Here is a 144,179-nt window from a genome sequence, read left to right as displayed (position 1 = left end):
AAGTGAATAGTTTCATTTTATTTAGTAAAGGGTCATATTATTGCTCCTGAGAGCTGCCTTATTTCAGCCTAGATTAAATGTTCCTGCCTACTTCTTTACTGTTCTTATGGTCATGATTCAAATTTTATTGGTAATGCTGTTATGTTTAAGTAGGGAACTGTCAGTTGTTTCGACTAGTTATCACTCTTGTAGTCGGAATATTTTTTCCACATGTTGGAATGTTAGTATTTGTCCAATTGTTTTGATCTTCACTTGTGAGTTAAGCAATGATAGACTGATAGTTTTGTATGTCACCTGGGATGTGTATTTCTGTTTAGCAGAACTTTATATGTCTTTTCAATAAGTATATACAAGTAATAACATATTACATTATGCATTATAATTGAAAAACGAATCATTGCCACATTTGTCTTTTTTTCTCTTTAGGTATTAGGAAATAACTGCAGTGTCTGTGCGCGACACATTTTTACAGTTTTTTCTTTTTTTTAACCTTATTGAATGAATAAAATCATTCACATCACATAAAAGAGAAAAAACAGAGGTAAAGGTTTTCATAGTAATTTTGCAAAATGTGTGTCATCGATATTACAAATATTTCTTAATCACAAGAGAACACCAACGCCAAAACCATGTTTAAGAAACAATGAAGAGAATGGAAGAAACAAGGAACTTGCATACTTGCATTTGGCCCAACCCATCATATATCCAAATCATCACACACTCTTGTGTCTGTTCCTGACTTTTCTCACCTGTCTCTCCCATTTTCCCTTAAACTCCTGTCTACTACATCCTTTCTAGAATTTTTGAAATTGCTAATACTCATACTTGTGTGTTTTTTCTATTTCAACTTTCCAACCATTAGCAATTACATTTTCAAACCACCTGCCTAAAAGGAAAAACTGATTTTTATCTTTCATACTTCAGCTTGTCCCAGAAACTCTGTGATTTTTTTTTATATATTAAAAAAGTCTCCAATTCAATAATTCATTCCACCCACAGGTCTATAAATCTTTTACATCCCTAAAACACATACATCAAATCTGCTATTCCTTCTCCACACTTCCAACTCTCATCCTGGTGTCATTTTACAGCAATTCCTGACTTTTGTTTTAACACTCTGCTCCTGAACTATGGCACTGTTGTTTTATTTCATATGCATGTAAATGATAAGATTATCTTAAACTGATGTGTTACATGCTATCCAATTGAACCTATAAAGAATGTACTGCTAGATATTTGTTAAAAGAAACTGTATGCCCTGTTAGAAGATTGTTAGTTTCTAATGAATCAGTGAATGCTCTACTTTTAACTGTCATAACTATTGTCTTAATATCATATATTGTTGCTGTTAGTTTCTTGCTACTTATCATTACTGTTATCTCTCTCTTTCCTACAAGTACCCTGATCTTCACTGTGCTGTTCCTGACCACTTTTTTTTTGGTGAGAACCTAACAAACGGGTGACAAAGGACCCGTTCAACATATAGCCGTGGTTTCCTCTCCCAAGCCTCTATTCCCAGCTCCCACCTTCAAGGATTTCAGAAAGTATGTTATCTGTGTCCTACCTGTAACTTACTACCATTCACTGTTGCTTCAGGGGTTCAAAGCTCGTCCTGAGCCGGGTCGTCCAGCAGCCTCCCCCCCATACATAGCTACCTTGTACTCTTTACACCTTTCCCACCTGTTACTACCCCTTCTACCAGCTTTTTTCCCACCCTTAACTAGAACTACAATCCTCCTCCCTATACTGCAACTGCTTGCAATTCTAGCTTTGTCCAGTAGGGGGCACTACTGACCCTTCTATTATCTCTCCAGCTCACCCATTTTATTCTGTTTGCTTTACACTATACTTATCTGACCTAGAGCTACTTGCTACCTCACACTGTACCCTTTATTCTAGCTTGCTTTACATCCCTATATTCTTGGACACTCCATACTTATTCCCTGCTCCTTCCCACTTCATGCTTACTTCACTTCCTGCTGTATTCTTCTCTGCTGACTGATTTTTTGTCCTCCAGCTGCTCTGCTCCTTGTCTGTTTCTACCCGCTCCGTTTGCCCTGCGGGCTCACTCCGCTCCCCTACCCTACCCCCAAATCCCACCCACCCTCAGAGGTCCTAGACTTATACTTCACTGGCCACACCCCCTCCCATCCTATCCTATCTCTCACCTTTCCAATTCCAGGCCACTCCCCCATCTCACTCAATTATTTAGAACTACCCATTACCTTATTTAATCACCCTTTCCTTATATTACCACTCCTACAACTTCCATCTATCCACTATACTATCTTCCTTCACAACTCTTCCTCAATTTCAAACTTCCCCAAACTCTTCCCTCATTTCTTTGTACCCTGCTCTATCCCTTTCATAACTCACTTCTTCTTTCTACTTCACCTATTTATACTACCTTATTCCAACCTAACATTACTCTCTATTATGGCTCCATCAAATAAACATATCCTCTTAAACATACTACTCTTAACCACCACAATGACCTCACTTACCATACCTTACTTACTCACCCACTTTGAATATCTTTCTCTCCCTGAACAAAACCCTTACATCCGGCAAACAATAACACCCTCTGTTATCTGCTCCCATAACACCAGCAACTTAACCTGTATGTCCAGCTATATCCTACCAAAATTCCAAAGAACACACCACATTACATATTTCTCTTCCAAAAAGACTCTTCCTAACCACTTTAAACTCCTTAAATCTCTACAGCACCCCCAGCAAAACCCCCTCATAGACGGTGATATCCATCCAAATCCTGGCCCAAATAATAACTATACCAACAACCAAATCAATTTAACATTATCTACAGTCTCTACACTAACAAAACCAAGCAACTCCCTCCTAATAGGCCACCTTAACATTAGAAGTGTAAACAATAAAATTTCCCATCTACATGCTCTCCTTGATGTTCACTCATTTGACATACTATGTCTTACAGAAACTTGGCTTAAACCATCTACTCTAGACCAGGAAATTACCCCTCCAGGATTTAACATCCTTAGAAATGACCGAAAAAACAAAAAAGGTGGAGGTATAGCCATTATTTATAAATCTAACCTCCAAATTACCCCCATTAATGATCTTCCATCATTTGACACCAGTTCAGAAATCTTAACTACCAAACTCCAAATCAATAATTCCAAATCAATCTACCTTCTCTGTATGTATCTACCCCCAGGTAATAATACCAGTACTCTTGAGAACCTACTTCTTCATCTCTCTACCCAACTACCCCAGGAGACCATTGTGCTTGGTGACTTTAACATAGACTGGTCCAATTGTAGTTCTATGATCCCTACCAATCACATAAACCTTTTTGGTTTCACACAATTAATAACAACTCCCACAAGAATCCACAAACCCAGTAACAAGGAAACTACTCTGGATTGGATCCTTATTAATAGTCACCCTAACAATCATACTCCAGGAACTCTTCCTGATGATATCAGCGACCACATGCTTACCTACACTATTAGACAAAAAGTCCATCATCCAAACACTCATAACATCAAAACCTCTCGCTCAAAAATATTCTTTAATCCTGACAGCTTCCTAACGGAGCTGCAAGCATGTGACTGGTCACCACTAATCCATCTAGAACTTGATGAAGCCATTATCCACTGTAATACTAACTTTCTTCAAATCCTTGACTTCCATGCTCCTATATGCACTACTAGAATAAAAACCAAATCTGCCCTTGGCTCACAAAACAAACTAGGCAGAAGATACTCCTTAGAAATAAAATCTGGGCAAAATGGAGAGCTACCAAATGCCCAACAAATCACATTCACTATAAACAGCTAAGGAACGCCACTAAAAAGGATATTCTTAGAGATAAAAATGACTTCTACCTTCAACTACAACAAACCAACCAACAAACTCCTCAAAAGTTCTGGTCAGGAATAAACAAACTCCTTCATCCAGGCAACACCACTACTCCAGACCCAACTGGCTTCAAACATAATAACTCCACCCTGATCCCCGATGCCTTTAATAACTACTTTACTGAAGCCATTCTAACACTAGCTAATTCTTTACCACCTCCCACCACTTTCCAAACTAACACCTGTAATAGTCCCCTACCTACCTTTCAGATACAACCGGTATATACATCCCTCATCTGTAAACTACTTCGAAAACTTAAACCTTGCACCCCTTCCACTGACCATCTCCCATCCGAATTCCTACAAATAGCCGCAAAAGCCATAGCATACCCAATCTCTATCATTATCAACAGGACTATTACAGAAGGCAAAATCCCTGCACTATGGAAAATATCCCATATTATCCCACTACACAAAGGTGGTCCTTCTACTGAGCTTTCTAACTATCGCCCTATCGCCTTACTTTCCCCTCTAGCTAAGATAATGGAAAAATGTGTTCACAAACAATTACTTACTCACCTACTACAAAATAACCTACTTGCAAACTGCCAACATGGCTTTAGGCCATTCCACAGCACATTGACTGCCCTCTTATCCTTTACAGATTCCATAAATAAAAATCGTAACAATAATTCTTTCTCCTCTGCCCTATTTATTGACCTGTCTAAAGCCTTTGATATGGTTAACCACAAATCACTACTAGACAAACTAATTGCCCATTCTCTCAACCCTCAAGCTATACAATGGTTTAGGTCATATCTGGAAAATAGACAGCAAGCTGTTCTTTGGCAAAACAATTTATCTTCACTACTACCAGTCAATATCGGAGTACCCCAGGGTTCTATCTTAGATCCCCTTCTCTTTTCTTTATTTATTAACAATCTACATGACGCCATACCACAAGCCACATGTATTCAATATGCTGATGACTCCACCTTAATCTGTACTGCCAAGAACATAGCTACTCTACACTCCCTTACCCAAACTGTTTTTCAAAATGTTGAAAACTGGTTTATGCAACACTGCCTCCTCCTAAATCCTAAAAAAACTAAGCTATTGCTTTTCACCCCTACTCACAAATCACCTACTCCATTCCTCTCTTTAACCTCCAACAATGGTACTATCATTACCCCAGATACTACAACCCGCCTTCTAGGTGTAACTATTGATAATCATCTCAGCTTTGATGCATCAACTCCACTATAAAGTCTGTTAATAAAAAACTTGGTACCCTCTATAGAATCAAAGCCTTCCTTACCCCTTCTGCTAAGAAAACTATTGCCCAAACACACCTCATTTCTACCCTTTTCTATGCCTCTATCATTTATACTAACCTATCCAAAACTAATCTCTTGAAACTCTCCAGCTAATCTCTTGAAACTCTCCAGCTAGATTTATCACAAGCTCCCCCTTTAAAACTCACCACTACATTAACCTCAAACAACTAGGTTGGCTAGAATTGAAAAAACACATAATCTGTCAACAATTACTCATCACACAAAAGATCCTATACCACCCTAACAACACTCCTATCCTTACTAATCTAATTACACCTTATACAAATCTTTCTACACTACGTTCTGCTAATAAGCTTCTAGTTTCCTCTAAAAAAGCTAAAAACAAAGCCGGGGATTCTCTCTTTTCAAACACTGCAGGAAAAATCTGGAACCAGCTTCCATCAGAATTATCTTCCCTTGCTTCTACTTCTCTTTTTAAAAAACACCTAAAAGAACATCTAAAAACTCATTGGCTTTGCCCATGCACTAACCCTGACTGACATTGGTCTCTCAACTTTTATTTTTTAATTACCCCTTGTCCCTACTCCTTTTTACCTAACTATCCAATTCATATTACTTCTCCTTCTTTGAATGATGTATACACCACTTGTCCTCTCCTCCCTACCTGAGACTTGCACATACCTTCTACTGTGTGATGAATAATCAGTTAGTAGAGTCTCTATTAAACTTGCTATAATTTGAAATGTATTCTTATTTACTCCTTCAGACTATTCTACTCGCTATGATAGCTATGTATGTTTATAAATTAACTGTTGTAGTTCAATAATGTATCATGAATTCTCTTTTTAAGACTAATACTAAATTATTCTGTAATCCTTCTTATGCCTATACATTGTTAACTTTCGCACCGTTCATGCTTGGAGCTTTTCTCCCCGGGCCTCTACTGAAAATGGACATATATCCAGCTAGACTAGCCCGGTTAACAAATGTAAAATAAATACATAAATAAGTATGTCATAACACAACTTTCTAGGATCTGGTTAACTGTCAGAAAACCATCTCTGTACTATCCATATCTGTTCAACACAGGCCATTGGCACTGATGTATTCTCCTAAAAACAGTACCCCCCCCATTTTCTGGAAAGGAACTCCTTACCTTCCTTTGTATTTTATCGTTCCCTGAGCAATCCATTGACTTGGTACACCAATGGTGAGTTAATCTCCAGTATAGGATACAGCATGGAGTGCTAAGCTTTTTCTGCTGACATTTGTTCTCCATTTCTGTTGCATTCTCATGCAAGGTTTTCAGCACTTATCCACAAATAAGCCATTATTCCCCTAAGGAAAGACAGTTTTATCAGTGATGTCATGGACAAATTCAATCTGAGGTGACAACAGTGCTTTTCTTGCTCTTATACAGCATGGATTACAGTTGTATTACAATGTACTATGACTGTTTATAAAAATTGACAATTTGTGCAGGGCCTTTACCACAATTTTGCAAAAACACTGAGATTTGAGGTGATAGCTATTTTAGACAATCTTTCTGCAGTGGAAAAGTGATGTTTTCTTTCATATTGAAGGAAGTTGTCTCTCAATTATGCTGCAGTTTGAGCTATCCTCATAGCGTAGTTATCAATCATTATCATAAGGCTTAGATGAAGTATATAATTACCTGGGTTGATTTATTTTTCTTCCAGTGCAATTTTTATCAATGTTTTCTATCCCAAAGTTTTCAGAGGAATATGAATAACTTACATGCATCACTGGTTCCAATTGAGATGACAGGTGACATTAATTATTATTTTGCCAATTAAGTTTTTGAAAGTCTCTCATTCACCTAAATAAGGAAATACCCGCATACAATTGTTGCTACTTTTAAAGAATTTGTTTATGACTGGTATATATTTAATATTACTTTGTTTTTCTTAGAAGAGATGTGTATTGACCTATTTTGCTTTATTTTACAAATTTGGTGTGTTGAAGAAGTCAGGCTTAAAACAGCAAGTGCATGCATAAGAAGAGTTTCCAAAGAAGGCAAAAATTTTAATAAGAGAAGGAGCACTGGCTACATTGTTTCTGAAATCCAAGATTACCCAGTTTGTTTAATTTATCAGAAGTTGGTCATGCTATCAAAATGTAAAATCTCAGGTGATACTACAACGATAAATATGTCAATCTTAGTTGTGTGGTCATGGCTGATAAAGTTAAAACCTTGAAGCTTTCTTTATATGTCTAGCAAATTATATTCAAAAAACTATGTGATCATCAAGATGCAGGAAGACATGTAAATAAAAGGAAGACCGAGGTATTAGAGAAGTAAATGGCCGTAGAACATCAGTTTATAACAATGTGCATGCTAGCTGTGTTTTTCAAAATGTCTGATGAAAAGGAAGTTATTTAAAGGCTTCTATCTCTCAGCCATTACAACAACAAAGAGAAAAATATGTTTTGTAAGAATTGAAAAGTTGAATGACAAAGAAAAAAAAATAAATGTATTGGATGAAGGCATTATCTCATATATGCCTCAGGTGCTGATTTTTATTCATTGTACATATAACATATACATATACACATACACACACACACACACATATATATATATATATATATATATATATATATATATATATATATATATATATATGTACATGGATCTACGGCAGATCGAGTTTTCAGAAAATCAAAATTCATACGAACGAGACCATACAATCGAGTTTCTGAAAACTTGAACATTTAAAAAAAAACACAAAAATCTACTTGTTTTTATGTTTATGCAGGGGGCAAGCCCACCTGTACCACCCCCATGTGAGGGCTGCTCCCTCCATACCCCCTGCAAATTATACATACCAACTCTGAGATCATACTACATTAAGGACAATGGTAAATTTCCTGATCCTCACTGTACCATGATCTAAATGCACACACACACACACACACACACACACACACACACACACACACACACACATGTAGTCAAACAAATGTATTAAAATCTGTAGTTACCTAACACAAAACAAAAATCAATTAAAACATGCCTCCTTTCTCCACACTTAACTATGCACATTAGGTATTATTCCTACCTTTTGCATTTCAGTTACATTTTGCTGTGCAGGTGCATACTGAGCACATACATTATTAAAAGGGACTCTCTGCCTTTACCAGTCCCTTTGCAATCGGTGATGATACTCAGTTTTGCTGCTGGCATTGCTCCATCCCTATGTGAGCTGCCTGTTTCTATTGTAACACAACCTCATTCAGTGAGCAGTGCTCAGCACCCTTTGAGGAAGAAATACAGGCCAAAAATGACCCACTTCTTGTTTCAGGAGCAAGTACTGTTTGACGTATTCAGAGTGGACATGCAGATAATAATGGTTTTGGAGAATTTGAACAGTCCACAGTCTGGAATGGGAGGAATGAATGGCCTTTCTATTTCTCCAGATACCAGCTCATATAAAGCCCTCAGTATACTTGCCAAGGGGACCTTTGAGAGACAAGCTGAAGACAAATAATGTAGCTTACAGGCATCTGCCTCAAGGACTGTTGCAGTGTTCCTTCTTATACTTGTAGACCACGTGGAGGAGACTACAGTGGATATAAAAAGTTTACACACCCCTGTTAAAATGCCAGGTTTTTGTGATATAAAAAAAATGAATAAAAAACAATATCAGCTGACCAGGAAGATGGTGCTTCAACAGACAGCAGGTTGCAATACCTCTTACAACAGTACTTGCAGACACAGGCCAACTGCACATTTGTATGAGGTTCCTGACCTACAGACAGAAGTGTATTACTATATATTTGGAGGTCCAAATCATTTTTTGGTTGAAGCACCATCTTACTGGTCAGCCGATATTGTTTTTTATTGGTTTGTCAGTTTTTTTGGCTTATATAAAAAAATAGATGAGACCACAATAAATCATTTCAAAACTTTTCCCACCTTTAATGTGACCTGTAAAATTCAATTGAAAAACAAACAAATCTGTTAGGGGAAAAACTATTAAAAAAAAAAAAAAAAAAAACCATAAAATCAGCTGGGTGATTCCAAGATGGTCACAAGCTAGATAGCATGTATTTCAGACAGCTCCTAAAAGAAAATATCAACCTAATCAGAGGGTCAGCGCTTCAAAAGAAACCTCCAAATAAGTAATTTCCATAAGACTGAATAAACTATAACTAAAGAAAAGAATATATCTCAAAAATCTTAGACAGTTAACTCACTATTAGTAACACAGAGGTTGCTGCATGAGGATTCTGACGCATGCATCCAGTCCTTGACAGTTGGTATAACATTATACTACAAAAAGCAGAAAACGAATAAACATAAAACCAAAAGTAATGGAACAAATGGAAGCTCAACACACAAAGATTAGATTATCACTATTAACATCACCAGAAAAAGAGGTATGCATAAAAAGACAGAAAACTACTAAAGAGCAAGCTGACCCACAAAAGCAAACCTCAAAACCCAAACCGGAACAACCCTTTTTCATGAATGAATTCAAAGCAGCCTTAACTCCACTCCAAGTGGAAATACAGACCTTCTCTACAAAATTAACTTAGTTTGGAAACAATCTGGAACAAATTCTAATCAGACTGGAAAAAAATTAAGCAAAAACCCTACGTAATGAGATAAAAATAGATGAAATCCAGAAGACTGCCAGTAGCATGGAAAACTCAGTGAAAGAAATCCAACAGAAGCTAATCAACCTAAAAGCCAGATCAAGAAGAAACAATGTCCTAATCAGAGGCATCCCTGAGAAATTCGAGCAAGCACAGGTACCCTCTATAATTAAAGAAATCTTTGAGCTACTGCTAGGAAACAGTGAAATGTCCCAATCAATCACAATAGAGAGAACTCATCATGCACTGAGGAAATCGCAAATATTAGAGGACCCTAGGCAGATTTATGTAAGAATTATGAATGCCTCACATGCTTACTTAATCATACAGGCAGCAAAAAAAAACATATAATCTGGAAAGGACATAGAATAATCATTGCCCAGGACTTGCCTCTACCTATTAAACAACAAAGACAAGTGCTCTCTCCATATTGAGCTTATTTGCTGAACAAGAAAATGTTCAGACTTCCTAAATTAATATGGCTCCAGCAAAGATGGTAGAATGAAAGTAACATCCAGCTACCAAAGACAGATGCAAGCTTGAATACCTAATGGACTGGAAAGACACACATTGAACAATCATAACGCAGAAGGGCAGGTATTTATCTGAAGATCTATAAGGAAAGAGACTGTAATAACCTCACATTAGACCATATATAATCCTGATGTGATATGTCTACAGCTAACCAGTGGCGGCTGCTGACTTCAAATTAAAGGGGGGCTGCAGGAGACAGTTGAATGGGTGTGGCCAATGGGAAGGGGTGTGGCCAGATAGAAAGGGGTGGAGCTATGCTCAAAACCACAACAACTGGAACTTTAAATATGCTGCCCTGGGTGCCAAACAGTCATTACAAGAGTCCAATCAAGACAAAATGAAGTGTAGAAGAAAAAAATATTTCAATGCATTGGCTACATGACAACTTACTTAATATCTAGATGGAAACACAGGTTGTGAGGCATGAAAAAATAAATTACTTTTCAAATACATTACTGGAATGCCAGTCAAAATAAAGTATAAAAAAAAAAACAAACAGCCAACAAAATGCATTTTCTAAATACACAAAAACTGTATAAAAATATGACAGAAAACCAGAACATTCTGCAAATTCAAGGACAGATTAAAAGCCATGACTGTACTTGTGTCTAGCTTGGATATTCTAAGTGCTCCTTGCCTGGACACATCTAAAGTCACTACATGGGGAGTGGGGTACAACAAGTATGTTACAATTTGAAAAGTGCCTGGCTGATGGCGATGGCCCTGACACATTTCATATACTCTCAACCTCAGAGCAAGAAATCTGGATAATGCCATAAATAAAAGTAGGACAAAGGCCCAAAAATACAGACAATTTTTAAATGCTGCTCTTACAAACTTAGAAAGTTCAGTAGGTCTTGCATCAGTATGAATTTTCTGTAGGGTATGAATCTGAAACTCAAAACACCTGTCATTCAGTGAACCTCAGAATGTTGCAGAAATGCTCATCACTGTTGCTTAGTTTCCAACTTGTAAAATAGCACCGGCTTTATGCAAAGAAAAAATCTGAGCAGATAACTTTCCAGCAGATCTTTATATAATTAAAAATTAAATAAAAGGTGTCTTGCTTAAACGTAAGCTTGACTGACTAAGTGAATGCATTAATTATCACTACAGTTTGCTAGAGATTGCCATGGTGGCCATCTAACTTCTCATGCCTTTTCCTTTGGTGTTCAGACTGAAACACTGACACTTACGGCAGTCCTTTATGTCAAGTGCTCCTTCTGTGCATTAAAGACAGAGCCAGTGCAGGTCCTAGCTGGTGACCTGGCAATCATATGTATAACTAAAAGGCCATGTCTTCAAAAATGCTTGAGACAGGAATTCTCAATACTTTTTGGGCATTTTACAGCAGAAGTTTTCAGCAGTTAAAAATACTGGTTGTGTGTGCACAAAAAAAAAAAAGGGATGAAAATTACTAGGGTGAGCATAAAACTGTAAAGTAATTCAGCTTGGGAAAGAAAAAAAAATATGGAATGGTTATATAGTTTTGATTAAAAATAAACATATATCAAAAGTAAAAACTAATCAGAGGTTGTCATAAAAGTTGACCTAAAGGAAAAAACAAGCAATTTCATAAATCAATATTGAAGGCTGTGTGGAAACTAGAGAGGCAGATGCCTGTTGAAATCCTAACGACTGCAGACCATAGATTCAATACTCAGAACAGTGGCACCGACAGTGTGCCTGAAGGAGAATTCAATATAAGGTTGTGGTTGAGGCATCTCAGTGTATCCCCCTACTTTGACAGACTCAGTTGCAACTTATAACCCATAGTTATCAAAAATCACATCAGCAGGCCTCCAAACTCTAATAGGGAGACTTTATAGGTTGGTTCAGTAGAAAACAGTTCTCCCTCTGGATAAAACTTGAAAGAAATCAGCTAGAGGTTAAAGCATGCAGTCTAGGTTTACAAATTCTTACCCATGTGAGGCCACCTCTAGTGCAGCATTAGTCATAGAAATTGCTGATGGATGCAATTTATATATAGTTTTGAAATACAAGCAACAGGAGATTCAGTATTATAATGTATACAGCTGATAATTTTAACAAAACAGCAACACTCTCATATGAGGACAGAGGCAATGACACATGAGAAATGTCGTATCTAAGCCTGGAAGTACTGCTACATGTGTTACGGTTACCCTTACCTCATTTACACTGTGACATGAATGAATAGCTGAAGATTCCTATATATTCCATTAGTAGTACTGAATAATGTAGTGGTTGTACCTTTTTAAATATGTTAAAAAATTAAAGAAAACTCTTTCAGAGAAATTTGTCAGGCTGCTAAACTCAAACATTAAATAGCACTTGCTTGCTTGCTTCCCTTTACTAAATCCCCAGCCAGCAACAAGCATTGCAAAGCTATTACTGCTGTGGTAGCTATTTAAAATGGGAATCTCCAATCATTTAAAAAGAAATCAATATTCTTTACTGTTCTTTGTTCTGGAAGACTAAAACAGTTGCTTTCATATTTGTACTACAGTTAAGTTGACATTGCTGGCCTTGACTTAAATTTGCACGTGAAACCTAGAGCAGCACAGCACAGACCAAGGAAATCATTGACTGACCTGTCTGCAGTTATTCGTTGTGCACAAGGCACTGAATGATTCCAGCCAGCATTCGAACTTTTATAATTGACAGCATCAGAGTAGAGAGCGTAAGTAAGCTGTGAAGAACTGAAACTATTCAAGCCGCTCATGGTTGTATATGCAGGACTGCTGCTTCTGTTCTCTCTCTTTTCACCTTTAGCTTCTTTTGACTTACAGGTCATTCTATACATTCCTTTCTGTCTGTGCTAACTTTTTAAATGAAGTTGTATATATGTTGTATAACTAATATAAAAAATCTTGTATGTAGTGATTAAGTGTATTACTTTCTTTCTTCATAAACTAGAATATGCACCACAGTTTTCTTCCTGTACAACTTCACTATACCAGCAAAATGCAAACAAACATAAATATTATATGTAGACTTATTAACCTTTATCTACAGGAAGACCATCATGGCATTTCTTTACAGAAAGCCAACTGACTTCCAATCACAGCATGACCCATCCCTTAGAAGCAGACTGCCAATCTATTCCTCTCTGCCATAAGTCAAAACAGTGGGTCTCATCCATTTGGGCTCACCTCTGGAGAAAAATTCTTCAGCAAAATTATCTCAGCAAAGTAAAACCGCCTAGATGCTGAACATAGACACAACATAATACTTATTCTCCTTTCAGGAGAAGTCTAATAGATCACATAAAACCCTGTTATAATTGTACCTGCTTTATATATAAAATGTAATTTCTACTTCATTATAATTTCTGCCCTAGCTTAAACCTAGCTGTCATCTTTTAAATAACTTTTTAATCAAATGATCCTCTAATCTAATTGAAATAAATAATACATTGACACAATTCAAAAACATGACTAGAATGCTAAAATTCAAAAAATTGTTGCTGTTACAGAACTATGGCTATAAAAGAGACCTTGGATTTCTTAACATGTTTCTAAAAAATTGCACATTCCATGACAACAGGTCTTGTAAAAGATATGGGGTGGGAGCACTGATATTTTGCAAAACGAACTGTAACCTACATCCTATATGCTACTCTAATAGAAACAGTAATACTACAAATGAGCCACTTCCAAAATGGACTCTCATGCAATTACTTGTAGGGCAGTATACACAAACTGGTATTGCTGCTGCTGTCTATAATCTTTAACCCACAACACTACTCATTATGGAAAAGACTTTGCAATAAAATATGGCTTATTTCAAGCAACCATATCTATATTTCCCTGCCGTTTAGCTTACCCTTAGCTTACCCTTCCTACTTACTTGGTATACTTCTGCACCTTCACTCTGTTATTCTTCTAACTTCTTTCTTCTTCTACTACTTCTTTCTTCAGTTCTTCTTCTGTTCTTCTTCAGCAAAATATAGGCCGTCCAAAAAAAAAAAATAAACATCCAATGGCAAATTAACTTTAAATCTTTCCTGTGTGACTGACTCCGAATCAATCCACAACACAACTGACTTACTGTTTGATTCTCGCTCTTTTCCCAGCACATAAAGCCCGGGAAAAGAGCGACAACCAATCAGCAGCATTTAGCCCAGCAAGTACGTCATGACGTGCCTGCGGACGTCGCAGTCCGAGCCCCTTCCAATTCTATGCGGTTTGGAACCACATAGACTTCTGGGCATCAGAATGATGCCTTCATTACTCCTCCGGGCTGCAATGAAAACAAAACAAAAAAAAAGCTGTTTAAAACTGCTGTACCCCGAGGCGGTTAAAGTGCGCAATGCGCATGCGCGTACTTCCGAGTCACGGACTCGAAGTTAAAGTACAAAAAAAAAAGGTATATATTTTTTTTTTTTACATTTTTTAAATCACTTAAACACTTTACTTTTTAGCTGAGGGGGCTGCAGTCCGGCAGTCCGATGCCACGAGCCGCCCCTGCAGCTAACACTAGATGGTTACTTTAAAGCACAGTTAAAAAAGTGCCTAATTACATGACTTGTAAATACATGAGCGATAAGGTCACTTGAACATTATTTCCCGAAAGAAGGAAAAGAAACTGTGACAATTATTTCTTCTCTTAACTTGCTGTTGATATTATTTGAATATGTAACATACCTTTGTGCATATAGTAACATGTTTAGCTTGAATTTGTCCTTTACAACCCATTGTCATGTAAGTCTACAAAAACCTGAAACCTTTGGAAAGTTGACTAAAATAAGAATGATGGCAAAAAGGAGGTGGAGGGGAAGATAATGACAGCGAGGGTATAAGATATATCTCGAGGAGGAAGGAAAATGTATGGTACCAGTCATCACTCTCTTTTATTTTGTATTAGAAGAGAAATTAATGGTATCAGTCAGTGCTTTCCTTTCTCTACTATCAGTAATAAAAAGCGACAGGATTAACACGTTGAATTTATAACAATAAACAAAACACACTATCGAATCAGTAAAGCATAACAATGCTAATTACACGTTTCTACTCTAAATAGGGAAACCCTAAAGAAAGTAAGAACTCTTTGCATTGTAAACAGGATAAATGGATGCATAATAAGATATATTAACTGAATACAGACTAATATCCTAAACATAAACAATGAGATATTCACACACACACCTACACCATGAATAAACTTAACTCTAAATCACATATGGTTAGTAACATCCTCAAGTCAATCTATTACATTTGGGTACTGTTTAGGAGGAGTGGAAGTTAGCTAGTAGTCTGATGAGTCTTGGAATAACAAAAGGGGATTGTAATATAGTTTGTATCTGTTTAGTCATCAAATACATAATGATTATAGCACTAGTTATGTTAAAGTGTTTTCATGTTTACTTTTCTTTTTCAGATAGGAGATGTTTGTGGATAGGCACAGGGGAGAATTACTAAGAGAGTATGATGTCACCTCAACAATTTTGATACTGTCAAATAACTCCAAGCAAAACACTACTCTTATAACAAGGTCTATGCAAGTTAAAATACACATATACTGGGCAATACTGCTGAGACAAGCTCCTCGTGGTTCTGCAGAGTGGTCCTAGCAGCAGGGAACTCAGAAAAGCGACTACTTTCTGGATTTAAGTATCTTTGTTTTTTTTCACTTGGAATAGCTTCTGTAGCTAACCCTGAACTAGCTTGAACTGTTTTTTAACTGTTTGCTGCATTATTTTAAAATCTGCACATAAAGTTACATTTTAGTCGAATTTGATCTAAAGTTTGTTTGTTTGTTTGTTTAATTTAACTGTGGAGGTTGCCCACTAAAGTGTGCTAGCCTGTGTAACCAATTTATCACTGTTTCTGCATTTTCTGTGTGTTTCTACCAAAAAAACAAAAAGAATAATTCTTGTTTTCCCGCCTCTCCTCGACTAGTTTAGACCAGTTTACAGGCATTGCTGTATTCTGGGCTGTGGTGTAGTTCCTGTGTTGTCCATTACCTTACTTGGATAGAAGGAAGTTTCTTTGCTCACCAGTGGGAGTGGGGAGCCTTGAGCAGCCTACCTGTCCCTGTAGGAAGTGACCTCAGCACAAGAAGCTGTAGTAATTGGTTGTTTTGGACCATTTCTAGCTCTTTTGTAGTTCACTGTTTAAAATCCGCCTCTGGGTGTTTTTTCTGGCTATACTGCTCAGACAAGCTCCTCGTGGTTCTGCAGAGTGGTCCTAGCAGCAGGGAACTCAGAAAAGCAACTACTTTCTGGATTTAAGTATCTTTGCCTTTTTCACTTGGAATAGCTTCTGTAGCTTACCCTGAACTAGCTTGAACTGGTTTTTAACTGTTTGCTGCATTATTTTAAAATCTGCACTTAAAGTTACATTTTAGTCGAATTTGATCGAAAGTTTGTTTGTTTGTTTGTTTAATTTAACTGTGGAGGCTGCCCACTAAAGTGTGCTAGCCTGTGTAACTAATTTATCACTGTTTCTGCATTTTCTGTGTGTTTCTACCAAAAAAACAAAAAAACAAAAAATAATCCTTGTTTTCCCGCCTCTCCTCGACTAGTTTAGACCAGTTTACAGGCATTGCTGTATTCTGGGCTGTGGTGTAGTTCCTGTGTTGTCCATTACCTTACTTGGATAGAAGGAAGTTTCTTTGCTCACCAGTGGGAGTGGGGAGCCTTGAGCAGCCTACCTGTCCCTGTAGGAAGTGACCTCAGCACAAGAAGCTGTAGTAATTGGTTGTTTTGGACCATTTCTAGCTCTTTTGTAGTTCACTGTTTAAAATCCGCCTCTGGGTGTTTTTTTCTGGCTATACTGCTCAGACAAACTCCTCGTGGTTCTGCAGAGTGGTCCTAGCAGCAGGGAACTCAGAAAAGCGACTACTTTCTGGATTTAAGTATCTTTGCTTTTTTCACTTGGAATAGCTTCTGTAGCTTACCCTGAACTAGCTTGAACTGTTTTTTAACTGTTTGCTGCATTATTTTAAAATCTGCACTTAAAGTTACATTTTAGTCGAATTTGATCAAAAGTTTGTTTGTTTGTTTGTTTAATTTAACTGTGGAGGCTGCCCACTAAAGTGTGCTAGCCTGTTTAACTAATTTATCACTGTTTCTGCATTTTCTGTGTGTTTCTACCAAAAAAAAAAAACAAAAAAATAATCCTTGTTTTCCCGCCTCTCCTCGACTAGTTTAGACCAGTTTACAGGCATTGCTGTATTCTGGGCTGTGGTGTAGTTCCTGTGTTGTCCATTACCTTACTTGGATAGAAGGAAGTTTCTTTGCTCACCAGTGGGAGTGGGGAGCCTTGTGCAGCCTACCTGTCCCTGTAGGAAGTGACCTCAGCACAAGAAGCTGTAGTAATTGGTTGTTTTGGACCATTTCTAGCTCTTTTGTAGTTCACTGTTTAAAATCCACATTTGCATGGCTTTGCGCGGTTGTGCGCATAGCGCAGCTCCGGTTAAACTTTTTCTGGCTCCGCCAAGTCTGCTCTTCAAATTTTCCCTTAAGGAAGCTCTACTCTTAGTATAACCAGACTACTCACTATATTATAAGCCTAGCACTTGTTCTCAATACTTCTCTACTAAGTAAGCACTCTCGTACTAAGTATAGTACTACATCTACTTACCACCCCTGTGAATATCCACTTCCCTTAAAGGTACAGCACTCCCTTATACTGTTCTATGATGTCGAGTGGTAGATTACTGGCGTCATCTCCAATTCAGCTGGTCAATCTGGGTATCTTGAGACAATGCTACAATTGTCTCATGTACACAGACAACCCTCTCCTCCTCCCAACAAACACAAATACATGTGAGAGATGCAACTATATAGCCAAACTGGAGGCTGAACTCTCTCAACTCAGGGCTGGCATGACAAGACAGGAGGAGATGGCAACCATACACACAACAATCCCAGTCCCACATAGACCTACCACAACTGCAATCCAAGCACATAAAAACACAAAGACATACTCGGAGGCTCTAATAAAAAACTTACCAAAACAACAGAGGCTCCCAAAGCAGACATCCAAAAATCCACCACCTCAAAACAAAACACATGCAACACATACTTCAATAAATCAGTGTGTCAACCAATCACAGCCCTTAAGGCCAAACACCTTGCTTGATACACTAGTAATAGGTGACTCTATAGTCAGACACACTGATGTCCCGCTGACCAGGCTGAACAAGGAGAAGGTGACTGTGAGCTGTTTATTGGGAGCTAGGATCCACCGCATAACACACGCACTCAAGTCACTCCAAAGCAAGTACAAATATGACTCCGTCATTGTCCATGCTGGTGTGAATGACCTGAGACATACCTCCCTGGACTACATGAAAAGAGACATAGAGGAGCTCTCCGATTATGTAGCCCAGGCTGGTATGACCCTGACCCTGAGCAGCATCTTGCCCTCACCAAGAATGATACCACAATACAAAGACAAGATGATCAGCTTCAACAATTGGCTCAAGTACTGGTGTCATTCTAAGGGGATCCAATGTCTGTCTGCCTGGGATGACATGTTGGGCAAGCCACGCTGCTTCGCAAGGGATGGCTTACACCTGTCACTACTGGGCTTCCGGATATTGGCTAAGGCTCTTGCCACCCCCATAGTGCCTTTTTAGGCAAGGCTCAAAAGACAAACCCACCTCCTTAGAAAACAAAAATGGAAAAAAACTAAGGGTAATGCTGCTCAACGCCAGAAGTCTAAATCTCAAGATGCAGGCACTTGATGCACTCCTCAGCATGGAGAACATCGACGTCTGTGCAGTAACTGAAACCTGGTTCAAGGCTCCTGAGAGCACCCCAGCACTACCAGGCTATACCACGTATCATGCTTTTCGGCCCCAAAACCCGGGCCGAACCACAAAGGGAGGGGTAGTGTCCATATTCATCAAGGACACCCACACCTCCAGGTTAGTAGCAACACATGAAGCATCAGAGACCATACAGGTGCAATTAACCATAGGCAAAACTGCTATACAACTGGTAGCATGTTACGGACCACCCTCCCAATCTCAAGAACCCCACTCAGCCTTCCTGAAGACATTGGAGGATATGAATGTATCACAAAATACCATCATACTGGGAGACTTCAACTACCCAAACATAGATTGGGTACATTATTCTAGCCCTAATACCCTAGCCCAAAGGTTCCTGGAGTTCATAAATTCAAATGCACTGGAACAACTAGTCACCTCTCCCACTAGGGGAGATAATATACTAGACCTGATCATCACAAACATGGGGACAAAATGCTCCACACCGAAGTATACCCTCACTAGTGAAATCTGACCACAAACTAATCACCCTGGATATACATATCCCACCTCCACCCCCAGCACAAAAGACCACAGTGAAAAACTTCTCAAAAGCAGACTTCACTCTTCTTAAGACTGAGATGGTATCCTTTAAGCCCACTGTGCCAGTGGATACCACATCCCACAATGCCGAATCCTTCACAAATGCTTTCTATGGACATCTCCAAGAATGCATGGATCATGCAATCCCAAATAAATCCAAGTCCCTCTCTACCAAAGGCAAGCATCCTGTCTGGTGGACCTCAGCCATTAACAAATTGTATAACAAAAGAAGGAAGCTACTGCACGTCAGAGCAAAATCCCATGAAGGGAAGACATCTCTGATCAACATTAGCAGAAAACTACGTTCTCTCATAAAAACATCCAAGGCCAACTTTGAGAGAAAAATCGCTAAGGACACTAAAGATAACCACAAAGCCTTCTTCAGCTATGTTAGAAACCTAGGCGGAAACCCTCAGATATGCTCAGAGTTAGTTCACAACAACAAAAAATACACTGAACCCACAGATATTGCCAACATTCTGGCTGACAGGTTCAGTGCAAATTTCTCCCCTCCCTCACCTCCAAAAGAAGAAATACTTATCCCAGCTGAAAGTAATCTCCCTGTCATCTCAGATGTCCAAGTGAGAACTGCCCTAAACAAAGCTAAAAACACAGCATGAATGGGACCTGATGGTATCCCGGGTTGCGTGTTACGTGAACTCCAAGAGGAGCTAAACCCACACATAAAAATGCTATTTAACCTTAGCCTTACTTCGGGATATGTACCTGAACACTGGCGTACAGCAACAGTGGTCCCACTCCACAAGGGGGGTGCCGCTACAGACCCTGGAAACTACCGCCCCATAAGTTTAACCAGCCTGGTCTGCAAAACTATGAAAAGAATCATTATGGAACTCATAAACAGAGACATAGGGGACCTACAGACACTTGACCCCACCCAGTTCGGCTTTGTAAAGGGCAGATCCTGCCTTTTAAACCTGGTTGACTTTTTCGAAACAGTCACTAGAGCCATTGATGAGGGCAAAGCAGTCCATACAGCATACCTGGACTTGGCTAAGGCCTTCGACACAATACCCCACTCAGGCATCATAGATAAGCTCAACAGCTTAAAAGTAAACCCTTATGTCACTAGATGGGTTGCAAACTGGCTAAAGGACAGAACCCATAAAGTTAAAATCGCTGGAGAAATGTCAGACTCAAAGCCAGTCACAAGTGGTGTCCCACAGGGATCTGTCCTGGTACCCCTCTTGTTTGGCATTTATTTCTCAGATGTTAAAGAAAACATGGGAGGGCTGTGGCTGACAAAGTTTGCAGATGACTGCAAACTAGGCGCCATAGTCGATACACCAGCAGACACACACATCCTACAAAAAGGCCTCACAGAAACGGACAACTGGTGCCGGAGTCACGGCCTTAAACTAAATGCCAAAAAATGTATAGTCATCCCCTTTGAGAAAAACAAAGTACCCACAAATTATCACATAGACAGCAACCCACTGATTACGGAAAAAGTAATCAGAGATTTAGGGACCCAAGTCAACAGCGACCTCTCATTTGACACCCACGTCGCCAAAGTGGTTAGAAAAACATTCTACCTTGCACACCTCATCATGAAGGGATTCACATCCAGATCCAAGGATGTCATTGTACCCCTATATTCCTCCCTCATCAGATCCATGATTGAGTACAATGCCCCATTTGGTATGTACCTCACCCGGCATTTGCAACAGCTGGAGAGACCACAAAAGTACCTCACCAAGAGGATCAAGGGTCTCCAACATATGTCTTATTCTGCCAGACTAAAGAAACTTCAGCTCTATTCAGTAGCATACTGCCTGCTCAGAGGTGATCTCTGCCTGACGTACAAGGCCATGTCCAATCAGGATCTGATGGACATGCTCCACCTCAAAAAATCCAAATCCATCAAGACCACGAGAGCTAAAGACTTAAACCTTGGCACAAGTATGAATAGGACATGCTGGAGGGATAGATTCATAACCCAGAGGCTTCCCATGCTTTGAAACAAGATCCCAGTTCGTATTAGGCAGAGCCCGTCACTGACTCTCTTCAAGAGAAATCTTGATGAGTGGATGGGAGATCGTAAGTTTACCCCAGGGGTCACATCTGTGTCACTGCTAGACAGGGGCACAGTAAACTAATTCTATTATATAAGGGGACCTTCATTGTGTCACTACTAGACAGAGGCACAGTATTCTAAATTTATTCTGTACATTTTTTGTACCATTTCATGGGGTGGCAAAAGCCACATCACTATGGCTAGGCTTACAAATGCCCCAGGGCAGATAGCCTAGTACTATACTATGAAACTATATACTAGAATGGTTAAGTAAATCATAAAAGGTAAGTATTGACTCGTGGAATATAAAAGGCCTTCAAAACTAAAGGAAAAAGAATCTAGTTATGCATTTGATTTACCAAGCTAAATCAGGGGTAACTTTCTTACAGGAAACTCATATGACTAAGGAACTATGGGAAATTGATAAAAATAAAAAATGGATACAGCAAATCATAGCAGCAGGGGACAGCACAACATCCAAAGGGACCACTATAATAGATAACAAAAATCCTTTAAAGGTAACATATTAAAATGTAACACAGACCCAAATGGAACATGGTCTTACTTCACATGCACTCATCCACTATACAAAAAATCACTATTGCTTTTAAATGTATATGGTCCATACATGAATCAACATGCTTTCTTATATGAGGTCTATAACCTACTAACAAAAATACCCAATCACCTGTACATAATAGGGGGTGATTAGAATATGTTAATTAACCCTGAATATGATAGAACAAATACAAACAACAAACAATCTTACCAAGTCACCAACCTTTTAACAGGACTAATAGAAGACTTTAACCTGATAGATCCCTTTGAAAAACATAGATCAAACAAACAAGTCAGTAAATTTACATACTATTCATCATATCATAAATCGTGGTCAAGAACAGACCTATTCCTAATATCTCGATATTTAGCAAATAATAAAATTATATACAAATCTAAGCCCAGATCCATCTCGGACCACTCAAAAATCAGTATTATAATAAAAGAAGCAAAATCCAGGTATCCCGCACATAACCCCTCTAACTGGTCTCTAAAACCTAACCTAATCAAGAAAAAAAGATGTTATACAAGAAATTACAAATATCCTTACTCAACTAGAAAATAGCATCACAGCAACCAAAATATCTTTTGATGTTCAATGGGAAGCAACCAAAGCTGTTGTCAGAGGAATATTAACACAAAATGCATCATTATATAAAAAAAAAAAATAACGGGAAAATAAATGGTATAGAAAATAAATTAAGAATAATAGACCTAGATCTATAAAAAAACACTCCCCTGACCTAAAGAAACAAGTGACAAACTTGCAAAAACAATTATATGAGCTACAAACACAACAATATTCTATCATGGAACTAAAATTATTATACAAATATGTGGAATGGGCTCAAATCCCATCAAAAATGTTAGCAAGAATTATTAAAGCAAAAAATGCCCCAACCAGAATAAGAGAAATAAACTACAAAAATAAAACCTTATAGTCAGATAATGAAACCATTCAGGGTTTTGAAGAGATTTATCAAAGTTTGTATGGCTCACAGGAACAATTCCAAGAAGCTCCCTGCTCTACGAACAATTTACTAAATATTTAAAATTCCCATCTCTATAAAGTACAAACCGACAATCTAAAAGCCCCTTTATGAGTAGAAGAAATTAAATTAGCTATAGATATGTTGAAACCTGACAAGGTACCAGGCCCTGACAGCTTTGTGGAAGAATTTTACAAGAAGTTTAAGCACCAAATTGCATCTATCCTAATAAGAGTGTACAGTTACATAATAGAATTTGGTATCTCTGACCTATATATTAATAACCCAAAGACTATTCTCATTGCAAACCCAAACTTAGATAACTCAAACCGTAACAATTATAGACCTATAGCCCTAATTAATATAGACATTAAAATATTATCAACAATATTAGCAAACAGAATAAAAAATACTACCTTTTATAATATCTTCAGAACAATTGGACTTTATGAGTCACAGACAGGTTTGGGACAACACAACAACTATTGACTCTTTAATCCACCTCCTAACAAGAGACAGAAGCCCTAGATGCACCCTGTCAGTAGACCCTTCCAAAGACTTTGATAGAGTGAATCTAAGCTTCCTTTTTTAAATTATTACAACAGTTTAATATACCACAGAAATATACAAATATGGTTAAGACTCTATATAGCAACTTAACTACAGTACTATATTAACAAAAAACAATAAAAAAACAATCAAAATCATTAGTGGGACAAGACAAGGCTGCTCACTCTCCCCACTATTTATTCTATATATACATTGAAGCACTACTAATACAAATAAGTCAAAGAACATATCACCAATTCATGCACATTTCCAAAGTCCAAATAAAATGCACAGCATTTGCTAATGATTTAAATTTTTATTTTGAATTACCTAATACTGATCTAAGAAAGATCCTGGACTCTATTGATAAGTTCTCCAAAGTATCAAATTATGAAATAAACCCAAATAAATCAGTTATCTTCCCAATAAATGCCCTCAGCCACAAGGAATTTTATTTCCTGGAGACAAGAATTAAAGTAAAATACTCTTTAAAATACCTGGGGATACAATTTAATCACTCTCAGTTGGATATATAAAAAATAACCTTTACAAAACATGGGTAAATATAGCAATTGATATAAACAGATAGAAAAACTTAAAATTATCCCCTTATCCAAAGCAGCCATTGTAAAAATGAATATTGTCCCAAAAATCTTTTAGCAACTAAATGCCATTATTATTAACAGACCAAATAATATCTTCAAAAAAATGAAAATGCAACTGGCAAAATTCATATGGCATCAAAAAGGTACTAGAATATGTTATTGCAGATTAACACTACTGAAAGAAAAATGGAGGCTTGGACTACCAGACTTCCAGTTATACTATGAGATCATAAGTGCTAGTTCTATTATCCAAATAAACTATAATGCAACAAATAAGGAGAGTTACCCACTGTCAATAAAATTGTATTTATAATTGCAACACTTAATCTCGACAAATATAAATCCTAAAGCTATTCGCTATATAAATCAAAAGATCCTCAAGTCACTTAAAATACACCCAGTGCTTAAAAATAAAACTGAAATATTTCAGAAACTTTTAACATCCCTACAACTCAAGGACACACTTACACTCCTTCAAGCAATCCATCTAAATCCAAACACAAAACTAGCTAACTCTATGATAAATCTGAATAAATATCCTATGATAAAAATCTTCACAATCTGGAATTTTTAACAAATAAAAAAACTGTCTATGGATAACATTAGAAATACCCTAAAAGTAAACAAGTATAATATAATAATTAGACAAATATTTCTCATAATAAACTCAATAACCTCTAATATAAAAATAAATAAACAGGATGTTACTTTATCGCAGCTGATTTAAAAAATGTTAATACTTAAGTCCAAAATGCTATTAAATACTTACAAACTAATAATATACATTAAGTATCACAACACAGTTCTATACTCAAAATACTAGGATGAAAAGTACATTACCCCTAAGCAAAACATAACAGCAATAGAACACACCATGAAACTTACTCCTTTAAAAAAAATATTTACCCAAATCATGATAAATAATGCATGTCATACACCTGTCCTACTAAACAAAATGAATCCTACCCAGTCCACATATTGTCCCTTCTGTCCTACAACAGTAGCAGACACCATGCATGTCTTTTGGAGCTGCAAAAATGTATATAAATTGTGGTGTTTGCTAATATCGAAATTGGAGAAAAAAGGTTACACAAAGACAACTCTGTCGTGGAAAACTGCCCTACTCCATATAATTCCAGATAATCTAACCTATATAGACAAATACATCATAACAACATTATGTGCTCTATTGAAATTTTACATAGCAAAAAAATGGCTGGACAGATATAAAATTTCATGGGAAGAATTAAAAAATTTGGATACAGAATACATATTGGCAAGTAAATTAATCACAAAAAGTCGAAAGAAAATCACATACTACCAGAAATACTGGGAAGCTCTATTAGATACTTTAACATAAAAGTAAATTAAAAACAATGAACTAAGAAGGCCTTGGACTGAATACCAATCATCATTTCAAGACATATAAAATTTAAAATGTAAATATATTCTGAGTGGAGTAAATTGTAAACCAAGGTGACATCAAAGTGTAAATAGTGTATTTAGTTGCGGTATGTCAGTAGGGATTTATATCTTTTGTAGTACTATTGGTCAGCCCAACAAGGGTACAAAATAAGGTCTGTGTTTTGTATAAGTAAGAAAGATAAGTTCAATAAGTACTTTCAAGCCATGAATATAATAATGGTTGTATCCTTTAAGTCAGTATACTGTCATAAAAAGGATACTAGCGCTTTGGCTAAGCATGTTGAGGCAGAAGGGACACAACATGTTTTTAAGTTTTTTGTGCTTGAAATAGTTGAAGAAGGGATCAGAGGGGGAGATTTAAAAAATAGGACGGAAGCAGCAGAACAGAGGTGGATCTTACAATTTAATGTAGACAAACCCCTGGGATCAATGAGACAGTTTCACTGAAACCCCTCCTTAAAGCAGGAGCACTTAGACATTAATAATTTCTTTATATGAGACATTAATGATGACATTAATCATTTCTTTATATGAGAATGTCATATATTTATGTACCAAATGTCTTGATATAGTATGTTTTTATTATTTTCACATTGAGTTACCTTATATGAAATACTTTGTGCAAGGAACACATTGTGTATATTATTTTACTATTTATATAGAGTGTATTATGTGCAGAGTATAAGTCATTTATTTAGGTTTTTTATGCATAGTGATTAATTGGATTTATCCTGATTGTTTTATTGAATGGAACAGTTGATTGCTTCACTAAGTATTTAAATAATATGATGTTTGATGCAACTGTAGCCTGATGAAGCAATCAGGTTGAGTGTGAAAGTGCTTACTTCTACTTTTTATTTGTATGTGAATAAAACCGATTTTACCTTCAGCCGTGGTGGTTTGGTTCAGCATTTTTTTGTTTTTAGGTATATTCAGGAACAGTTGCTTCAGATTGTAAAAAAACCTACTATGGGGACAGAACATAATAGACATTGTTTGTGTTCCCAAAGAAATGACTAACTTCAAGTCAAGTTTTACCACCATTGATGTGCAATGATCATGGGGTTACAAAGGTTAATTTGTTGCTAGATAATTCTGCTAAACTGAAATCTAAACCAATGCGCAGAAGGTTAATTACAGATTATATGGAATCAAAGCAGTTGCTATGTAAAACTAACTGGAGTGAGGTGTTCAATGGAAAACCTGCAATTGGAATGTGGAAAGTTTTGAAAGAGAAATTCAGTGCAAAAAATAAAAAAAATGTTTAACATCAGGATCTAAGCATACAACATCAAGGAGATATATTTCCATAAGAACAAGATATTTGATTAATCTGAGAGACAAAAAATATAAGAAATGGAAGAAAGGTCAAGCTGCAACTTTTAAAACTGAAATAAACAAGCTGGAAAAACAGATTAAGCATAGCGTGAGACAAGATGAAGAAAATTAATATAAAGATAGATATTGAGCATAATAGGAAACCTATTTATAGATACATAAGATGTGGAAGGAGTAAAGACACACAAATTGATAAACTGTGTACAGATTCTAAAATTTATTCTCAGACACAACAGATTATAGATACATTTACAAAATCTTATGCAAAACAGTTTGGCTCCAGAAAAGGGGTGATAAGCTGTCCAAGTAAATCCAGGTATCTACAGATACTGGAATTAAATTAGATTATATTGAAAAAGAATTGCGCATACTGGATCCAAACAAAGCATAGGAAGGAGATGGAATTAGTAACAATAACCTGAGAACTCTTCAACAAGAACTTACAGTACTTTATAGTTATTATCCGCTTGGTCATATAAATATGGGGAGATTCCTCAAGATGGAGAAATGCACTTATTAAGCCTGTCTTTAAAGGAAAGGGGAGTAGGACTAACCCATAGTCATTTTGACCTTTAATTCTACTTTCATGTTTTGGAAAAATAATGGAGAAGATAATATTCAATAAGTTATTGTCAGAAATGGATAGGTTGGGACTTGAAACCATATATCTACATGCATATGTTGAAAGCAGATCTATTACTACCTGTAACATGATGTTCTATAACAATGTGGTAACATCTATGAATGAAAAATTGTGATGGGATGTAATTTATATAGTTTTAGCTTTAGCATTTGACAGGGTCATGCACAAAACACTGAGCAATAAATTAGCAGAACTAGGTATTGATTTACTCTTGATAAGATGGATAGCAGCATGGCTTACAAACAGGACATGGCAAGTATCATACACCAACTGGACAGGTGAAATCCTTGGTTACACTTAGGGTGTCCCACAGGACTCTGTCCTTGGCCCTTACTTGTTTAGATTGTATCTTTCGGACTTAACTTTTTCATTTGAGGTGTTCTACAGTCTATATGCAGATGATCTGAAATTGGGTAAACTGATTACATGTGTTAGAGATAAGGCATGTCTGCAAAATAACATCAGTAAATTGATTATTTGGTGCAGGAGAATAATATGCTGATAAATACATCAAATACTAAGCATATGAGATTTGTGAGACATAAATTGAAAGGTGAATATTTAATACAGCACACAGTGATTGAAATTGTAGACTCGTTTAAGGACATGGGTATATGGCTAGATTCAGCTATGAGTTTTTCTAATCATGTCAGCCAATTGCTTAATGATAGTTATAGAACTATAGGTTCTATAAAAAGATTTATAAAGTCTAGGAAAACAAAAACAATTAAGTCATTGTTTGTTAGTTACATTAGACCCAAACTTGAGTATGGAATAACAGTATGGAAACCCTACAAGCATTAGTGAACTGGAAAGAGTACAGCGGAAATATACCAAGGGCATCTATGGATGTGAAAATTTAATTTATTATGAAAGACTAAAATATCTGAACTTGTACATTGTCTCCTACAGATATCTAAGAAGAGACCTTATTCAGGTATATAAGGCATTTAGAAACAAATACCTCTGGGAATGTTTGAGGTTATCAAAAAGTACTAGAGAATCATCAGATAACCTATGTAGAAAATTCTATAGGAGTGAGAAGTGTACCAATTGGTTCTCTGACAGAGTGGCCGATGCACGGAACAGACTTCCAAATTACACTAAATCAAGTACTATTTAGATATTTTTAACAACAGCCTGAAAGCTTATTATGGGAACAAGTGGTTTGGTATATTGGCAGGCTAGAAGGGCATTAATGCCCATGCTTGTAATATTTGTATGTATGTAGTAAAAATATTTTGTGAAAGTCAGGATAAATGTTGACATTGTGTAGAGGGACAGGCATGTTATGTACATCTTGTCTCGAACTGCCCAGGCAAACCGGATGCAGAATATAGTCATACAAGGTGCAGAGAGAGCCCTGAGGCTTCTTCTAATTGAGCAGACTATAAATTCTGGCCGTGTGGTATACCCCATAAATCAGTTTAATTTCACAGAACAGTATGGTATGGTATAGCTTACTCAGATTAGTATTTTTATCTGTGTTTTTAAGCCCTGGGACAGTTACCCATCAGAATGCACCTAAAGTCCCCCATAAGCTGTGCTATAAGTTAAAAGCTTAGTTGTTAATGTCTATTGACATGATTAGATGGAAAGAATATTGGATCATTTTTCTATATAACAGTCATGTGGAGCACTGTGAACACACAGCTCTTATTTAGACTTGTGATTTGTTAAATATGAATATTAATGTATGGTGTGTTTAAAGTTGTTTATGGTGCAACTATCTTTCTGGTTTGGCTGTGGTGCATATATAAACTGTTGTGTTTATTTAATTTCTGTAAAGAACAGTGTTTGTTCCAATCCTTAAGTCAAATGCGTTCATCATGTTGTCTTAAACTTTTGGATTGTATGCTTATGTTTTGTTGGAAATGGAGTGTCGTTCTCTTTAAAGGAGAAGAAAGTTCTTTGTTTAAAAGAAATGCTTATTGTTTGTTGCCTTCTGCATAATATGACTATGTGTCATTCTGGTTCACCATTGCCAAAAGTAGTGACCAATGATGGTACTGCAGTTTCCTCTATCTTTAGTTCCATCAGTGATGGCAACAACAGTGGCCATCTGACAACAGCATCATAGCACCCCCATCAGGAAGGCTCATTAATGGTACATGCCAGCATAGCCAAAGGGGTATCAAGTGTTGGCTCATACACTATACAAGGTGAGTCAATACAGAGGGAACACACAGTCTCCAATTTTCACCATCAGAGTATACCATATTTTGAAAGTAGGGTAATATATGTGAGTCCTGGTATAAATTTAAGGGTCCTGCTTCAAACTGTCTAAGTAACATTTGAAGGATAACAGAGAATCACACTGCACTGACATGCTTAGAAAGTTTACTCCAGAACAAGTGGAAGTGCTTGATTTTAACACTATCTCTCTAGCTAGTTTTGTTTATTTCTTGAGGAAGGTTTGCATCTCTGGTGCTGATGTTGGTAGCATAATTTGACTTGTTGATGAAAAGGAGGTTGAAAATTATTGCATCTGTAATGGCATAATAAGCTAAGCAGAGATCTCTCCTAAGAGCCTCAATGACATTAATTATGAAGATAAGGACTCCAGTATATTTTAGTTGCTAAGGTTCTTAGAGACCAGAATTTTTTTTTTCTTTTTAGTTTTTTAGATGGGTGAATCCCAAAGGGTGCAGTATACTCAAGACTATGTCAGCCTAGGGCAGAATACAGTATGACAATGAATTCTTTAGTTTTAGAAGACATGATCTAGGCAATAAGTTTCAAAACATAAGGATTTCTCAACTAAGACTGTCAAATGATGGAGAAAGCAGAAGAAATGATCAATGTCCGTGCTCAGTTCCCTGATCACCATGTGGGGATTTATGCTTAAAGCCATCAACTTATAAGCAATTCCATCATGTTGTATAGTATCAGATGCCTTGGTATGATCTAGCTAGTCAAAAAGGACAGTGTAACCACAGCCAACCACCTAAGTGACCTTCTCATGGAAGCTGACAAGATATAAAAGGCAGGGTGCTCCTATTGTAAAGCCTGATTGCAGCAGCCTAACTTATATAGGTTTTTTATGTCAAGATTTATGAGGTCAGTGAATATGTGCTCCATGGACTTAGAGGTAAGACTTGTAAGAGTGACAGATCTATATTTTCCTATTCCTGTTAGTCAGTGATGGGTCTATCATTATACAGTGGCATCATTAAAACAGGATTCAGGGAGATGACCTAAAACAAGGCTTAGGTTAGCAGTTTATTAGACAGTCCAGTATGCCATTTGGACCACTGCATAAAGTGTTTTTGGTGTTTGAGAGAATGTTAAGAGTGTGTTTCTTAGCAATAATGTAAAGGGAGAGGGGAAACCTTTAAAAGTTTTAAGACTGAAGGGTACTTTCAGGGGGAAACATTTGCTGCAGACATTTTAGCCAGCTGGCTTGCTAGGTTGGCAATGATTTTTGGGGTTTGAATGGGGAGCTCCATTACAGAAACCATGGAACAAAAGCAGAAATGAGAGTTATTTCTTAATTTGCTGATGTAACTGAGTAAGGACATGTAATTATCCTTTACTTCTTATGCTACTTTAAATTTGTGTGATACTTTACTCATCTTTTTAGTTGCTTTCAGTTTACTAGTGAGGTTTTTAATACTATTTTGAAGCTGTGGGATTCAAGCTTTATCAGGCAGACATGTTTTCCTTTTTTTAACACTTTTTATTAACCAGTAGACCACCTGGACATTGAATTTACCACCATATTTGGTTTTAGAAGGGGCAATGCACTTATCAAAAATCATTTATATACTTGGTTGCATAACCAGGCCTACAGTGGAGTTGACATGGGTACATTTAGAAATTTCGTCATAAGGCTGTATGATGTTGGCCTTTCCAAAGTTTTAAAGATGGTGTTGTTTGTAACCATGGTAGTGGATGTATTGGCTGTAAAGATAACTAGATTATGGTCAGATTTTAAAAATGAAGCCCTACCTATGTGAGTGGAGCAGCTAGAGGTCAGATTTGTGAATGAAAAGTCAAAAATGTTTATACCCCTGGTCAGTTTGAGGACAAGCTGAGCCACTGTGTTTTTGTTTACCCAGTCCAACAAACCCTGGGTGTACCCAAGTTTTGTAGGAGCTCTAATCAATGGAATAATTAAACAACCATGTTCATAAAGCTAGCCTCTATAGGGATATACATACTTGTGTTCATGCTGATCCATCTACTGCAAGAATCACAACTAAAGTGACTGACTGCACCTAAATGAGCATTCCAGCACTTGTATAGATTCATATGTTGGTACTAGGCTATTGGCCCTAGGGCCTATAGAAACCTATCCATAACAATTCCCTGGATATTTCTTCCCACATTGTTTACTTCCCTGGACCCCTGCCTAGCAGGGTGACTGATGTGATCCCCGGGGAGAATTTCCTATTTCCCATCCAATCGTCAAGGGTCCTTTTGAAGAGGGCCAAGGAGGCGCTCTGCTTGACATGTATGGGCAGTCTATTCCAGAGTATGGGGAGTCTCTGGGTCAGGAACCTATCCCTCCAGCATGTTTTGTTTATTGTGATGACAAGGTTTAGATCCCTGGAGCATGTGGCTCTGAGAGATTGGGATTTCTTTAAGTGGAGCATGTCCAACAGCTCAGGGTTTGACATGGCCTTGTATGTTAAGCAGAGATTGCCTCTGGGTAGACGATATGCCACAGAGTATAGCTGAAGTTTTTTTAGATGGTCAGCATAGGGCATCTGCTTTAGGGCTGTGATTCTTTTAGTGAGGTATACTAATATACATGCTTAATACACAGCACACACAGTTGAACAGCAGCACGTTAAGTATGCACACACTCATATACCACATGCATTAACAAAATAACTCCTAAGTATTTTTGCAGGAGCACAAAGCTCACTTCACAAACATCCATACTCTCTGCTAATTATATAAACTACCTCTGAGATTACATCAGAGTTTGAATATCTAAGCTTTTGAACATTAACCATTTGCCAGATTGGAACACAGCTAAAGACGTTTAGTTAACAGTGACCTAGAGCACCCAAACACAGATATATATATATATATATATATATATATATATATATATATATATATGTATATATAAACATGTTTGTGCGTGTGTAGAAAGAGAGCATAAAAGAGAAATAATGTGAAGCCACAGTGAAATAGTTGTAAAAAAAAAGAGAAGCAACATGTAGACCCAGAAGCATCTCACATACTTAAGAGTTTCTGTAGTTAAAATGTTAAGCTACAAAATAAATAGTTTAAATGCATATGTATCAATGCTACTTTGAAAATTCTTGTTCTGGTTGATTAAAAACTAAAACAAAACTGTCACTTTTATCATAAATCAATTAGCAGGTATCACTGTTTAAATAAACAAAAAGTTAGAAGTAGCTCTCAGTTTATAATTAATAGATAACAACAAACTACAGCTTGCAAAAATATATTTCTTAGTTGTTGCATCCACGTGATTAACCAAGGATAAGTAGGATAAGGATGTCGAATCAAAATCTAGAACTTATTCAGTTCACAACAATCCTAGAGCATGATTGTTTTGTCTTAACATTGTCTGTGCAGAGATCCTCATATCTTGATTCAAATGCTTAGTGAAAGGTTAATGATGTCACTGGGGGTGTGCTTACTCACCAGTTTAAAGTAGATGCCGTGCACAACTGAGACATTGGCGATATTGTAACATAATATAAAGATGGATGAGTAAAATGTACTCCAGTGAGCACACTCATTAATTCTGTTTAAATTAGAAACCACTTCAGTGTGCATGAGAGCGCTTAGGGGCAACGAGACAGAGATGCTCTTCCATAGTATAGAGAATAACAAAGTTTAAAAGTATCAAAAGCTCTACATTATACCCCATATCAAATTTCTATTATAAAGAAGCTGTTACAGGGCTGGAAAAGCACAATAGATGGTTTTGTTGCTGTTTCCCATTTTAATGTGCATGGCAGTATATTTAACTCTGCCTGGCAATACACTGTAGTGAAAGCTCATAGTCCCTCTGCATTTTGTAGTCCAAATCATTATTATGTCAAATATTACTCTTGTGACGGTTACATTACAACCACCAGCTGCACTGTTCAGAAATTATGAAGCTATTCCAGGAGATGACTTTACATAAGAACCGTGTTAGAATGACAAAGCTGCCTCACATACCTCATTCCGCACAAAATGCAGCTGATCAGTGAATGAAGGGAAAACTTTGTTAATGCAACATTTTAATTTCCATGTGTTACAAAGAAAGAAAACTCAAATGATGAAGCAGGAATGCCACTAAAGTGACTACTGAAGGACAGCATTTCTAAAGTGATCATTCATTCATATACGAAGTAGATTTAAATTACTCTCTTATTTTAAATAAAAAAACATTAAAGGCATCTTTTCTGCAGGGTGCATGGCCCCCTGCATCTCTACAAACAACCCCTGCCAATTTTTATACTAACTCCAATATTGCACTACTGTGGAGATAGGGCTAAATCTTTCATCAGATTAATGTTTTCAGTCTTGACATTCTAGCCAGGATACTACATGATGTAGGTTTGATTTAAAATATACAGCATATAAAAAATACAGATATTTGGCAGTACCAAAACATTAAAAACATGCACAAGGTATACTGAGACAGCATTTTGTGGATTCCTACACATTTTAAAGCCTTCATGTTCACTCAGTGATTTATAAAGGACAGAATAGTATGATAGCCTCACTGCTTTTTTATTGTGCTATGAAATTTTAATTGATCATAGTATAAGCATATGAATACAGCAAAAAAGTATGGATTGGCTGCAGCTAGAAGTCAATTTGATGCTTGGATGCAACATCAACGTATACAATATACAGAAGTTGAACAATTGTGGTTCATAACTGACAACTAGTGCCATGAAAGTCAGAAATATAAGAACATGACACCCAATCTCCAAGAGAGTAGTACACAAATTACACTCAAAAGGTTTTAGAATATAGTTTGTCAGGAAAACTGATAAACTGTGATACACATTGAATGAATTGCACATATTATATGTTTTAGATAAAGACTAGTAGTTAGAAAAGGTTAGGATGATAAAGTACAGCCTGAGTACTTTTTAAAATTTTGTGTTTTATCAAGTTTGCAATTAAACATGGAAGTTTAATGCACATGCTGCGCACACACATTTTTGAAGAGGATGTCTGTAAAAACTGCAATCAATCAGATGAGAATTTGGGATGCTAAAAGATTGTATCACATTAAAACTACCACATGAGCACTCTTGCTCAACTAATAAAATTGTGTTATATGTTTGTTCCATTTTTAAGATAACAGATTCTGATAAGTCTGTGTAAGTTATATGCTAGTAGAATAGTCTAGAATGTACTAGACTGGACACTAGTGTTCCTTTGGCCATAGGAGTTAAGGTAGTGCTTTATGTCATAAGCAGACAAGAGTTATATTGCGTTTTACAATAGTTATTTGATTGCAACATGAAGTGAAATTATGTGAACTACAAGTATGCAGAGTTATTTTAGTCTGTATATTATGGGGCATTTTTATTCATTTATGAAGTTAGAAATTAGAAGTTTCAGAGAATTTGTCATTTTGTAGTGATTATGACAGAATACAATGGAACTACTTTATTAGTATTTAGTAATAAATGGGAAACTGCTAACAACTCCTGTAGTGCTAAGAAGCCTTCTTCAAGGTGTCATGCTGCTACAAACAAGAGTACATTCACTGTTCATACTCCTTGAGTAGCAGGCATCAGGAAGTTTGCCTCAAAATTTATTTTGCATCAAAATATATTAAATATTGTGCAGCATTAGTAAAATGGAAATAAGACATTTACCTACTGAAATGGCTACCATTGGGGAAAATCCATAAAAAGTGAGGAGGAGAACTGAAGTAGGAATTCCAAAGTTGCAGATGGTGATGTAAGTTGTGAAACATTTAATAATAGCATGCATAAGGCAGAAAAGAATCCCTGGACTAAGATCCATAAGTGTAACAAGTGACAGCTTGCTTTACGGAAGGGAAAAGACATGTTGTCAGACATAAGGTCATTTTAAATAAATGTAAATGCCCAGTTTGAAGCCATATTGGGTTTAGACAAAAGCAAGAAAAAAAAATGCCACTCATCAGGATGAACCAGAAATAATAACTTGGATCCTATGTGAACAGCACATGACAGTGTTAGACCTGCAGAGACAGAAAGGGCACATGATTGTACATAAAAAACATGCACCCCACCATTAACTGGGAAAACTACTCATGTACCAACTCCTTAGCTCAACTCTTTCTGGAATTCATAAACTCCGATGCCCTGGATCATCTTATCCACACCCCCACCAGGAGCAACAATATCCTAGACCAAGTCATTACTAACATGAGTGACTGGTATTCCACACCTGAAGTCAACTTCTCATTGGTCCGATCCGACCATAAGCTAATCACCCTTGATATCCACATCCCACCCCGCCCCCCATTAAGGAACCACGGTAAAACATTTCTCCAAAGCCAACTTCATGCTTCTTAAGACAGAAGTGGTGAACTTCATGACTCCCATGCAGATGGACAATACAGTTACAACTGCTGAATCCTACACAAATGCACTCTAAAAGCACTTAACGAGTGCATGGATCATGCTATCCCAAACAGAACCAAGAATCTATCCTCCAAAAAATGGAAGTCAGTCTGGTGGTCCCCTACCATAAACAAGCTGTACAAAAGAAGGATGAAACTGTTGTAAAAGAGAGTAAAATCCCATGAGTGGAGGAGCTCCCTGGTCAGCCTCAGTAAGAAGCTGAGATCCCTTATAAGATCCTCCAAAGCTAGCTACAAAAACAAATTGCCACTAATTCTAAGGACAACAACAAAGCATTCTATAGCCATGTCATGAATCCCAATGGCAACACCCAGAGCAGCTCTGAGTTACAGCACAATGACACAAAAATTACAGAACAAACTGATATCGCCAACATCCTAGCAGATAGGTTAAGTGCTAACTTTACCCCCCCCCACCCCCTAAAGGGCCCATATCTATACAGGAAGAATGCAGAGTCCCCATAATCACAACTACGCAGGTAAAAGCTGCACTCTCTAAAGCCAAAAACACACCATCCATGGGACCGGACAACATCCCAGGCTGCGTTTTACATGAACTTCAGAATGAACTGGCTCCCCACTTAAGCACCATGTTCAATAATAGCCATGCATCAGACTTTGTGCATACTGAATGGTGAACAGGAACAGTTATCCCACTCCACAAAGGGGGAGCCACCACTGATCCTGGGAACTATCGACCTATTAGCCTGAAGAGCCTGGTCTGCAAGGCCATGGAACTTATCATCATGGAACTTATAAACAAAGACATTGGTAACCTCCAAACTCTGTATCCCACCCAGTTCAGGTTTGTGAAAGACAGATCATGCCTTCTGAACCTGATCAACTTCTTTGAGGCAGTCACCAAAGCCCTAGATGAGGGTAACGTAGTTCACACCGCCTATCTTGACCTTGCCAAGGCTTTCAACACCATCCCCCATTCAGGAATTATAGCTAAACTCACTAAACTAGGTATAAATCCCTACATCACAAGATGGGTTGCCAACTGGCCTCTGGCTAACAAAGTTCGCAGATGACTGCAAACTAGGAGCCATAGTCAAGTCCCCAAATTATGTGGACATCCTATAAAAGGGTCTCGCTGAGACAGATGCCTGGTGTCAGAGCCATGGCCTCAAGCTCAATGCCAAAAAGTGCAGTGTCGTCCCCTTTGGTAAAAACTCTGTACCCCAAGGATCAATCCTAGGACCCTACTTTTCACTATATTTACAAATAATCTTCACAAAGCTACCCCCTAGCAAACCTGGTTCAATACGCTGATGACTCCACCTTAATCTGCTCTACCCCCACCCTCCAACAACTTCACATCAAGACCCAAAAAGCCCTTACAACCACTGAAGCCTGGCTAACAAACTCTCAACTAATACTAAATCCTAAAAAAACCCAACCTATGCTCTTCCATCCTTCCAAAGCAGCAGTACCTACTCCCCTGTTCTCTATTTCTGCTTCAGATAATACCCCCAACTCTCCTGTCACACTAACCAAACTACTAGGGGTCATTATTGACAATAATATGAAATTTGACAAACACATAGCTCATTCAATAACCAAAGTCAACAAAAAACTAGGTACTCTTTACAGATGTAAAAACTACCTAGCCAGCAACAGTAAAGTTACCCCAGCTCGTACCCATCTTCTGTCTACCTTACTGCATGCTTCTCCTGTCCTAATTAATCTAAACAAGAATGATTTAAAAAAGCTATCAGTATGCTGCAACAAAATAGCAAAATTCCCCACAAGCTCCTTCTATCACAGCCACCACTGTCAGGCCCTTAAACAGCTTTCCTGGCTTGTACTCCCTAATACCTTAGCTGTAAACCAACTTCTTCTAGCTCACCAAATACCAACCTGACAAAACTCTAGCCTTACAAGATCTGATCATCCTCTACTCCAATCACCAAGAACTTAGATCCACTCACAAGGCACTAATCGCAATCTCCAAAAGCCATTATAGCTCTGGTGACTCCCTGTATTCTAGCAACATTGCCAAGACTTGGAACTCTGTACCACTACAAATCAGGGTACAACCTAACAGAACCATCTTTAAAAAACAGCTTATTCCCACCTAAACAATTCCTGGACATGCAACAGCCTAGCACCTGGCTGACATATTCTAACTCCTTTCCCCAACCCACTATCCAACCTCTTTAAAACTCCCACAGATATACTATATATTATCACACATTACTTACCAACTCACTGCTGCCTACTCCCCACTGTCCCATCTATACCCATTAACTCTCCCCTAGATTAAGGTAAAAACCTTTCCCTTAAAATGTCAATGAACCTCATATGAACCTGTTTATATTCTCCTCCTTTGACAAACTGGCTAGAATTTTTAGTTTTTCCTTTCTTCTCTTATCTTCATTATTTCTTCAAGATTATCTCTACTAAACATACTGTAAGAGCAATCATATGTTACTACCTGCTATACTTTTAATTGTATGTCTAAACCACTAAGCTTATGTAAATATCTTTGGCAATCATATATTATTATCTGCTCTATTTTATAACTGTATGTGTAAACCACAATGCTCACGTAAATATCTTATGTATAGTATGTTAGCAGTTGTTTCTGGAGATTTTCTCCCCAGGCCTCTGTTGAGAACGGACAGCTATGTCCAGTCGGACCTCCCCAGTAAACAAATGTAAAATAAATAAATAAATATTGAATGAACCTGATTTACTTCTTTGAAAAAGTTGAACAAGCTGTTAGTAGCAGCCATTCTGTAGGCACAGCTTGATCGGACCAATGCATTTGACACCATCTCAATGCTAGCATAATTAACAAAATGTATTTCAGATACATCTCTATGGTCTAAGATAGACAGAAATTGAATAAAAGAAGGAAGTCATGCAGTGGAAGCAGCAGTATCTGAGAATAAGAAGTTGACCAGCATGATGAACCACCTGGTTAGGATTGGGACATTTTTTTTTGTTATTTACTTATTTGACCTATAGACTAAAAGACAAGACCTATGGCTAACCAAGTCCACAGAAGACAGCACACTTGGAGTCAATGTCAAATTCATCCATGACACTGAAGTCATTCACAGGAACTTACACTTATAAATGCCTGGTGCATTGAAAATTACCTTAAATTAAATGATAAAAGAATGCAACATATGCATGTTTGGCAGACAGACAATCCCCAGCATATAACAAATGACAATACTCCACTTCAAAATAATTGAAAATGCAGATGTCCTTCTATTCCTATGTTGAGTATTCATAACATGGGGGAGACTCTGCCTAAATGACCTGAACTTCCGGCTATTATACCAAAGACTTAAGCTATTGCAAGATATGAATGATTACGCACCTATTAAAGCCAAGTGTCGGCCACAAAAATGATATATGCACATACCATCCTCAGAACTTCTCTGTCGGCAGTCCAAACAGCTTCCAGCTGTCCGTCTGATCACTGAAAGTTATTCTTCTGTTCAAATAAGTGTCTCATTGGAAAACGTCTTTTATGATTTTGCTTCTTCATGCTTGTTAGAAGATAATGTCATCCAAGAAGGGCAAGTGCCATTGTGGAAGACAGAATCCACATAATGACAACCATAACCAGATTCTATTTTGTCTGGGGTCTGATCACAACTACAAGGCCTGTGCTATCTGTAAGCCTTTCAGCCCTAAACTCTCTGCAGTCATCTGTCTGCCCTTAACATTTACGTAGAAAACCAGAGACTTAAGAGGTTAGCGTTTGGTATGAAAGATACTGCTGGTCTGTTGGGTGAGCCTCCAAATAAAAAGGTTAGGAAGGTAATGCCCAAATCATCGGCTGCACATCTAGTCCCAAACATCCCTCGAGAACAGTGAAGGCCAGGAGGGTTGTATGGTTTTGGGTCTTCCTCCTTCTGTGGATACTACTCTAGAAGCTGCTAGAGAGGGTTCTCTCAGCATATCCACAGAGGTCTTATAGACGGCCGGTTTGGTATGGTATGGTATGAGGGAACCGCGACTTACACCTTCCAATGTTCTGTGCGATACCTCTCCTGTCCCTTCCATCGAGGTTGTACCGATGTCCGATCAAAAGTCCAGGTGTATGTTGGCCCTTTCTTTCTTCCTAGTCTAGGGTAGGACTTTCTTTTTAGAGAAAACAAAAACATGTTTTCTCCAGTAAGGAGCCTTCCTCTTACTGGCAAACATTCTCTCAAGGGATTTTAAATGCCTTCCTGGGACTTAGGCCTTCTTCCTAGCCACTTCCTACATCTGCAACCCCTACCTCCCCACCTCCATCTGCTGAGCTACAGGCATCTGAGGAAGATGAACCCTCTTCAGATGAATCCCTGGCATATTCCACTCAAATAGATTTTCCCTTGGAATATGCTTCTCCTGATGTGGACTCCAACAGAGTTGAATCTCCAGCAGAGGATATTTTCTTTCAAGAAACTATCTCCAAAATGAGAGAGTTTTTCAAATGGGAAATCTCTCAAGTCTCAGAAGTACAGAAGAGGTATTATGACCTTTTGGAAATTGACTCTACTGCTCCTTCTGACATCCTGCTTGTCTTGTCAACCTTTCAAGATGTTTTCTTTGCTGTATTTAAACATCCTAATTCTCAACCTCCTACACCCAAGAGGCCAGACAGGTTCTATAAGGTTCCTGAGGACACCAGCTACTTGTATAAATACCCTCTGGCAGACTCAGCTGTTATCTCCTCATCTAATAAGACTTCTAAATTACTGCCCTCCACCAATAATCTCCCCTCTGATAAAGACAGCAAGATGATGGAAACAATAGGGGAAAAGGGTATACACCTCTCCACTCTGGCCTTTAGGGCCATTTACTGTCAGACCCACATGTCCAAGTGTGTTTTGGCTCTATTTTTGCAAGCATCCAGACTGCTGACAGATCTCACAGACTGCAGAAAAAACCTAACTCTCTTCCCTTTTGGGGATTTCTTCCCAAGTAACTAGACATTCCATTAAATTCAGCTATGATGCAGCAGAGGTGTTTACAAGATCAGCTGCATCTGGTCCTGTTCTCAGGAGATTTTCCTGTCTGAGATTGCAGCCTTTGCCGAGGACTTCAAAGGAAAGATCATGGGTGCACCTTTGAACAATGCTGCCTTGTTTTGTTCTAATGCTGCAGCCCTTTTCAAACCCCTTCAAGAGAAAGGGAAAGAACTTCATGACCATAAACATATCTTTGTCTCTCCTGTTCCAACATTTCATAGAAATTAGCCATCTAGAGCAAATTTCGCAAAATGGAAAACTCGTATTCCTACCCAACAACATAAGGAGGGTACACATGGGCATATGTCTCCTAGGTCCCAGTCTTCCTCTCCTCAGAAGATCCCCTTTCTGGACAAGCCAGAGATTCTCTGACTACCTGGAAACACTCTCAAAAATTCTTCTTTCCACTGCCTTTCTCATTTCCTCTCAAATTGGACAACAATTATCACAGACAATTGGGTCCTGTCTATTGTTCAAAAGGGTTGTTATATGACTTGGATAACCATTCCACCTTTAATGGGAACACCACAACCACTCAAGGATAAGATCCACCATTTTCCTCAAGTCATTGAAGACTTGAAAGTACAAGGAACTATTCAGGAGGTTCCCACTTCAGAAAGAAGAAAAGGCTTCTATTACAGAATGTTTCTAGTTCCCAGAAAAGATGGCCCTTGGAGACCAATTTTAAACTTGTCCCATCTCAGTCTATTCCTTCATGTACCCTCCTTCAGGATGCTCACCATGCAAACTCTATTCCCACTACTGCTACCTCAAGTGTACCTGGTCCCCTTATACATAAAGGATGCTTACCTCCACATTCTCATTCACTTTCTCTACAATAAATTCTTAAGTTTTTGTGTTGCTTCCTCTCATTTTCAGTTCTGTGCTTTGCTCTTTGGATTGTCTACAGCTCCAAGGGTATTCACAAAGTGCTCATTTCCTGTCCTTGCTTTTTGTAGACTCCAGGGTATTCTCATTTACCCTTACTTGGACAACCCGCTAATTCAAGCAGCACACCTTGTCACCTTGCAAAAGAAACTTCAAATCACAATCTCCATACTCCTCATCCTGAGGTTCACCCTCAACTACAGCAAGCCTTCCCTGACTCCTTCTCAGAACCAAGTTTTCCTAGGTTGCAGAATAAGGACAGACCTTATGATGCCCTTTCTTCCCCCACACAAGATGCAATCTCTGCAAACTTACTCCCTACAATTGCTTGCACTGCCCTTTCTGACTGCCAGGGAATTCCTCAGGATGCTTGGGTTCATGGCTTCAGTTATAACAATGCTACCCCTAGCCAGGCTTCCCATGCAGAAATTCTAGTGGTATAAGAAAACTCTCTGGTCACAGCATGCTCATTCTCTAGAATTTGTTCTTCCACTTATTCCATGCCTGAAAAAAGAATTGCTTTGATGGATTCAATAAATCTCCCAGAATCCAGGACTCTCCTTGCAGCCATTACTATCAGTTCAAGAACTGTTTGCAGATGCTTCAGTTCTGGGGTGAGGTGCAACTCTAGGAAACCTAAAAGTACAAGGTCTTTGGTATCCCTCCATAAGGAAGCAACACATCAATGTCAAAGAGAGGAGGGCTCTGATCCGGCCCTTCAAGCCTTCAAATCATCTCTTCTTCCATGTCCTTTAAAACTGTTAACAGACACCACCACCATTCTTTGGTATGTGAGAAATCAGGGGGGAGCAAAATCCTATCTACTGTGCAGGTTAGCAATCGAAGCCTGAGAGATAGCTCTGCAAGCAAAGGTAACTTTGACAGCTGTTTACATTCCATCAGCTCAAAATGTTCAAGCAGACACTCTGAGCAGATCCATGACACAGGCCCATGAATGGATGATCCACAGGGATGTGTTTCTGGACATTCTCCACCAGTGGGGTACACCTCAAATAGACCTATTTGCCTCCCTATGAACAGACAGCTTTCAAAATTCTGTGCCAGAGTCCCTCACCCTCTGGTCTGGAAGTTAAACTCCCTATTATTCTCATGGAAGGGGATTTTTTTTATGCATTCCTCCCAACCTTCCCTCTAACTCAGAAGGTTATCTTGATGATTCAGGAAAAAACAAAAATCTTGTTGGTGACCCCCAATTGGCCAAGACAGCATTGGTTCCCTCTTCTTTTGCAATTTGCCAAGAGCAGTCATCACAAGTTACCTCACAGGGTGGATCTATTCAAACAAGACAAGGGATCTCTCATTCATCCACTTTTATCAGACCTGAACCTGACTTTGTGGGTGATAGGCTTCTGATCCCTTTCATACACCTTTTTTTCTGAGAACATGCTTCTTGTCCTGCAGAGGCCAGGAAACCTACTTCAAGGAGATCGTACTTATCCAAATGGAAGAGGTTCTCCATCTGTTGTCTTAAGAGGCTAAATCCATTTTCCATGGATATTCCACTAGTCCTTTTTTACTTGTGCAAATTGCTCAAGGATGGATTAGACTATTCTTCAGTTAAACTCCATCTGTCAGCTATTTCTACAGGTCTGCCTCTGTCTTTTTCTCCTCCAATAGCTTTTAGATTAGAGGTCAAACTTTTCTATCCCTCCATCCTCCTCCCTTGGTTCATGTTCTTCCTTGCATTTTACCTGGGAATTTTATTTACATCGTATCCTAGGGTTGATGTTCTGACTGGGACATTCAATTCTGAGGATGGTACGTGCAGACGTCACTTTTATGGCCTACAATCTACTCAATGCTAGAAGTCTAAACCTGAAAATGCACTCTCTCGAGGCACTCTTAAAAATGGAGAACATCGATATCTATGCAGTAACTGAGACCTGGTTCAAGGCTCCAGAGAGCACCCCTGCAATAGCAGGCTACAACTCTTACCACACTTTTGGGCCACCAAACCAGGACCGAAACACTAAAGGTGGAGAAATGTCCATATTCATCAAGGATATTCACACCACCAGGGTAATTGCCCAAAAGAATGCATCTGAAATTCTCCAGGTGCAACTAACACTAGGTAAGACTGCAATCCAAATTGTAGCTTGCTACAGATCCCCCTACCATGCCCCAGGATTCTCAATACACCTTTCTAAACATACTGGAAAATATTGAAATACAATGAAACACCCTAATACTGGGTGATTTCAACTACTCTACCATTAATTGGGAAAACTACTCATGTACTAACACCTTTGCCCAATGGTTCTTGGAATTCATAAATTCCAATGCCCTGGATCGACTAATCCATAGTCCCACCAGAGGCTCCAATATGCTAGGCCTGGTCATTATCAACATGGGAAACCGATGCTCCACACCTATGGTCACCCCCTCATTGGTCTGGTCTGACCATAAGCTAATCACCCTTGGCATCCACATCCCTCCCCAACCCTCCAGTAAGGAAACCTCTGTAAAAAAACTTCTCCAAAGCCACCTTCATGCTACTCAAGTCAGAAGTGACAAACTTCACAACACCCATGCAGATGTGAACTGAAAGTCTGACTGCTGAATCCTTCATTAAGGCACTGTATGAGCACATCCACTTGTGCATGAATTGTGCCATCCCAAATAGAATCAAGATGCTCTCCTTCAAAAAAAGGAAGCCAATCTGTTAGTCCCCTGCCATAAACAAACTTTACAACAAAAGAAAGAAACTATTGCAGAAAAGAGGGAAATCCCAGGATGCAAAAAACTCCCTTACCACCCTCAGTAAGAAGCTGAGATCTCTCATAAAATCTTCCAAAGCTAGTTACGAAAATAATATTGCCAAAAATTCCAAAGACAGCCACAAGGCATTCTATAGCTATGTCAAGAACCTAAATGGCAATGCTCAGCTCTGCTCTGAGCTACAACAGAATGGGATTAAATATACTGATCCCAAGGATATGCCAATATCCTGGCGGATAAGTTCAGTACCAACTTCACCCCCCTCTCACCACCAAAAGATTGTCAAATTCCAGTAATAATGGCCACACAGGTAAAAAATGCACTCTCCAAAGCTAAGAATACAGCATCCGTGGGGCCAGATGACATCCCGGGCTATGTACTACATGAACTACAAAATGAACTGGCACCTCACCTAAGTGTCATGTTTAATCATAGCCTCACCTCAGGCTTCGTGCCCACTGAGTGATGCATACCTACAGTTATCCCACTCCACAAGGGATATCTACCTTGGATCTTGGGAACTACCGCCCCATCAGTCTGACGAGCCTGATCTGCAAGGCCATGGAATGTATTATCATGGAACTTATAAACAAAGACATTGTCAACCTTTAAACACTGGACCCCACCCAGTTTGGGTTCGTGAAGGGCCAATCATGTCTCCTGAACCTGACTGACTTCTTTGAATCAGTCTCCAGAGCTGTGGACAAGGGTAAGGCAGTCCACACAGCCTATTGGAACCTCGGCAAGTGCTTCAACACCACCCCCCACTCAGGAATCATAGAAAAACATACTAAGTTGGGCATTAATCCCTACGTCACTCGATGCATTGCCAACTGGCTTACTGACAGAATCCACAGTATAAAAGTAGCAGACTCCAAATCCAGCTGCAGACAAGTGACAAGTGGAGTACCTCATGGTTCAGTCCTGGGACACCTCTAGTTTGGCATCTACTTCTCTGAAGTACAGGCCAACACTAAGGGACTCTGGCTAAGAAAGTTCACAAATGACTGCAAACTGGGAGCCATTATTGAATCCCCCAATGATGTGGATATTCTACAAAAGGGCCTTACAGAAACAGATGCTTGGTGCCAGAGCCATGGGCTGAAGCTTAATGCCAAGAAAGTATAGTTATCCCCTTTGGGAAAAAAAACATGTATCTGTAAATTACCACATAGGTGGCAGTACACTAAACTTCAAAAGTGTGATAATAGACTTAGGGACACAGGTGGACAGTGGTCTCACCTTCAATAAGCACATCACAACAACAGTCAGGAAATCCTTCTATGTAGCATCCCTCATCACTAAGGGATTTTCATCCAGAAAAAAGGAGGTCATTGTCCCACTGTACTCATCCCTCTTTAGACCCATTATAGAATAGAATATCCCGTTTGGTATATAACTCTCAAGACATCTGCAACAACTGGAAAGGCTGCAGAAAGATCTCACTAAAAGAATCACAGGCCTAAAGCAGATACCCTATGCTGACCGTCTAAAAAAACTCCAGCTATACACTGTCACATATCGTCTACTCAGAGGCAATCTCTGCTTAACATACAAGGCCATGTCAAATCCAGAGCTGCTGGACATGCTACACTTAAAGAAATCCCAATCCCTCAGAGCCACATGCTCCAGGTATCCAAACCTTGTCATCACAATGAACAAAACATGTTGTTGAGATAAGTTCCTGGCCCAGAGACTCCCCAGACTCTGGAATAAACTGCCCATACATGTCAAGCAGAGCACCTCTTTGGCCCTCTTCAAAAGGAACCTTGACGATTGGATGGGGAGATAGGAAATTCACCTCAGGGATCACGTCAGTCACCCTGCTAGACAGAGGTCCAGGGAAGTAAATATTGTGGGAAGAAATAGCCAGGGAATTGTTATGGCTAGGCTTGTATAGGCCCTAGAGCCGATAGCCTAGTACCAACCTATGAACCTATAACTGACATTATGTTCATCATCATATGTACCTTGCAGAACCTTAAGTCTTTCATATACTGGCCGGACATTTGGGTCATCTAGGTGAAATCTCCCCCATGTTATGAATATTGCAACATGGAAGAGAAGGACATCTATGGTTATGGTAAGAATTTACACAACTATTCTCTACAGACTCGGGAAGCTGGTTTGATAATTAACTCTCTCTGACCACCAGGTAGAAACAGTTGTCAGGAAATCCTTCTACTTGGTGCTGCTGACCACCAAGGGAATATTTTTCAAATGGGTCCTGAGTAATAAGAATGGGTATTTATAAATTCACCCCAAACATGACTGGCCTAGCATTACTCAAGAAGGGTGGTACAGTCTAGTCTGAGGCATAATAGTCCCAAGACTCAGTAATAGCCTTTAACTTCTTATGACTCCTGTGATTACTATGATCAATCTGTTGAGAGTAGGGGTGGAGAATGGTGAAGAAAGATCACTAATTTTAGGAAGAAATGCACAAATTTCTGTTAATATCACTGGAGGAAAATAAAAGGACTAAGAGTGTCCGTTCTCTAACAGAGTGAGCATTGCAAAACTAACATGGGCAGTTTGAAGCGCAATGAGGACAGGAACAACCATCAGGTTGCTGCCCAAAATGGATGCCCAAATGGAATCATTGGTTTCACTAAAAAGTACCACAGTGAAAAATCCTTCAAAATATAAAATTTTAATATATCAAGCAATTGTAAAACTCCATGTGCTTTCAATCCCACCATTGTTTTTTAGAAAGATCATTAACTGTGGTTCCTTTTGGTGTGGCTGATCGACAATTCTACTTTGGCATCTGTTCTGTGGTTCTTAGTTTTTTTGGATTCCCTCTGTCTTTTTTCCTGATTGGCATTTCAAAATCTTTGATGGAGATGTGTAACAAAAAATGAGGACAATGGAAGGATTTAGGCCGAAGCTATACCCGATGGCCATGGCAATTTGAAGGCATGCACACAACTTACTATAAAAAATTTATTTATGTATATTGCAACACTTAAAACTAATATCCCAGAGATGAATTTGGAGGACTGAGCTAGTTTTATTGAAGATGTGCATTAATAGTGAGTATATGATGCTTTGCACACTATCACATGTGGAGGGTGATACAATGTGCTACACCATGTTCAATCATAGTCTCACATCAGGCTTTGTACACAGCAACAGTCATCCCACTCCACAAAGGGGGAGCCACCACTGATCCCGGGAACTGCCTTTCTAATTTCAGAATCACCCTATTAGCCTGATGACCCTGCTCTGTAAGGCCATGGAATGTATCATCATGGAACTCATAAACAAAGACATTGGTAACCTCCAATCTCTGGACCCCACCCAGTTCAGGTTTGTGAAAGGCAGATCATGCCTCCTGAACCTAATCGACTTCTTTGAGGCAGTCACCAAAGCTGTAGACAAGGGTAAGGTTGTTCATACAGCCTCTCTTGACCTCACCAAGGCTTTCAACACCATCCCCCATTCTAGAATTATATCTAAACTCACTGAACTAGGTATAAATCGCTACATCACAAGATGGGTTGCAAACTGGCTCACTGATAGAACCCACACTGTAAAAGATGCAGACTTCAAATCTGACTTCAAACCTGTGACAAGTGGAGTACCAGAGGGTTCAGTCCTGGGACCTCTCCTGTTTGGTATCTACTTCTCTGAAGTACAGGCTAACACAGAAGGCCTTTGGCTAATGAAGTTCACAGATGACTGCAAACAAGGAGCCAAAGTTGAGTCCCCAAATGATGTGGACATCCTACAGAAGGGCCTTACTGAGACAGACGCCTGGTGTCAGAGCCATGGCCTCAAGCTCAATGCCAAAAAGTGCATTGTCATCCCCTTTGTTAAAAACCCAGTTCCCATGAACTACCAAATAGGCGGCAGTTTACTTAACGCTGAATGTGTGATAAGAGACCTGGGGATTCAGGTGGACAGTAGTCACTCCTTTGATAATCACATCACCACAGTAATCAGGAAATCCTTCTACGTGGCATACCTCATCACAAAAGGGTTCTCATCTAGGAAAAAAGAGGTCACTATTCCCCTCTACTTGACACTCAGACCCATTATAGAGTACAATGCCCCTTTTGGAATGTACCTCACAAGACATCTGCAGCAGCTAGAAAGACCACAGAAGTACCTCACAAAGTGGATCACTGGCCTCAAACAGATGCCCTACACTGACCATCTCAAAAAAAATCCAGCTTTATTTCATAGCATATCGCCTACTCCGAGGTGATCTCTGCTAACATATAAAGTTATGTCAAACCCAGAGCTGCTGGACATGCTACACCTAAAGAAGTCCCAATCTCTCTCAGCTACACACTCTAGGGAACTAAACCTTGTCACAACAATAAACAGGACATGCTGGAGGGATATATTTCTGTCCCAGAGACTCCCCATACTCTGGAACAAGCTACCCATCTATGTCAAGCACAGTTCCTCATTAGCACTCTAAAAGAAAAATCTTGATAAGTGGATGGGAAATAGGAAATACACCCCAGGGATCACTTCTGTGACTCTGTTCGAAAGGGGCACAGGAAAAAACTTTCTTTGGTGGTGTAAGACAGGGAACCTTGTTGGCTAGGCTTACTTAGGCCCTTGGGCCGATAGCCTAGTACCTACCTATGAACCTATGAACACTAGGATGACTGCAGATTATGAACTGTTAACCAGTGGACTTGGGGGGTGACCTATTCTGTAAGTGAAGCTGAAGGTGGCACAAATGTAGAGTAAGAAAATGGAAACTGTGTGGAACCACATACCTGTATTAATGACAAATAAAATAATGGTGGCTCCTGAATGGAAAGGAAAGAAAAATCATAAACATTATGTAAAATGTTGTAATTTGTACTTTAAATGTAATGCTACTTGCAATCTATAAATATTATGGGGGTGTGGGTGGATGATGTATATTTCACTGAAATATGGTAAAGCAATATACTCCTTCACCAAAACTGAAATGAAGGAAAATGTAAATATTTTGACTTGGGGGATGGGAGAGCAAGGCCACAGTCCCATTCATTGGGTATCCTTCTTATACACCTTTATCTAATGTAACTTAAATCTCCAGTAATACTACCTTAGTGTAGGTTAAGCATTGTCAGTGAAATAGGAAGTTGCTTTGTCAAGTCTTGACTCAATTTCTAAGCACAACATGTGCTGCTATGGAAGTTAAAACATTGGTGTTATCAAACAGCATTACCCAAAACAGATTGTTTAGTGACACTTGAAGGGCTGACAGGCAATAGAGTCTGCTAGGTAAAGGCAGTGTATAATAAAATTAACAGTGAGCTAAATGAAGACATTCCTCAGAATCACTTGTTATAGAATTCACTGATTCTGTCAAGACGTAGGGTTGCCAACCTTCCAGCATTCTTCTGGACTGCCTGAAATTAAGGGACACTGTCCAGAAAATGGAGACTGCACAATATTGTCCAGAAAACATAAAATCTTTTCTTTTAATTAAAAAAAAAATATATATATATATATATATATATATATATATATATATATATTTAGGGGCAATCTTCTTTAAGAACTCACTTTGTGTCCAGTCACACAGATGCAGACGCTGAGATTGTTCATGTCTTCATCTTTAGTGCGGGTAGAATTTGATTTCTAGAAGATGTTTAGACTGCACCATGGCTGCAGACCACCACAAACTGTCAGATCAGGCAAGTGAGAGGTGTGTTTGTGAGACAAACCTGGTGGAAGCATCTCATAATTAAGAATTTGTGGCTGCAAACAAATCCCTGTAATTACCAAAACATTGGGATGACGTAGGGCAATCATCCTTGAAGAAAGGGATTATTAAAGATGATTTAGCCCTTATATGTACAATATTTAACGCCTCTAGATCTCTCTGAATGGCATCAACTGAAACAAAAAAAGTTGTATTTAGTAGAAGCAGTAATGAGCTAGTATGAATATCGCCACAAAGCAGCAAAAACAATGCCAGAAATTATCTTAATAATCATACAATATGTAACAATGCGTGAGTTTGATGATGTTTTAATCATTTTAACTGGGTTGAAACATGTAAAGTTAGAAAGCTTTGCCTGCTGGTTGTAGGATAAGAAAACATCAGAGTGAACATATGGGGAATTAAGGTGCTTGTTCTAGACTGCAGATAAAGAAAAGGAGATATATGTAATTTACATAACATGATAAACCTCAGCCAGCATCGTATGCAAAAGAATTAAACACAAAGAACAAAAAGAAATGAAAGAAAGGAGACTTGTGCTAGAACTGAAGTAAGTTATTGGAGGTGGGAAAGGTGAAGTTTCTATTTTACATAACTACATTAAATGGTCTAACATTTGCTGGAAGGCTAGATATGAGGAGAAAATAGGAGAAAGCAAGCTGGTTGCCTCATGCTGACCAGTAACAGCAGCAATGACTACAATCGGACAACTTGTATAGACCACTGTCAGTCATCTCATCTGAAGACACCATATAAATACATGGGAAGGAAGGTGAACAAAGAGTAGCCCAGAAGGTGAGTGACTAATTGCTTTAGTAAAGGTTTTTTGATGCTTCTCAAAACTGCTAAACAACAAAGTGATTTTCATGTAGTTAATTCTAGGTACAGGAAAGCAGAGTTCCTTGCTGTGGTAATGGTGACAAAGTTCATTCTGATACAACAGTTCTGGAGTTGTAATCTCAGCTCTTCTTATCATCATACCCCAAGGAAGAAACAAATCTCAGCACTATGGAAGAGAAAAGTAGTGAAAAATTGTTCTCTGCACAGAGGAAACACCTAGACAAGAATGATGAATAGTAGTTAGGCAAGAACAGCAATGATAAGCAACGCTTTCTCTTAGAGAAACAATGCTCTGAAAATGCTGCATGTGACCTGAATTTGATGAGAAGCCTGGTTGGCTGTAGGGGACTAGTGGCGGGGGGGCGGGGTTAGGAGAGGGTGGCTGCTGTCAGCTTGCCTGTTCTGGGGGGAGGAAGGCAACTCTGACTTAACATAAAGATGGCATCTAGAGGGAGCTCTATGTGTTAAACAGTGGAGTCCAAGGAGACTGTGAACATGCTATCCTAAAGTATTAAGCACCAGAAAAGCTGAGACAGTGGTCATGGGTGCAAAGGAGCTGCAGAGGGGGAGGGTAGTCCCATGACCAGAGGTAGCTCACACCCCAGGATCAGCAAGCTGACCAACTCCCTACCATATGACTCTTACCAGGGAACAGAGAGCCAAATGGGGATCATCAATAGGGATGAAGGGATTGCGGAGCTTCTTCATCAAGTGAGAATACATGACTCCCTGGAATGAATGAACCAAGAGGGTGAAGCCAAAAGTGGTACCCTGTGTGGAACTGAGGAAAGAATAAAACGAGAATAGTAATAGTCCATAAACTGCATAGCCAGGGAATGATTATGTGCAACAATGAAGTAAAATGTACAAATAAGGTAATAACGTACAGGCAAAAGTACTCAGCACGTCAGGATCAATGTGTGGACAGAATTGTAATGGCAAAAAGATCATGCATGGGGAGTGAAGGACAAGTAAAGCAGTATGTAAAATATCTTACCTCTACTATCAAAGGAGAACACCACAAAGTAAATACATAGGAATCTAAGCAGGACAGAAAATAAAAATTAAAGACAAAGCAAATATAACTTAGTTCCAAGATGCTGACAGGGCCAACATAATCAGTAGAATTGCAGGCGTGCATACCCATAAAGTGTGGTGTACTCCAGGAGTCAATATAAAACAATAGAAAGGGAGGGCATATACACTTTGTATACTTACTGTAAAGCAGTAAAGGCTTTCTATAAAACTGCAGCAATACTTCTCTGCCTCATGTAGATGGAACACATCTTCAGACAGCCTATGATATGATGTTTTAATTTTGTTACATATTTTAAGCAGCATAGAATAGCCTTAAACAATATATGACACAGCTAACTCAGCCAAATACTCTGCACTGGTGATTAATCTCCATTTGAAAATAATGAAATTCATAAAGTTGTAGCAATGTTCCAATAATCTGGTGCTTTACTGTGTTGTGTGTGTGTGTGTGTGTGTGTGTGTGTGTGTGTGTGTGTGTGTGTGTGTGTGTGTGTGTGTGTGTGTGTGTGGTTATTGTTAGCCCTGATGACTAATACTCTACTAATAATTAAAGATAACTTTGCCTTTATACCAGATGGTAAAAATTTACAAAGTGTTAGCAGCTGGATTTCCATTTTGAAGAAAGCTTGACTTGGCTACTCCATCTATCTTTCTCCTTCACTTGTACTTTACACAACCTTTGGGTTCATAACATTTTATTAATAGCAAGTATTTAGTTTTTAACTAATTGAGTTATTTTTGATTTATTATGTGTTATCTTTAAAAAGTCTTATGACATGTAGCCTAGTTCTCAAATGGGGTCTATATTAAAACAACAAAAATCCATTACATCGAATACCAAAACAGCAACACGTATTACTCGAACCACAAAAATACCAAAAGCACTAAACCACGAAATTTGAAATATCGAACATTCATAGTCAGCCAACCCCACCATCCACTACATACTACCTACCCAAACAAAATGAATAAACTACAAACATACACTAACCAAACTCCACTCCTAACCCTAAAGTAAAGCACCAAAACTCAACTTCTAACCCTACACTAAACCCCACATACACAACTATCTATGCACTACCCTTAACCCCTCCCTAACCCTAAGGTCCGTAACTACCACACACTTCCCCTACAGAGATATACCCAAACAAAATAAATAATATACATAAATACATTTAAGAAAACCCTACTTCTAACACTACACTAAATCTTACACACATTGCCTAACTATACACTTACCTTAACCCGCACCCTAACCCTAAGGTCCGTAACTATCGTGCACTTACCTTATGGAGCTATACAGCAGACAGGCCAACCAAAACACTTCGACATTTTGAATTTCTCAGTTTTGCATGTTCGACGATTATGTATTTTGAGCAATATGTGTTGATGATTTGATATTCACGTAAATGGAGTTTCGACAATCTAATAGGAACCCGTCAAATGGCTTCCATGCCTCTTACAGCTCAGGCTATGTGCATATTTGCACAAAAAATAAGTGTATTTCTTACCTAGCACATTTAGTTACATGCATGGCTAGAGATCTATTATGATTATTTGTGTCAGTTATTTCATTATAGTATTACTTAGGTTTATCTAAGCAATAGTGCCTTCCAAACTTGTTATACCAACACTAAAGTTATTTTATTATTCTACTTCCAGTATATTTTTTGTTACATCATTGGCTGGATTCTAAAATAATGTACACTAACAGTTACTAAGGCTTATGAAACTCCTCTGGTAATGACTATAAATATGGAGATAAGGAGGAATACAAACTCTAATGACAATTCTCATAACTATATGAAGTCCCAAAACAACTGAAGGACTCAATGCACCAGACTTTGGAGTGAATACATTGGCATGGTATGGCTGTCATATTAACCACGCTATATACCAAGACCTCTAGCTGCATCTTTTTCAGGCCTGCTGTGTTGTCTTAATATTTCCCCACCTGCTTGGCTTCCTTAATCTCAAGCCATCTTGCTCAAGTATCATGCAAAAAAGTGTGGCTATCCAGAGGTATTTCTACATTTTGTGGATGGCTTTTTATGAGTGAATACCCAGAGGCAGGAAGTACTCTCTCAGGTTAGTGATAGGTATAAGTTTTCAATCCTTTTACACTCATTCAATGTAGATGCACCATGCTTCCATAATGTAGTTCATTGGTACATTATAACCTGGAAAGGCATCATGTAATGGTGGAAATTGACTGTGACACAGATAACTATGCTTGAAATCCTGATGCCTCATGATTATTTGGTGTAAGTTTCTATAGAAAATCTTACTAAATAATGACAATAATTAGATTTTACTTTAGAGAATGCATATTATTTCACATTATCTTATTCTGTCAGCATCTCAAATTATGAGTATTAATATTTTAAAAAGTGTCCCTGATTCTGGATGCAAGTTGAGAGCTTTGAACAACAAAGTAATTATATTTTTTTATGAAAAAGCTACAACACTGAATCACAGTGAAAGTCCGTCTATATATATATATATATATATATATATATATATATATATATATTTTTTTTTTTTTTTGGTATTTGCTGATGAACTTACCTAAATTAAAATATCTGTATGAAATATGAGCACCTGTTGATTAATGTGAATTGATAGGTGATGCATTTTGACAGGTAAGGAAGCTGGGAATTATGGGAAAAAACTGGCATTATGGACTGCTGATACCGTGTTGCATTTTAAGGTGGTGGGGTACTGCAGTCCTGAGTATTTCCTCCTTTGGATGAGATGCCTAGTAACTATGAACATGTTTTCAGTTTGCCATCTATTCCATTTTGCAATATTACCAGCTTACCATTTTTAATGTAACATAGGAAACTTATTCTTCAAGGGTAGCAAGCACTTCATTTGTAGATGAAACACTGAAATATAGCAGAAACCTCTTTATTAGTTACAGATCTCTTTAATATGGAGTTATTCAGATGGATTTTACTTTTGCAGATATTGTGCATATTGACTGATATTGGTTGATTGTAATGACAGAACTTTGTGTGGTCTTTTGTGATTGAAATATTCTGAACTGGGCAGTTTTGTCATAATTGGTTCATATGTTTTGTTTCATTGCTTACTTGAATAATGTTCAAAACTATGAACTTAAAACATGTTCTAACAACAGATGCTGTATTTGGCAGGGGATATATTTTAATAATAACAATTTAATAATACAATCAGGAAGGTGAATCAAACAACTTTTGCATGGTCATAAAAATGTGTGCAAGGGGCCTATGATTTGAAAACAGCCCAAAGGTAAACAATCTCCACTGGCCGGATGCATTATCTTTGAATGTGGGTTTCAATGCTGTTGACTGTGAATTTCAAAGGCATTGAAGATTTAATGCTAAGTCTGTTTTCATGCTGAGGCTGTATTGCTTTGTTTAACAAATGTCTATCAGTGTTTCTGCTATAAAATCTGAAATTAAATCCAAATATCTGTAACCACTGTGGAAATAAAGCAGAAAACAGTATGCTCACAGAGTTTTGAACAGTGTTAATGGTAACTGGGAAGAACTGGAGAAATACCCAAGTAACGGAACACTGCAATGGCTGCTTGAAAGTGAATAGAGGTACCCAAAGTACATGCATTTTGCTTTGACATACATGTCCAGAATTTTTTATATGAAAAGGTGGCAACCCGCATCAAGAGAAGAAGTTGTGGCACATGGATTCTTTCACTCTTTTTCCTCCTTTTCTTCACTCCTTCAAAGACCTGGACTAGTGGCTCATTTACCATCATTCAATTTGCCCACTTGATCTGATGGAATGGCAGAAGACTCCTGGCCAAGGCACAGCCCTATGGCACATGTTTTCCTGCCTGTGAATTCTTATAAGGCCTTCATTCTCTGGCAAGAATTTGGCATTAGAGAGTCAGCCATAGTGCTGCTCCTGATGGGTGATATAGCCTTTCCCACTGGTAGTACCCATTCCAGACCATAATTTCTACACACAAAGGAGAAGTATGTTTCTAAATGCTAGTTCCCCTTGGCTTAGTATGATTGCACTATGGTTACCCAAGCTCGGTTAGCTCAGAACACCAATCAGCAAACCCCTAGTATCCCCACTAGATGTCACCCATGTGGTGAGCTATAGCTTGTCACCCACGTGTCGGACAACAATCACCTTTCTCACCAGAATGAGTGAGTCAGCAGTGGCCATTCAAAACCTCCAAAACATGCTCTTACATGAAACAGATCTAGTAGCTGAACTAGTGTGTCCTGCACCATTATTTTTCTGGACCATGGAGCTGGCATTATCACCCAGATTTTGACCCTGAAAGAGGACAGCTATATAAATGGGTGACAGAAAGTATCCAGAAGGAGGAAATGTTTACCCCATTCATTACTATCACTAGCACTATGGTAATGAATTAAAACTGAGAAGGATGAAACTGCTTGGCTAGGTATCTGTTTACAAGAAATTTTATTTTACATTTGTTTACTGGCAAAGTCCTACTAGGCAGTACCCATTTTCAGCAGAGGCCCAGGGGGAAAAGTTCCACATAGTAAGATATACATTCAATAAAAAGTTTGTTGGCAAGGTAATAACATTCTATAATGATACATCGAATAGCTTACATATCACGTTACAAAAGCTCCACATAGTAAGAAAAAATACATGCATTAACAACTTCACTGACAGGATAATAAAGAATTTTATAATGACACAAAGACATAGTTTACATGTCAGGATGTGAGAATATAATACAATAGCTAGTATTGAAGGGAAAGTCTTGCTTAAAAAAGTCTAGATGGACTGTAAGGAGCAGTTAATTCTGGGGTATGAGAGAAGTTAGGGTGACCCATGAAGTATGAAATTCATACCAGACATGAGGAGAAGTTAGGGAATACATCAGGGTGTAGAAGACTAGCTTGTGTGACATATCTGCAGAAGGCTAGGGTAACAGAAGAGAAGCATGGGGCATAGAACAAGCATGTTTTCTGAATTGAAGCATGAAGCATAGGTGCTTTCTACATGAATGAATGGTATACTAGTTCTATATGATACATTCTCACTAGAGTTGTGGGATATGGAGCTGTACTACCAAGAAACCAGAAATGCAGTGATTCCATTTAGCAGATAATGCATGCTAACTTTTCTTTAAGAATGGAAACAAGGAGAGGAATGTGTATAAGAAATGTTATTTGCAGTTGAATGCTGCATCTATTACAGTCCATGTTGCCACATCATTGCTGCTTGATGCAGACTTGTCAATGTGTATATTCTGGAAAAAGAGTTGCAACTCTAAGTTTGAGCTATTAATCTGTACTGTCTCAGATTGCTTAAATGTAGAATGTGAAACAAAAAGAATTTAGAGTGATGCTTTCCATAGGAGTGTGAGTTAGAAGTAGAAATGGTAATACGTGAAAGTGTGGCGTGTAGTTACACAGAAACAGGGACTGATGCAATTGGCTTAGAGTTACCTAGTAGGACCCCTACTTTAGTCTTGATGGCACACTGGTTGTGCAGTGCTATGAGCAGCACAATGGCATGGTTCAATAGTAAACATTACTCTCAGACAGCTACAGGGTCCAAGGTTCAGTCCTCACCTCCTGTCAGTGTCTGTGTAGTATTTTGCATGGCATTCCTGTGTTTTTGTTGGATTTCTTTAGGCACTCCAGTTACTTGCCACACTAAATTATTATTACATATGTAGTAATTACTCTTGCCCTCATGACACAAGTCATGGTTGAAGAGGGCCTAAGAAATCCATTTTCACTTAAGATACACAAATAAGTAAAAATTAAGAAAAAATGCAAGAGGGAAAGCTGACACTTGGCAAAGGGGTCAAGAATCATACTTCCCAACTGTCCAGATTTTTGCCTTATATTTTTGGCCTGTTCCTCATAAAATGTATGTTTTTTGGCAAATCACTGAGGATTGAATTCACTAAATAAAGACATACATTTGAGTTTTAGATGTCATATCCGTCAGAAAATACATACTAACAAAAATCATGTTATTCTATCAACATTCTAAATGTAAAAGAGCAATATTTAAAATCTGTCCCTGTTTTTGGGCCTTTGTCCCCCCATATTTTAGGTTTTGCCCGGACTTCTTGCACTAAGAGGTTGAGAGATATGGTCGAGATAGTGTATATGGTATGTGATAAGTAAAACCAAATTCAAAGACAAAGTGATGGAAAGCGGAAATGTTATTCCAAGAAAATAGACTATACTATATAAAAATAATGGGATAATTCAGCAGAGACAGGCAAAGCAAGTTGAAGATCACTGTGGGCAAAAGCATTTAAGACGAGATAGAAAAATAAATGTGGGATCAGAATAGTGAATTGTAATAGTATTAGTGAACAAGTAAGGGAGTATAGAAGCAATCACCTGCTGATTCAGACAGGAAAATAAAAGAGGCAGTGTAGAAGCTGGGAAGGTAATCTGAAATTCAAGGAGTAGAGGAATGAATTGAAATGAATTCATTGGAGACAAAAGAGGGAGTAAGGAGATGAAGAAACAGAAGCATGTGATGCAGAAGAGAAAATAAAATTAACAAAGGGGAGAAGCTTAGTGTGAAAGTCTGAAGAATGGTGTTGTGGCAAAATGGGGAAAAGGTCACTAAGCTACAGGATTTAGGGACTGATGAAGGGGTGCAGTTGTAGAAAAGTAAACAGAAGGCAGGCTTGTTTCTGAAAAGGGATTGCACAAGAGGACAGGACTAAGGCTGAGATAAAAATAAGAGATAAAAGTTTTGTGGTGTTGGATTAGAGGGAAAAGACTAAGCAAAATGGCGGGGAATGAATATGGTTACCTCCAAATCAGAGGACACAATTATCTCCCTGTAAAGAGTGCACCAGTCTTTCCAGCTGAGGATGGATAAGCTACCTTATGTGGAGGATTTTAAGTATCTCAGAGTCTTGTTCACATGCAAGAATGGAGGAGTGTGCTGTTGAGTTATGACAGTACTGCACAAGAGGTACTAGATTATGGAAATAATATATAAATCACAAAGTAAATTTGCATGGTTTTGTGGGTGTAATTCAAATGAGGCAGTGGTGCCAAATTCAGTAGAGGGAAAATAATTATTTTCCTATCATATTTTTCTGTTTATGATTTTATCTTTTTTCTGTATAGTTATATATGCGTATACTTGTATGTATATGTCTAAATGTGTCTATATAATATATATATGTGTGTGTAATGATATATAAATATGCATGTATAATGATATGAATCATTTTCTTTTCTTATTTAGTTCTTTTCTACATTTCATCAATGAAATAAGAGGTTTCTCTTTCAAGAAGGTATTTTCTTACTCAGCTGTTTCATTGTTTGTTACCAGTCTTTGTTTTTTTGTGTCTGATGTGGAGATACTTTTTTGATTTGTTTTTATTTTCAGGACATCATGTTTCCATCTGTAATGGATCTGTGTGGGACTGCTTCACCTTTCTTTGTGGATTTCATCTTTTGTGCTAGTCAAGAGTGAAATCAACTTAAAAAAAAAATGACACCATCTGTTTGCCTGTCTGTGCAACACCATTACAAAGATGCAAGCCTGTTGCTCCCACGGTGTGTTGAGTAGCTAAATATCTTAACCTGTGTGTGTAACTGGACTTTTGCACAGTTTTCAACTGGTTTTGAAAAATGTTGAACATTTAAGAATCACTGATGTTGCCTAGGACATTTCAAGTGAGACAAGAAATACTATTTGTGCTTTGACTCAGTATGTGACTGAAGATGATAGAGGGACATAAGATTATCTTTATGATATGGATGAGACTGCATAGTTTAAAAGGAATACCATGATGGATTTGTGGAGCAATGTGCTTGTTTCACAGCAAAAGGATAACTTTTTAACTTTTGATGGATCTCATCTGCTCAATAACTTAGAATGAAACGATTGCTAAACTATGGTAACTAGAATGGTTCAGCTGGTATAGCTTAGAGACTATGACCTGCTAATCTTATGTCTTGAGTTTGAATCTATCAGTCTCCATTTGCTTACAATGATGCAGTGACAAAGTCATTTAACCTGACAATGTTCCTTGGTAACTTCTACACAAAGCATAGTAAGAATCTTGCATTAAAACTTTTGTATTTTGCTCGTATGAAAGTAGCATCTTGCATGGTGAAATTACTGTGATACAGAAAAAAACAAAAGGTGCAGTAGTTATTTTTCTGTGCTAAATCAGTAGTAGTAAGAAAGGTATGTTTGAAAAATGGGAAGAAGCCAGAACAGTGAGAAAGAACAAGACAGAAAAAGACTTTTTTAAAAATCTATTATAATCTTCCAAAGTAGCCAAATAATAGGGGATTGCACATTCATTTCTTGGAAGAGTTGCATGAAAGTTCTGGTGTGTGTCCAAGTTCTCTCTTTTTTCAGTAAAATAATACAATTTTTTAAGGAATTATCTGGGACTGAGTATAGGTTATGCTTGTCATATTCAATGTTGGTGTGGTTTAAAAAAGGACAGCTATCTGTTATCAGGTATTACTGACATCTGTAAATATATTGTTGCTATTATATCTTGCCATTAATAAAAAATATATATTTTTTAACTAATGGCATTGTATTACAACACTTGTTATTTGCATGGTGTCTTCTTGCCATTTAGCATTGTTGATGTGATGGGTTTGTAACACACTGCACATGGCAAATCTGTGGGACATAAGAATAAAGTGTGCATGCTTGTGTGTATATGTCTCCTTATGTTTCTGCCTGACAACTGAACATTATGTTTACCTAAGTACAATTTCTTCCACTTTTATTTTTCAGTTTATGGAAGTCAGAAGTTGCACAGATAAAGACCTTCATATCAGGGCACTCATCCACCCCTGGTGGGCTGTGGGCATGTTGAATGCTTTGTCCAATCAATAACCATGTTTTTGAATACAAGCAATCCTTATTTTTAGAATTACTATTTTATAACCTTTAACACATGCCTTTAAAAGGGTCACTACTGCTAAATAAATGGATTGGTCTATCATTTTAAATAAATATCCTTTAAAAGCAAGCTAATAAACTATTGCTGCCTTGTAATCTCTTTTTTGAGTTAACTGCTGTCATAGTATTATACAGTGATGATTGATCGGACTAGTTGGAAATATATGCCTGGGGATAAAACAAAATAATGTATCAGCCAGCCACAGTTCCTGTTTGGTCTCTGCAAAATATCACGTTGACGTGACTCCTGTTGATGTACAACTCTCACAATAGGAGTTGAATGTCTTTTGTACCCAGCATGATTAGAAGAGTAGCTTTTTTCTGACATATTATAGGAATGCATTCTCCTCTGGATAAGCCACAATATGAAAGTAAGTGGGCTGCTTTATCATGCTGTTTTATTTGCTAATACTTAATGACTGATTTACAGCCGATGTTTTATTCTCATTTTTTTTATTGCTGTCACTCCTTACTGCTGCAATCATTATAAAAGAGTATATCAAGATAGCCTTCCATTTTCAGCTCAGTAAGGACCTAACCAATCTTTTATGTGACATACTTACAAGTTTGTAAGGTCCATTTATGAGGGACTAAATGGAACATGTTTATTATATATATATATATTTTCTAATTTCAAGAAAGTGTTTTTTTCCTGGTGTAATGCTAAAAGAGCATACAGAATTCTGCCAGAAAATTATTAAGAGATACTGTCCATTTTGCTTGCACTAAGTAAGTTTATTCACTGTAGTAGCGAATAGTTTTACTTTATAACATTATAAGTTAACCCATAAGAATATCTTACACTGTTTACATTACAAAGTTTTTGTTTCTTTCTCTTAATGACATATTCTCTTTCAGCTGCCTTACAATATCAAGTATCCAATTCAGCATATTACTGACCTGATTTAGTATGAGAGTCATTATCATTTCACTGACTGAGTTTTAGTTAAATCAGTTTTGTAGAATACTGGCATCTCAGTTATTATAGCTTTGAGGCAAATAAAATGGCTGTGCTCCATCTCATAACATCGGTAAAGCAGACAAAAGGAAAATAACGTTATTATGTGTGAAGAGAATTTTAATTTTCATGTCATATAAATAAGATTCTCATTTAGTAGCATTACACAAATCTTAAATAAATTAAAATCTAGATAATTAAAATTAAAGCATATATGCTATGACATAAACTGGTTACTTAATAGTAGACTTAACAAACAATTTGTAACACAGCAATTTTATCACAATGTTTGGCACTTTGGCTTTTAGTCAAAACAAATACTTACTATGACAATGACAAACATGAACTGAATTTTAACCACTGGTAATGTTCTTTAGGCAAGTGTGATGCAGTGCAATCTATGTCCATAATTAGAGAATGGGCAACCTGTACATTAGGCCCCTGATTGGAGAATGAACCTTTTACAGCAGGGTGTTTAAGTTACAGGTAATGCCCACTGAGAAATGAGTCTGCCATTTCACAGCAGCATATTAAGCTGCCTTAGAGCTTGGACTGAAGAAAAACTAACAGACACTATGATTTTACACTCTCTAAGTTATGCTTTTGCTGTTTAGTGAAAAAATATAGAAATGTGCGTGTGTTTATATTTGTGTGTGATTGTATGTGTGCATAAAAGTGAGAGGCATTACTTTAGGACTCACTAAGCAGAGCTTTATATGTTTAGTGAGTGCATAATTAAAAGAAACATATGAAGAGAAGTGTGCATGCTTGTGTGTGTATGTCTGTTTATGTTTCTGCCTGACTGTGTGAGTGTATGCATGCTTGCATGCATGAAAGCAGCAGTATGTTTCTGACTATATGTGTGTGAAAATGAGTGTGAAATAGCAGTAAGGTCTGCAGCAACAGTTAAGAGGTTTGCATATCTCTCAATGTCTTAACTCAAAAAATCTGATCAAGGCTGAAAATAAAGGGGAACAATGGCTCAAAAATAGGAACAGATTTTAAATATTGTTTTTATATAATTAGAAAGATGCTTGAACAACAGGATTGGTGTTAGCATGCATTGCAATTTGTGTTAGCATGCACTGCATACCTCTTAACCTCTTAGCTCAAAAAATCTGATCAAGGCTGAAAATAAAGGGGGGACAAAGGCTCAAAAATAGTAACAAATTTTAAATATCGATTTTATATAATTAGAAAGTTGCTTGAATGACAGGATTTGTGTTAGCATACATTACATACCTCTTAGAGCAAGAAATCAGGACAAAGCTTAAAATAATAGGGGGGGCCCAAAAATGGGGTCAGCTTTTAAATCTTGCTCTTGGTATACTTTCTATACTTAGTTGCTAGAATAACATGTTTTGTTTTAGCATACATTTTCTCAATGATATAAAGCTTGAAACTCAAATATAAAACAAACAAAAATATGTACCAAAAATCTAGACATTCCACAGAAATCTGGACAGTTGTGAGGTATTATGCATTTTCTGAAGCACAAGTGTGTTTCTGTGTGTGTGTGTGTTTGTGTGTGTGTATGTGTGAGAGAGAGAGAGACTGGAGATTGATCAACTGACCACTGGCAGCACAGTGAAGAGGTCTCACATATCTTTCAACTTAGCTCAAGAAATCTAGATAAAGCTTAAACAAAGGTGAAAGAGGGCTCATAAATAGGATCAGATTTTAAATTCAGCTCTTAAAAATGATATAGTTGATTGAATAACAGGATTTGTGTTAACATGCATTTTCTGCGAAGAAATTGGAGCACCCCAAGGAAACCCACATGAATGCAAGGAGGACATGCAAACTCTGCACAGAAGGCACCCCGGCTGAGAATTTAACTGGAGATGTATACATACATATATATATATATATACAGAGAGAGAGAGAGAGAGAGAGACAGTAATAAAAAATAAGGAAGTAAAACAACAATTTTACAGACAGCCCGTTTTCTAAATGCAATAATGCCCTCCTGAGTGTGTGCAATTATGTAAATAATGCCCTTCTAGGGCAGTTTTATTTGCACAGCAAAACACACTGTGTTGGGCATTATTGCTTCCTTAACACACTGCTCAAACCTACAGCAACTATTAGGAGCTCATAACACTATCACTAATGTTTCTTGAATGTACCAAAACTTCTGCTAGATTACAACTATGTGTAATAAATACTTGATGTTCTTTGCCAAAATTAATAACCACTTATATATGATATTGCTAGTACTGACTCTAGTAGACTATAGTATCAATGTTCAGTAATGAGTATCATACAGTTTCTAGCATTATAAGAAGTAATTGGCCTTTATTACAGGAAGATCCTATTATAAAAAGTAGGATGGCATTTTCCTATCTTTCACTTTTAAATGGTGGTCTAATTTATCAGAATCCTATGGAGTGTAAAAAAAAAAAGTGTTTCCCCACATAATAAAATGAGTGCATTTTGATGCCTGTACTGTAATGTATTTAAATGTATATTTAAACAGTGACACATTTATTAGTAAAGTTTGTTGTAGTTGCTCTTCAAAGGGTGTGGTATTTGTTGCACAATGTCAGGCGTGCAGTAGCTTTTGTTGCTGAAAAGACTGAAAGGACCCTTTGAGAGCATATTACAGAACATTTATATGATATTAGAAGGTTTACATTTAAAACCTCAAATCACAGTGGTTCGAATGTTCATATGAATGACTCGAAACCACAAAAATTTAAACATCAACAGTTCTTAGTGTTCGAAAAACAGCAAATCGAAAAGCAGATTAGCTGTTTTTCTAACATTATTGTCGAAAAAAAAGAAGTACAAAGCAGGGGGGCAAGCCCCCCTGCACCCCCCAAACCCCCTACTTTATTATTCTAACTCCAAGATTGCACTACAGTAGGGAAAGGAACCATTTCCAAATCCCCACCATAGTGCAATCAGCCTTGGAATGCCGAATGTGGAATGAGTGAATCTCACTGTGCATTTGCTCATTGCACATTCAAACCTTTTTCCGTTCAGCGTTTGCAGACTGCCTTTTGTGCAATTGCAATTCGCCTGTGTGCAATACACAAATCTAAAGGTAAACCTATTAAAAGGGTTTAATTAAAAATACATTATATGAATATTCAATATTTTGAGTTGGCTTTAAGTGACTTTTATTTAGAGTTTTAGAAAAGGATAGAGACCCTAGGGGTGGACATTGATGTAAGAAGCTTGAGTATGCAGGGTTGTTATGGCAGTTAAAAATGCTGCTTCTGACAAACAAGAAATAAATGAAATAATTTTGTTCACTTTTATTTAAAGTGCATGCAGCTAAGCTCTAATTTAAATGTACTTAAACAGATATGCAAATATGTGTTTTGTGTATTTATCTATGCCTTATGTGTTTTTTAATTCTGATCTGATTTTGTTCAAGTTGTGTGACTCTCTGCTATTTAAGTCTACCTACTTTCAAGATTTGTAGTGCTGATGAAGTATTTCATTGACAGACACATAAGCTCTAAACTTGAGTTTTGTTAATAAAGTCCTGTGGTTATGCATCCGTGGAACAGTGATGCAGTGTGTTTTTGGGTTCTTAGTTTCTGGTTCACTGTTTTTATGGATCATTAATACACAAGCCAGTGGCAAAAGGGACAGCAAGCTGTCTGTGTAATGATAAAAACAACTATGAGTTGGAGTGAGGACCTGTATAAAGCAGGGTGTCAAATGCATGGAGATGAAGGAAGGTCAAAAAATGTAGTAGTAAGAGAAGAAGGCAAGGCCACAACTTAGACTAAATACTCTGACAGCTATTATAGAGAAACAAGGGATGATTTCTTGTTATCTTGATACAGCATATCTAGGAAATAAGAGGATGAAAGACTAGAAGATAGAATAAATGAAAGGAGTAGGCAGAAAAAGCTTTTATATTATGGGATCCGAATTTTCAAAAAACAAACTTGGACGTCCATAGGACCAAGACAGAGAGGTTGTTGTTTGTCTTTTTGACTTTTCCCAATTAGGGGTTGCCACAGCGGAACTCCAGTCTGCTAATGATTGGCAGTAGATTCTTTCCTGATCAACATGAGGTTCTTCCAGAAGTTTCTATACTTGCTACTATATTTATGCATTTTCCATATTTCGTGCCTTCTCATCTCGTCTTTTGCCTTATATTCTTTCTTTTGTTTTTTAGCACTTTCAGTAGCTGCCTAATTTTTATCTACTACTTGTCTGATTTCCATTCCTGCTTGACATCGATATGCTTCTGCTAGATTAAGCAGAGAAGTCATCTTAGATTTAGTCTCCTCATATTTCAAAACTTTCATAATTTTTGGGTCTTGTGAGGCCAACAAATATGTGTGGAGTCCCATGATTGCAAATCTATACATGTAATCAATTTCAAGGAGGCCCATACCTCCTTTGGAATGGAGAATGTATAAACTTGGTAAGCACTGATTTTTACAAATCAATTGGTGAGCATGAAGCATCCTTCTTGTTTTCCTATTTAATTCATCCAACACATTTTGGGGCCAGCCAATCACTCCAAAACTATAAGTTAGGACAGAAAGAGCAAATTGGTTTATGGCTTAAATTTTGTTCCTAGATGTCAATGTTGTTTTCAGGATTAATTTAAGTCTTCTAAAGTATTCCTTTCTAAGTGTTATTCAAATTTGTTCATGTTTTATTGTTGATCTTTCATCAATTCCCAAATATTTATACACTCCCTCTTGCTCAAGTTCTTTTATATTACATTCTTGTCCCAAACTGATGTTTTCCTGGTGCTGCAGTTTTCCTGCTTTAAAGGTTGCTTTTGTATATTGAAAGACCAAACAAAATTCTTATATCATCGGAAAACGTTTCAACATCCTGCATTTGTGCTTTCAGTTCCCTCATCTGATGAGCTATACAGTTTTGAATCATCGACAAATAGAAGGTGAGAAGTCTTTACACTTTGTTGTTTTCTAGGAGACAAATTATAGCCATGACCTAAGCTGTTGAGTAAACAGATTAATGGGTTAAAGGCAAGGCAGAATAATAATGGTGACAGTCACCCTGGAATATCCCCCTTTGAATTTTTATCCTTGGGATAATAATTTATCCTTTATCATTGCTTAATTGCAAAGTGGTCTGCCACTATTTCATGATCACTGTAATGTAGTCGATCAGTGTAGGGTGTATCTTATACATCTTCAATCACTCTTTTATCCATAAATGAAGGATACTATCAATTCTTTTTGGTAGTCAATCCATGTCATACTTAGCTTCTTCCCCTTTTTACCGTTCTCCAGTATGACTTTATTTAACAACAAATGATCCTTTGTTCCATATGATGTTCTTTTATTACCCTTTTGTTCTACTGCCATAACTGAGTTTTCTTCTAAATGACTATAAACTCTGTCAGCAACAATTCCAGTGTATAGTTTATACTTCATTGGAAGGCAAGTTATTGTTTTTTTTGGGGTAGCTTGCAGGTTAAGAAGGAGCATTGTTTTTCCTCTTGTTGGCCAGGTTGGTGTCTGTTCTGGGTGCGCATATAAATAGTTCTTACTCATGTCTAAGTCTTTGTGCAAAGATGTTAATACTTTTAACCAGAAGTTAGGTACTTTATCTGAGCCTGGGCTTTTCCAATTAGAGGCTTTACTTAACTTTGTTTCAATCACTCAGACTGTTACTTCATCCCATTTCATATCCTGTGCCTTTAAACTTCTTATTCTTTCTTTTACTTCATGTATCCATTTAGCATCTCTGTTATATTCCACAGGATCTTCATAGATACTTCTCCAAAATGTATCTATGTTTTTCTTTTTGCCTGCCTTTCAATTCCTTTTACCTGATTTCCCAGTTCTCTTAAAAACCTTCTTTGGGACATCAATAAATTGCTTATTTTGTACTTTTCCTTTATATTTATCTTTGTATATTCTATGTTTTTCTGCCTGTGCTGAAATTTTTAGTTTATTTGTGATAGTGCATGATAGATCCTGGTCTGTTCTAATACTGCACATTGTTTTTTATCAAATCTATCTTTCTTAGTATTTTTGTTGATCTAGTCCCTCTTCTATAGTCTTTTAACAATGACACTTCTTGTCTTAATTGCTTTATAGTTTTCAATATTCGATATTTCCATGATGGTATTCGATTTCTCCCCTTCTCTATTCAATATTTCCATGATTGTATAAGATTTCTCCCCCTCCTTTCCCGGACTATCCTGTGTTTTGGTGGTAGAACTTTTATCAGTTATTAATTTACCTGCACAGCAATATATCCTGTTGACTTCTGTTATATTGCATGGATCTCTAAGAGACAGTCCTAATTACTGTGTTCATTTGTTTTGTCAGACTTCTGACTTTTTGGGTTTTATTGACCATCTGCAGTCTATTTATTTCATTGATCTTAATATATGTATGTCTATTAAATCAAGCAACTCTTCTCATAGCTCATTTTCTTCCAAACATAGGGCACAAGACTTATTTTCCATTTCCTATGGGCATTCTACAGAAAGTTCTACAGCATCTTCCTATGGCACATTCCCTTCAGTTTCATCCTGTGCCATCTGTTGCTCCATCATATGGGAACTCACTGGCCTATCATTCCTCAAAATTGACTGCATCAGATTTTCCACAGTTTTTGTTCCTTCCCTTGCTGTCTAGCTTCAAATGAAAATGTATACTGATTTCCTGTGGAAGGCTCCAAATATCTTCATATGGCACCTGCCCAATTGCTTCCTGTTCCACTGGTTTCCCCTTAATTTGGATATCCATTCCTCTAGCCTGTTGTGGTGCTTCCTGAGTTACATTTTCTACACTGAACTCTTCACTTGCAGGTTACTCCATAACCTCAGTTTCTATCGTTTTACAATCTTATTTTTTGTATTGTAAAGTTTTCCATGTCTGAATTCATTTGGCTGTATTTCTCTTTTTGCATAAATATTACAGCATATTAAATCTCTTTTTTTCCCATGTCCATATTTCTTTAGATGTCTCCTGATCTTACTGCTTATCCTTACTTTGGGGACTCACTCTATCATGTTGTGATGTAACCTGTGTTAGACCTTCTACACTAAAGCCTTCACTTTGCAGGTACTCCATAACTTCAACTTCTATTTTTTTAACTTTTACTTTACTAATCTTCTTTTCTACATTCCACTTTTGTGATACTTTTTATTGTGCAGTTTTCCATATCTGGATGCCTTTGCCTATATTTCTCTTTGGAGATTTATGTGGCTGCCTTCTTTATATTTATTACTTTGGCTTTCTGCTTTGCATAAATATTGCACCATATTAAATCTCTCTCTCTCTTTCCCATGTCCATATTTCTTTTTTATACTTTTCAAATATTTCTAGGTTTTGTTTATATTTTTGCACTTCCTCAGATACTTCTTTTTCCAAACAGATCTAAGTTTCTTGATCTATATACTGTGTTTCACAAATTTGTTATATTAATGAACACAAGTTTTCATTTAAAGTTTCTGAGAGTTTTTCCTGTGGAAGTATTTTTCTTTTCTCTAATTTCTCTCTTAATCATTTTGTACATCTTGTGTCTGGAATTTTTTTTTTTTTTTTCATAATAGTAACAATACACAATTTCTTTCTTATCCTCAATAGTCCACTTTATCCTCTTTATGGCTGTTCTTTGGCCTATCAGTTTTTGTGATTTTTGTGGACTACTACTTCCTTTTACAATAGGGGGGCATCCTCTTCCTGGGCTGGGCCTGGCCTGACCACATTGTATGAATCTTTCAGTACTTTGAAGATTCTACACTTTTCTAGCCCTGGCACCAGTGTGCCTACCAGGATTGGGTACTTTTTTATCCTGAGTCTTGTACATCCAGCTCCCTTTTTTAATTTGTTATCCTACTTCTTTCCATGATATGTGCTATATAAATACAGTCTATATGTCAGTGTCTGACAGAAAATGTGTGGAAACTAGGTACAGGTCCTCTGTAAGTATAACAGAAGTAAGTCTCAGAGAAACCAGAGAGGGCCAACCATGGCTAGGTGTATAATAACTTTAATAAAACAACAAAAAGTAAGTAGTTTCACAACCTCCTGGCCACTTCTTCAGACTCAAATACAATAAAGTCAGTGTCTAAGCACTTAAAACATCTGCCAAAACAATCAAAAACAGTTAACTCATTACTCAGTCTTAAAGACATACATACAAATATTCTATCATACAAATACATTTGCACATATATGTATACACAAACTGATATCATTCTGTTAGAACACTATTTAAACACACATAGTCAGTGGGGGAGTGTGCATGCATATAATACTGGTTTAATAAAGACAGCATCATTAATACCTGGTGCCTTATCTGCATTATAGTGTACCATCCATCTTAATGCAGCTAACCCAGTTTTATTCTTAATGTCTCCTTTCCTAGAACTCTCTTTAACAATTTCAATACTAGAAATCTAAAGACATGATGCTGGACATACTCCTTAGTGTGCTTTGCCAATGCATTACTCTGCCTATTACTCCTAATATCCCTTAAGTGCTCCATTATACACTCCCTTAAGGACCTAGTCATCTTACCTATATAGAATGCTTTGCATTCCATACAGAGACTGTAATAAAAACATTCCTTGTAGAACAGCCTGCATAAAAAAACGTCCCTTTATGGTTATGTAAAAACGATGGTCCTGCATATATATAGAGTTGCAAAAACTCCAGTTCCTGCAGGGATAATTTCCTTGTCTCTGTGAAGTAACAAATGGTTTACCTACCTCTGCAGTATAACAAAGCTGTCTCTTTACAGACTAATTATTCTTAAAGGAAAATAATGGAGTATTGCTAACTATTTCACCGATCTCTTCTGAAGCCTTTAGAATATTCCAGTTCCTCTTGATCATTTCACAGTAGGTATTCACATTACCAAAGAAAGTCATAGGAACTCTTTGTGCCTTTCATTACTTATCGTAGGACGCACCTTCTCATCCCCATGTCATTTTGAGAAATAGGGTCTTCATTTTTGTCTCTCTTTCATTTAAAAGTTGAGAGACACAATTATCTATCTCTTTTTTGAGTAACCTTTATCTAAGAAATCGCTGCTAAAAGTCACTGAGTGCTTCCATCAAGGAATGCTCTTCATTATGTAACCTCATAACCCGTAGTATCTGCCTTTTCAGAGCATTTCTTGGCACATGCCTAAGGTGCATACTATTTTTACAAAGCAATGAGTTCTTCCTGGTCAGTTTCCAATAGATACTAGTTCTCAAAAGTACCACCTCTGTTTTCTTTATCCAGGAAGTCAATATGCTCTCTGTAAACCTAAGGAAAGATGTGGTGTTACTAAGATACTCAACAAACTCTAACAATAATTCCTCTGAACCACTCCAGAGTAAAAAATATATTATCCACAAACCTTACATACCAAACTAGAAAATTTGTAAATCTATTTTTGTGCAATACACACATCTCCTCCCACTGTAACAGTGCCAGACTGGCGTAGCTATTTGCACATGCTGTGCCCATAGCCACGCCAGAAAGAGGAGAAGATTAACACTTGCACCACACCTCCAGCCACACATAGACCTACTAAAACAGCACTGGCAAAAAATACACATAAATACACAAAATCATACTTGGAGGCTCTAAATAAAAACCTGCAAAAGCATCAGAGACTTCCAAAGCAGGCACCCAAACAACCTGCACCTTCCGTTACATACCAGGCAACACATAAAACACAAAATCAGTGTGCCGCACAATCACAGCCCTTAAGGCAAAATAACATACCTAACACACTAGTAATAGGTGACTCTATAGTCAGGCACACTGATGTCCCACTCATTAGGCTGGACAAGCAGAAGAGTACTGTTAGCTGCCTGTCGGGAGCCAGAATCCACCACATAACAAGCACTCCATTCCAGAACAAGTACAAATATGACTCTGTCATTGTTAATGTTGGTGTGAATGACCTGAGACGTACCTCCCTGGACTACATGAAAAGAGACATGGAATAGCTCTCTGATCACGTAGTCCAGGCTGGTATGACCCTGACCCTGAGTAGCATCCTTCCCTTACCAAGAATGATACTTCAGTATAAAGAAAAAATAGTAAATTTCAACAATTGGCTAAGCTTCTGGTGTCATTCAAAGGGGATCCAGTGTCTGTCAGCCTGGGACAACATGCTCGACAAGCCTCGTTGCTTCGCATGAGACGGCTTGCACATGTCACCCCTAGGCTTTTGAATACTGGCCAAAGCTCATGCTGCCCCCATAGTGCCTCTTTTAGGCAAGGCTCAAAAGTCAAACCCACCTCCGTAAACAGCACAAATAAAAAAATTAGGGTTATGCTACTCAACGCCAGGGGTTTAAATCTCAAAATCCATGAGCTCGAAGCACTGTTCAGTATAAAGAACATTGACATCTGTGCAGTAACTGAAACCTGGTTCAAGGCTCCACAGAGTACCCCAGCACTACCGGGCTACAAATCATACCACACATTTCGGCCACAGAACATGGACCGAAACACAAAAGGAGGGGGTGTATCAATATTCATCAAGGATACCTACACCTCCAGGTAAGTGGTGCAGCATGATACCTCTGAGATCATCCATGTGCAACTAATATTGGGCAAATCTGCAATGTAAATTGTGGCCTGCTACAGATCACCCTCCATGACCCAGGACCACAACTCTGCCTTTCTGGAGACACTGGAAAACATGAAGGTCCTACCGAACATTGGGTGATTTCAATTACCCTGGGAAAGCTACTCAAGTACAAACTCCCAGGTTCAGCACTTCCTGAAATTTATCAACTCAAATGCCCTGGATCAGCTGGTAAACACCCCTACCAGAGGTGAAAACATATTGGATCTGGTCATCACCAACATGGGCGACAGGTGTTCCGCACCGGAGGTCAACCCGTCAATGGTTAGATCAGACCATAAACTAATCACTCTGGATGTCCACACCACATGACCACCCCCAACCAAGGAAACCACAGTGAAAAACTTTTCAATAGCAAACTTCACCTTACTTAAGACAGAGGTGGTACGTTTCACCGCCCCCACACTAAAGGATAACAGTGTCCAAGTTGCAGGAACTTTTACAAATGCACTCTATGAGCAGCTACAACGATGCATGGATCATGCCATCCCTAGCAAAACCAAGACTCACTCCCCTAAGAGAAGGAAACCAGTCTGGTGGACCCCTGCCATAAAGAGACTATACAATAGAAGGAGGAAACTAGTTCAGAAAAAAAGCAAATCCCAAGAAGGAAAGACATCCCTGATCAGTATCAGTAAGTAACTAAGGTCCCTCATAAAATCATCCAAGGCTAACTTCGAAAGAAAAATAGCCAAGAATTCGAAAGACAGCCACAGAGCCTTCTTTAGCTATGTCAAGAATCTAAGTGGCAACACGCAGAGATGCTCTGAGCTAGTGCAAAATAGCACAAAATATACTGAAACTGGTGATATTGCCAACATCCTGGCATATAGATTCAGTGCAAACTTCACCCCCTTCTCACCCAAAAAGGGCCCACAACAATACTGAAAAAGTGTAGTGTCACAGAAATCACAGATGCACAGGTGAAAACAGCCCTTTCAAAAGCCAAAAGCACAGCATCAGTCGGGCCTGGTACGACATGCTCGACAAACCATGTTGCTTCGCAAGAGACGGCTTACACCTATCACCCCTAGGCTTTCAAATACTGGCCAAGGCTCTTGCTGTCCCCATAGTGCCTTTTTTAGGCAAGGTTCAAAGGTCAAACCCACCTCCATAAACAGCACAATTAACAAAAAACTGAGGGCTATGCTACTCAACGCTCGAAGCACTCCTCTGTATGCAGAACGTTGACATCTGTGCAGTAACTGAAATGTGGTTCAAGGCTCCAGATAGCACCCCATCACTACTAGGCTACAACTCATACCACATGTTTTGACCACAGAACATGGACCGAAACACAAAAGTTGGGGGTGTATCCATATTTATCAAGGATACCTACACCTTCAGGTTAGTGGCGCAGCATGATACCTCTGAGATCATCCATGTGCAACTAACATCTAGCAAATCTGCAATGCAAATTGTGGCCTGCTACAGATCACCATCCATGATCCAGGACCACCACTCCACCTTTCTGGAGACACTGGAAAACATAAAGGTCCTACAGAACACCCTTATATTGGCGATTTCAATTACCCTACCATTAACTGGGAAAACTACTTGAGTACAAGCTCCTAGGCCCAGCGCTTCCTGGAATTCATCAACTCAAATGCCCTGGATCAGCTGGTAAACTCCCCTACCAGAGGTAAAAACATATTGGACCTGGTCATCACCAACATGGGCGAGAGGTGTTCCACACCAGAGGTCAACCCATCACTGGTTAGATCAAACCATAAACTAATCACTCTGGATGTCCACACCTGACCACCACCCCCAGCTAAGGAAACCACAGTAAAAAACTTTTCTAAAGCAAACTTCACCTTACTTAAGATAGAGGTGGTAAGTTTCACAGCCTCCATGCTAAAGGATAACGCTGCCTAAGATGACCGTTACAAATGTACTCTATGAGCACCTACAAGGATGCATGGATTGTGCCATCCCTAGCAAAACCAAGACTCACTCCTCTAAGCGAAGGAAACCAGCTTGGTGGACCACTGCCATAAACAGGCTATACAATAGAAGGAGGAAACTTGTTCAGAAAAAAGCAAATCCCAAGAAGGAAAGACATGCCTGATCAGTATCAGTAAGAAACTAAGGTCCCTCATAAAATCATCCAAGGCTAACTTTGAAAGAAAAATAGTGAAGGATTCAAAAGATAACCACAAAGCCTTCTTTAGCTATGTTAAGAATCTAAGTGGCAACTCGCAGATATGCACTGAACTAGTGCAAAATAGCACAAAATATACTGAACCTACTGACATTGCCAACATCCTGGCAGATAGATTCAGTGCAAACTTCACCCCCAAAAGGGCCCACAACAATACTGGAAAAGTGTAGTGTCCCAAAAATCACAGATGTACATGTGAAAACAGCCCTTTCAAAAGCCAAAAACACAGCATCAATGGGGCCTGATGGTGTCCCAGGCTGCGTCTTGCATGAACTACAGAATGAACTAACCCCCCCACCTAAACACACTGTTCAACCTCAGCATCTCCACAGGCTATGTGCCCATATAACGGCACACAGCAACAGTTATACCTCTCCACAAAGGACGGGCCACAACTGACCCTGGTAACTATTGCCCCATAAGCCTGACTAGACTGGTCGGCATGGCTATGGAGAGCATCATCATGGAACTCATTAACAAAGACATTGGGAACTTCCAAACACTTGACATAACTCAGTTCAGCTTTGTTAAGGGCAGATCATGCCTACTAAACCTGGTTGACTTCTTCGAGACAGTCACTAAGGCCATAGACAAGAGAAAGGTGGTTCACACAGCCTACCTTGACCTTGCCAAGGCTTTTGACACCATTCCCCACTCGGGTATTACATAAAAACTCACCAGCCTGAACATAAACCCCTACATCATGAGATGGGTTGCCAAATGGCTTACAGACAGAACTCACACGGTAAGAATAGCATGCTCCAGGTCCGACTCTAAACCAGTCACAAGTGGTGTCCCGCAAGGCGCAGTCCTGGGACCCCTACTGTTCAGCATATACTTCTCAGATGTACAGGCAAACACAGGAGAATTATGGCTAACCAAGTTCGCCGATGACTGCAAACTGGGAGCCATAATTGACTCTCCGGCTGACACAGAAATCCTCCAAAAGGGCCTTACTGAGATGGACACCTGGTGTCAAAGTCACGGCTTCAAGCTAAATGGCAAAAAATGAATAGTCATCCCATTTGGGAAAAACAAAACATCCACAAATTACCACATAGGTGGCAGCCCCCTTAATACAGAATAGGTAACAAGAGGTCTGGGGACCCAGGTAGATAAGTAATCCCTCCCTTGACAATCATATTGCCAAAGTAGTTAGGAAATCCTTCTATGTGGCCCATCTAATTACTAAAGGGTTTGCATCGAGAAATAAAGAGGTTATAGTGCCCCTCTACTCATCACTCATCAGACCCATCATAGAGTACAATGTCTCATTTGGGATGTACCTTACAAGACACTTCCAACAGCTGGAAAGATCACAAAACCACCTCACCAAGAGGATTACTGGCCTCAAACATATGTTCTATGCAGCCTGACTAAAAAAAACTCCGGCTGTACTCAGTGGCATACCGATTACTCAGAGGTGATCTCTGCCTGACTTACAAAGCCATGTCCAACTCAGAATTGATGGACATGCTCCACCTAAAGAAATCCAAGTCACTGCAAGCCATGCGCTCTAGTGAGATAAACCTTGCCACAGCAATAAATAGAACATGCTGGAGGGATAGATTTCTGTCACAGAGACTTCCCATGCTTTGTAACAAATTTCCAAACTACATTAGGCAGAGCCCCTCACTAACACTGTTCAAGAGAAACCTTGACGAGTAGATGGGTAAAAGCAAATAAACCCCTGGGATCACTTCATTGGCTGTGCTTGACAGAGGATCAGTTAATTAATCAATCGGGTGTCAAAAGCTGACACACTCTGGCTAGGCTTATAAATGCCCTCGGGCAGATAGCCTAATACCTACCTATGAACAAAGACTTATACTATACACAAATGTGGGAAATGTTAGAAAATGAAGATACCTATGCATAAATCTCTGACAGGACTGTAGGAGGGATTATGGAGAAGTTTTGTTTTATGTTTTTGACCTTTTCATGACTAACATGATTACAGAAGAGTTATATCAGTATTTTAGCGTTCCAGATCCTGTTGTCCCATACTATATTGTCTACCAAAAGTGCATAAAAATATAGGATACCCAGCTATGAGACCTATAGTTTCAGGTAAAGGTTGGGCAACTGAATCCCTTTCCATTTATATAGATAAAACTTTATGTCATGCATTGGAAGGTAATAAGATCGTGTTGATGGACTCAAAAATGTTCTTACATGATTTTTATGCTGTAGAAAAATAACTGCTTATTGATAATTTACTGTTTGTTACTATGGATGTTGAGTCACTGTTTACTGTAATTCTAAACATGTGGGGAGTAGAGATTATTTAGTGACTCAAAAATGTTTAGCTTCTGACAGGATTGATCTTCTACATGTTTTATTAGAAATTGTTTTAGAGAATAATGTTCAATGGCAGTTACTTTCTACAGAAGATTGGCGTGGCTATGGGCACAGCATGTGCAAATAGTTACGCCAGTCTGGCACTGTTACAGTGGGAGGAGATGTGTGTATTGCACAAAAATAGATTTACAAATTTTCTAGTTTGGTATGTAAGGTTTGTGGATAATATATTTTTTACTCTGGAGTGGTTCAGAGGAATTATTGTTAGAGTTTGTTGAGTATCTTAGTAACACCACATCTTTCCTTAGAGAATAGGCTACCTAGTGCTTACCACTCCCACTGATAAGGTAGAAGGCTTTCCTCCAACACAGAAAGGCTTGGGGGGCTCAGAAGCTTACTAACAATCCTGGATACAGCAAATCTGTAACCGGACTCGGATAGTTATAGGAAAGGCAGGAAACAGGCACAAGTGTGGCTTTCAAACCAGAAAGTTGAAAGATATGGAAAAAAACTGCTCAAACAGCCAATAGCTACAATTTCTGGGCCAGGGACCACTCCTCTTGTGGTAGATAGGCTACCTGATGCTTACCACTCCCACTGATAAGATAGAAGGCTTCCCTCCAACACAGAAAGGCTTGAGGGGCAGAGAAGCTTACAAAGAGTCCTGGATACAGCAGAAAACTATATGTAGACTAGACTAGTAACAGGAAAGGCAGGAAACAAGCTTAGATTTTTTTTTTACAGAAAATCAGCAAAAACAGCAGTAAATACAATTCAAATTGCAGTGCAGGCCAGCCCACCCGAGTGTGTAGCAACACTATGGCAAATACAGTTCAAATAAATGCAATTAAATTAACAAATGACTAAAAAACAAGTGCAGAAGGCTGTAAATTAGAAGGTTACTAGCAAGCAGTAATAAGTGCAGAGTAAGAGCGACTGAACAGATAACAGCATGAAGAACAGCAACTAAGACAGTTACAGTAAGAGCAGCTGAATAAAAAAAAAAAATATATATATATATATATATATATATATATATATATAAAACATTTATTTATTTATTTATTTTATTTATTTATTTTGATGGAGGGAACAGAGCAGGATTAAGAGGCTACAGGGGTTGCCTTTCCCAAATGCTCTCCTTGTACACAGTAGGAGTGCCTGAAATCAGAATATGATCTCACTGCACTCAGCTGAGTGAGCAAATGAGATGGGCCAAGAAGGAGTATCCAAATACAAATCTACAAGAGAGGCAGGCATTTTCAAAGCCACCAACATTAACACCAAAACAGGAACAGAGAGTTGAGTTAATATTCAGTGAGAAACACAAATAAATTAAATACAGTACTATATGAAAAAGAGCAGATACAAGTGTACTTAAATTCACTTATATGTCCAGTTGATTTCAGGTAGATCTTAGCTGGCCAAAGCTCAGGTATTAAGCCATTTTTCCATAACTACTATCAATGGCTACACAGAAATTCTAACAAGTACTCAGTAGAGAGACAGCCACAACTTCAGTTGAGTGAATATTCAGTGAGAAACACAAATAAATAAATTAAATACAGTACTATATGAAAAAGAACAGATAAAAGTATACTTAAATAAACTTGTACGTCCAGTTGATTTCAGGTAGATCTTAGCCGGCCAAAGCTCAGATATTAAGCAGAGATAACTCAAAATGTACCACTTATATAAGGCAGGACAGAATTTCAGTGATTAGGTGAAACTACCCCCCCCCCCCCACACACACACACACACACACACACACACACACTGCTATCAATGGCTACACAGAAATTCTAACAAGTACTCTGTAGAGAGACAACCACAACTTCAGTTGAGTTAATATTCAGTGAGAAATGCAAATAAATAAATTAAATACAGTACTATATGAAAAAGAACAGATACAAGTGTACTTAAATTCACTTATACGTCCAGTTGATTTCAGGTAGATCTTAGCTGGCCAAAGCTCAGGTATTAAGCCATTTTTCCATAACTACTATCAATGGCTACACAGAAATTCTAACAAGTACTTAGTAGAGAGACAGCCACAACTTCAGCTGAGTTAATATTCAGTGATAAACACAAATAAATAAATTAAATACAGTACTATATGAAAAAGAGCAGATAAAAGTGTACTTAAATTCACTTATACGTCCAGTTGATTTCAGGTAGATCTTAGCCGGCCAAAGCTCAGGTATTAAGCCATTTTTCTGTAACTACTATACACCCTCCTTTATCTGCAGGCCTGAATTCCAGTGCATTCATCCCTTTTAATTCTCTCAGGGCTCTTTGCTCATCTAGAGTTAAGTTATAAAAGCCAATGTTAGGATTTATTTCAAACGTACATCTTATGTCATTTTCACAGACTACAGTGAAGGTCTCAATCACTGGGTGCAGTTTAGGAAAAAAAAGTATTTGGCTTCCTATAACAGCATTACTAGAAATGTTTCCCTGCCCACGGAATAAAGTTTTCAGGGTTAAATTCCCGGCAGACACTCTAAAGTCCAAGAATATATCAACCATTTCTGACTTTCTGGCCTGAATAAAAGCTAAACCCTTATTAAGCACTGAAACTTGTGCATCTGTAAGAAGAAATGAAGAGATATTCACCACTAACGCATTTACTGTCTGCTCCATGTGGCCCATTCTATGCTCTCTCTACTACTCCATTCTACTGACTGGTTGTTCTGCCTTCTGTCTTCCGACTCCTCAACCTGTTTCTCTGTTTTATCGGCAAAGGCTGTTCTAACAAGACAACATGAATTGGTCTTGATTATGAGTGGTCTAAGGCTGAATGCTCATACTGGGACAGACCGAAGATAATATGAGGATCGCATGGGTGGAGCAACAGGAATAAAGTAGAAGAGGTCATTCTAGGCTTATTTTTGGCAAATAGCCTGATTATGTCAACAGCAAGAGAAACAGTCACAAGATCACAAATAAGTGGTGCTACATGCAGCACAGGTAGACTTTCTCCTGATAAGAAAAAGGTGTCAGGGTAGAGAGAGATGGCAAGGTCAATCCCAAGGAAGCAGTTGGCTGATAGCATAAAACAATGGTAGTCACAATCAGCTGGAAACAGTGGTCAAGGAAGTATCTATGGTCAAAAAGACTGTGTTGAATACCTTGAACCTGACTGGAATGAAAGCACAAGATTTCAAGAAAATCCTCAGTGCTCTAGCACCACAGGAAAAAGAAGAAATAGGTACAGTTGAAGGAGAATGTCAATGTCTCAAAACGGCATATGGGGAAATCATAGAACAGATATGTAGCCAAGTCATGTATGGAAATAAAGTACATAAAGAAAGCTGGTGGTGGAATGCAGAAGTCCAAGAAGATGTCAAAAAGAAAATAGCAGTGCAGGAACGAGTGGGAGATAGAAATGATGGACAAGGCTAACAAGCCAATACTAGCTGACTAACGAAGAGGCTAACAGAGCAGTAGCAAGAGCAGAGAACAAGGCATCAGAGTTCAGTCTACAAGCTTCTGGAACGTCTCTCATCAGACAGCTGAAAAACTCTAGCAAGTGGCACAGCAAAGAAAGAAGGATAAAGAAGAAAGTTATCATAAACCATTCATAAGGGACGCCTGCAAACACCTGCTCACAAATCCACATGACATCAAAAGCAGATGGGAAAGGGTACTTCCTGCAGCTTCTGAATGAAGAAAATCCTACAGAAGCTGTACTGCCCCTGCACAGCCAATGATGAAAAGGAAGAAGACGCCACCTAAGAAGTAAAAATACAACTATGGAAAATGAAGTCAGGGAAAGCAGCAGGTTCAGATGATGTCACAGCAAATATGATTAAGATGTTGGCTGAGTTCAAAGAGAAATGACCTCATAGGTACTCAATGGAGTGGAGAGAATGGTGAATCCCAGATGACTGAAGAATAATCATCCTAATGCCAGTGTATAAGAACAAATGGGACAACCACAGCTGCGAGAAATATAAATATATCAAACTCCTGTCATACTGCATGAAATTACTAGAGAGGGTGATGAATAAATGAATATGCAGGGTAATAGAAAACAAGATGGGAGATGAGCAGCTAAAATTCAGATAAAGATGCAGCATACGTGACCCAACATTTGCAGTAAGACAGATAGCTGAGAAGAAGCTAAAAATGAGGAAGTAGTCCAACTGGACATTCCTAGACTTGGAGAAAGCATGTAATTTTCCATAAGATGATGCACTTATCTTTACAAGCTGTAGTCATCCACTTTAAGTCTAGATGCTCTAATCCCCTGGCCTTTGACTGTATTAGAAAAAATATGACCAGGGTGCATACTTTTTCTATGCAATAACTTGTTACGAAACATGGTTTATGATAAATCTAAGTATTAAATATTCCTTGTAGTGATATCATAATCTATACATCCAAGAAGTCAATATACGTGTTAGAACTCTTGATACAAATTTTAAATAAGATGTTTTATGTAAAAAATCAATACATTTATCTAAATCTTCTAATGTTCCTGTCTGCAACATAAAAATATCATCCACAAAATGACGGTAGAATGAAATCAGCAGGCTACAGAGCTCATTATTCAAGACATAATGTGACTCCCAGGTTGCCAAAACCATATTGGCATAGCTACTGGCATAAGCTGCGCCCACAGCTACGCCATTTAATTGTTAGTAGTATTTCTTAATACATACAAAAACATCATTAGTCAACACTATATGAACTTTATTAACACATGAATGAGCTGACTATTATATTCACTCTTCTCAATTAAGTTAAGTTTTTATAGCATTGATACCTTCATTGTTAGATATAATAGTAAATAATCTTACATCTAATGTAACTAAATAAGTATCTAATATAACATCTGTAGAGGAAGCAAAAGTATATAAATCTTGTAGGGACTGTTGTGTGCATTTTAAGGCATATGGATCCTTATCTAATATCAGGTGAAGATGCTTCTCAATCAAGCCAGAAAATGGCTCAGTCAACCAACTGGCTCCAGCCACTAAAATAATAATTTTGCAGCTCAGTATTTTTGAGTTTATTTTAGTATGTATATTTAACTTGTTTTTCTATTGCTTAACATTTATGTAAACAGTTCCACTTTCTAACACAAAGAGTTTGATAGTTGTAACACGTTGTTTAATGTATGTTAAACAGTTTTATAAGCTTATACTTTAATGTTTAAATGTAGTATTTGTAGTGTAGGTTGCTTTCCATTTCAAGAACTTTATTACAGTACTAATCAGATACACATTCATTATAGTGCATCATATTGATTTTAAAGATAACAGTATTAATTTCCTTTATTTTTCTTTGCATTTTAGATAGTAGTTATATATGACCCATTCAAATGTTGGTTTTATTATATACCATAAACACATAACACTCTGGATAGGCAGTTGTTTGTCTGGTAAGAATATTGCTAATTAGACATTAAAGGTGATCACATTTGTGGTTTTTACAAGATGCAGTTTTTTAGTTGTTGAACAATTGTTTGGTTTGATATTTACAAGACTTCTTAATGATTATAGACTCTGTTGTAGTGCAATGTTTTAACATGGATTATAGAAGTGCATCTAGTTCTGTGCCCTTAAAATCGACCAGATAGGGGTATAAGTTATACTGTTACAGATGATGTCAGAATAGTTTTTATTGGATGAAAGTTTTTAAACTGTAATATATTTTGAACTTGTCTTACTCTTTCTTATTTGGTCTGATGAAGCAGGATGTTAACCTGTGAAAGCATTAACCTTTATTAAAGTTTTTTACCCTGGCCAAGTTTCTGTTTGTTCACATTTATTTTTATCTGTTTTTATTATATAGAATAATGATGATCCTGATGGAAGAAGAGTGTAAGAAACTACTGTTGGTGGTGGTCTTGAAGAAAAAGCATTTGACAGAGTAAGCTGGGATTGTATGACTAGGACAAATGAAGCACTTGCATTCCATACTACAGTTGTTGTTGTTTGTCTTTTGGCATTTTCCCGGTAAGGGGTCACAGCAGAACTCCAGTCCACTAATGATTGGCAGTAGATTTTTACGAAACGCTGAGGTGCCAGCTCGACGCCCAACCTTCAACAAAGGCATGCCCATTTACGCATGCATGTCTTTTGAATGCTACCCAACCGCGGGGAGGACATGCAGACTCCACACATTAGGCACTCCCAAGCCAAGCCAAGAATGAAACGGGAGAACCTCTTGCTGAGAGGTAACAACGCTATTGCCGTACCACCACGGCATGTGCATTCCATACTGCAGTAATAAGGTTAATTAGGAGGATATATATATATATATATATATATATATATATATATATATATATATATATATATATATATATATATGGGATATGAGGCAAACATGTAAGTGTCATGGTTCCTCTGATAAGTTGTGTGTGAATAGAGGATCCAGGCAGGGGTGTCTTCTTTCCTCTTTATTTGCATTATATTTAGAACAAATGGCAAAGAAAATAAGGGACTCAGATATTCAAGGATATAACTGGTATAGTAATTAAGAAAAGTTGATTTTAGTTGCAGACAATATTATTTTGAATCTAATAAAACCAGAAAAGGACATTTCAGTGTTTCGGGATATTCTGAGATAGCTTTAAGTCTTTTTGGGATATAAAATCAGTGAAGGCAAAACAAAGGTTATAGCTGTAAACTGTGTACCTATAAATTAATTAGTTTAGCAATACCCATATTTAAGGGTACACAATAAAATTAAGTATTTAGGAGTATGGATTAAAAAGGATTCTGTTACAGCAGCTAAGGATATGCAGAGAAAGACTAAACAAAATATAATACAAAAACTAGAAGCCCTTGTTTTTGGATATGGATAGCAATATACAATCAGTGAAAATGTTTTATGTTCTTCTGCTTTTATATACAGGTTAGGTATAGTTTTCTAAACCAGAGGAAAAGTTGCAGACAGTAATTAACAGAGTTGAAGGAATGTATCTGGGAGGAAAACAGGGTGAGGGTCAAGTGGGATATGCTGATCCTTTCAATAGGACAACGAGGTTTAAGGATTTCCTAATTTGAAGGGGTATTTTAAGGCTCATATACATAACACAAGCAGAAAGCTATAATTCAAAGTGGAAGGCAATGATGATGAAGCGGGGGGGGGATTTAAGAAGCAAGGGGAGTCAGAATGGGACTTTGGATGCAAATTGTTAAAGAGAATAACAGCAGCCATACACAATACTATATTCATAAAGTGGAAGTAGTATTCTAAGAACTTAGCCAACATGAAAATGAAGAAAGGAGATTATGATGATAGGGGTGAACCAAGGTATTGGGAGCAAATATCTAGAGAGGGAAAGGTACAAGAACAGGAAGAGAACAAGAAGAAATTTGAAATGCATATTGCTAGTCTCTCCCTTCCCTGTCAAGAAATGATATCAGATTATAGGAAAGGTGAAAGGGACAGGGGAGTCCTAAATGAAAGATCTGCTCTGGGAGAGTTTTTAATTAATTCTAGAACAGAAGCTGCTTTGGAGAAAAGGGGTAATTAGTAGGACATATAAAATATTACACAATAAACTATAGAAATCAATTAGTGAAGGTTAGAAAAGATTGGAAAGACAGACTGGGTAAGCAATTCACAAGGAAACAATGAGAGGACATGTGTGTGGCCTCAAATATCAACAAAGTCTAAAAGATTTAGAAGTTTTTCATGGAAATGCTTGCATAGGTATTTTTATACTGTAGGCAGATTCCAAAGATTTTTTTTTCTCAGGAAGATGGCAAATACTGGAGATGTAATGTGGAAGAAACAGGTAAATGAGACCATATGTTTTGGAAGTATAATTAGTTGGCAGACTTGAAAAATTCCCCTACAGAGTACTCAGTCAGAAATATTGGGAGAGCAAATGGATGTAACTAAGAACATTTTGAACTGGTACAGGATCCAAATTACCTAGACATAGTAAGGCCCTGTTAAGTTCAATTGTGGTAGCTTCCAAAAAAAGCAATTTCTAGAAAAATGAAATCAAAGTCTAAACCAACTGTATTTTCAAACAGTGAATATTGTAACAGAGATTAAAGAACTGGAAACAGAACTTTAGAAAAGAGAAGGAGGAAATTAAATTGAATGGAAAATCTGAGAATACACATAGCATAATGTTTTGGTGGAGGAGTGAAGTCTAAGGAAAGGAATGAATTGGGCAATTTATATAATGCTGGACTGATGATGATTGTTTAAAAGAATATATGTGATGCATAATGTTTTAACCATGAGTATGTTAACATGATTTGTTTTCTTTTAAATAAATGTATGTTTGCCTATGGTGTAAATGTTAATTCAATAAAGGTGCTAAAAAATAAAAAAGATGCAGTATGAAGACAGTATGGCATTACAAGCTGACTTGGAAAAAGAACTTCAGCAAAGGAAAGAGGAATGGAATTCAAAACTCAAAGCAAATGGGATGAAATTGCATATTGACAAAAAGTTGTCATTCTAGCAAATGGGGAAAATCAGAAGATGCTGAAAACTGAGATAAAAGGGGAACTAGTACAATGGATGTAGTGGGATGGTTGAGGAGAACAGAAGTCTGAATAAATAGGTCAAAGCTAAAATCAAAGAGGTTTCAGCCAGCGGGCATAGAGTCAGAAGAAATGCATGATGGTAAAATGCAAAGACACTGAAAATAAGGTGTACAAAACATGATCCACCCGAACTACTGTGTAGTACATAAACTGAGGCAGTGAAGTCAGAGCAAATGAAGAAGCTAAAGATGAAGGAAATGAAGTGTTTTTGATGGGTGATTGTCTGTTCCACAGTGTACATCCTAAGAAATGATGACATCAGAGTAGAATCCAAATTAGTTCCAATTGCAAGAAAGGTCAAGGTCAGAGGATTACAGTTGTTTGGGCACGTGCAGGAAAGCAGAAGACACACTGGTGAAACCGATTTGGGAGAAACAGGAAAAAGGCAAGGCAAAATGAAGGTGTTTAACAAAGGGATGGATGGACTTTGTTTTAGAAGACCTTAAACAGTCAGGCATGAGCATTGAATAAGGTAGAAAAATGTCACTGAAGCAAGAAATCTGGTGACAATGTGACATTCTAACTCCTTGCAGAAAATGGTAAAAAGAGGGGGGGGTGATGGTGGTGATGATTTCTCAAGGACAATAATCTTTAGAATAACAATTTTACCATTCAATCCTGTTCTAGGTAAGTTTGGGCAACAGAAATTCTTTACAGGGAAGTACTACAGTACTGGGAAACATTTATCAACTGGACTTCACCATGGTGATTGACTTGTTCCAGAGTAGTAGATCTAGGAAATCTAGAGATGGTATGGATAGCACTAATACTGAGACACCAGATTGTTCTAAGAGTGTGGCCATGAGACAGAGTGGTGGTGAGATGGATGCTCAGGAATAAAGAAAGTGTATTTTGGAGCACTGCAGATGCAAGTCCTGTGTTGAATAATTTTAAGTTCTTTAAAACATAATTTGGAACAGAAAGCAACATCAGTCAAATTGCAAATGTCACAAAGTCATGTTCAGTACTGCAGGGTAGGAGAAGAGTCAAAAGGATTAGAGAAGATGACCTGGGGGGGGGGCAGAAAGGTGACAGCATATATGCATTGTAGACAAAAACAAATTACAGTACTTAGGCTTTGACAACTGTGGTACAAGTTATTAGCAAGTTGAGTTAATCAGAGGTAAAATGCAAGGAAAAGCAACACCCAAAGATTGATCTGCTAGGAGCATTGAGGGAAGACGGTGGCAGCAGCAACAGATTGATGGGTATATCCTCCAGGACAGGCACCCAAAATAAAGAAGAAATGTTGCTGCTGTTCTAAGTTATGGGCTGATCTCACCTTGAGTACTGTGTGCACTTTTGCAGGCCACACAAGGAGAGGAACATCAGACAACTGAAAGATGTCCATGGGAAAGCCAACAAAAGGGTAACATGAGATGAAGGAAAAAGATGTGCTCTGAGACCAGAGATAGAACTTTTCTCAACAGACACAGGGAAGGAAATGATTTGTAACAATAATGACTCAGATGGATATGAAGTAGTTCTTCTAGACAGGAAAAACTGACAGAATAAGATGATAAAGGCAGCATACTGGCCAGCTGTTTCTCAGACTGCCTAAAATACTTAATGGAGATGGTTATGCACCCATGGAATGGACTCCTGGAAGAACTGCTGTAGGGTAAATCCACACAGATATTAATGCAGCATGTGATGAATGAACAGAGTGCAGGAAATAAGCTATGAGCGAAAGTTGAATATTAAATGCATTTTAAGGTCAGACTGATATGCCTAATGTTGTCTTCTACCTGCAGGTAAATGCAGTGTAAAAATGTATCATGATGCCACCACAACTAGGAAAAATGCTAATAATGGCTGACTTATTAATTTACTTATACTGAAAACAATCTACTTAAACTGAAAGCAATGCACTGAATATTCAACTCTAAACCTCTCAGAAGTATTTATTATTATCCACTGTGATGAAGTCTTTATTAAAAATTGTAATGAAAAATTCATGTTAGTAATATCTGAACGTTTCTCAAGTGTAATGTGTACCATCAGAATATTACTACCAGACATTTACAGACATCTTCAGTTTTTAAAATAAACAAAAATGTCAAAATGATGCAATTTAATCTGATTGGACCATCATTTTCTGAGAGCAGCTTATCAGATTGGTGATCATCAGTCACTTTTTGAAAACAGAACAGTCAAATGTAATATCTGAAAAGTGAATAAGAATTAATGAGGGCCAACTTACTGAGTCTATCATCGATTGATTCAAGGGCTTACGATGTCAAGTCCTGTTCACTGAGTAGTTGTATTTCACTTTAACTTTGAAGAATCGAATATTATGCAGCCTTATACAAATAGCCTCAAGTCATCTAGTATACAATTATTTCCCTTTCATAATGTTCTATGATTCCACAGTTAGTATATATTTCAAATACCAGAGTTATTGTGTTATAGTAGATTTGTTTCATGCTGGAAATCCGTATGGTTGGTTGCTTGAGTGGGTTCCTGATGTGTAAGCAATGATTTCTGGCAATGTCTTTCAATATGTCTTTCAATATGTCTGGACGTATTGTAGTTAAACTATGAAGCAGTATCTCTCAGTTTCAGCCCTCATGTTTCCTAGGTCCCACGTATTCTGTTTTCATGCTGCTAATTCAGATCATGCCATAGAGAAATCTGCAGCAGCTATCACAATACATAAACACTGCAATGTATGTAAACCTGCAGACTTTAAATGCAATAGATAGGTATCTCCTATGATAATGTCTTAGATAAAAATAGTCATTATGCAACAGCAATGCAGCATTAGGAACGTGGAGAACATACACAGAAAGCAAAGTTTCAAGTCAGTTGGCAGTACAATTCCTGCAGCCTAACTGAATATGAGTAACAGTCTTGTGACTGTCGACAGTTAATACATTATCAGGGTAGTCCTCTTTGGGGCAAAGATAAGTTTTAATGGTGCTGATCTTATACATTTCTGTTGATCTTACACATTTCATGCAAACACTTCAGTGTACTGGAGTACCTTGTTTTCAATTTTAGTTTAAAGAAACATCTTCTTCTTTTGGCTTTTCCCGGTTAGGGGTCACCACAGTGGATCACCTGTCCGCTTATGATTGGCAGTGGAGTTTTACGGTGTTAAATTGCCAGCCCAGCACCCAACCTTCCACGGAAGGCACACACACACACACACACACACACACACACACACGCATGCAGGCGCACACACACACACACACACACACACACACACACACACACACACACACACACACACACACACACACACACACACACACACACACACACACACACACACACACACACACACACACACACATGCCTAGGGCCAATTTAGAGTGTCCAATCCACCTACAGCATGTCTTTGGGATGTGGGAGGAAACCGGAGCACCCTGAGGAAACCCATGCGACCATAAGGAGGACATGCAGACTCCACAGAGAAGGCACCCCAGCAATTTAAAGAAACATCTGTGTATTAAATATTCGTCCTTCAAAGTCAAGCTTATTAAAAGATTAAATTAGAAACAGCTGTATAAACTTTGAAGAGAGTGAAGAGCTTTTTTTTTCTTTACTAACAGATTGTGAGCCTTGGATGATTTTTTTTTTTTTGTTCTATAGATATATTCCAGTTATCTTCTGACTACCTCCTGAAAGGTCAGCGACTCCAACTCGTAGAATGTAAGATGATTAAATGTGATTATTTTAGAAAAGACCACAACGTCTTACAATGTGTTAAAAATTCTTGCACCTGTATAACAAAGCAATCTGAGCCTTGCATGATGCAATATATGTGCTTTTATAGCATGTTATATTTCACAAACTTGCCATTAAGGGATTCCTGGAAAGACATAGGAAGTATTTTTATAGAAAGGGAGATTAGACTGGAAAAAAAAGACAGTTGTAAAAGATGATGGACATAAATGTGGTTATTTATCCAGGAAGCTGAATCATCATTAATTTCATAGCCTGAAGGCATAACACGATGGAGGAGCTACATTCTCAAGCAAAGAGTGGAAAGAAGTTATTCACAGGATAATAAAAATGTGGCAGTACCACTGATAAGGGGTCTGTACATATTGTAGATACATCAATATTATAGAATTTTGAAGCAGGTGAGCAAGTTCTTGGGTACAGGAACATGTAACCACTGCAAATGTAGAAAAGGAAATGGAGTCTATATACAAATATTTTGGGTTAGTTCGGTAGCAGTGGTTTGGATAAATGTGTTTTGGGAGCAGGAGGGCATTTTTATGGCCAGGTGTTTAGAGACTGAAGATGTGTGATCATTCATCTTGGGAATAAGGTACAACGATGGAAAGGGTGACATAAATCTCAGTTGTTGTTTAAGCGAGGCGGCTAAGTAATCTAATGGCAAAAGGCTTGAAGGGTGAAATAATTTGTTAGGACAATATGTTAAGATTAAAACATGAAAACCTGAAAGAGGGCACTGGAGAGACTGTGGTCAGAATATAAAATGATAAAGTCAAGGAGAGACCGAGTAAAGTGAGAACAAATTATCCATGGAAGAATAAAAAAGAAAATGCAAGTAACTCTACATATTTATTTAAATTTGTTAAATGGCTATTTGCACTGGTAAAGTGGCCCTTTTCAGGCACAACCTGCTGATTATGTAAGGCATAATAAAAGGAGTAAGCATTACAAGAACAAGCAATGAAATTTCCAAAAAATAAATCACTTCCAATGATAAGTAAAGAGATACACAACATATATGGAATGAGAAATAAAAATCAAGCAATAAAATGTATGTATGTAACAAATACAAATACAATTTAGGATGTGTATGTACTATGATGACCAAAATTTAGGCATCGTAGTAGCATTAATTACAAAAAAAAAACATAATTGCAAAATTTCAAATCAAAGTTTAGTACAGGAGTTTTTGTGCAAATATGTATGCTCAAGTATCACTACCTAATGGAATGGAAAAGATTGAAGGAAGCTAGAATAAAGTAGTATCCCACTGTCCTCAGGGATATAGCAAGAAAGTTAAGAGAAAGTAATAACATAAGCATTCATGAATAAGGGACAGCAGTAACAGAAGTAAATTGCAACCTGCATTGCTTCTGCAGCAATTGTTGTAGTGTCCTACATTTAAATACTGTTAAAATGGTCAAGATTGCTTTGATTAGATGACAGTGGGGGTGAGTGGCGGTTAAGCACATATTTGAATAAGTGTCAAAGTGGGGTTTAATACACACACAGACCACTGAAATGTCAATGATATTTAGCGTGTTTATGTACAGTGATTGATTGCTTTAGTTGTTATTGAATGAGGAAGAGTGAGCTTGGTATGATCACTGATGTACACACTGTCGTGAGATAAACTTCACTGAAAAGAAAAAAAAAAAAAAAAAACTCTGGCCAAAAAACTAGTTCAGTCACATGGCACAGAGGAATGAACCTCTAACTAAGTATCAAACAACTCATGTCCTATTAGTAGCAGGGCATCTCAGGGACCAGGCAGGGGAAGATGTGCTTGTGCTTCAAGGCAAAGCCCCTCGGCCCACCTTGGTAATGTGTACTAACCCTAACTCTAAGCATGCTCTTAACCCTAACTTTTTTAACTTTTAAAAGGTCATTACCATAATACTACCACCAAATAAGACAACTTGGACACTAAACCACACACATGGTGAGTGCACATACACATACAGTCAAGCATTACACTAACTCAGTCCCCTAACCTAACCCTGATCATTACCATAATGACTCACAACCTCTCATAAACGCATACTTAATCTAATCCCTTCCCTAACCCTTTCTCAAACTCTATCACACACACACACACACACACACACACACACACACACACACACACACACACACACACACACACACATACATTCAGCTACTTACTATATATATCCCATTTATGTTTTTGGCCCAGTAAACATTTAACAGAATGTCTGTTTGATAAACCAGATGTTCAAACAAAAAAACCTGCACTTCCAGGTGTCAACAAATGAGTGAATGCTCATTTCTTTTTTTTTTCAATAATCATTTTTATTGTTTTGCCAAACCATTATACATTTCACACACTATTTACATTATGTACAATATTGCTTCCAATGTTTTAGTTCCATTTTGAATTTCCCTATAATACATTAAGAATAAATATCATTTTAACCAAGTACAGGAAATTAAAATCACACAAAATTAAACATAAAAGCATCTACAATAGACAATTATAAACCAACTCAAGCCAATAATTTGTATTATTTCTACATTTTCTATCTAATCCAAGAATGTGTTGGTACACATACAGAATGTCCTGACGGAAAGTGGATAGGAACCACTACGCCAAAATAATATTAAAGATTTGTTCCCAAATTTTTATGCTGTTTATACTTTTCTTATTATTTCTAATTAACAATTTGTGCTAATATATGCTTAATCGCTAACAGCCTGAAATTTTGCCACGACACCTGTGCTGGGTTCAACCAATTTGTGGCTATATATAATTTCATTAGTAAACTAATATTCATAATTACAATCTTTTTGTTTTGTCCAAATTCTCCGTGGAATATGTAAAATCAGAAATTCCCAGGAGAGTGTTGAGTTTTGGTAACCCATTTTTGTAGTTGTAACTTTAAAGAATTCCATAATTTATAAATGCACTTGCAACTCCAGAACATGTGTAACAGGTCTGCTGTCTGATCTACACACTGTGGACATTTAGGTGACTTTTGAATCAAATTTATGAAGTGTAAGATGGGTATAATATGCATTGTTAAATATCATCAATTGAGTAAAGACCAGTTTTTGAAGTGATAATGGATTTTAATGTTAAGTTAAACGCCTCTACTATTTTACTGTCATCTAGGGATGGCAATTTCTCTCTAGTATTTGGATAACAGAATATGATTATTATATTTTCTCTCTTTTGCCATTTTATACGCTGAGGATATATATTTTCTATCTTGTTGCAATGCTTCCCACAGATGACCTGAAATAACTAGTTCCTCTAGTTTTATTTCAGAACTGGTAAAATAATTTATGGCCAAATCTTTTAACTGCCTCATTATAATTAAATAAGAGATGGGAAGATTCATCTCTTTTAAGATATCATGTACCGCTACTCCTAGGAAGGGGTATAAATCCCTTACAGTTAATTCCTTAATAAATGGATATTTCTTTAAGTCTATCAGTTGATTACCAATAGTTATATTAGGATTTCCATCAAACGGTTGAAACATCATCATATATTTTAAAAGGTTCAAGGAGGCAAACAGAGTTTGAGTCGCCACTGCCCATACCTTGATGTGTTCCATTAACTCATATTTACTCAATGTTTTTATATTCAAAAATGGTACAGCTTTAACATTAATTCTCTTCCCTTTTATATGTTTATAATTTAGCAGTACCCATTTGGGTATCCATTTTCTATTTTCACTATCCAAGTAAGACACCCTTAAAATCCTATTGGCCTGAATCACTGTATAATACATCTCAAAATCTGGTAAATCCAACCCCCCCCTCGTTTTAGGAGCCATCAGTTTCTCATAGGATATTCTCGTTTTTCTGGGTTCCCACAGAAATTTCCCCAGTCCTATCTGAAATTGCTTAAAAAAGGATTTCGTGATTTTAAGTTGTGCTGCTCTAAAATATATAGCATTCTGGGAGAACGCGTTCATTTCTATTATCGCTGCTCTTGCCATCATCGGTAGCTTCAACTTACTCCATCTTTTCAAATCCATTGTTATTCGGTCTCCAGTTGCCTTAATATTGTTGATAAAAAATTCTCTATTTTCAGTTGAAAAGTCAATCCCCAAATATTTTATTCTTTCTTCTGTCCTTATTCGTCCTATCAATGGTAGCATTGAAAAAGGTGTAGGTGTCTTTAGAGGAAATATTTAGTTTTTTTTGAAATTTAGTTTGTAATTAGCAATTTTCTCAAAGGTTTGTATTGCTGTTAGTATTTTTTCCGTATCTGACACCGGTGTGGTACTGTATATATTTAAATCATCTGCAAAAGCAGCCATCCTAACCTTTATCCCAAGAAGTACAGGAGAATTATAAAAAACCTTTTGTTTCATATGAAGAAATAAAGGTTCCAAATACAGATTAAACAGTATGGGAGACAATGGTCACCCCTGTCGAGTTCCATTTTTAATTTGAATCCTTTTGGAACATTCATGATTTATATATAAACTAGTGTATGCATTCTTGTATAAATTTCTTAACATAGAAATAAAAAGCTGAGGTATATTGAAATATGATAATGTTTCAAATAAATAAGCCAAATTAACTCTATCGAATGCTTTTTGAGCATCAATTATTAAAGCATATATGTTCATATTTTTATACTTTGCATAAGATATTAAAGTATGAAGAGTTAATGTATTGTCTGTAGTCTGTCTCCCATCTATAAACCCCGCCTGTTCTTCTGATATTATCAAGTTTATTATTTTTTTAATCTACTAGCTAGAATAGATGTCATGATTTTCATATCAATATTCAACAATGATATGGGCCTATAATTGTCTGGATTTTTGGGATCACTATTCTCTTTCAATAACAGAATTGTTCTTGAGGCATTAAAATAAAGATCATTGCTGCCATTCGAAATGATATAATTAAAGGTCTGTGAAAGTACGGTTCTCAGAATCCCACTAAAAGATTTATAAAATTCAGAGGTCATACCATCTGGTCCTGGGGTTTTATGTGGCTTTAGTTTCTTAATTGCCTCTAGAACTTCATCAACTGTAATCAATGCAGTCAATTCTCCCTGAGAATCCTCATCAATCTTGGGAAAATTAATTTTCTGTAAGAACTCTTTTCTCTCTTCATCATGCCCATGAGTTTGTTGCTCACCATATATCTGATTAAAAATTGATTCAAAAATCTTCATGACATCTGACTTATCAGTATATAACGTATTATTATGATTTATTTCGGTAATTAATCGTGTCGATTTCGTCTGATTAATAATACGGGCTAATGCTTTCGAGGGAGTTTGAATGTGATTTGCATATTTAACTAAACTTCTTTGTTCGTACAGTGTCAATTTTCTGTTATGCATAAGAAACAGCTCTTTCTGACATCTTAACAACTCAGTTTCTGTTTGCTCAGTGTAGTTACTCATCAGCTTACTCATAGTGTAGTGTAATTATATATATATACATATGTTACACATATGTCACATGCATTATATATATATTTTTTATATATTATATTTCATGCACATACAATATAGTTATTTAATATACAAGTAAACTAATATAGTATGATAGAGTACATTTATATATTGTAATATACTTTTTAAGACATTGTATAGTTGATTAAATCAAATTAATGTATATTTAAGTTAATTTAAGATACACTAATTTTTATAAATCATGTATATACGTATTTTATGTGAACATTGGGTTTTATATATATGGTTGGTATATTTGATTTATTTAGGAAATGTGTTATTTCCCTTTTAAGAACTAATTAATGAAAGTTAATTACTTCAATTAAGTAATTATTCAATGGTTTAAATCATATATAAACCTTGTGTTGAGATAACAGTATGTGTTCTGAAGAAGTTCGTATGGACGAAACCTAGGTCAATAAAGCGGCTTTTAAGAAAGAAAGAACGTGTGGTGGCTTTTTGGTTGCATTGGTTTTTGTGCTATAAGCAATTATTTGGTGTTGCTTTTCATCTCTTTATTGGCATCGACTGCATCTTACTTCCAAAACAACAGGTTTGCTGTATTTTCGGTTACTAGTTACTCATCAGTTCCTGGTCCAATAATTGTACTTTAGTTTCCAGATCCAGTTGTTCTTTATTTTGGAGTTTTTTATAATAAGTGGCTTTCTGAATAAATAATCCTCTTAACAAAGTTTTAGTTGTAGCCCATTCTATATCTAATGGATGTTCATTACAGGGTATATTGTATACTAATTGTTTAAGTATCTCCTTAACTTCCTGTACTATATCTTCTTTGGTTAATAGGTATGGGTTTGAGGACCAATTATATCCACCATGATTTTTAGTATTCAAAATATCGGTCTTTAAAGTTAAAGTTATTTTAGAATGGTCTGAGAGCTGTCTAGCTTGATTAGAAACCCTAGGGTCAAGTGAAATGAACACTTCTGGAATTAAAAAATCAATTCTTGACCACATTTTATGGCAGCTAGAATAGAAAGTAAAGTTTTCTGCCTTTGCTTGTATGTGTTTGTGTTTAAAAGGGTCATATAGTTTGAAATCCGTTCTCAGTTCTTTCAACGCTACCATTGCCTGCTTATTAAAAGCAGTCAAAGCTCCCAACTTATCAGTTTTAGAATCTTGGTAAGCATTCCAATCCCCCCCCATCACTATGTAACAGTTGTTATATGACTGTAGAATAGAGTAAATTGAAGCTATATAATGATGTTGGTTCACATTTGGGGCATAAACACATAAAAGTACTATCGGCTTATCCAAACTTTCAGTTTTGAGAACCACCAAACACCATCTGCCTTCTTTATCTATTTTGTCCTCCAAAATGTCTCCTTGAAACTGATTCTTGATTATAATTGCCACCCCAGCACTATTCGTAGTCCCTTCCGCCTTTACAACCTTCCTAATCCATTTCTTGTCCTTCATTGTTTCCCACTGGTCATTAGTCAAATGTGTTTCTTGTAATAGAATAAAACCTGCTTTTGATTTAAAAAACAAATGCAGAAACAGCTTTCTTTTTTCATGTTCTGGAGTCCTTTAACATTCCAGGAATCTATTATCCACATTCTAAACTATGAATTGATGAATAATGGTATCTATGTATTGTTTACCACCTTAAATTGACAAGTGTTGGTATTACGTGAATTTTTTGGAAGCAAAACAGCCATCCCATCCCTACCCAGTGCCTATCCACTATTCCTCCGGACCAGGATGAACATAGGTTTTTCACATTGGATAACATTCCCCAAGTAGCTAAACTACTAATTCTATTAACTAACCATAACATAGCATGCAAAAACCTACACCAACTATATCTACGTCTACAAAGTCTAACCCAGACATTCCCTACTAAACATCGCACTCAAGTAACTACAGCTCTGAACATTTCCCTAATATTCATGTAAACTAATTGTACCTGGCATGTCAAATAATTCACTTTTAACAAACTTTAAATACAGCAATAATATGTTAGCATTATAATTACTTGTTCCAAAACCTTTTAACTAACAGTTCACCTAATAAGCACACAGTTATTATACATTTGTTTAAAACAAGCCATTATTTAGGTCAGCTATTTATCTTCAAAACATTCCTACAATATTGCATTTAATTTTTATAGATCATTACAGATAGACATCACCTATATTACACAACTACTACTACTGTTTGCTAATTATACTATATGTATATATATATATATATATATATTTTTTTTTTTCTTTTTTCTGTTCTCCCCCTTCCCCAAACTGAACACAGTTAAAAGATACTTATTTATTCACTTATTTACTCACTAAATAAAACACAGTAAGTTACAAAACAAGCCTGCAAAGGAGAGAAAAAAAAAAAGAGAAAAAAAGTAACACGAACAATAGACTGCATTACCTGGATTTACCACTAAGCCATAGACTCTTATACAGCAACAGCCAAACCATACATTTTTGTCCATACAAGACACACTTTACCTCATTGATCATTTCTCAGTCATTTTAGCATCAAAAGAGTCCCAAAAAGCTTTGTTTCGATTTACAGCAGCTCTTCTTGCTTCCCAGCAGTTGCAGCAGTCCAGGCAGTTCAATTTTCGAATTTTCGCACTCGCGACGGGGGAACCAATTCGCGAACGGACCTCTCAGCTGTACCACACTCAAAATGGTCCCCCTGCTTCCTTTACCTTGTTTCCTGCTTCCTCGTGGGTCAGGAGCGCTCGTAGAAGCCATAAAACTTCGTGGAATCTTCGTGTTTCAGCTAGGAAGACGAGATTAAAAGATAAAACGGAGAATTACCAGGCCTGCTGAAGAAAGAAGAACACACAAAGGATTTTGAAGCCTCGGATCCTCGTAAATGAAGTCTCCTATTCACTCTAATGCAGGAAAAAGCCAGGATGTACTGTTCAATTTTCAGACGGTGGCACAGCCTTAAACAGCTTCAAAAAGGTAGGTCTGGCTTCTTTTTTTGTATTTACAGTGTATTTAATGCCATCAAGAGTAAAGATTAAACTGTTAGGATATTTCATTTGAAATCTAATGTTTTTGTCAATTAGAAACTTACAGTATGGAGCCAGCATTTGTCTAGACTGTCTTATTTGTGCTGGTAAATCCTGTGTTATAGAAACTTTATAACTTTGCCACATTATAGATCCTCCAGATTTTTTATGGTTAGAAGTATTTTATTCACATCCTGGAAGTTTAATATTTTGACATACACAGGTCTTGGTGTATTTGAAGCTTGGGAATTCCTGTAAGCTCTATGTGCTCTTTCTATGACAATTTGCTGAACATCCACAGAGTCCTTAAGTAATGTTTCAAATATTTCTATGATAGAAGTGTTCAGCTCATTATATTGGATTGATTCTGGGATCCCTCTGATGATTATGTTGTTACGTCTTGATCTTGCTTCCAGGTCCAGAATTTTGTTTTGCATCATTTGTATATCAGCCTCTTGTGATTCAGATCTTTTAGTGAGCAATGCTATATTGTCTTCATTTGCTGCTATTCTGGTTTCTGCTTTCTCCATTCTTCTTAGAATCCGATTACATGTCTCACTAAATGTTTGTGTTTGGGATGTTAGGTCTTGTAATGCATCTTGTATAGGCAACAATGCAGACTTAATTTCTTCCATCATAACCTGTTGATCAGATTTCGCTGATGCCCCTGTTTTTGCAGTCTCTTGCTGTTTAAATGTTTTCTGTCTCTTAAATATGGATTCCTTCTCTGGAGACTGTAATGCTGACAGTTTAGTTTTAGTAGTTGTAGTGTCCATATTTTTATCTTCTTTTGACATTTTAAAATGCTGCAGATAGAGATAATTACCAAGTAAAAGTTTCAGTAATGTGGTAATTCAGTCCTTTGTTTGTTGCTCTGTTCAGAATCAACCAAGCAATCAGTTCCAATCCTGTTGTCACCAAGTATTTTTTTTCAATTTTTTTTCCTCGATAAGATCGCTGACTTCTAGTAGATTATTAATTGCTGTCAATTAGTTGATTAACTCCAAATGTACATCTGCAGAGGTGATTTTTGTTTCTGGTCTTTGGAGAGCTGAAGTACTGCAGTGCTTATAGAATGGCGGCCATCTTTGTCTCCGTGAATGCTCATTTCTGCAAATCACAGATGAGTGACTTTAATGTTATACAGTGCAGGTAAGTAGGAACATGCAGGAAAATTAATGTTTGAATGAAAAAGTGGTGGCTATGAAGATTTACAAGACTATGTTGTAGCATTTGGTGTGTGTGTGTGCAAATGTTTGCTGAATAGGTTTACAGTAAGTGTTAGGTAAGGGGCTAAATTTAGTTTTGAGCATGTTTTATTTTGTGTGCATACTGTTAGGGTTTGTAGACATGAGTAAGGTGGTACATGAAAGTTTTATAAAGTTGTGCTTGAGGTAGACTCAATGTATTTTAATGTGTATTTAATTTTTCCATTTTTGCTCACTCAGACTATCCAGGTTAATGAAAGGAAATAAATAAAGAAATAACATGCATTTTAAGTTATAGCTGGATGGTTAGATTTCCCCATATTGTTAAAATGAGAGTAAATTCAGTTTTCCATAAATCATACCAAAGATCTGTAATCAAGCTTCATTCTGATATTTTTCATGAAATATAAAGTGTAATGAGGTGTCTTTAGATGTTTTCTGGTGATAAAGATCTACATTAACTTAAAACAAGTTGGTAAAATACTAGTTGGTCCAGATTTACTACATATCTTTATTAAATGTTAGTTTCTCATTAGCTAACTAGTAAAATGAGGATTTCTTTGCCTGGAGGTCACTGGAGAGATGACAAATGTCTCAGCATGCCCAAGCTCAGTGGTTCACATACTGATTTGCCTGCTCACAAGGAAGCTTATGATTAAAGTGAATAGGCTGACACAGGTGATGACAATATATTGATAAAATCACAAGGCATGTGCCAGTAGTGTTATAAATGAGTGTGGTCTGTGTTGCTTGAATGAAGGTAATCATGATGCAAGCACCATTTGATAGACTGTTAATAACATGAAAGGTCATGACAGGTCTTTCATTTAAAAGACAGGATTCAGTATGCTTTTACAGGTATTTGCATGTAATACTCGCTGGGTCCCTTTTACCTTTACTGTATAAAAATCCTCTGTATTAAAATGATAATATGAGAGAATCCAGCCCTTATCAGTATTGTTTTATAAAATTATTTGGCATGCAGTTTTGTCTCAATTTTTGCAAGCAAATTGTAAAATGATTTGTCTTCCATATTTGAGATATATAAAAAAGATGATCAAATTCTGCATTTTAAAACACAATTCATTCAAATAAGCTATCTCTGGAAATAAGACCGGTAAAACCATTAGCTTTAAAACTTGAAATTTGTTCTTTTTTTCTGAGTTTAATTGCTTAAGATAACTTGGAGTGTATTGATGCCCCCCCCCCCCAAGCATATTTATTTTATTTTTTATTTATTTTGCTTTTGTTTACAAGGATAGTCTGAAAGGGTTTAATATCAAGACTCCTTTATATTGGAAGCCCAGGAAAAAAGATCACAATAAATTTCAAACATTTTTTAAATAAAACAAAACAGAAGTTAAACAATTTAAAAAGACATGCATATCCATTTGCATATGAGATACACTAAAAAAGATACAACTTGAAAAATAATTTAGCATTAAACAGTATCTTTGATTGTACATTGAAAAGGTACATCAGTCTTTTGGATAGGTGTACATAATGTGTAATTTCTGCACAGCAAGTAGAAATATTGGATGAAAAGAATTGAAACAACGGTGTAGAACAAATGGATAAGGTGATGTAGAAAGGGGAGAGAAAAAACTTGAGATAGAAAAGAACATGCAGGAGTAAATAAAAATTGGGAAAATAGATTCCTAGGTACTTGCTAGGCTATTGTTGTTCTTGTTTTATTGGAGCTTTTCTCCCCGGGCCTCTGCTGAAAATGGGCTCACACCCAGACTGACTATCCCAGTCAACAAATGTAAAATAAATAAATAGAATACATATAAATTCATGAGGATTTTTAGAAGCATGCACATACATCCTCATGCAGTTTTTAGCCCATTAGTACAAATAACCCCAAGTAAGCAGAACATTTCCATGTAACACCTATGCATAAAGGACAAGGGTGTTAACCAGGGCTGAATGTGCATTTACCCTTCTATTTGTCCAGATTATATTTCAACAGTGTTAGAGAACTTTGCCTAGTGTGGAGTGGAAGATGATTTCAAACAAATGGTATTTCCTGCAATCCGATTCTATCCTTCTAACATGTTCTATTTATGTTCAGGAGATTTAGATATCTCAAGTGGGTTTTTATGCCTCATAGAGCTTATTAATGCTCAGTAGGTCTGACAAAATAGGGTCTGTTGAAACTCTGTACATGAGACAGAGACTGCCCTTCAGTAACCTGTATAACACAAGATGAGGGATGAGGCTTTGAGACAGTCTACATAGTTTTTATGGTTTAGACCCTTGAATTTCTTTGAAAGAATGCATTGATGGTGTTTGAGGTGTGTCACGTGTTTGGACAGTTACAAACCAAAGGTAGCATTATACTCATTGATCGTCCTGATGAGTTCATGCTGCAGCTGAATGATCACATCAATGCACTTGGAAACCATACCCTTAGAAATAAGCTGTGCAATGAAAAGGCACTTTCTTACAATATTGCATATATGATGACTGGAGGACAGTTCATTGCCTACATAGATTCCCAGATGTCTACTGCATCATTTTTCAGGGGTGTGTTGCCTTTGTGATAGTTACTATTATACATGAGGATTTTAAAGGGACATTCCTCAAAAGAAAAATAAAAGTGGTTTAAATTGTGCTTTGCAAATAGCAGTTACAATGTTGTCAGTTTTGTTGAGCTGACATATATTGCATTAACCCATCAAATTCTATTCTCGCTTTGTTGAATTCTCTTTTCTTTGTCATGTGAATTAGTTTACTGCCTTTAAATCTGTAGAAGAGATAACTTATCCTGTTTTGCTTTTGCAGATCTCTTTCATTGCTTGCTTACTTTTTGTAGAATGGCAGTGTTATTTATTTAGAGGATTTGAACTAACACCAGTTTCATAACGAATTCATAAAACATGTACAGACATCCTGAAGTCTTCTTTAGTATCACTTCTGTACATGTTACAATATAATACTGTATTTGTATATGACATTTACGTTATGCTGTAAATCCAAATATGCCTTTTTTATGTATTTTGTGAATGTTATCATTAAACTCTGTTTATTAAATGTTCATTAACTGTCAATACCTTTATTCCCATTGCAGTAAATGTAACATATTACTGCTTTCTAAATATTGTAATGTGTTTTTGTGGAGTTTTTCTCTGCATGCACCAACAAAATAGGAGTCTTGCCCATCAGACTATCTCACTTAAATGAATAAGTATGGATCCAGCTCTGATGGACCTTTCATACATCCAGAAAACAAACTGCATCAGAACCACCAAATTCAAGGATTTAAAGTTTCCTTGTGATATAAATAAGACATGTTGGAAAGATGGATATGTGTCTCGAAGGATCCCATGCTCTGGAATAGGCTACCCCTATTTGTGTGTAGCAAATTCCATCCCTAACCATATTTATATGTAACCTTGACCAATGGATGGAATATCGGAAATTCATCCTGGGTCAGTCCCCACCAACACCACCACCATAACCTGTGGAAACATCCTAACAAACATACACTCTCCTAATAAATGCCTATGATACATAGGGACACAACTGGGATGCATTGTATGGCTAGGCTTATAAAACCTAGTATATACCTATGAACCTACATACATATGTAAATACATATAGACATACATACATACATAGATAAATGTTGCTTCAACTTTTCAGAAAGTCCAGTACAGAGAACAGACTGACAGGCCAATATAGACTTCCAAGTATCATTTCATAATAGTCATTATTGCTATATGAATATGTATAACATGTTTCAGCTGCCAGAATGCATGTGCTATATCCTGTGAATGTAAGTCTGCAATGTGTTCACTAATTGTCAAGACCTGTATTGCTGTATCTGGGAATATAAAATATTATTACTCTCTTTACCATGTAATATGTTCATATGGAGCTTTTTCTCTTCAGTTCTCTGCTGGCAATCCTGCCAAATCAGACTGTCCAGACTGCTTATCAGTAAACAGATAAGCAAATATAAAGAAATAAAAAAAAAGCAAATAAACAGTGATCATTTTCTCATTAAGTCCACCTGGGTAAGACAAACAGACAGACAGAGAGACAGACATAAGACTTTCAAAATAGATGAACAGATGAAACCTCAACATATATTCCATGTATGCACAGTTATATTAATATCTGTAGTACTCCAGAATGCTTTCACTACAAATCCTATATTTAGGATAATTATATATCTAGAATAAAATGCATTAAGAAAATATTTATTTCATGGCTGAAACAGGTAATTTAGATAATTTTATCAGCGTATTTGCTGACATAAATAATTCAAGGGTGCGTATATGTGATCACATTTAAAGTCTTAACATTAAATTTGCAGATCTATGCCTTTGTTACTGTGAAGTGTATCATCACACTACTCTGAATTGCATTTTCATTGAAATATGTAACAATGAAGTGTAATAAAATATGTTTAACAAAGGTGTGTGGGATTTTAGAGATTTGGAGCACTGGTCTCAGTGATGAAGTAGGAAAACTGAGCTAAATTCATAATGGAAAGGAAAACAGCTTTTATACAAGAATATAGAAATATAATTTATTTAAAAGTCAAGGTGTATAGCTTTTATCTCATCCTTTTTTGCCTCCAGTTTTCAAATGTATTTATTTTAAATTTTCATTACACTGCTTGCTGTCATATTATCACATTTTTATAAAAATTCTAATATTTAAAGGTGATGAGATTCTCCAGGCAGCTCTTTTTAATTAAATATCATGTAAGATACCAATTAAAAATAAGGACTTTTTGGCATTTCATGTTTCTTACTTCATTCCCCTAACTGCTCTTTGCTCTTCTCTCTATGTATATCACATTTACAAAGTGTCAAAATATTATTTTTCAAAATCTGTATTTAATACATGGTTTAGAAAAACAGTGAACCTGGTAAACAAAATGTTATTTAACCAAAAATGTAAAATGTTTTTTCTGGTGCGTTGCCTTGTACTGTAAAAGAAACATGCAATTAATAAAAAGGTTTCAAAACATAATAATCAGCATGAGTTTACATCATATTCAAAAGGAAACCCACCATAACTCTAACACTACCTACTCATAACTCCTGAAAACCATACTTTTATAAAAGCAAAAATATGACTAGTACATGCTACAAATGGGTTCACATTCTAGAGTCTTCCATGGAGCAGCTGAGATGCATTATTCTCTTTATTTAGACTGGTCTTATCTATTAGAGATGAGTATTTGACTAACATGACAGGATTTTCTTGTTTATGCTTTTGCATCAGATTCAATAAAGTAGGCAGATATGAGGTATACAAGCTTCAGCATGGATTTCTTTTTCTACAACATGCAAAAACAGTATTAATTATAACATAATGAAAAATGCTAAATGTCAATGCATACCCTAAAGCTACACAAACCATTATCAATATTACTACTTGGTGAATAAGCAAATGTTATATTAAATTTAATTATATTGAGATAATGAAATACTAATGGTGTAACCTTCTGTATCCAGATGCAGTTATATGCTTTATTTCTCATTCTCCATTTTTAATGGATATTAACAGAAGCTCTTAGTAGTGACATACACTAATGCTGAACTTTAAAGGCAAAGACACAACGTTTAGACTAAAACTGAACTGATCTTCCATGCATTTTCTGTAGTTTTAGCCTCACATCCTACATTTACTGGATGTTTACAATTGAAAAGCCTGAAATTCTTTACATAAATGTATTATATAGAATACAGTCACCAATGTAGACAAGGCATCTCCTTTGTCTCCTAAAGTCATGCAAAATGGATCTCAATGACCTTGATAGTTTGAGGCTATTTAGTTCGGTACATTAATTATCAAACTGCCACTAATTATTAAAGCAATAAGGTTGAGGAGGAATGTATGATGCATATTAAAAGACAGGACTTTAATGGGAGAGGTATCCACCTGCTCCCCATGTAAGTATTTTAGCTACAAACCTCACTTACACTGTTATTTTCACTCCAAAGTTATTGCATCTTAGAAAAACAGCAATACATAGGACAAATGATAAGAATTTTTTTTGTGAAAAAAAAAAAGTATACATACATTTCTAGTCATTTATATTTCCATATAACTTATCTGTCTCTCTCTCTCTCTATATATATATATATGGTTTACCATCATAATGTCGGCAGGCACATCCACGAATGTGCACATGGTCAAACCATTTCCACAAATTCTGTACTGCCAACACATCAGAAAGCTGAAAAAAACAGGGAATGTCGACATTTCTGACCACTTCATACCTGAAACAAGTGTTACCATGGATCAAAAAGGGGATGAGGTTTTATGATTCAGAAGACTGGCATTTGTAGTTTTGAGGAGTCACAGTTTGGAGTTCATGGAAGTTGTTTCGACGATGCGCTGCTGACATTAGAATGGTAAATTATATATATATATATATATATATATATATATATATATATATATATATATATATCTACTTCATATGTTCGACACTTCAAAATGCCAAATTTCATATGGCTGAGACCATATGATCGACATTTGAAATGTTGAACATATGAAATACAAAAGTAAAAAAAAAAACAAATTACCTAAACACTGCTAGCAGGGGGGCAAGCCACCCTGTACCTCCCACACCCCCCACACCCCCCACACACCCCGTAACTTAAATATACCAACTCTGAGATCACGCGACAGTGCAGGAATGGAAATCTTTCCATTCCGCACTGTGCGGAGATGTCTGTTCCGCATTGTTGGCATTTCAAATGTTGATCATATGGTCTCGGCCATATGAAATTCGGCATTTTGAAGTGTTGGCCATGTGAAGGGGACTCATATATATATATATATATATCTATATATATATATATATATATATATATATATATATATATATATTTATATATGGATCTCGTACTATTGAGTGAAAGCTCAAACAAATGAAACCACATTGACCGAACACACTTCAGCGAAAGTGCTTTTCACTGAAAAAGCTCTTTCGCTAAAGTGTGTTAAAAAAATCTAAAGAAATAACAAAATTAAAAAAAAAAACACAGAACTCACATTTACTTAGGGGGGCAAACCCCCCTGCAGCCCCCACACCCTCCTTACTTTTATTTTCTCACTCTGCAAGATCACACTACAGTGGGCAAAATGAAATATTCCATTATCCCCACTGTGCTACGATCTCAGCGCCAGTAATCTCCCCACATTTTCTCCCTTACTTAACCACACTTTCGCAAAAGTGCTTTTTCAGTGAAAAGCACTTTCGTGAAAGTGTGCTCAGCCATTTCACTTTTGAACTTTTGCGTAAGTGCACTTCACCGAAAACATCGCAGCACTGTGGAGGACATACAAAACACGTTATGTCCTCCACTATGGTGCGATAGTCATGGACCTTTGGGTTAGGGCATGGGTTAGGGTAAGGGGATAGTTAGTAAAGCTATCCCCTTACCCTAACCCATGCCCTAACCCTAAGGTTCGTGACTACTGCACCATAGTGGAGGACATTGCTATGTTCTTCACTGCACTGCAGTCATCACGGACCTTAGTGTAAGGGCACGGGTCATGGTACCATGACATGTGCCCTAACCCTAAGGTCCACGAGTACTGCATGGAAGTTCAGTACAACACCCATTTGTTGTACTGAACTTCGCGTAAGTGTACTTTCAATTAAGTGCACTTTCGCTGCAGTGAGCATTCCATGCACTATTTCAAATTAGTGAAAATTCGATGTAGTGTATGGAACCCATATATATATATATATATATATATATATATATATATATATATATATATGTGTGTGTGTGTGTGTGTGTGTGTATATATATATATATATATATATATATATATATATATAGATATGTATATATATATATATATATATATATATATATATATATATTTATATATATATATATATATATATATATATATATATATATATGTGTGTGTGTGTGTGTGTGTGTATGGTGTTACTTATGTTAAATGATGAAACAAACATGAAATGCAAATTATTCATATTTTTAAAGTGTATGTAAAACTATAATATGTGATCATACATTTCAAGTAATTTTTCTGACCATTATATGATTCTTATAACAGATCACTACTCTCTCTCTGTCTCCATCTCGCTATTTCTCTTTCTTTCCCAGGTCTCTTTGATAACAATTGGGTTATTTACCTTTTTTCTAGAGTTATTTATGTTCAGAGTACATCTATACAGTCACTGAGATATGGTTCAAGGCCAGAGAGAGCACCCCAGCTGTGCAAGGCTGCAATGCCTTCCACATGTTCAGACCCCAAAATAAGTTTGAAAGAACCAAAGTTGGAGGTGTATCCATCTTCATTAAAACAAAATATACCTCAAGACTGGTTAAACAGTATGACTCTCTTGAGCTACTCCAGGTCCAACTAACTATAGGCAAAACACCCTATGACATCATTGCTAGCAGGTCCCCCACCACGAACCAATAGAAGCATACCGTCTACCTGGACTTACTAGAGTCACTAACTATACAGCTAGACACTTTGGTCATGGGAAATTTCTACTATCCTTCCATCAACTGAGCAACATATGTGAGCACAAACATGGTTGCCCTGATGTTCCTGGACTTTTTCAATACAAATGCCCTAGAACAGTTAGTCTGCACCCCCACAAGGGGCTCAACTGTCCTAGACTTAGTACTCACCAACATGGGGTATCACTGCACTACACCCTGTGTGTTGCTCTCCCTGGTGAGGTCAGACCATAAATATGTCTCATTCAAAGTAACAATCAGACCTGACACCCTCACAGAAGCAAATAAAAATGAAGAATTTATCCAAAGCAAACTACAGCCTAACAGGTGAAGGTATAAAAAGTTTCAACCCCCCACAAACACAGCCAACAAAGACCCCAATGCAAAGCAGTACACAAATGCCCTGTATAACCACCTAAACAACTGTATAGACTCAACTGTACCTGACCGGATCAAAACCATGTCCTTTCAAAATAACAGGCTGAACTGGTAGACCTCAAGTATAGATTATATATCAAAAGGAAGAAACTGATGTCTATAAATCAGAGGGAACTTACTCAGCAGAAGGAAAGTACCCTCCACAGTATCAACAAGAAAATTATATATCTTGCAAAGTCCTTTAAAGCTAGTTATGAAGCTAAATTAGCATCCCAAGCTAAGGATAGTCAAAATGCATTATTTAGCTATATCCAAAACCTAAAAAGGAACACCCAACTATGTGCCTAACATATAGTGGACTGTACCTCACATACTGAACCTGAGGAAATTGCCAACCTGCAAGATGACAGATTTAGTGCAAATTTCAGCACCCTGTCCCCACCAGCCATACCCCAAAATATACCTGAAACCAGTCCTCCACCTAGTATCTCCAAAGAGGAGGTAATTTCCACATTCCCCAAGACCAAAAGCACAGCCTGTACGGGACCAGATAACATCCCTTGCAGTTTACTAAACAATATAAAACAAGACCTAGCAGAACCACTTGACACTCTTGTTAAACTCTGCCTGAACACTGGCTTTGTTCCAGCAGAATGGAGAACAGCAGCAGTAATCCCCTTGCACAGAGGGGGTCCATCAACCATCCCTTGGAACTACAGATCTATAATCATAACCAGCCTTATCTGCAAGGCCATGGAAAGAATCATAATGGACTTTATCAACAAGGACATAGTTGACCTTCAAACTCTTGATCTGAACCAGTTTAGCTTTTTTAAGGGTAGATCATGCATAACCCGGTGGACTTCTTTGAGAATGTCACCAAATCCCTGGATGAAGGCAAAACAGTAAATACTGCCTGTCTTAACTTAGCCAAGGCTTTTGACACAATCTCCCAATCAGGTATCATCAAGAAACTCTCCCAGTTGGGGATTAACCCATATGCCACTAGATGGGTAGTCAAGTGGCTCACCTCCAGAATGCATACTGTCAAAGTTGGGTATTCTACTTCTACCAGTAGACCAGTTGCCAATAGTGTACCACAAGAATCTGTGCTGGAACTTCTACTATCTGGAATCTATTTCTCAGAAGTCCCGGTGAAAGTTGATGGCCTATGGCTTACTAAGTTCACTAATGACTGCAAACTGGATAATCACGGAGTCCCCAAATGATGTTAACATATTACAAAAGGGGCTAACACAGACATGTGATTGGTACCAAAGTCATGGACTAAAACTAAATGCAAAAAGTGATTTATTATCCCCTTTGACAAAGAGGAAATCCCTGCAAATTTCAATATTGACAGCACCCCCCTCCCAGCTCAAAGATTTGGGAACACAAGTTGACTGCAATCTAAACTTTGATCACCATGTGTCCACAATGGTAAAGAAAGCATTCTACATTGTGCATCTCATAAGGAAGAGCATTGCGTCCAGGTCTAAGGATATTATGGCCCCACTTTACTCAACCCTCATCAGACCACTAACAGAGTACAAATCTCCCTTTTACATGTATCTCACCAGACACCTGCAACACCTGAAGAGACCACAGAGGTTTCTCACCAACAAAATTCAGGGCCTCCAAAACATGACCTACATGGAAATACCGAATGTCCTGTCACTGTACTCTGCATCCTACAAGCTGCTGAGAAGTGACTTGAGCCTGGCCTACAGAGCAGTCTCTGAGCCTGCCTTAATGGAAATGTTGCACATCCATAAATCAAATGGGTCAAGAGTCATTTACTCCAGGGATCTCAACCTAGCCTGTGACATTAACATAACATGCTGGAGGTACAGATACATCTCCCAGAGGCTGATCCTCTGGAATAAACTCCTGATTCATGTGAAGCAGAGCTCTTCAATGACTCTGTTCAAGTGCAATCTAGACAACTGAATGGGAGACCATAAATTCACCCCAGGGGTGGCACCTATGTCCTTCATGGACATGGGCAGCAGGTGCTGATCTACAAATAATGACCATCTAATCAAGGTCAATTAGGGAACATGGGTATAACAGGGCCATTAGCCTAGTAACCTCCTATGATCCCATGAACCTATAAGCATGGACTATTGGTTTCATATTCATTAAATGAAAGACTGCTACCAGCAAAAAGTATATATCTTCTTATCTTACAGCACCAGCTACCTGCTTTATCCAATGGGTGTAGCTGGGCATGAACTGTATTTACTACTGTGTACAAATTTATTCTTAAGATGCAGTATTATGCCAGGAATACAACAGCTCTTTGGAAATTCTTGTGCTTGCTTTGGCAGTAAAGTCCTAGAAGGTAAGTTGAATTTGTTACCAACTAATATCAGTGGACATTTATCAGATTCCATCAGACTGTTGATCTGTTCTGTGTACTGATGACCATCTTTGAATGACATGATAAGGATAGTGGGAAAATGTAAAGTAATACTTACCTAGTGTGCATGTAAGTTTCCCACATTGCACTATGCTCTTCTTTACCAAGTCCAGGATGTTAAACATGCATACCTGCTCGATAGCGACCTCCTGTCTCCTATAGGAATCCTCTATTTTTGGGTCAAAGTAATCCAAAAATGGTTCTGTTTAAGATGATTTGATAATCCATTTGACAACACCTTCCTACACCACCCTCAGTATATTTATATTATATCATTTTCTCAATAAAATGACAGCTACTTGAGACAGGAACATATTTGTACATTCAAATGTAGGCCACTATTACTGGTTGAGATTTTACTGTGTGAAGTGAAAGTCTCTTTACCTTATGGGCTTGATTTTATAGTAACATTCAGGGCACAGTGATGTGCATCGAGCCATGGTTACCAGTCCAAGCTTATCCCTGGGAACATCATCATCTATACGTTTAGTCTGCAAGGTGGGATGAAGAGAAGTAGATTGCCAGACCTTTCTTCCATATAACCACACATTTAGACACACCTAGTAATAAACAATTTCTTTATAGCATGGCTTAGCACAAAGCCATAGAATGTCTCTTCTTAAAATGCAAAAATGACCAAAATGATACATGTAAAAGAGCACAGAAAACACCAGTGTCCAGAATAAGGAAAGCTTCTGACATAATGCTTTATGTATATGTGCTAAATCTTTACTTCTATAGTTGGGTAGATACCACAGGGAAAGGAAAAACAACTGTGTTATAAAAATCAGACGTTTTTCTCTGCTGCTCAGGTTAATGGTCTAAAACCTGTCCGCCACAGCCCTTCCCTTCTTTAGACACACACAGCCCCTGGTTCTATCCTCAGCAGTGTACTATGGATCTGCAATCATAAAAATCCAGTTTTCAGGGCTGGACTGTCCCTGCTCTAAACCATCAACACAGAAGAATGTTTACACTGTATATGACTAAATGATAGGATTGTCCTTCCTTCCATTGATCACAAAAGATGTAAGTTATATTCATACATCCTTATTATCAGGAATTGATACCAATTCTATATAGTGAACAAAAAGTCTTTGTGAGGACACAGATAAACTGCATTTGTATAACCTTGCCTCTGTAACAGAAAGAAAATGAAGGAGTGCTCATTGAAGGCACAGGTGATTCTGAGACATAAATACTCATGTAAGAGAAATATAAGTACTATGTTTGGAAATTACTGCTGCGTTTTCCTCCTGAAATGCTCAATGGAAGGTAAAAGTCAAAAAATTGATTTTTTCTTTTCTAAAAAATACAGGGCATGGAGAATAAATACTGAAGTATGTCTTAGGAACACTATTCAGGAAAAAGAAATAAAGCATTGCAACTGTAATATGATATAGTAAATGCAGCATGCACCAGACAACTGTAGGGCATGTCACTAAACCATATACTTTAATAGAACCACACAAAAAGGTATTTCTACAAGGCTGGCAATCAAATCCCAACATGGAGACATCAATAACGGCCCAAATAATGTCAAACTTTAATAATACAAATGCAGAGGGTTGCTGGCATACTTATATCTCTCTTACGTTTATAATCTCAGAGTTGTTATAAATAAGAATAGAAGGTTGAGGGAGTGAAGCCATGTATCTGGAGGGTGCAAAGGGCCATTCATATGACCACTGACAAGTAAAAGGTATAATTTTATTTACCTGAATTATCAGTTTTATTTATTTATTTGTTTCTGTTGACCTAGAAAGATCAAATAGTAAAAGCCTTTTTCAGCAGAGACATAGAAATAAAAGTTCCACAAAGAATTTGCATGTAATACATAAGGTGGAAAGCATTTTATATAATAAACAAAGAAATCTACATAAATTTAATACAGATTAATCAAAAATTGAAAGACAATATTTTATGCACTAACTAACAGGAAGGGAATCAAGATTTGCAAAAAAAGATGAAAGAAGAAAATATTACTGTAGTTATGGTATGTGATAGATATGAAATAGTGGTTAGCGATAAAGCTAAGGTATGTATAGGATGAGAGTTAGTGGAATAGGCAAACTGACAGTGGAGTAAGAGGGGAGTAAATATGATGAGTAATAGTTTAGTTATTGAATATATAGATGGTGCAAATGCACTAAAGAGCATTAAAAATCATTGGGCAAGTTAGAGTTGATGGCAAGTATAGTTTGCAGAGGATACTACCTAGGGGAACAAGAAAGGCATATGTAAGATTGGTTTCTAAGATCTTTAAGTAATATTTTGAATGTATTTATATTTTTACCTGCTTCACGTGAATGAAAACTGCAATCCAGAGTTTTAAGACATATTGACAGAAGAAAAAGACTCAGCAGTGTGTTATCACTTACTGGTTGATAGCAGTAAATTGTTGTTGGAGCAGAGATCTCTAGCTGGATGGTTGTACACTACAGCATTCTGTAGTGCTGGCCATTTGCCTGGAGAATCTAATAAGTATTTGTCTGATCCAATTTAATTGTTTCCATGTCAGGCAGGGATGTGTTTTATATAGAAGGTTGGTTGCAAATTTTGCTTCTTTGTTATACAGGTGGCCAGACTAGTTTTACAGATGATGTTGATGTTTCTGAAAATGGGGAAGTGCAGAGAAGTGAGGGAAGATGACTCACTGATGAAATAAGGTAATTCTTGTGGTGTTACTTCCATTAATGTTACCAGCTAAAATATTACATTTAGTATTGTGCAGTTTACAGAAGGCTGCCTCGTTATAAATGATGATGGATGTCATCAAATTGGAAGGGATTGCTAGTTTTGCTAAAGAATAAAAAAAGCTATCAACATAGTCCATCTGTCCCATTTTAGTATCACAAAAAAAACCCTAAATGCTATGTTACTATGTATCTCACACAATAACCTCATACTGAGCAAAAGAGAGAGCGAGAGAGATCAGTAAGAAACCACAACTTACTTTAAATACTATTACACTTGTTTGGTCCAGTCTACAAACTTTTAATATGCATCACAAATACTAAATCTAGAGTAAATACCCTATTTTTCTAGGCCCAACGTTAGAGCAGTAGCTCGAAAAAGAGTTTTCCTTCCTTTGCTAGAATATGGGCTTCCTATTATAGGCAAAGCCATAAACGGGAGAAAAAAAATTAGCTCTGCAGTTTCTGCCCAATCAAATCTATATACTCGTGACATTTTCTCCCCAAAGACAACATCACTGTTCAGCGTTATTTAAAGTAAAATAGCATCCCAATCACACTGCACCTAGCGTGCCTAACCCATGAACTCTTACACTAGGACTTCTTCACTTTCTTCTCCAGCTGAATCACTCTTAAAAATCAACATGTTAAATCTTAGATCACAATGTTCTGTCATTTCCTCTCTCTCTATACACCTCACAAAACTCTACTACACCAACCACAACCCCACAGTAATGGCACCTGGCAAAGGGGAAATACTTCCCTACAAACCTAAGTTCTCTCCCATACTCTGTCTCCCTGACACTGTCTAGCACTTTCCCAACTTTACAGTACTTCATGGTATATACTTATTTATTTATTTGTCTTTTGTTTACTGGGAATGTCTGACTGTCAAAGGTCCCATTTTCAGCAGAGGACCAGGAAGAAAAGCTCCACATAAAATACAGTTTTCCAAAGATCAGAAATAACAAAATTAAATATTTTAAGCATTACTTTCAGGTAATACTGAAACATAAATATTAAGTAATTTATGATATATATTAGAAGTTATATTATCATATATAAATCAAATACATGTTAACACATAATAGTTGGAGGTATAAGAGCAATAATAATGGGCATGGGTTCAGCATGTATATTGTCGTAAATAAGGTTGGATAACATTGGAAGAGGAGCAGGATAAAGAGGAGTTGCTGAAAGTGTATAAGCAGAAACAATAAGAAAAACAAGTATACAAGGTTCTGTAGTAGAGAGGTTGAGACAGCAGTAGCTAGGTAAGGAGATGAAGAGGTTAAGGAAGGGATAAAAGGAGAGGATTAAGGATACAGATTAGTTAGAGAAGAAGTCATTTGGTAAAAGAGAGAAAAAGAGGCAAGGGATAAGAAAGATGAGAAAGCAGTGTAATTGGTAGGGAAACTGGTAATGGAAAAGAAACAGAAAGGAAGGTGGGTATACTCAGGATGGGAACATGCTATCTGTCCTCCACTATATACTTTAGCATCCTAACCCTAAAGCCCAAATAAACTACAATAACTCTGCAAATGGAAGTTAATAGATATTGATATTATTTCTGCTCTATTAGGCAAACATATGTCACTATAATGTTTATTTTATATCAGATCCTGTATTAGATAGACTCACACTAAGTTAGACAGTGTTCTACTATATTGTTATCATGTTGCCCCATGCTTAATATTGTATTTATATTCTCTACCTGTAGTGGAAATGTCTCTCTCTCTCCTTTTACTTTGTGTTTGCTTTTCCCAGGCAGAGCCTGAAAATGGTCCACCAGCATCGGTGCTCTACCCTGGACAACAAAATGTAAACTAAAGAAGGTAAAATGAAACTGACAGATCTTTTTCTGTAGAGAAATTCAGTTCTGTATCCTTAGTGATTTTTGCAGGTTCTGAGACTTTTTTTTCTGATGTGTGAGTTACATCTTAGATGTGTTTTTTAAAAAAAATGTTTAAGAAGTTTTATCCAAAAATAATAATATTAATGCTAGTTAACCAGGTAGGTCCACTGAACCCAATATTCCTTTTTTAGGGGTGACTTGGATGCATTGTGTGATTAAGTGACTTGCTCATGGTCTCACAGAAGAGCTGAAGGAATCAAACCTGTACCACAGGAACTAAGCCTCACAACCTTATCTGCTACACCAACTGCCAGGATGCAAAAGGACATTGTCTGCAACTTTAATGAGGGCTGGCTGATATCAGAAGGCCACTTACTTTTCTTAAATAATGTCTTTGTATAATGGCTCTGTGGTATTCTTATATTTTGTTTTGGTATCTGTCTGGTTTCTTGATGTACTGTGCATGTGTATGGGACTTAACTTTGCATGTTTGCACAATACATCAGTGCTTTGGAAAGGAAGGGATGGAGAAAAGATGATCTCTGTTGCTTCTTTTTTTTTCTTTTCAGATAAGTTTTGAAATCTGGTCAGTTAAGAGGTATGCAAGTGACAGGGCTAAAATAGTATGTTTCTTTAGTTTTGTATGACGTCCCTGATTTAACTGTATTTCTGCCCTGACACTCTCATACTAATAAACTGTCCAGGTTTCAAGCATCATACTTCTTGACCTCTTAGCTCAAGACAACTGGAAAGCCATAGGACATATTAACTGAATAATGTCCCGGCAACTGGACTTTTGTTTATTGCTATATGCTTAACTTTGCAATGGACACACTGGTTGGGCAGACCAATTAGCTTGCACATTTTTGAATGTTAATGACAAGTCATTATATAAAGAGCAATATCCCATATTCTTACTGAAATCAGGAAGAATAATGCAGATTTGGCATTCTAATGTTCCTCTAATTATGTGTCTAGATTTTTGCTGGATGTTCCTGTTTTCATTGTCTGTAGCCTGTAGGTTAAGAAGTATGTTTTGAAAGAGCATTAAATGTGTGTGTATTTGTGCTGACAGAAAAAAAATGGATTTCACAAGAAATTCATCCCCTTTTATAACACCAATATAAAGCTCCTATCTTCACTGTTTTGAGGATTCCACGATGCTTTCAACAAATCTTTTCTCTCCCGATGCAAAATTTAGATACACTGTAGTGAGATTTTGCTAAAAATGCATTGAGCTTATAGGAACATAAAACAATATATATAGAGGGAGGAATAGTTAATAGACAGGAAAAAAATGCCTCATAATTTAGCCATAACTTGAGAGATTTCAACAGGAGAGATCAAAGTAGTAAGCATGGCTTCACTAAAGTCAGACCACAACATTTTCCTTTGAATTTCATGTATAAGTCAAACAGTTGTGTTATATCTAAAAATATGGAATTCATTTTTTTAAACTTCACAGAATTCCTTTAAAGAAAAAGTGAAAATTAAATAAAAAATGATAAACTAGATGTTGTGAATATTCTTCTTATATCTTTGTAACCATTACATCACTAGTATGCTATATACACTTACTGTTATGTAGCATTTGTAATTATGTAGTTTCTTATCATGCCTGATGATTGATTTATTGATTGGTCCTAACTGAACAATAAAATATATCCAGGAGTAGGATGTCACCCATTATACATCTGTGTTAGATATTTTCCTACCATCCTGCTAGTGTATGTATCCCCTCAGAAACATTACACTGAATATAATAAGTTGCCCTCATACTTTCACCCATATGCATATAACGAAAGAAGTTTTTTCCACAATACCTGTCCTGTCTTAGAATACTCAAGGGTTCTACCTGCATGATATAGGCTATAAGATATCCTTGCTTTAGCATTACAAGATTTTCTAGATCACATACTTAAGTACCATGATCAACCATTATGAAATGTTATCTGACATTTTGGCAGTGAAAGGAGCACCTAAAAATGCCAACTTATGCAAGAAAGCTTCAATGGTCAGTCATTCCCCTTTCCTGCTTTATTGTAGTGGATTTTTCTTATAATGACACACGCCTCTCACAGTAGAAACACACGCCATCTTCATTCCCCCACCAAACTGTTTTAAAAGTAGTGTATGTTGGTGTATGCTTCTTATGTGACACTTCCAATATCAAGATGACAGTAAAGTTGTTTAAGACAATTCAAAATACATTTATATTATAAAAGAAAAAAATACAAATAAATAAATAAAATAAAATTACCAATCCATGGTCACTCAAAATAAATTTCAGAAAGGATGCACTAATACTAAATGTTCAAAATCTGAAACATTAACTTCCAAATGAAAAAGAGATCACCAACAAATCATTTATAAAATACCATATAAGGGAATTTTATGTAGAGTCACCTTTTCCCACTATTCTATCAGGTTAGAAAAGAAGGTTATACCATATCAGTGTGATTAAACTTAACAAAGAAACTATAAATAATGACAACATTAATGAAATTATGAAAATAATAGAGATATCCAACGATAAATAGCTATAAAATCACTGATGGTCATTAGTTAAGAAGCCAAAATCAGAAGTAATGACCATCACAAAAACACACTAATAACCAAACTAGGTGGGCATAAAGCTGTCACACCAAGCTTGGAACACAACCAACCCTGAATATCTTCCTGATGAAAGAATGAGCGTCTCCAGTAAAAAATAAAATAAGTTCCAAAGTGCAATGCAGGTTAAGTGGTTTCATTCATCAAATTCACATAGACTTCTTCAAAATAATCGTGTCCACAACCATTTAAATACTTAAATTCTAAGCAGCAACAATCATGTGACCTTCATTTCAGTAATACATAATACATCTATCCTCTAATTATTTACAAATGTATGTACAAACCCTTCCCTTAAAATAATGCAATCACTCATGTAAAACTTGCAAATGTGCAATAACCTCATGTAAACATTGTTTGCAGATGAATTGAAAATAAGAGTCTTTGGGCATACTATAATTTTACAGCTCGTAATTTTAATACACTGCTTAAAGAGGTAGCTATATTTAATCCTGTAGGTGAACTTTAAATAATAAATTATTATGACTGGAATTACTAATATTGTAATAATGCTCATAAATATATTTTCTTAGTGTGTGTTCTGTCTTCACAAGATAATATGTAAGGCAGTAATCACAAAAGCCCAGATAAACAACTCCAGTAGTATTACAGTCACAATGACTAAGTTCCCTGTTAATAGCATTCAGTTTTATTGTGTCTCTTTCAAAAATATATTTACACTGGGAACATCTACCACACTTCATCATCCCTTTGTTAAATTTTCTGATCGTATCCCATTTATTCCCTAATTTCTCTTTAATGTTCTGATGTCTCTTATAAGTAAAACATTGCTTACTACCCAAAATACATCTCCATATAATCAATACATTTCCAATTATTTGTCAAAATGTCCCTAATGTGCTTACTCTCTGTTCCATATTTAACAGCCATTATATGTTCATATGTATTCACCTTAGGGTAGAGTCATTTGCTTCTTTGTGTTGATTATCAATATTTTTGTTATTAAAATGAGTATTGCCCAACAGCAGCCAGAATATCTTATTGTTTCTCTTATTTATGACTTTATGCCTAATTTCATCTAAGTTACCAGGACGATATTCCCATTCAAAAACATCCTATATAAATTGTATATTTATAACAAGAACAAATCATCCCTCAATATAAGCCTAGATGCCCAAACCATCTGGCCTTTAACTAAACCTTCCTTTTTACGCCAAGGATGACTACTCTTATAATGTAAGAAGTTATTAGATTTGCTGGGTTTTCTGTAAAAATTAGATAAACATCACCATTGTCAAAGTCCTTTGTAATACTGATGTCTAAAAAATTAGTAAGAACTTTAGAACGTGAATAAGTAAACTGCAAGAACTTTGTAGAAGAATTTAAAAATGCACAAATTCCTCAAGTTGTGTAATGCCACCTTTGCAGATAAAAAAAATATGTAATCTAAAAAATTTTGCAATATATTGCTTATATGGAAATGTAAAAATGCAGTTTTGCTCCCTTTGCCACAAAACTAAATTGGCATAAAGTGGGTGCAGGTAGGCCCCTTGCCACTTACCTTTACTTTGCCTATAATAATCCCTTTCAAAAAATATATAATTATTTTCTAGGATAGTTTCCATAATGTTTTCTAGCATAATAACTTCTTTGTTAGTCAACCCCATAAAGCTACTGCAGGCTTCTCTAAACCATTCTAGGCCTGTCTCATTTGGCATGCATGAAAAAAGATCAACAACAATTTTTGATGAACATAGTGGACATTGTTGATCTTTTTTCATGCATCCCAAATGAAACAGGCTTAGAATGGTTTAGAGAAGCCAGCAATAGCGTTAAGTGGTTGACTAAGTATTTAAATGGTCGTCAATATGCAATTGATTGTTCTGATAAAGTTCATGTGAATTTGATGGATGAAAGTGCTTATCCTGCATTAAACATTGGGATTTATTTTATTTTTTATTGCAGTTGCTTGTTCTTTCATCAAGGAGGCATTCAGGGTTAATTTTGTTTCTTCATTGGTGTGACAACTTTGACCCTGCCTAATTTGGTTATCTGTTAAGAATCCTCCAGTAGCGCTGCCTAGTTTTTGATTGCAGTGATATCATGCATGGTTAATTCTGCTGGGAAAAAAAGATACCTAAACTAACAGTGCTAACAATTTTCCTGGACTATACTTTTTCCACAGTACTCCTTCACACATTAGAAATTATTACTTAATGGGAGTAAGACAGCATCTACTATTGTTCAGTTGTGACCTTATTTTCATGAAGAATATGTACTCTTCATGGAACTGTCTCTTTGTCCATTTAGTGCATTTTAGTATACTTTTTAATGCCATCACATTTATTTGTAAGGCAGTAGTATAACAAATGGAAAACTTGAAGAATTCTAATTAGCAGTTGGAAGAATAATTGTACTTAATCATTCAAAATATTGCTTTGAGCAATTGTTCTAACAAAGAACTTAAATATTCTCATCAACACTGAAGATCAACACTACATAGAGGAAAGATTACCTGTTAAAGGTGGTAAAATATGTTAGCATAAGGTACTTTAGTTTGTGCATCTCATCATGACTGAGATGTTGCCATTTTAACTATAGCTATATTATACAAATAAGTAGATTTACTGGCTTTAAATAGCAACAGCTTCATAACTCTTTTGATGATTGTTTTTGTAATGTATGTATTGAATTGCATTTGCTGTTTAATATGAATGGATAGGAATGACAATTTCTTATAAAATAACTGATGCACATGTATTTCATTGCACTGTGAAAAGTAAAACACCTTCTTACTTAAGTATTTTCAGCTATATACTTCAACTGTTAGAATGTTTGTTTATTCATTCTTATCTGTTATACTGCCAGGAAAAAGAAATTAAACATTCTCTCGTGAAGTTATAATTTAGTATAGAAAAGAGAGTAGAATTTGACCTGACCCACAAATGTCCTGATTTTTTTGGCTACATTGCATGCAAAATTGAAACATCCCCTTCAGTTATGAATTTAAGCAACCTATTTAACATAAGTTCATTCACATGATAGATATCACAACTATATGACCATTCATCATGTGACATTTTGGCAGCCAGCATCAGACAGTCTTAAGTCTCACAATTCATGAATCTCTCAGAATAAATAATTAGACTATTTTGTCCGATGTTATAAAGATTCATAAAACCACATAAATGTATAATTATTCCATGTTACTGAAGTATCATGATCTGTTGTTAATAATCAGCCTTTTTCAGCTATTTGATTCATAAGTTTAAATTGAAATTTATTATAGATGTAATTATATTTAAATTCAAAAGGGGCAATTTTAAGGAAAAGAGTTAATTATATGGACATTATCTCATCAATGTTCATTTGAATGGTACCAGTATATTTAATGAATTGCAGAAGAAAAGTGTCTTATATAGAGTGGAAATCTCACCACATGCCAATGCAGAGAATGTTGCCTTCTTAAATTTCTAATATACATTTATTTTGACTGCAATCAAAGGGGCAAACTACAAATGCATGCATTCATGACAGTCTTTTGTTTATGTCATGATAAAATAGGCATTGATGAAGTCTTGATATACTGAATATAAAATAAATGTATATACCGCAACTACTATTAGCATTTTTAAGGGAGGAGATAAAACAAACACATTCCAGAAACCAAATAAAAACATATCTAAAGATAGGTGATAAGCATATTGTTCACATTCTATACCACTGAATTTTATTTCTGTAAATGTCAATATGAAATTATTGATTAAATGTCTATGCTTGTAGAAAAAAGCACTTTGAATGTTAAGCAGCATAAAAATATATTTTCTTTCATTGTTTTCTGAGATCTTTCGGAAGGTTAAAAACATAAACAGCAGATGCTGTGCATGCCTCCCACAATTCTGATATTATATTTGTTGTGATCCTATATAGGAAAAACACATTCTTTGCATTATTTTATTCAAATTTTATTTATTTTAAGGAAACTTCATTCAAACCAGAAGTAAAGCAAGACTATTTATGCCAACTTTCTCAGCAACTCAGTTATTGTTAAAGATCTTATCAAAGTCAAAAAAAAGAGAAGAGGTTTAACAAGTTTTATTTAAAAAAAATAATATGTAACATAAACAGTATTTACATAAATGACAAAAAAGATAAATACCAAAAATAAATGCAACTAAATAAAAAAAGATGCTAGAGACTATAAAATATACTTTACTCAAAACATTTTATCACTTCTTTCCAAAGCTTTTCAGAAACATAACTACCAGTAATACTTTAGTAATGAAAAATAACAGCAACACCTATTGAAGCTTTAACAAGTCTCTATACCGGTGTTGCATACCACGCCTTTCTCCTCATTGTATACATTTTAAACTGACAATCTTATTTGCACAAAGACATTATTCAACATAATTTTCTTTAAGAGAAAAATAAAATGTCACTCCGATCCACCACATAAACATTATTGCTACAAAAATTCTGCCCAGACTGGTGTTATCTGCATTACATGTACTGTTCTACTGGCCCCTACTAACTCATACATACTTAACCATTTACAGAATACAATCCCATTTCTTCTTGACCTTTCCCCAAAATTATTCATAAAATCATTATCTTCATAAAATGGAAAAAAAACTCTTGTAAGAAACATACTCATCTTCCATTTTCTTCTTTCCAACTTCTATCAAAAGGTGTCAGCCATTCATTAACCAACCACTTCCTACCCAAACACATCATATCCTTTTTTAAGTTTTTATTGGATTTTCAATTTGCAAAATAATCACAACAATATTTACAGTCAGAGATTTGTGAACATAAATGAAAAACAAATTCGACTGAATGTCACGCACAAAAGAAAAAAACAGCTATTTACAGGAATGACCATTAACCATCAAGTCATCCAAGTTATTATACATTACATTAAATCTTAAATGCAGTTATTTTTGCTTGTCAAGCAAATCTCTAAGTGTTGCCCATGCATTGCAGCAAGAGGTAATCCTGGTTGTTTTTGACTTAAACGTAATGATTTCAAGGTGACACACTTCAGTTGTAATATTCATAAATTTTTGAAGGAGGGTGTAGATTCATTCTTCCAATTCTGAGTTATAACCTTTCCAGTTATAGATAGTATAGACCACAAAGTGTGGTATTTCATTTTTTTAACACGTATAGGAATAGGGGTGTTAAAAAGGATTAGTGATTTAGTTAAAACAAATTTATCTCCAAAAAAACCCTGTAAAAAAGAGTAATGTTATTCCAATAAAGTGTTAAGTACAGTCAAAAACATGTGCTGCCAATCCACTTTAAGTTCTTGTTTACATCTCCAATAAATTTGTTTCGGCTGTTTTAACATTAATTCAGTTTTATGTGATGTAAAGAAAGATCTACACAAACTTTTGCAAATAGTGAGATTCCATCTAAGAGATGAAATTGCATGCTTAGAAGATATTAGAATTCATGTTTTTATCATCTTCACTTGGAGGTCTATTACAAATTTGGGTAAAATAGTTCTAATAATTGTCATCGCAACTTTTTGTTTCTCTCCTCGGAGCTCTCTATAATTTAAATAATAGACCCTGTCCCAATGTGTTTTGTTGCTTTAAGAATATTACATATTCAATTAATTTTGGGATATATCTCTTATCCTTAGTTGCATTAACTTAATTTCCCATTCTACATTTTGACTGCAGGATTATACATCTAGCCACGTCTTTATCTAAATTACATTTCTTCTTAGTATAGCCAACAGAATGTAGCTTTTCAACTTTCATTAGCTGAAGCCAATATAGCCAATTTTTCACTTTAAGTGTAATTATTGTCTCTAACTTTGAGGTGAAGCTGTTATTTTGTGTATATGACATAGGAAATAGAAGGAATATCTAAGCTTTATATGCCAGGTTTCTATAGATAACATTTTGAAAGTGTTTAATATAGTAAAATAAAATAGGTGTCACTTCTTTGGTGACTTATTCCTATAAATTAATTCTTTAAAAACAATGTAGACTGTTATTTAGTATTAGATAATTATTAGAATATCTATTATGTTTAGAGTTTATAAAAAGATTTCCTAAAAACTCTTTCCAACTAGCTTTGTAAGTGTTATTAATCCAAATATATATTGTTTTTAAAATTGATAATAATGTCTATAATTCTAGATCTGGTAGCCCTACTGCTCCCCCTGCCCAGTCTCTCATGTGATGGTTTAAAGCAATTCTTGGTTTATTGGGATACTAGAGAAATCTCAAAATTAAAGTGGTAAATTCTTTAATAGAACTTTTTTGTGTGTGGGGGGTAATGATAGTAATTATATAATACAATTTTTATAACATAATAATTTTGATTATAGATAATATTATTCTCTCTATTATATTCTTTATACTGTTTGAAGAAAATATTATTCTCGCTATTATATTCTTTATACTGTTTATATCATTTCTATAATTATAATTTATTATACCTTTAATGTTATCTGCTATAATTATTACTAAATACTTCATTTTATTCTCTTTGACAATGTATTTAATGAGTTTATTTTGATTTTATTCTTATTTGTATTTGTAGATATGATGTTTGTTTTGTCATGATTAAATGTTAAACCAGATTTTTTTTAAATGCATCCATTACTAAGAAAACTGCAGATAGAGTATTATCATTGTCATTTAATGTCATAGGTTCAAAGGTAGGTACTAGGCTATTGGCCCTAGGGCCTATATAAGCATAGCCAAATGGTACCCTGGCTTTTGTCACCCAAGAAAATTAGTCAGTAGGATGTCATTAACAAACAGTTGAATTTTAGAGTTTAAATCCTCATTTATGTTAATACCTTTTATATCTATATTTGATCTGAGAAAATTAGTAAATGGTTTCATAATTAGGGTAAAAATCAGCAGTGAAAGAGGACGTCCTTGTTTGGTTTCTTTCAGAATTTGTATATAATTAGAAGTAAAAGTACCTATTTTAACATACACAAAACAGTCATTATAAAAATGATTAATAAGATGTATGAAGTTACCTGAGAAATTATATTCTTCTAAAACCATCAAGATATATTTCCAGTTTACCGAGTCAAAATCATTATTAATATTAAGACTCACTAATGTTAAGTTCTGTTTTGTTTTATGTGCATAGTCAATTAATGTTAAGTACTGTTTTGTTTTATTTGCATAATGAATTATTGTGATTATTTTCTTAATATTGTCATAAATGAGGTTTGGTAACAAACCAGTTTGTCAAGGGACATCTTCAGAGTGGGGGTTAGATAAATATATTAGTAGTGAAAGATGGTAGGGGGAGGAAAGGGTTAAATGGAAAGGAGGGATGATTAGGAGGAAATGAGGTAAGTGTGGGGAGGGGCTAAAGGTGGCTAAGTCAAGTTTAACTGGATTAAGAATCACATTTTGGCATGAACTTCTCCCACCCTCCCTCCCTCTTTTTGGTGGAATAGTGGGTATTGTGGTTATTTTATCAGACTGGGTAGGGAGGAAAAGAGGGACAGATGTGCCTCTTATGTTCCCCCTCTGGTTTTGGATGTTCATTTCAATGAGTTGGGAAATGAAGGTGAGTATTTGGAAGTGGCTTGATAGATAAGCAAGCCTTATTTGTTTGGATGTTAATTCAATAAATGGTAAATGAACTGAGTGATGGGATGCTGCTTCATAAGTAAAATAAGTGAGTGAAGGTAAGGACGATGCTTATTTGGTTGGATATGTAATTCAATAAATGGTAAATGAAGTGAGTGGTGGGATTCTGCTTCATAAGTAAATGAGTGGAGGTATGGACGCTGCTTACTGGGTCAGGATGAGCAAGGTCATGCTCTCCTGATTAGCCATGGATATTGATACTGTAATCCAATCAGTTATACAAAGTTTCAGTTGTAATAATTAATAATGGCTAATAGTCATGTTTATGGAAGTTGAATAAGGTCATCAAACATCATTTGGTGTGATGTGGTTATTGAAGGGGAGCAGGACAAGTATTTTTGTTTAAGATAAATCTCCCCAATTGTTCTTTTTTTTAAAGAATGTTTGCATGATGCTGTATGCAAGTTATGCTAAATGGTGGTGTATTACTATATGTGTTTGATAGCATAATAATCACATTCAAAAAGTACACCTGCACCTTATTTTGAACCCAGTACCATTTCACTTGAACAGTGCATCAACTCGCCAAGCCACATAGCCAGTTAATTAGCACAGTTGGTTTAAGCAAAACATTGTAATTGTCATTTTTTGGGAGCCTGTTAGAGAAATGCATCACTATAAAGCCATACACAAAATAATAGATGTAGGTGAAGTATGTAGCAGTAGGTATGTGTGCAATTATATCTACAACATGTAACAGTACACCTGATATAACAGTAACTCTTTACCTCAATTTGTTAAATGCTTTGAAAACATTAACATTTGGTCTACATGGTCCTGGGTTCAAATACAGGTGTGTGTAGCATTTAAAATACATGTATGTGTACATCACCTTTATAAATTGTGATATGTATGACTGTCACATCATCTATTTATCCACCCAAAGCAGTACAGATGGAATGCCTGCTTCTAAATAATGGAAGTCAAAGGCCTACAGATAGGACCACATTTTAACTATTCCTATTAGAACACTAGAAAGTGCATAGAATGTCAGGTCATGCATTAGAATGAATTCCCAGAAGATTTTGAAGTATGTAGTTCAAGCGTGGCCCAGATATATCAGACTGCAGCCCACAATGATTTGCTAGTGATATCACAGACAATCACAGCTACACAAGTAACATACATATATGGAGGTCATGCTAGACGCAAGGATTGCCAGCACACACATTCCAGATAACTACCATGACATAACACATGACCCGGCAGTTGTCCAACTGGTTGACATAATGGTTAATGTACCTCCTACCTTGTTCAAGGACACATCAAGTATGTTGCCTTTTACTCTGTTAATGATACCTTTGGCTAGCATACTTACCTTAAACACATACCTTAATTTCCAATGGGATGAGCTCCCTCAGTTTGGCTCTGGCTGCACACCAAGGCTGCCACAGGTCCCACAGTTACTCAAGTATTGTTGCCCTGCACATTCTTCAGCCTCTGTGCATATGCCTAGTGGCTACAGCAGCAGAAGAAGCTGCAGTCTGTAGCACATACTCATATGTATGTAAAAAGTAGCTGCTACAAACATTCTCTCTGTGCTGCTGTAGCATCATTATTCCAGTAATTTCCACCCCCCTCTTATGAGAAAGGGGATGGAATCTACATTAAGGCCTTATATCTTGTTGAGTAACTGCAAATCAGCTGAATAGGCTGCATGTAGCATTTCTGAACCACAGACTGGTTCAGAGATGATCACCTGCTGATGAGGACCATCTTAAAAAGGCAAATTTCTAGCTAAGGGAGCCATTGTGTACAAGAGATAGTTTGTGTGGTTAACTCATTGACACAGTGGTAATATAGCAGTGTATTTCAACAGACTAGTATTGTACTCCATCAGGTATGTAACCATTTTGTTTCTAACATGATACATATGTTTGAATATACTTACGGGAAATGGGGATTACATCAGTAAGCCTTTGTTAGAACTGTACTGATGACATGGCATTGATCTCCAGATGTGTTACACCTACAGATGTAGAGTATAGCAAGGGTATAATGCTGTGTGTTAACTAGGTACACAGGTCTCCTGGATACTTCCTTTGATAGCACCTGTAATGGTACACTTATATTTTTACATATTATATGGGGGGGTTCCTGCAATGGGGCACACTACAATGGACTCCTGTGCTGGGTGTGTGATCATACGTGAGTGTCTGTTATGGCAAAAACAGGAGTAGGTCACTAGTGCTTCTATCCTAGTTCCATACACACCCTTTGTAAGTTTGACACACAGTTGAATATGAGATGTGTAATCAAGCAGTGAATACTGGTAGCCTTCCTTTTTTGCTGTATCCCTACATGCTCTACTCCCATGTATGTGATCCTGGCATGTGTTCTCATTTATTTGTATTTCAGGAGATATTCATGCACAATGCAGGGCACCATTTACTGAGGCAGAGAATGACCTCATCATTGAGGTTTTGCACCAACCCCACCCACAGCGTGCAGACTTGTGGGAACAACTGATGCATAACATTAGTGCTGTGGGTCACTAGAATCTTATATACATGCAGGTGTGACACCATGCCATGGATATGATATATTCTGCATGCAGACATGCAGGTGACATGGCCAGGGGCTGTCAAGTCACTGGTGGTGGGCCTGAAGCAGAACAACCTCTCTCATTCCTAGCAAAAATTGCTGGCAAACCTTGCAACATAGAACAGCTCCCAGGCGACCATCATCCAATATGTTGTGGATGTGGTTGCCGCCCATTCCTCTCAAGAGGAGTATCCATGTATACTTAGATCAACATTGGAATACTGTTGCAATCAGCATGTCAAGGTGTATATAGTTTTACGTGAGTGTCCGGCGTTTTATTGTGGGGGAAGGTTTTCTGCAGTTTTAAGTTCATGTAGAGATTGTGACCCACATACCTGCTAACATAACAGCTACTGTAAATGTAAGATATTTGGACATATTACCCCTGTTATACTGTAACATGCAGTGCTGTTGCCATTACATCTCCCTCAAAATTTTTCAGGACTGTCAGGAATCGGAAGAAGCCATGCTCCTACTAGTGGTAAGCACAAAAGTGTTTGGTCAGAGACGTAGATATAGTTCAATGTATTCACAAAAGTGTCATCCCAGGTCTCCTGGCTGGATTGATGTACTGTCTACATTACTACCAACTGGATAGATATTTTCTGAATATCCAGAGTTTAGAGTCATACCTCTGCTGTGTAGGTCTGACAATAGTGATTGACATTACAGTATTGTCAAGACATTACAGATTGCCATAAATGTCAACTGTGCAGAGTTTTGCAGAATGTCAACAGTGTACATAACTTATGTTTTGCTCATGAGATTCTTGTTTAATGAATAACTATTTCCAAATAATTACAGATTGGTGTTAGAAAATAATGTCCTCATCTCCTACTATGTGAGGTTGGAGGTTATACAAGTCTGTAATAGTTATAGCTGTGTATACAACTTAACATATATTGCACCATAGTACTGCAGAGCATACAAGTGCAGATATTAATCTATTGCATTCTTCTTTTTATCATAGGTGACCTGGGAGGTTGGTCTTTGTCTCCTTCATAACCTGATGCAGTCTCTCCAGACTGATGATGATGGAGGGCAAATTGAGGCACAACTGAGGGTTACAGAGGCTGAATCACACAGAGGTTGACATTCTTCTTCCACCCTCATTATCATCATACACAGCCAGTATGATTACACATACCCAGTCCCCCTGAGGCTACAGATATTAGACAGTCAATGTGGGAGGCATTGAAAAGTGAAGTGGGCTACTATGGCTTCAGTGACTGCCAATACTGGCTATATCCCAATAGTTGGTGAGGTTCCAATCAGGCGGGTTGATAGGGTGTTTGTAGGAGGCCTGCTGTCCCTTCACTACATGTTGCAGGTATCTCATCACATCACTTAACATATGTTTAGAGCCATCATGGAGGCACAGGCACATTCAGAAAGGACCTCCTAATGAATGCTGAGGGTTATGGATGCAGCACAGTCTGACATCTGTGACTGCCTCTACCATGCTGCTGATATCCTGGAACAGTTGACTGACACAGTGGAAAGATGTAGGTCTAAGAGAGACTGCACACTATTTGTCTCAGAATTCACATAGTCTGTGATGGAATGTCTCATTGGAGTTGAGCCTCGGCCTCGTGGGTATAGGTCAACAACTACATCTGCTGAGAGTCAACATAGCCTCTCACAAACATGCTCCTGTAGTGGCAGTAAATCCAGCTCTCCAGAGGGAAGTGTGCTGTCCACATGAACACGTAGCAGGCCATGGGCTCATGTTCCTGGGAGTTCCCATGGAAGACACTTTCCCAGCAGACATCAGTCACCCTCAAGCAATAGCACAGCATCTGACCTAGGGCATGGAGGTGCCAGTCCAACTCCTGGCAAAGCCATTTCTCATGTTTGGTGGCAGAGATGATGAACTGCCAGCTCTACCATGCACAGCTCACAGCTATCCTATATACAGGCATGTAGGGCTAGCATTGAGCTTGGCTTTGTTAATGCAGATACTCACACACTGCTGTCACATTGAGGGCACCTACAGACACATAGGCAACATTTCCATGGTCCATCATGCCTGCTTCCCCCCTGACTCACACACACATTTGCCAACCTATTGGATCAGTCTAGGCTTCCTACACCGCCACACAACACCTTGTGCAAGTGATGATAACTGTGCCAAATCCCTATCATCTTTCTCTTGGAGTCAGGGAAACAAAGCTATGTGCCTGATGCATAGGGTGATTATCTACATTAATTAGTTTCACTCATTATTGCTGTAGACATGCTACTTGTACTGGTCATTTACACATATTGTACTTTGCCATTTAGAATATGTATTGCATAATTTGTGTACATTACAATGGATGCTGTTGTAACAGCTATGGAGTCGCACAATGAAATGTATCTCATGGAAATGTTTATGTTTCCCTTTCAGGATTATGTTGTACACACCGATGGGTACACATCTACAATCAAACCATCAAAGTCAGAGCACAGGACTGAATGTCAGCACAGGAGAGAAATGTTGTCAGAAAGGTAATACTGTATAGGTTAATGGGTTCATAGTTTCATAGGTGTTTACTAGCCTAATGAAAACAAGGGCTTCTTTAAGCCCAGCCATGAATCTCAAATCTCTGACAAGATCTGATAACCTTGATAAAGCAGGGTTTTGGGAGATGAAACACTTACAAGCAGGTGCCTAGGAGATGAACCATTTACAGTTTCCCATCGTTATTAGAGACATAAGTCCCAAACCATGGATGCTTGTTCTCTTCCTCATCCAATTGTGTAACTTCCACTTGATTTGCATTAGGGTGAAACTCTTTTTCACATGGTTGGAGAGCCTGTTCCATATAAGGTGTGGTCTCTGGGATACTCACCTGACTCTTCAGCACATCCTATTTATAGCACAAGCAAGGTGTAGGTCTGAAGAATTGGTAATTCTGGTGCTAGTTGTTTCACAGATATGCAGGTGGCCCACAGTGGGGTCTGACATTGCCCTGTATAGCAGACATACATCTCCACTCCGAAGTCTGTAGGACACAGAATACAGGGATAGGGCCTTGACACGGTCTACATAGGACATTTTATGTATGTCCTATGTTGGTTTAGTGAGGAACCTGTGTAGATGTTTCAATTGCTGGGTATGCCTGGCTAGGTACATACCAAAGGTGGCATTGCACTCAATGATATGTCTGATGAATGCAGAATAAACTGAAGCAATGATTTCCCTGGACTTACCTGCCATACCTTTGTTAATAAGTGGTGCAACACAGAATGATTTCCCCAATACTGAAAACACGTGACAGTGAAAAGCTAGATCACTATATATATATATATATATATATATATATATATATATATATATATGCGTGTCCTTAAGTCCTTGACTACTGAGTCAACTGTTAGATGTGTGCTGTCAATATGATAGTTACCAAGGGTGGATGACTTGCCAAAGCTTATTATTGTGCATTTCTTGGCCAGTTGTATGTCTGTGTCAGCCCCTTCTGGAGAACATTTGCGTCAGTGTGGGATTCAACAACAGCTCTTAATTTCCAATCATCTGCAAATCTAGTCAGCCAGAGGCCACTGACAGTGGCATTGACTTCAGACAAGTAAATGCCTAAGAGGAGCGCTCTGAGAAATGATTCATGAGAGAGTCCACTTGTGACTGGCCTGTTTGTAGAGGTGGACTCCCCTATGCTAACCTCCTGGGTCATGTCTGTGAGCCACTTGGCTATTCAGTGGCTTAAATACTATTTTGTACATAACCTCTTGAGTTTGCCAACACTACCTGATGGAGATATACTGTCACATACTTTGTCAGGCTGTAGGAGGCAATGTGAACCATTTTCTTTCATCCATTGCTTTGGTTACCTTCTCAAATAGGTCCAGCAGGTTGGGTAGGCATGATCTGGCCATAACGAAACCAAACTGGGTTTGGTCCAGTGTCTGGAGGTGTACTACATCTCTATTGATCATTTCCATGATACTTCTTTTCATGGCTTTATATATCAGACTAGTGAGACTTCTGGGTCTGTACTCACCAGGGTCTGTAGATGGTCCACCTCTGTGCAGACCGATGACTGTTGCTGCTGCTGTTCTCCATTCATAAGGTACGAAGCCTGTTTGGTGGGTACAGTGAAACAGTAATTCGAGAGTCCCCGAAAGCTCATGTTTCATGCTATTTAGAAAGCATGCTGGGATATTGTCTGGGACCACTGATGCAGTGCACTTGTTCTTAGAGACAGCATTAATGATATGTTCCCTAGTGATAGTAGGGTTACATATATTTGAAAGTATTTCCTGAGGGAAGGCTGAGGGGGAAGAGAGTGGTAAAGTTGTGACTCAAGTTATCAGCCAAGAGGTTTGCTCTTTCTTCTGCCTCATTATAGGTGGTTCCATTTACAATGAGATGTGCACACAATTGTGTCTTGCCTTTAACATTGTGGACATACCTAAAGTATGCTTCTTGGGTTTCTTTGGCTTTGGGCCCCTAACTTACCTCAGTTCTGGCATTGGTAGACTTAATTTGTCCTCTGTTTTGTTCACTTTGATGACAGTACTTTTATCCTGCAGTGTGTTGAACCTTCTATGTTTTGCCATGAATTTCTTCCTTCTGTTATGCAGCCTATTGATTCTGTGATTCCACCAGTGTGGTTTGATTTTCATTTAGTTCTGTACTTTTCCCTGGTGAGTATGGCTGCCTCTATGCATCTATTAACATGCTCATATGGGATTTCTGTGAACACTGCTGCATAGGCCGCAGTGTTCTCAGTGTTTATGGGGACTTGATATGTGGCCAGTTTATCACCTAATAGCTGGAGGTTAGGCTTAGAGTAGCTCTTGAATATTGCATGTCCAGCTGGGGGACCATTTGTCATGTTTACTTCAAAGGAGACAAATTTGTGTTTGGATCTTACCAGGGAAGACATTACAGTACGTTGGTTGTGCATCACTCACCCATATTGGTAAGGACCAGTTCCAGTATGGTTGCACCCCTGTTTGGTGTAGTGGCTATCTGATCCAGGGAGTTTGTGTTTACAAAAGCCAGGACTCTCTGTGCCAATATGCTTGTTGTCATATAGGATTCCCAGGTAAGAGTGGGATAATGGAATTTCTATGACTATGGTAATGGGCTGGATGGTTAGTGTTTCTAATAAGTTTACATACATGGTATGGGTGTCCTGGGTCATAAAGGGGAGCCTATAGTTTGCATGGAAGTAGTATTGGATTTTGCCTATTGTGATATTGAACCTGGAGCACCTCAAGTGCATTGTCTTGTTTGACCAGCCTTGACGTATCTTTAGTTTTGATGTATATAGAGCCCCTACATGCGAATTAGCTGATCTAAATGTGTGGAAGGCATAATAACCTTGCACTGTTGGTGTGCTCTTTGTAGCTTTATGTCATGTGTCAGTGACTGCACAGATGTCTTCCAAGAGCACAAATAACTGTCTCTAAGTACAGCCTAGGGAGGTATGATGCACTTTGTGTACTCCCACATGGACTATGACTGAGTTGTATCATAGGAACTTACTCAGCTAATGGCCCTAGGGCCCTTACAAGCCTAGCTAAGTTCTACCATTACTTTCAAGATCAGCAACAATTTCCATGGTTCAAGATGAACACAGGAGGAACACCCAGTGTGAATTTATGGTTATACATCCAATTGTCCACATTGCATTTGAAGAGGGCTAATGAGGTGCACTGTTTGACATGAAGTGGGAGTCCATTCTAAAGGTGTGGTAACCTCTGGGAGACAAATCTGACCATCCATAATGGACTAATACTGTCACATACCAGGTTATGGTGTTTAGCGTGAGTAACCCTTGTACCATTTGATTTGTGGATATGCAGAATTTCAAACAAAGCATGGTCAAAGACTGCATCATATGCAAGGCATAGATCAACTGTGAGTAGTCTGTATGAAACAAAATGAAGTGACAGTGATCTCAGATCATCCACATAGGACAGATGCTGAAAAACTTGAATTATCCTTGTGAGGAACCTTTGTGGTTTCTCCAGTTGCTGCAGGTGCTTGGAAAGGTGCATACCAAAAGGGGCATTGTATTCCATTATTGGCCTGATGAGGAGAGAGTACAGAGAGGTTATAACTTCTTTCATTTTCTGGATGCAATGGCCTTACTTATGAGGTGAGCAATATAGACTGCCCTGCTTAGCACTGGGGAGACATGCTAATCAAAGGTAAGATTACTGTCAACCTTTATGCCCAGGTCTCACACCAGGGAGTGCATACTTAGTGTTTTGTTAGTGATGTGGTAGTTAACAGAAATATCACACATACTGAGAGTGATGATAATACATTTTTTGGAATTAAGGTTAAGGCCATCACTTTGGCATCAATTGTGTGTGTGTGTGTAAGACCGTCTTGTAGGATGTTGACATCATTTAGAGATTCTATGACCGCTCCCAGTTTGCAGTCATCAGCAAACTTTGTCAGTCACAGACCTTCAGTTTTAGCTTGTACTTTGGAGAACTAGGTTCCAAATAGTAGAGTTGCCAGGACAGATCCATGTGGAACACCACTGGTTGCAGGTCTGCTGTTGGAGGTGGATTCACCCATTTTGACAATACGAGTTCTATCAGTGAGCCAGTTAGCCATCCATCTAATGATATAAGGGTTGATTCTTAGCTGGGTGAGTTTGGTAGTGATGCCCGAGTAGGGGATAGTGTCCAACTCCTTGGCTAAGTCTAGGTAGGCTGTACGCACAGATTTCCCCTCATCCAAGGCCTTGGTGATGCAAGAAGAAGTCCACAATGTTTCACAGGCCTTATCTCCCTTTGACAAATTCAAACTAAGTAGGGGCAAGTGTTTTGGGCTTACCTATATCTTTGTTGATAAGGTCCATGATGATTCACGCCATGGCCATGCAGATAAGGCTAGTCAGGCTAATAGTTCTATAGTTCCTGGGGTTAGTGGAAGCATCACATTTGTCCAGGTAAATAATGGTGGCCATTTTCCATTCATCTGGGAAGAAGCTTGTGCTTAGACTATGGTTGAAAAAAGTACCCGATGTTGTTGATAATTCTCGTTGGAGCCCATGTTAGGACGCAGCCTGGGATGTTATCGGGTTCCATAACTGCTGTGTTTTTGGCCTTAGAGAGGGTGTTTATGCCTTGTTCTTTACAAATACAAGGTAGTGGACAGATGGTGGGGATGTCATGGGGTAAGTGTGGCAGGGACAGGGGAGTGAAGTTTTCACAGAACCTGTCAGCTAACAGTTTAGAAATGTTTATTTATTTTATTTATTTATTTATTTTACATTTGTTTACCGGGTTAGTCCAACTGGATACATATCCCTTTTCAGCAGAGACCCGGGGAGAAAAGCTCCACAGTACAAAGGTTTTGAGTTACATTTCAACAATTACAAAATAACATGGTAAGGTAATCAAAATGTTTAAACATAACAGTTACAAGAAAGTTCAAGGAAAAAAAGAAAAACATATTCATAATTGAGACAAGGTATAGGTTTGCATTACATAGTACAGTTTTGGATATCATAGTAAGAAGAGACATCAAGTTAAAAATTAGCTATAACTAAAGTAATTAATATGATGAGTGGATTAATGAAAACTTAGGTAAATGGCATCGGGAGATAGCATAGATAGTATTGGGGTTTTTAGGACTAGTCAGGTTTGGTACAGGAACATAGCCAATGTGCTTTTAGGAAAGATTTGAGGTTACTTTTGAACTTGCTAAGGGAAGTAGTTAGTCTTAGGTCGCTAGGAAGGGAGTTCCATAGTTTTCCAATGGAATTAGCATAAAGAGCATCCCCACCTAAGTTATTAGTTTTGATTGTTTGTACTAGTTCACTATTGGAGGATCTAAGGCAGCTGAGATTAGAATAGGGAGTGAAAAGTTTGTTTATTGAGGGGGTTTTATGTGGTTCCTTGATTATTTTAAATGCTTCAGTAAGTTGATTAAGTTTCAGAAGATTGGGGAGTTCTAACCAGGCTAGTTTTTTTAGGTTTAGGCAGTGATGAGTATGGTACGGTTCACCTGTTACGAATTTGGCAATATGATTATAAGTCATAGAGAGTTTGTTGAGCTCAGCTTTATTAAGGAAGGAGAATACTGGGGAGGCGTACAGTAGGGTGGAGAGAAGATGTGTACGTGCAATGGTTAGTTTGGTAGTAGGGGTTAGAAAGTTTTTAATTCTATACATAGAGCCTAGTTTCTTATTTACAGTTTTTATAGTTTGACTGATGTGCATATCAAATTTGAGCTTGTGATCAATAGTAACTCCAAGTAATTTGGCATTAGTGACAGGCTCTATGATGGTACCATTTGTGGACTGAACATAGACGGTCCTATTATTAGTTAGTGTAGGGTGTTGTGCTAAGGAAGAGGCTGAGGTGGGGAAAATTAGTAGTAGCTTGGTTTTTGTTGGATTCAAGATAAGTTTCTTCTCAATGAACCATGTTTCAACTGCAGCAAAGCAGTTTTGGGTAATTACTTGGAGATTATGGAGGGAGGCGTCGGAGCAGATCAGGGTGGAGTCATCTGCATATTGAATGCAGGTTGCATTAGGGATTACTGAATAGAGATCATTTATAAATATAGAAAAGAGAAGGGGTCCAAGTATAGAGCCTTGTGGAACTCCTATGGTGTTTGGTAGTAATTGGGATAGCTTGCTTTGCCACTGGACAGCTTGTTGTCTCCCTGACAGGTAGGCATTAAACCAGCTTAGGGCTGAGTAGTCAAGGTGAAAAGTTTTCAGGGTGTGGAGCAGTGCTTGGTGATTAACCATGTCAAAAGCTTTTGACAAGTCCAGAAAGAGAGCAGAAGTAATTAGTTTATTATTTCGATTGCAGTTGACTGAGTCAACAAAGGAGAGGAGGGCAGTGGTTGTACTGTGATGGGGGCGAAAGCCGTGTTGCGTGTTAGACAAAAGATTATTTATAGTTAGATAGTGGAGGAGTTGCTTATGAACACATCTTTCCATAATTTTTGCTATTGGGGACATTATTGCTATAGGTCTAAAATTTGATATTTCCGTGGAGGCCCTTGTGAAGTGGGATGACATATGATATTTTCCACATAGTGGGATTTTAGACTCTGTAATGGTTCTATTTATCAAAATGGAGATAGGATAGGCTATAACATCTGATGCTATTTGTAGGTATTCAGCTGGGAGTCGATCGGCCGATAAGCTGGATGGTTTAAGTTTCTTTAATAGGGAGCTAATATAGGAGGTGGATATTGGATGAAGGTTAAAGGCAGGTGGGGATTTACCCGCGGTATTGGTTGTGAGGGGGGTAGGATTAGTTGTGGTAGGTGAAGAGGAAGGTAACTTGCTGGCTAGGGACTGGATGGTCTCAGTAAAAAATGAGTTAAACGTATTGGCTATTTCGTCTGGGTCTTTACCATTAAGTTTGTATGTATCTTGATAGACTCAAGAAGATCCAAAAAGGCAGAGTGGGTGTCCTGATTCACAGATGGGGTCCTGTAGCTGGAAATGACTTGAGTAGGTGCCCTCCCAACAGTTAATTGCATCTGAAGTTTCTCCAGGCAATCCTACTGTTTAACCATCTGGCATTGTATTTATCTGTCTGAATATTGATACACCGCCCTCCATTAGTTTCCAAGCCATCAGTTTGTGGAATGATTGTGTGGAAGGAAGTTTAGCCCGATATGGTTGGGGTGCTCTCTACTGCCATGAACGAGGTCTGCTTGACTGCAAAATGTGAATCAGGACACCAAGTCTTCAAAGGTGAACACTGCTTCCGGTGAGTGGAGTTTCATGTTAAGACACCTAACATTTAGCAGCATAAACTTTTTTTTTTTATATGGAGTTTTTATGTCTGGACTTTTGCCCTTGATACACCACCTAAAAAGGGCATTATGCAGATGGCAAGTGCCTTGGCCAGTAGCCAAAATCCCAGGGGTGCCAAATGATTACCATCTCTGGTAAAGCATCGAGGTCTGTTGATCATGTCATCTCAGGCTGACAGATACTGTATCCTCTTTGAAAGACAACAGAAACTAAGGTAATTAAGGTCATTCATTTTCTTTTTGTATTGAGGCATCATCCTAGGTGAAAGTAAAATGCTGCTTAAATCTAGGGACATACCTGTCTGAGACCCATAGTCTGAGAGTTCAGTCATGTCTTTTTTCATATAGTTCAGGGAGGTCCATCTCAAGCCATTCACACCAACATATAATGTGACAAGAGTCACAACAGTACCTTTTTGGGGATACGTGAGTGCATATGTGATATGGCAGATTCTGTCACCTGAAAAACAGGTGACCATTACCTTCTCCTTATCCAAACTAATGAGAGGGACAACTGTGTGTCTCACAATGGAATCAGCTATGACTAATATGTTGCTTTCAGTGTTTTGTCTTAAGTGCTTGACAGGTGAGACACTGGGGCGAGAACTATAATGTGTGTTGTGTACTGCAGTGGACATATTATGTGTAGCATGCTTATGTTTGTGTTTGGGAGGTGTCTGGTGTTTTTGCATATTTCTGGTGATGACCTCTGCATACGTAGGTATGTGTGATGTGAGTTTTGGTGAGGTGGGAGGTGGTGTGTGCAGGGTGACAACCTGCTCATCGTCATATGTACTGACTGGTGTGCAAGGCAACTTGTATTCCAGGGAGCTGATATAATTGCATCTCTGACTTGTTGAGTTTGCGTTACTTGTGGTCCAGTGACATGAGTGCATGCATAATGTGGTGGTTCCTAGCCACTGATAAGCAACTGAATGTGCCTTTCTCCTTACTCAGCTTGGTGAGAAGGACATCAGTGTGTCTCACAATAGAGTCTGCAATGACTAGCTTGTTGGATTCTGTGTTGGCTTGTCTTATGGGCTTATAGGTTGAGCCTCCATGAGCTGTAGATCTATGCATTGATATGTGTGTTGTTTTTACAGTGTGTATTTGGAGCTAATGAGGGTGTAATCTGCACTTTGTCTGTGAGGCCTTTGTGACATATGAAGGTTACATTTCAGTGCCTCAGCATATGTCTGCTCTGAACTGTGTGTGATGGATGTGGCATGTGTACTACTGACTACCTTACTGACATTAGGAGTACTGTCATGGGAGAGTTTTGCTACACTGACATTGTGTAAATACATCTCTCACAAACCATAAAAGTTTGAGAATGAACTGGTTGTCGGTAAACATGAGGCGATTTCTACATTGCCTCAGGATGTCCATATCCACCAAGGTAGTAATGGTCACAGTAGGAAAGGTAATATTCATGGGAACAGACCCTTTTTTTTTAATTAAAAAGTTGCACTGAGAAAATCAATCAATGTCAGGAGTATCTGTTTTGCAGCTATGTGGACAGTGTTAGTCACTGCAGGCTAGTTGTCCTGTGTGAAGCTTGGTATTTGAGTACGTTTCATCATGCTTTCCCAGGAGAAGTGTCACTCAAGTTGTCCGAGTCTGTACAGAGCAATGCCAAACAGTGGAGTGGAAACTGATACGTACACCCTGAAAAGTTAAGGATGGAGTATTTAGGCAGTTATTCTGAAGTTAGACACAAATCAAGAAGTGCTTACTGGAAACAAATAATTACCTTGTGAAGAATACTGAAAGAGGGATTCACATGAATAGCTACTGCCTGGCTACAGCTGCTGCTCTTACCACAGCTGCAATCTGCTGGGATATGGTATCCTTTTCTTTTCTTCACACAAGAACCAAATGTTAGCACCACTCCCAAGATAAGAAGCAGGCCACAAGCTGTTTGTTGATCCAAGCACTTGTCCCATATGATGCAAGGGCATGCAATCTTGTTGTAGCCTGTCCCAGGTAGATGCCTTAAATAGCAACCAGACCAATTGGTTCAGTTTTGCATGTATTATGCCTTTGGTTGCAAGTTTCCTAGGATTTGACTAGGGTACTAACCTAATGGTGATTAAGAGCATAGCTGCTACATCACAATATAATGTTAAATGTCAGGTGACAAAGATGCCCAAGGTTGTTCTAGTAAGGTCTACAGTGGCATTGATCCATGCTAGGTAACAGTTTCACAGCAATTCATACAGCATGCCCTTCAGCAGCGTAATGGAGGTGATCTGCATAACATTGATGTGAGTCCTAATGTTGAGGAGTGGCCAACTTGAGGAGATATTCCTGTCCCTCCAGCATGTCCTAGGTATGTTATACTGTACATTTAGGTTCCCAGAACACTAAACTGTAGTCCCACATTACTTCACATAACATCCATTTGCTGGCTGGTTGTTTGACAAGCTTTTTAGCCCTGCAAGGCCAAACTATTTACTCCAAAGTTGCATGCTCAGACATCCACATTCTTCACTGCAAAGAGTGCCTACAGAGAGTCTGTTTGAGGCTGTGAGCCCCAAGGGTGTAGCAGCACGACCCTTACTTTGGTGGAGTTGCACATTGTCACATTTGTAAGTCTGCTATTGCAACCCTGCCTAATAACAGTATTATGGCTCAGGAAATTGCCATATGCCTGGCAAAGTAGCGTACTCAATACACCATGTTATCCCACACTGTCAGCAACTGTTTTACCTTAGAATGGCACAATATGGGTAATACCATCTGACATTTAAGTATCTGTCAGGCGACTGCCTAAGCATGGCCTGATGTGACATATACACAAGCAAGAATCTATTGCTAATGGCATTAGCAGTGTCAGTTGAAGAGATGTGGACAGCTTCACCAATTCTTAGTTCACACAAACACAATGTGTGTGAGTTGCAACATTATTAAGAACCATGCTCTCTAACACACCAGTCAGTACATATGACAATGAGTGGGTTGTCAGCGTGTACAACTCATCTCTTACTCCACCCAAACTCACATCACACATACCTACATATGCAGAGGTCATTACCAGAAACATACCTAAACACCAGAGACCTCCAAAACAAAAAACACAACCAAGCTACACATAATACTTCATATGCAGAACAAATTACACATAATAACTCACACACCAGTGTTTCCCCAGTTATAACCTAAGGAAAAACACAAAATCAAACATATTAATCATAGGTGATTACATTATGAGAAACACTGATATCCCTATCACCAGAATGGATAAGGAAAAGCTCACAGTCAGCTTTCTGTCAGGTGCCAGGATATGCCATGTCACACATGCACTCAAGTCTCTCAAAAAAAGGTACTGTTATGACTCTGTCATAGTCCATGTTGGTGTGAATGACTTGAGACTTACATCTCTGGACTATATGGAAAGAGACATGACTGACATCTCAGATTGTGTGTTTCAGGCAGGTATGTCCCTAGCCTAATATAGCATTTTACGTTCACGTAAGATGATGCCTCAATAGAAACAGAAAATGATTGGCCGCCATAGTTAGTTTAGTGTCTGGAGTCATTCTAAGAGGATACAGTATATGTCAGCCTGGGATGACATGATCAACAGACTGTGATCCTTTGCTAGAGATGGTCTTCATCTGTCACCCCTGGGATTTCGACTACTGGCCAAGGCTCTTGCAACACCCATAGTGCCCTCTTTAGGCAGTGTCTCAATGACAAAATTCCCAATGTAAAAACCCCATCCAAAAACAAACCCAGGGTTATGCAGCTAAATAGTAGGAATCTCATCATGAAACTGCACACAATAGAAGCTGTCCTCACCTTGGTGCAGTTACAGAGACCTGGTTCAAGGCTGTGGAGAGCACACCAGCTATATTGGGGTTACACCTACTTCACATGTTCAGACCTGTAACTAAGGGTATGAAAAATAAAGTGGGGAGTGTGTCACTATTCATTAAAGATAAATACATATCCAGATTGATTAAGCAGTATGACTCCCTGGAGACAATTCAGGTGCAATAAACTTTGTAGGGCACCTATTCAAGTCAATACCAGGTACAGGACCCCCTCCATGAATCAGGACACCCAATCTGCTTATTTGTATGTACTTGATTCTATCAAGATACATCTAATAAAAACATAGCTTGGGGCATACTTAACTACCCCTCCATTGTCTGGTAGATTACACATGCTCAAACTCACTTGCTCAAAGGTTCCATGACTTCATTAACTGCAATGTTTGCTGATTAACACCCCCACAAGGTGAACCAACATCCTGGATCTGGTGCTTACCAATGTGGGGGAACCACTGTAGCACCCCCACTGTGATGTCTTCTCTGGTGAGATCTTACCACAAATTGGTGTCATTCAAAGCAACTGCCACACCTGTACCCCCTAGCAGCAACTAAACTAAAATAATTCTCCATATCAGATTATAACCTCTTATGGGATGATATAAATAGCTTCACTGCACCTCCTCCCTCAGATGGAATTGGGAACTATGCCAAGCTCTACACCATTGATTTATACAAACACCTATATAACTGCCCTGACTCTGCCGTATCTGATAGGACCAAAACAAGCTCAAGGAAGAGCAAGCCTACCTGGTGGACACTGCCATTAACAAGGTTTACAATAAGAGGAAGAGATTGCTGTCTAAACCTAAAAGGGAAGAGGCCTCCTAAACTGGAAACACTCAATCCTCAGCTTAAACAAGACAATACAAAGTCTTATGAAGTCCTCCAACTCAACCTATGAGCCCAAATTAGCTTTCTCAAAAAAGGACAGCCACAACACATTCTCTAGTTACATCCATAACCTAAAAGGAAAGCCCCAAATTTGTGCCAGTGATACCACATATACTGAGCCTGTGGACATAGCTAATCTGTTGGCCAACGGGTTCTTTGAAAACTTCCCTCCCCTGTCCCCGCCACACGTACCCTATGACATCCCTAACACCTGTCCCCTACCTTGTATCTCTAAAGAGGAAGCCATAAACACCCACTATAAGTCCAAAAACACAGCATCTATGGGACGTGATAACATCTCAGCTTGCATCCTACATGGGCTCCAACATGAATTAGCCACACCATTGGGTAACCTTTTCAATCATAGTCTAAGCACTAGCTTTGTACCAGCTGAATGGAAAACAGCCACAGTTATTCCCTTGCACAAAGGTGGTGCATCCACTGTCCCCAGGAACTATAGAACTATTAGCCTGACTAGCCATATCTGCAAGCCCATGGAGCAAATCATCATGGACCTTATCAACAAAGACAGAGGTAATCTCTTAAAACTTTGCCCTACTGAGTTTGGATTTGTCAAAGAAAGATCATGCCAGTTAAACCTGGTGGGCTTTTTCAATGCAGTCACAAAGGCCCTGGATGAGGATGAATCTGTGCATACAGCCAACTTGGACTTAGCCAAGGCATCATAAACAAGCTCACCCAAGTAGGCATAAGCCCTTATCATTAGATGAGTTGCTAACTGGCTCACTGATAGAACTCATATAGTCAAATTAGGGGAATCCACCTCCAAGAACAGATGTGTAAACAGTGATGCTCCACAGGCTTCAGGCCTGGGACCTGTCCTGTTTGGAATCTATTTATCTGAAGTACAAGCAAAAACTAAAGGTCTGTGGCTGACAAAGTTTGCTGATGACTGCAAACTGGGAGTAGTGACAGAATCTCCAAATGATGTCAACATCCTACATCCTTACACAAACAAAGGATACAAAATCAATGCAAAAAATCCATTATCATTTTTTTCTGTAAAAGTGATGTCCCTGTTAACTACAACCCTGATAGCAACACCTTACATATGCACTCAGTGGTGAGAGACCTGCGCACACAGGTTGACAGCTACCTTACCTTTGATCACCATGTCTCCACAGTTGTAAGAAGGGCAATCTGTCTTGCTCATGTCATAGGTAAGGGCATTGTTTTCAGAAAAAATAAGTTGTAACCTCCCTGTACTCTTCCCTCATTAGGCCAATAATTGAGTACAATGCCCCTTTTGGCATGTACCTTTCCAAACACCTGCAGCAATTGCAGAGAACACAAAGGTTCATCCCAAGAAAAATTCAAAGTCTTCAGCATATGTCCTATGTGGATCATCTGAAACGACTGTGATTTTATTCTGTTTCATACAAGACTACTCAGATGTGATGTCTGCCTTGGATAAGAGGCAATCTCTCACCACACCTTATTGGAAATGCTGCATATCCTTAAGTCAAATGGTACACAGATTACTTGCTCTAAAGACCTCACCTGGAATGTGACATTAATAAAACCTGTGAGAGGGACAGATTTGTCTCCCACAGGTTAACACACCTTTGGTACTGACTCCCACTTCATGTCAAACAGAATACCTCATTGGTCCTATTCCAACACAATATAGATCATTGGATGGGTGACCATAAATTCACCATGGGCATTCCACTTGTGTCCCTCTCGGACAGGGGAAATAGGTAGTGATCATGGAAATAAGGGTAATAACTTGGCAAGGATTGTAAGGGCCCCAGGGTCATTAGCCTAGTAACTTCATATGATTCCATAGGCTGATGTAAAATGCTCTCACTAACATCCACACACATCAAGTT

Source organism: Protopterus annectens, chromosome 15.part0 (assembly GCF_019279795.1).
Source record: "Protopterus annectens isolate FY-2018-M chromosome 15.part0, PAN1.0, whole genome shotgun sequence".
NCBI lineage: Eukaryota > Metazoa > Chordata > Ceratodontiformes > Protopteridae > Protopterus > Protopterus annectens.
The sequence above is the reverse complement of the archived record's forward strand: the minus strand, read 5'-3'. Positions refer to the sequence as shown.